General features: G+C 41.5%; 2 protein-coding genes across 4 annotated transcripts; one reads left to right on the plus strand and one right to left on the minus strand.

Annotated features, from left to right (window-relative positions):
- The first annotated feature begins 3,022 nt into the window (after nt 1–3,022).
- L3MBTL3 (L3MBTL histone methyl-lysine binding protein 3) lies at nt 3,023–98,207 on the plus strand. 2 transcript variants are annotated; one of them, XM_080664594.1, is made up of 22 exons: nt 3,023–3,097; nt 26,963–27,080; nt 35,949–36,060; nt 36,423–36,497; nt 37,912–38,071; nt 39,655–39,793; nt 42,191–42,275; nt 43,913–44,004; nt 46,615–46,719; nt 47,787–47,922; nt 49,863–49,954; nt 52,505–52,656; nt 62,893–62,969; nt 67,778–67,863; nt 69,792–69,902; nt 72,642–72,756; nt 74,697–74,799; nt 78,084–78,233; nt 85,870–85,946; nt 90,086–90,255; nt 90,471–90,533; nt 96,394–98,207. In XM_080664594.1, exons 2-22 carry the CDS (start codon nt 26,979–26,981, stop codon nt 96,535–96,537), a joined length of 2,346 nt encoding a protein of 781 aa, XP_080520720.1. In that variant the 5' UTR covers nt 3,023–3,097; nt 26,963–26,978; the 3' UTR covers nt 96,538–98,207. The 2 variants fall into 2 exon arrangements, with proteins under 2 accessions (XP_080520720.1, XP_080520721.1); XM_080664595.1 differs by lacking the exon at nt 36,423–36,497.
- A 1,546-nt stretch (nt 98,208–99,753) lies between these two features.
- SAMD3 (sterile alpha motif domain containing 3) lies at nt 99,754–118,970 on the minus strand. Of its 2 annotated transcripts, none has more exons than XM_080664988.1 (10): nt 118,518–118,970; nt 117,684–117,870; nt 114,713–114,820; nt 107,040–107,225; nt 106,716–106,800; nt 105,621–105,788; nt 102,186–102,386; nt 101,173–101,344; nt 100,627–100,709; nt 99,754–100,431 (listed from the first exon to the last, which is right to left on the minus strand). In XM_080664988.1, exons 1-10 carry the CDS (start codon nt 118,594–118,596, stop codon nt 100,147–100,149), a joined length of 1,554 nt encoding a protein of 517 aa, XP_080521114.1. In that variant the 5' UTR covers nt 118,597–118,970; the 3' UTR covers nt 99,754–100,146. The 2 variants fall into 2 exon arrangements, with proteins under 2 accessions (XP_080521114.1, XP_080521115.1); XM_080664989.1 differs by lacking the exon at nt 118,518–118,970 and adding an exon at nt 118,188–118,261 and having other exon boundaries at nt 99,779–100,431.
- Between the last annotated feature and the right edge of the window lie 25,209 nt (nt 118,971–144,179).

Genomic DNA, 144,179 nt, shown 5'->3' on the forward strand with positions numbered 1-144,179 from the left:
GGGCTCTCGCCCGCGCGCAGGCGGCGGGATGCGTGTGGGCCCCCTCCCCTGCGCCCCCCGAGCTTGTCACTTTGGTCGCTTTCATGACACCCGACGCGGGGTGGGGGAGCGCGGCGGCGCCGGGCTCCGCTGGGGTGCGTGCCCGAGTGGGCGCCGCGGAGCCGCAGCCCGGGCAGCGAGCGCGGCCGCCGAGGCGGGGGGCGCCGGCGCGGGGGCGGCCGGGGCCGCGGATCGGTGCGGCGGGAGGCGCGATCCCCGCGCGCCGCCCCTGCGGCCCCCTCCGCCCGTGTGGCCTTTGTGCCGGGCGCGCACCGGAGAGCGAGCGAGCGAGCGAGCGCGAGAAGTACAAGTACGGGAGACCGAGGCAGTGGGAAAAGAGGCCGGGCCACTTTCTCCTCGCTCGGGCTGCGGGGAATGGACTGGTTGAATGTGCAGGCGCGTCTGCCCGGCGTGTGCAGTGTGTGTGCGCGGCGCAGAGGCCTCCCCGACTCCCACCGCGCACACGCACACTCACACGCACGCACACACTCGCGGACCCGCGGCGGGGCTCGGCGGCCGAGAGTTTGCATTTTCTCCTCGCCACCTCCCCCTTCCCGACCGACTGTGTGAGAATTTCATATAGATCAGCTCCAATTTCCGCCATTTTGGGAAAGTTGCACAAAAATAAACCCTCCGGTTTATTTCTGCCCGAGGCAGGAAAGTGCTTCGGGAAGCGAGGCGGCGCGGGCCCGGCGCGGCCGTCCGCGCGGGGGAGGGTGCGGGCCGCGGGCCGGGCCGGGAGCCCGCGCCGTCGCGGCGATCGCCCCGCGCCGCTGCAGCGCCGGGCCGGGTGCGGGCGCGGGCGTGTGTCGGGAGGCGGCGGCGGTAGCGGCGGCGGCGGCAGCGGGCGGTATGGGGGCCGGCGCTGGGCTGCTTTTCCTGCAACTTGTTTACGTCGTCCTTATACTGGGGAGGCAAAACGGGGTCCGAGGCGGGGCCGCCGCCCGCCCTGCGCCGCGTGCGTGTGCCTTTCCGGAATAATGGGTTTTGCACACTCGCGTCCTGGGCCCGGCGGGCCGTCCTCGCGCCGCGGCGGCCGGGCGGGGGGAAGTAGAGGCCGGCGGGGGTGGGGATCGGGAAGCGCAGGAGCCGGGGCATCCGCCGCGCGCCCGGTGAGCGGGTGAGGGGGGCGAGGGAGGAAAACTTGGGAGTCCTAGAGGCGGGGTGGCAGGGAACGGTGGCACGGGCGGGGGGAGGGCGCAACTTTTGTGCCGGTGGCAAAAACTTTAATTACCTTAAAGGAAAAAGGCCTTATAATCTCCCCCCACCTCCACCCTTTCTGGTCAAAGCACGCCCTTAGCGCGACCGTGAGAGAAAGTTTAAAAGCGGGCGGTTTCCTCCCCGCCTCGCCCGCGGAGGGTGGGGGGGGATCTGTGGGTACGGCTGCGCTCGGAGAAAGGTGGGGGTAACGAGCCGCCCTCCGGGGTCGCGCCGACCCTGGCTCTTACCCCACCCTTCCACGGGGAGACGGAGGTAAGCGTCGCTTCGGTTTCCCTCCCTCCCCACCGCTTCCTTTTCCTCCCCTCCCCGCCGATTTTTTGAGGGGACCCAAAAAACGGAGTCTCTTTCCTTATGCAACTTCCTCGGACGCTGTTAGCTCGGCCCTTCCCCCTCCCTGCATCCCTTGGCCGAGCCTTAACCACCTCGGGTCTACCGCCAGAAAAATGCATTAGAGATCATTCAAAGTGCACAGAAACAAAAATAGATTTTTTAATTGTTCTAAGTTTAAGTGAAGGGAAACATGAGAAATAAGAATTGGGGTTGGTGGGGGGGGGGGGGCGCGAGCCGCCGGGGCGAGTGCGTCGAATTTGAATGTTGGTTTTCCTAGAGCATTGTTTGTAATGTCGTTATTGGTTTTGGGAGCCCGAGAGTCTCCGTACTGGCTAGCTCGATCGCGTGGATTTTTGCGCAAGTTTTCAGAAAAACACTGACTCGCATAGAGCATTTCTCCGGAAAGTTTCAAGTGCAGCAAAATAGCGAACGAGCAAAACTGGCCAAGGGGAGACCTCTAGTGGTTAAGCGCATCTTTAAGTTCCGAAGGCCGAGAGCAAAGTTTGGCCTTTACTTGTAGCTACGTAGTCCGTTCAGACGTGGAAGTAATTAGAGGACCTGAGCGAGCAGCCAGATGTTGAGTGAAAGGATGCTGATCAGAAATAGAAAGTTTAGTAAATCCAAGAGCAAATGAGTTCTACCCTGTAACTTCATCCCTCATTATTTGTATGGGAAATACACTTCGCTTTTATTCTGGGTTTTGAGCTTCATCACTCCCTGGATTAGAAATATTTGTTCTCATAGCTATCATTGTCTATACGTTTGACCAACTTTTAATCAGGAGACACAGCGGATAATTTCATCTTGAGTGTGAATAAAGATACCAATCTGTGTTTAAAAGTTTGAAACAATGAATAAAGACCCTTGGTTTAAATTTGCCTTTTTTATGAGCTGATCATTTTTAGTCTCTAATAAATATAATTGAAGGCTGGTATTTAGTATCCTAACCATACGTTATATGTAGTCCTAAAATAAGTAGTTCTAAGAGTATAATTTTGTTTCACTGGATAAGACCTTTCTGGATGCTTTGTATAATGTTATTTAAACACTTACATATATGGACAAATCTACTTACACAATATCTGTTCTTTTGCCAATGTATGTTCAGTAAAGCAACTTTAATTTTAAAGATAAAAGCAATGAGAGAAATAAAGTGGAGTCAAATAATCTCTTTAACCTTCACCCTTTTGTCATACAATGGGAGGGACCTTAATGGAGGAATTTAGGATAAGGGAATGCTCTGAATGATAAAATCCATTTCACCTCATCCAGGACTAGTTTATTTTAGCATACTGAGTGGTATTGGGTGAAATTATGCAGTAAATCAGTGATTCAAACTTTAAACTTTTAAATTGTGGGTGGTGGATTTCAAAGCTTCTTTTTTATGACAGTGCTTTGATTTTTTACTTTTCCTCTCTTTGAACCAATGCTAGACTTTCCAGAGAAGTCTTGCGGGTGGACAGCGATCATAAAGACCACCAGATAATTATTTCTTCACCGCCACTAGGTAAGATTTGCTTGTTGAAACAAATTGCTTGATATATTTACAAATGTTAAAGACTGCATTTGGAAATCAGGAAGAAGGAGCATGTGGGGACAACGTTGGCCAGAAAAACCATCATTTTATGGTTTTTTTGAATGCATGAAAGTCTTGGCACTGTGATTGAATCTGGAATAAAACATTGGGAAAAGTTATGAGATTGTCTTGAATAATCTTGGACTGGCTCTCTTTTTTATTGAATTTATTGGGGTGACATCTATATATATAAAAGCCTGATATGCAAAGTGTCCCCTCTGGAGTTCTACTGACCAGGAGTTTGGTCGCTCGCTATAACATGTGCTGACCACCAGGGGGCGGTGCGGAACGAATGAAGGTCCCAGCCAGCAGCCAGCAGCTGCTTGGGACCCTACCTGTGCACGGATTTCATGCACTGGGCCTGTAGTTAGTTAATAAAATTATATAGATACCAGGTGTACAATTCTATAGTACATCATCTGTATATTATATTTTTATTCATCATCCCAAGGCAAGTCTCCTTCCATCACCATTTATGTCCCCTATATCGTCCCCTTCTACCTCCCCCGTGCCCCCTTTCTTTCCAGTAATCACCATACTGTTGTCTGTGTTTATGAGTCTTGTGTTTGTGTGTGCGTGTTTTTTGTGGGGTGTTTTGCGGCTTAATCCTTTCACCTTTTTCACCCAGCCCTGCAACCCCCCTTCCCCTTGACAGCTCTCAGCTGTTCTTTATCTATGAGTTCTTGCCAGATTCCTTTTTTTGTAATACTCATGCAAGGATATGTAGATATGTTTATTGATTTTAGAGAGAGGAAGGGAGAGAGAAACATCAATTGGTTGCCTTCTGCACACACTCTGACTGGGAATCGAACACACAACCTAGGCATGTGCCCTCACTGGAAATTGAACCCACAACCTTTTGGCATATGAGATGACACTCCAACCAACTGGCCAGGGCTCTTACAGATTCTTTTTTTTTAAAATATGTTTTTATTGATTTCAGAGAGAAAGGGAGAGAGAGAAACATCGATGAGAGAGAAATATTGTCCAGCTGCCTCCTGCACTCCCCACCATCCCAGCATATGCTCTGACCTGGAATGGAACCGTGACCTGGTTCATATGTCCATGCTCAACCACTCAGGCACACTGGCCGGGCCCTTCTCTTGAGTATTAAAAGAGTTTATGATGTTGTTTGGCAAAAACAAAATAAAAAATTAGCTTCACCTTTTATGAGCAGGATTGTTAATCCTCATGGGCCACCTTATAGCGGGGATGGATGTGGTCCATATCAGCGGTCCCCAACCTTTCCGACCTCAGGGACCACCAGTGGTCCGCGGACTACCGGTTGGCGACCGCTGGTCTATATGTCAAAACTGAATAATTACCAATATAAAAATTATTGTTAACGGGTTTATTGTCATTTTCTGCTTGCGAATCACCTTGACTAGTGTTATCAGCAAAACAAATAGATGTGGTCCGTGTTGCATCATCCAGCAGCGACAGTGGGTCGAGATCAACTATAAGAACACCATGCAGACAGAAGTAGAGTCACACAGAGTAACTGGGTCTCCTTGGATGGGGAATATTGTGTTTAGACATGCTGAGTGGAAGGCTGATTATTTCTCTCCATTTGAGAACTCATTGGGGCTGCAGATAAAGTGTTAGAACGGGAATCAGAAGACAGTTTAATCACTAAATACCTGTGTAAGTCCCTTTACTTCTTTCAGCCTACCTTTCCCCATCTGGAAACTCAAGCGATAGAGCTTGCCTTGCTTCCTCTGTTGAAAGGATCAAACAAAACAAAGTTTGGAGAACTGTGTAGAATGATTCAGATGTTTGGTAGTCATTTTACCTTAGCCATGCTTTGTGAAGGGCAGAAGGTAGTTGTTTAGGGCAGGACAGAGTGATTTAATTCCTGGCTAAAATTATTAGATTGGTTTCTGGTGTGTATATTATATGGACTTGTCACAGTACATCCAGAGGATATTTCTTTTCTTCAGGAAAAAAAGTAGTTTGTCTTTTACAGTATTGGCGCTCTGAGAGAAGGGACCATGCTTTAACATGGTGCTGAACACAAAGTGAAATTTATTTATCCCAAACTCGTCATTTAATAGGAAGGAGTACATGAAATGAATGCTTCAAATTTAAAACGATGCCTAATTGTGGAAATGGTAGGGTGATGAAAGTAGAAGGGTTGGTGTGAGGGGAATTTGTATCCTGTAATTAATATTTTTAGATGCTTGAGTCTGTTGGGAAATGAGGATGAGAAAATAGGTAACCAGGATAGTAGGTATATAGACTATCAGGGCCAGGAAATGGGTCCTATAAATGTGGACTTAGGGAGCTCATGTAGGGCTCCCCCACTCCCTATGTTTTCTAGACCCCGTTGCTACTTTTTTCTAGTTATTATCAACTATCTTCTAGACAGAAAAAAATGTCACAAGTACTATCATTATTTTCCACTTGATGATACTGAACTTGACAAATCCTGACAAGTTTTAGTTCATCTCTCTTTTCTTATAGATTATCTAATCAATGTTCCAAGAATCCAGAAAACCCAATAGTGCAGAAAAGAAGAAAGACATGCCCTATTTAATTAGTCCTTGAGTAATAGATGGCTGTTTCTTCAAAAAGTTCGACTGGTTTGTTTGATAGATTATTTCTAAGAAATATATATTTCAACCAAGGCTATTTATAGTAAATACTAGTGGCCGGGTTCTCAAAATTCGTGCATGGGGGTGGGGGGGGCGGAGGGGGGCATGTCAGCCCGACCTGCACCCTCTCCAATCTGGGACCCCTCGAAGGATGTCCTATTGCCGATTTACAGGGATCGGGCCTAAACTGGCAGTCGGACATCTGTCTCGCAATCCAGTACCGCTGGCTCCTAACCACTCACCTGCCTGCATGCCTGAATGCCCCTAACCACTCTACTTGCCGGCCTGCTCACTCCCAGGCCCCCCCCCCCGCCCCCGGCCAGCCTGATTGCCCCCAACTGCCCCCCCCCCCCGCCAGCCTGATCACCCCCAACTGCCCTCCCCTCCTGGCCTGATCGCCCCTAACCGCCTCTGCCTCGGCCCCGCCACCATGGCTTTGTCTGGAAGGATGTCCGGAAGGTCTCCTGGTCTAATTAGCATATTACCCTTTTATTAGTATAGATAGTTAGTATATAAAATTTACAAGAAAAGTTACTTTATGTGGTATGGGGCAGGACTACCCTTGAAGTCCCAAGGATGGGAAACCTGAGTGACGCCCTGGCAGTGTTTCTACTAGTTAACCAGTTATTACTGAGTTCTTACAATGCCAAACATTAAAAGACTAGGTGTTTGCCCTTGAGGAATTCCCTAGACCCTTACCCAAGGAGTAGACACAACTCTGAGCTCTGCTAATGTGAGTCTAACAGCTGCATTTTGTGCCAGTAGAAAAGAATAAGGGCTATAGCTCTCTTGGGAGCCAGTGAGCTAGGAAACATGGATTCCCCAGTTAACTAATGCAGATCCTTGACACATAATTGTATACACGTAGCACAATATGTTACATTTCTGCTTTCATGCCGAGTCTTCAGAAATGAATAAGAATCTCTTTACTGGCTGTCAAGGACTGCCTGAATTGTAAATCTAGCCAGGGTGATGGATTTGGACTGATTGTTTTCTCCTTTGCCTAATATGTTCACCAAAGGTGACTCTGGTGAAGATCTATTCTACAACTTCCCCTACTTGCTACTATCAAATGCTCTGGGGGGACAGTGTATTTAAAGTAAACTATTAGTCTGGGAGACACTATGTTAAAGAGATCTATATGTTCACTAGAGGCCCAGTACGCCGATTCGTGCACCGGTGGGGCCCCTCGCCTAGCCTGCGCCCTCTCGCAATCCGGGACCCCTTGGGGGATGTCAGAGGCCCGGTGCATGGATTCGGCCCGATCACTGCAGGCCAGGCCGAGGGACCCCACTGGTGCATGATCCTGTGCACAGGGCCTCGAAGTATGCATATAGGATCTTTGGTTAATCTCTTTCTGCCCTCCCCCCTACCCCCTTCTCTCTGGGATTCATCAGTCTGTTCCATGTTTCCATGCCTGTGCGTTGAGCATCTGTTCCCTGGTGTTCAGTGCACGTCATAGCTACCAGTCGAATGGCCCAATGGTCGAACGGTCATTCGATCACTTAGGCTTTTATATATATAGATATGTGTGTTTATTTACATAGGATATCTTGAAGTTCAGAGCATCCTGAAGATGTATTTTATAAAGGCTTCATTATCTAATGGGAATAATCTCAAGTTACCTCTTTACTCTTCACTAAGTTAAATCATTTCACTGATGTGAGATTATGAATTAGTTTGTATTCACTGCAGCAGCAGGTATGCAGCAAGTGGATGAAAGCAAAACACCAGGAAAGGATACCCTTGAAATATAACTGAGTTTGATTTATGAAATCGAATTGGGAAAGCCCTTTAAGAATTCCCTATTTAAAAGGAAATAGAGTGGTTTGCAGAAAGAACAAGGGCTTTTGAGAGGAACTTGAGTAAAATTGGGTGGCCTAATGAGCCTCAGTTTCTTCCTCAGAAGTGGACTTAGAATTAATGACTTGGATAGTGAAGGGAAGAGTTACATGTGCATTATATGTAGTAGTACGATGCCTTCTCTATGATTATTCTTATTGTAAGTCAGTGTTTTGTGTTAGCCAAAAATATTTATTGATCATCTATTTTGGTAAGTGTTTGTTGGGGAGTGCTTCAAGTAACCAACGCTTAGGACAGGGTTGAATGAATGTGCTTTGCTTCAATGTATTCATAATCTAGTCCAGGAGGTAACCTAAGCACATGGAGTGTTCATTAATGAAACCGAGCCATGGCTCAGTGAGGCCAGTGGTAGAGATAAGTGCAGTAGGTGCTATAACGGTGCAGCTGGATGTGAAGTTAAATATGTTTCTGAAGTGGGGACTTGGGAGGTGGGGTGTCCTCTGCAAAACACTGAAATGCTGATATATTTGGTGTAATTGTATATTGAATGCCTCCTGACTGTCAAATACAAAGCTAGGTACTTTATATTTCTTTACCCAACAAATACTGAGTGCCTTCTGTATGCCCAGGTACTGTTCTAGGCACTGAGTATTGTCTCAAATACTTGCACTAACCTTGAGCATTTGGCATTATTCTTTCCCTTTTAGAGCAGACTGGTCTTCAGAGATACTTCGTAACTTGTCTGAGTTCATATCATGCCCTTTGAAAGGGGTGGGACCAAGGAAAATGATACTGGCTGGCGATTTCTATCCTCTCGTAAGGTAGTTTGTTCATTGAATGGGGTGAGAGGAAGAAAATAATTAGATTATACAGGCGAGTCCTAGTGGTTTTGCATGGATTAGTGACATGATTGCCAGACTAGCTATTCACCATCACCACTTTGTACACCGCATCATTTTATTGATTGTTCTTAACAGTCCACTGGCTGAAGGAGCAGGAAACATCCAAATATCCTGGTTTTTGAGACTCGGAATATCTCAGACTTTCAGATACTTTGACTTGGCTATTGATTTCATTTTGGATGATACCTGAGCTAATGTGTAAAGCATAGGCAAGGTTGGGTTTTCTTGTTACTCCTTCTCCTTTTGAGTTGCTTCTCCTTCTCCTGCCTCTCCTCTTCTATGTCACAAAGTTGTCCAAAGTTCCTGACCCACTCTAAAGAGCATCTTCGTTCTTCCCAAAGGTTTAAGCAAAAACAAAACAAAACAAAAAATCCCCGTAGACACAGATACTAGTGTGGTGATTATCAGAGGGAAAGGGGTAGGGAAAGGTGGAGGAGGGTAAAGAAGGGCTAAATGGTAGTGGACGGAGACTTGACAATACAATATACAGATGATGTATTACAGAATTGTACACCTGAAACCTATATAGTTTTATTAACCAATACATTCAATACAAATTTTAAAAAAAAGTTGGATCAGCAAGAGAATACCCAAGATGGCATGGCTCAGAAAGTATCTCCCAGCACATTCCAGACGCACCTTGGAAGGACTTAGCTCTATTCACACTTTAGAGTGTATTTAGTTCAACATCTGGCTGTTGCTGGGACCCAAAAGGATTGATTGTTTTGTTATGTGTTTAGGTTTCTGATTGTCAAAATGGTAATTCCTAGAATATTTCTAAGAAAACTCATTATCAGATTAATGAATATCTCTTATATGTTGATTTACTAAGATGAACAATAGAGAACAGGTATAAGAAAAATATAATGGGAAGAAATCACTATCTCTTCACTTTCCTTTTTTTAAAAAAATTTAAACCAAGAATTGGGAAAAGACCAATTATTGATTCTTACTGAAAAGAACACCTTGGTCTACCTCATGGCTTTCAAATGATCACAAATTGTTTAACAAAACATTATTCAGATTAGGTCTGGGAATTCCTGGGTTTATTTTTTAAAAAGCTTTCATTTGTTTTTTTTTTTGTAAGAGACCTGATAAGGCAGTAGGGTTAGTTATCAAAAAATGTAAATCAATCAATAAATGAAAAGAATGGGACTTCAGTTTACCAAACTGAATTCTAAAGATAATAGCATTTACTCAGAAGCCAGGATTATAAAAGGAAAGAAGAAAATGAAAATGAGGACTAGAAATAAGGGGGAGAAGCTGGGGATGGTGTAGGGTTGTGGGGGGGGCAATGTACAGTGCTAGAATCAAAATTTAGAAATGAAAGCTGGGACTGTGACTAAGAATATATTCATCAGGCCCTAGCCAGTTTGGCTCAGTGGATAGAGCGTGGCCTGCAGACTAAAAGGTCCTGGGTTCGATTGCTGTCAGGGGCACATGCCTGGGTTGCGGGCACAATCCCCCCAGTAGGGGGCGTGCAGAAGTCAACCAGTCAATGATTCCGTCTCATCATTGATGTTTCTGTTTCTCCCTTTCCCTTCCTCTCTGAAATCAATGAAAATATATTAAAAAAGTAAAAAGCCCGTAATGTCTACACTTAAAAAACTATATATGTGTGTGTATATATATATATATATATATATATATATATATATATATACATATATATATATGAATATATTCATCAGCTGTGCTATCATTACTGATGTTAAATTCGTTAACCACAGAGTATGTCCATGTTTACAAATGAAGTGAAGAGTCTCTTGATCCTTTGGGTGGTTCTGTGTTGCAATGGGAGTTGCACAAATCTGTGGTACCATACGGCTTTAGTCCGACTTAGGATGCCATTGCATGCATTGATTACAGGATAGACTGTTTCTCCTTAATTGAAGCTCTTTTATCTAATAAGGTTTTTTTTGAGCATTTGTTATATTCCAGGCCCTTTTAAGATTAGGCCAGAGCTTTATGTTGTGTGTAATTTCATGGAATTAAACTAGGTCAGTTACTAGATCATTTTGACGAGGCTTGTTCAGGCACCAAAATCAGTTGATTTTTTTTTTTCCCATCTGTTACACAGATTGAACCCTGAACTGTGAATTGAAATTCCTAAGTGGACACTCTGGTCTGGTTGTTAAATGATTTGAATAATTCACCCTATGGGTTTGTGGTCTTATTTAGTGGATTTGAGGCCTAGCTGTTCAATCTGTTGATAAGGAGTTTAGCTACAAGTGGTTATCAAGATAAGCCCAGAGACATGACTTCTATGAGAAAAACAAAAATCTGGTCACATTTACTTTATTACATGCAAAAGAGAAATCAAGTGTAAATCTTTTAATTTTAGCTCTATGTTCAATGAAAGTATGAAGCTGAATAAGAAAAAAAATATTACTACTCTTAGCATTTAAAATTTATGAAGTAAAATAAGAAAAAAGAATAAGATTCTACCTTTAGGTGTGTGTTTTAAATTTCAGTTCAGGCATATTTTGCATAAGCATTGAAATATCTGTGTCAGACAGGTTCTTGTTCTTTTAATGCCCTTTGAAATCCCTCTAATGGTATAAAATTTCTATTATTATCCTGCTAGAGTAGTATGTTGATGACATGATAGTACTTTTCAGACTATTTCTGCTTCAAATTGAGGTATCTTTATAGCTGTACATTGAAAATGAACTTCAAATAAAAGCATTTGATGAGAATGTATTAAATATGCCATAGGCCTGTTTAATGTCAGTTTGTGATTTCATTTTCTATGTACTGTACTTTTTTTTTTCTCGAAAGGCATTTTTCATTTTCTGTTCCTCCTTTAGAGGAAGTATGTAGGTTAGGCCACATAATCTCAAATAATTCATCCTTCGTACAGTAACAAACGGAAGGGCATGAAGTTGAGATTTTGTAAAGGCTGTCTTCAGTGACTAAACCTTTGCCTATAATCTCCATGGCAGAAAAGGTAACAAATCAGATAAGTAGAGTTATGAATAGGGTTTTTCTCATTAAAATATAACCACTAGATATGGCAAAGAAGTGTTTTTGAGAAAATATCAATAAGAAGGAGCCATCATAATAACTGATTCCATATTTAAAGGAAGCATAGATTATTTGCCATTTGGGGGTATCTACTATTTAAGGATAGATGTAGACAGAAGACTAAAGATTCTCAAGGGTTTGTTCTTGGCTCTTGATGGTACTAAGATTTCAGTTCTCACATCTAAATGATCTAGAATTTGCCTACCTAAAATCTATGAACTTGGGCCCTTGGCGCAGAATTTCACATCTCTCTGCACAGATCTCAATTCCAGTATGTCTGCGATTCAGAGTTCTTATCAGTCAGGGTGAGTAGAATATCAAAGCTGGTATCTGTCATGCTTGATTTGAAAGGAACATTTTTCTTTGTAGCAATGTGTGTTTGTTGAGAGATGCTTCAAGTGTGAGTTTAGATTTTTCTCTCATCCTATTGAATAAGTCTGTTTTAAGAGATTTGAATTTAACTTCTTTTGATGTGTTCTCCACTGACACTTAAGTAAGTAGTGTTTTTGGAACACTTAAATAAGGGGTGTTTTTGGAGCGGTAATGTTATGCTTCTGCCAAAGAGGTAAATAAATACTTAGCAGCTTAGTTGGTGGATAGAATTTTCACTGAAGAATAAGTGATAGATGGACAAGGTTTTGGTTTTTTTTCCTGATTCTCCTTCTCTGCAATCCCCCTTTGTAGGGAACTAGCCTTGCATTTCCCCCCTTCTCTTTTATTTATTCATTTGAAACATTTTTGATGCTTATTTTAGATATTCAGGAAGGATAAAGAAATGAGGTCTCTTTCCTCAAAGCCTCTCAGATGATCATGATACAATGTAATACATATTATAATGGGGTACAGAATCTCTCTTTGCAGCTCTTCTTTTCTGGCAATTCATGTATATGCATTCGAGTACTCATACAGAGAGACTCTTACTGGAGTCATTCTAGTCCCCTTTGGGGAGGATCCATACCTTTCATCTCTTTTTCCTACTGACCTCTTGCTGTAATCTCCCACTGTGCTTTCTGTTTGCCTCTTCACCAGCTTTTTTAAAAGCACGTTTTGGAACCAAAGTTGATAATGTGAGGAAGCTTTTATGCCTGCTCAGCAAAAATGTCACAGTGAGGTTATCAGTGGCCTAGTGTTGGGTTGTTATTCAGATATTATGTCTTCCTAAGTTTGTTAAAATGTTCTTTCTAAGAGCTTGGCAAAAATGAGTAGTTACTGACTTTACATCAGTTTTCCAAATTCGTTTTGAAATTTTACATGTCTGTGAAATCCCAGAGTCTTACCATCGTTCCCTTAAGCCCCTGCTTCCCCTGCCTTCATCTCTGGACTCCTGAGAAATCAAATGGGCTTGTGGTGCAGAGGTATTGGCCTTTGCACAGTCATCATTCCTCTGCTCTGGCTGCTTCAGACATCTGGTAAACCAGGGCTTGGAGGGAATGTGGACACTGGAGAGCAGCTTATTTCTTTGCTTCAGAATAACTGTAGCTATCATGGACTGAGTGTCCACTATGTGCAAAGCACTCTAACATGGATAAATTTTTAAAAATTAAGTCTCTATGAAGTAGATATTCCTATTCTATTTTTCAGCTGAAGGAGCTAAGTCTCAAGAGAGGTTCTGTATCTTGCCCAGGGTAATGCACCTAGTAAACTGTGAAGCCAGGATTTAAACCCAAGCACTCAGACTTCTGGAGCCTGTGCTTTTCACTGTTACAGTAGATTGGCTCCCACATTGATCGAAATGCATGTTGGGCACTGTGGTATGGTCTGAGGGGCACTGTCTTGGGAGGTAAAAGTCTGTTTTGACTGGGTGACCTCATTTTTCTCACCTGTAAAATGAGGGTAAGAATACTTGTCAGTCTTAAGCGGTAGTTGTGAGGGTCAAATAAGCTGGTATTGGTGAGAGCCTTTAAATGACGAAGTGTGGAAGAAACCCTTCTGCTCCAGGCTGTCTGTGGCCCTTTGATGTGTGTTAGGCTTATGGCCTTTGTCTGGGTATCCCTGGTCTTATTTGTGGGTATGTGACTTCTTTCTTTACCGGCTGGTACCTCTCTGGTGTCATGCAAAGGAGGCCATCGGAGAGTAAATTAAATAGTCATAGACAGACCACGGCCATATATTTCTCAGGATCATCTATTTCTCTGGCCTGGACTTAAAGGACTACAGGCCCTGAGGTCATTCCCCAGAATTACACGCTGCAGATCTCCACCCTTGGATGCGGGCTGGGAGCTCGGCCAGAAGGGAGCATCCCTGGAGTTGAACCTGACCTGAAGGTGAAAAAATCATCTCCTGTAAAACACTACCTACTTCTATGTTATTTTCTGAATGTTTTCCCCAAGCTCAGCACTTTCCAAAAGCGGGGTTGCATGGAACGCGACGCCCTGTGATGGCAGTCACAAGGCTAAGTGACTGTGGGAAACTGGCTTAGGCGGCAGCACTTCACAGCCTGCTGCACGGCTGCCGATGCGAGCTGTGCATCGCCAGAGACCCTGCGGAGGTTACAGATCCCTTTTACCTTAAAGCGTTTTATCATGGCATTGGATAAAAGGTCCCCTGAAAGGTAACTTTTGAGGAGCAGACTTGGGGACATGCTGCCCTAGCCTTTTCTCTCGCCTTCATTAAATGCCCCCTGCAGTGTGTGGTCGGACCAGCGTGGTGTCCTGCCCTCTCCCCACGGCAGATCCTGCTGCATTACCTCAGACGTCTTGTTCTGGTAGGAAAGCTAGCAGTTTTTTCTGGAGCCAGGTAAATAAATATGAGGGGCGATGAACAGAAGACCCACTTCCATGAAGTGATGATGATATTGTGATGTAGATTTGAACACGGGGAGCCTACTACAAGAGATGTTATTGAAATAAAATGAAAGGGGTGGGGAAGCTGCTGTCTAACCTTTTAAGGTCACTGAGCAGTTCTCATGAACTCGAATAATTGTTAAGCCAGATAATTATAATAAAAAGTTAACATTTTAATGATTGCTTTATGTAATAGGCACTGGCTTATCTCATCTAATCGAATCCTCATCATTGCCCAATGAAGAAAAGTTTTGTTATTCTCCACACTTTACAGATGGGGAGATTAAAACTTCAAGATATTAATTGGTCTGAAGTCACAGAGTAGGTCACTGTCAAACTTTGCAAAGCAAAATGAGCAGGAGCAAAGGAAAGGGTGTGGGATGGAGAGAAGAACTTGTGAGTGTGTGGCAGGTTTGAAGATGATCCATGAAGTATTTGATTTGCTCCTGTGAAGGATGACAAGGAGTGGAGGCAGCTTTATATGTCACATTAATAAGGGTGCAGGCTTTTGCCCAGCCTGTGTAGCTCAGAGGTTGAGTGTCGACTTATCAGCCAGGAGGTCACTGTTTGATTCCGTGTTAGGGCATATGCCTGGGTTGCGGGCTTGGTCCCCAGTAGGGGGCATGCAGGAGGCAGCTGATTAATGTTTCTACTCTCTTTCCCTCTCCCTTCCTCTCTCTCTAAAGTCAATAAAAACATATTTAAAAAAATAAGGGTGCAGGCTTTTTGGGAGAGATTGCTGATGAATGACTTTTAGGACTTTAGAGTGTATCACAATGTGCCAGATATAGCATGTGATTAGCAACTGAAGAATTCCACAAAGTAAACCAAAAGCCAGTGGAGGGTATCAGAGTGGGCATCAGAGCCACAGGGCAGCCTCCCCCACAGTGGAGGTGGCTTTTCCTGCTGCTGCATTGTACCCTTCTGCATAGTTGTCGTCGTTGTCTGCTTCAGGATTGGCATTCCCGACTCACTCTTAACAAAATGTGCATTGCCCTCTTAACCAAAACCTGTAAGTTTAGTCCATTGATACCATACCCAGGTATGTCAGCCTGTCGGCTGAATGACAGAATTTTAATCTGATTCTCAGGTGCCGCTTTTAAGGTTATGTCTGTACCCATTTTACAACCACTTGTGGCCACATCTCTACCTTATTTTTTTCAGATGCACCTGTTAACTATCCTATCTAATAAAAGAGTAATATGCAAATTGACCGTACCTCCACTACACTCACAAGCCACGCCCACCAGCCACACCCACCAGCCAATCAGGAGGGAATATGCAAAAAAACCCAACCAAGATGGCTACAGCCACAGAGAGCAGGAGGGAGGCTTGGTTTCCCTGGCAATGGAGGAAGCCAAGCTTTCCGCCTGCCCTTGCCGGCCCAGGCCTCCACTCAAGGCTACAAAGTTTCAATTATAGAAGACAAATAAAGCCCAAAAGAAATGGCTGCCGCCATGAAGCAAGCAGAAGGCTTGGCTCCACTCCAGGCTACAAAGTTTCAATTGTAGAAAATAAATCCCAGATCCCAGGGCCTCTGCTTGGGTCGCCGGTGGGGTCTGGCCGGCCTGCAAACCACCACAGGCCCCTCGCCCAGGCCGCCCCACACCCCAAGGGAACCCCCACCCTAATCCGGGACACCCTTCAGGACAAACCGGCTGGCCCCCACCCATGCACCAGGCCTCTATCCTATCTAATAAAAGAGTAATATGCAGATTGACCATCACTCCAACACACAAGATGGCTGCCCCCATGTGGTCAAAGATCCTGCCCCCATGTGGACACAAGATGGCCACCACAAGATGGCCGAGCAGGGGAGGGCATTTGGGAGGAACCAGGCCTGCAAGGGAGGGCAGTTGTGGGCGATCAGGCCAGCAGGGGAGGGCAGTTGGGAGGGACCAGGCCTGCAAGGGAGGGCAGTTGAGGGTGATCAAGCCTGCAGGGGATGGCAGTTAGGGGTGACCCGGCTGGCAGAGGAGGGAAGTTGGGGGTGACTGGGTCTGCAGGGAAGGGCAGTTGAGGGGGACCCAGGCCTGCAGGGGAGAGCAGTGGGGGGTACCAGGCCTGCAGGGGAGGGCAGTTAGAGGCAAACAGGCTGGCAGGGGAGCAGTTAGGCATCAATCAGGCTGGCAGGCAGAAGCGGTTAGGGGCAATCAGGAAGGCAAGCAGGCGAGCAGTTGGGAGCCAGCAGTCCTGGATTGTGAGAGAGATGTCCGACTGCCCGTTTAGGCCCGATCCCAGTGGGCGGGATCGGGCCTAAATGGGCAGTCGGATATCCCTCGAGGGGTCCCAGATTGGAGAGGGTGCAACCTGGGCTGAGGGACACCCCCCTCCGTGCACGAATTTTGTGCACCAGGCCTCTAATAATACTGTAAAATGCAACTCTCAAAAAGCAATTGTAAAATTAAAACTATTTAACTGGTCTTAGTGAATGTTAACTAGCTGTATGAAATATATAATATCTGAAAACAATGGTTTGAGCAGGAATGGCCAGGCCACAGTTAGTACCCTTTCTTAGTAATCTTTAGTTCTCACCTTCTTTGCAGATCCAGACTTTTGATTTGTAGGCAAGGCCCCTCTTTCACATTAGGTGAGCATCCTCGATGTGGTTGCTTATCTAGGGGACTGTCATCGCCTCTTCAGCTCAGCTCCTGGCAGGCTGTTGGTCTTGAATGTGCCGTTGGAGCTCAGCACTGGGGGAGTCCGCGCCCTCACTGAACCCCATTTCATCTACTCCTGACGGATGTGAGTGAAGGGATTGTATGAGGGGCAGATTATGAAGTACACACAAACTCTGTTTATCTCTGATCACACTAACACAGTAGGCTCTTGACAGTTGTGAGAGACATATCGCAAGACCATCACCAATTCTCAACTTGAAAAAACTCATTGTAGCCCGAAATTCCTTCCTTCAGATTACTGAAATGTAACTGAAAATGTAAATGATCTCTCTAGACCTTGACTACTTATCTCACTCGATGAGCAATTTTTGTACTGACTGGAGCACTTATTGAAACAAATTCACACATCCTTTCTACTTATTTCCTTTTGGAGCATTTGGTAGTTTTGTTCACACAAATGTGTCTGAGTCATCATTGCATTTGACATTTCAGTCTTTAATTTATCCGAAACTTCAATTTTGTGGCCAGGACCTATCGCTTTCATAAACATTTCCATATTCCCCTCATTCTGTCATCAATGCTAGAATCAACTAGCAGTTAATTTTGTTTGTTTCATTTCTTAACAAGAAAAAAAGTTTTTATCACTTTATTGACAGTGGCCATAGCACTGAGACTAAGCACTCTGACTAAGGGTGAACCTGGACCTTGGCCGGTCCAGGCCACTTGCTCTTGCCTCTCAGCTGTGTGTGATGCAGAATCGTATCTCTGCATAAAATGACCAATGACTCAATGTCCCTGGAACTTCAAATGTCACTCAGGAGTGGTAAAAACTATAAATGGTGAGCAAATGCCAAGGTCTGCTGTATATATTTTTCCCATACCTGAGCTGTGGAGAACTGAACTCTGCCCTTCCTTTTCTTACTGATCTGTGGAGCTGATGCATTTGCATGTACAGTTGAATACTTACTAGCAAATTATCTAGGAGCTTTGGGGAAGTTGATTTCTCTTACTGACTTCTAAGCTGTAGCTTCAGTTGTTGGCTTCAATAACAAACGTGGGAAGACATGCCTTTTATAACATAAACTGTTTTATATAAATATGAAGCAGGATTTTAAAACTTTTTTTTAATTAAAAAAATTTTTTTTAACATTCAACAGATACAAAAGCATGTAGAGGGAGAAGGTTCCCCCCCAGGACTGTCTTTCAGCAAACCATTGTCCCTTCCTGGAAGCAGCTAGTGTTACTGGTTTCTGACAGTCCTTGCAGAGATAGTCTATGCACATATAACCAGTACATATATTTATATATAACCCCTTTGTTTTATATAAAGGTAGCATGTAGTTCCTGTATCTTGCACAAAATTAGTAGTATTAAAGACATCTGGGAGCTCTTTCTTTTTTATTGGATTTATTGGGTGACATTGGTTTGCAAAACCATACAGGTTTCAAGTGTACAACTCAGCAAAACATCATCTGCACACAACATCATGCGCCCATCACCCCAAGCAATGCCTCTTTCCATCCCCATTTTCCCTCCCTTTGCCCACCGGCACCTACTCCCACCCCCTTTTCTCTCTGGTAATCACCATAGTGTTGTCCTGTTCTGTGTGTGTGTGTGTGTGTGTGTGTGTGTGTGTGTGTGTGTGTGTGTGTGTGTGAGTGTGTGTGTGTGTAGCTTAATCCCTTTACTTTCTTTTAGCCAGTCCCTCAAAGCCCTCTCTCTGACAGCTCTCAGTCTGTTCCATATCTTCATGCCTCTGTTTCTATTTTGTCTTGGAGATCTTTCTATTATTTTAATATAAAGAGCTTCCTCATTTTATTTTTTACAATGGCATTATATACTACTAGAGGCCCACTGCACGAAATCGGTGCAAGGGGCTCGGTCCTCGCAGCAGCGGCAGCTTGCCTTGGCCCTCGCAGCCCCAGCTTCATCTGGAAGGTCGTCCGGAAGGTTGTTCGTCTGTCTGGTCTAATTAGCATATTATGCTTTTATTATTATAGATTGTATGGATGTATCACAGTTGGCTTTTATCAATGGACATTTGTGTTGTTTCCATCTTTTTTTCTATATTCATTGAGTAACCTTTTACGTTTTCCTTTTATAAATATGTGCAAGTATCTGTAGAATACATTTCTAGGACTAGGATCGCTGAATTGTCGAATATGTACTTGAAAGTTGATCTCCATAGGGGTTGTTTCAATTTATAATGCTGCCATCAATGTATGAGAGGGTCTGCTTCCCCATATTCTCATAACAGGATTTTTGAATGTAAGATATTAACTAATTTCATCACCATCTAATGTTTCTTGATTACTAGTGGTATATGGTGGGTTGGAACTTCCAGAGATTTATTTACATGAGAAATTGAGGAAGTTAGTTCATCTGTTACATACAGTATTTCCAAGAGGGAGTCAAGTTGCACAGCTTTGGTTTGGAGACAGTGGGTGGTACAGGAGACAGATGCAGGAGGTAATTCTGAGGATAGTGTTGTATGTCATTTAGTCTGTCCTCCAGGTCTTTTTATTGGAGGCTCAAGGCAAGAAAATTGTAATAAAAATTAGTAAAAGCTGAAGTGAACTGTTTCACAAAAAGGGGTCTTTGGGAGTGTAATGCATTTGTACAGGTGCCAGCAGTAACGACCTCCGCCTTCAATAAAGCATCTCCTTAATGAGGCATCCACAATGGATGCCGGTAGAAGCACACTGGATGTCAGTCCCTTTGATTTTAGACTCCTGTCAGCCATTGCATGTATGTTGGTGGGAATCAAAAGCTGCAATGGTGCATTTGCTGGGCATCTGGAGACCATTTGAATTTAGACGAGATTAGGAGGCAACTGGTAGGTGTTGTCTGATAGCACAGAGGACACGTCATGGTGCATTTTTAAGGCACTTTCTTAAGAAGTCCCAGCACCATTAACAAGAGATTTGGGATGGGATTTCTGCAGAGTGAGAAACACTAATTGTGACTTGTATTGTGAGTAACTGCTACCTGTTTTTTTCTGGCCTGTGGAATACAGGTTATTTATGGGATAGTGCCAGGTGATAATCTATACTAATAAGAGGGTAATATGCTAATTAGACTGGGAGACCTTCCAGGAGACCTTCCGGATGTTCTTCTGGACAAAGCCATGGTGGCGGGGCCGAGGTAGAGGCAGTTAGAGGCCAAGAAGGGAGGGCAGTTGTGGGTGATCACGCCAGGATGGGACAGCAGTTGTGGGTGATGCTGGTGGGGGGCGGGGCTGTTGGGGGTGAGAGACCAGCAGGGGGGCCAGTTGGGGACGAGAAGGCTCTCAGTGGGGGTCAGTTGGAGGTGATCAGGACAGTGGGGGTGCAGTTTGGAATGAGCAGGCCAGTAGGGGGGCAGTTGGGGGCGAGCAGGCTCTCAGTGGGGAGGAAAGGTGGGCGCGAGCAGGCCAGCAGGAGGGGCAGTTGGGGACAAGCAGTCCGGCAGGCAGAGTGGTTAGGGGCAACCAGGTAGGCAGGCAGGCAGGTGAGTGGTTAGGAGCCAGCAGTCCCGGATTGCAAGGGGGATGTCCGACTTCCAGTTTAGGCCTGATCCCTGTAAACTGGCAGTAGGACATCCTTTGAGGGGTCCCAAATTGGAGAGGGTGCAGGCCAGGCTGAGGCACCCCCCCCCCCATGCACGAATTTCGTGCACCGGGCCACTAGTTAAAGCATAAAGCAGCATTTCTAATACTAAAAAAAAACTCCTTACCTCTTAGAAACATGGTTGGTTGGAGTGAAAGGACTTTGTATGCTTGCACACACTTTTGGAGGATGAAAACTAGGGAGAAAAACTTAGGGTGGCATAGAAGTAGCTCCTGTTAAAATAATATTGGTTGTTGGCTATTCTGTGTGATTAAGAGATTGTGGAAAAACACCTAATCTATCCTAGCTATTCATACTAATTGTGATAGTGAAAGTAGCCAGTGGCTTCAAAATTAGATCATGGGAAAGACAACATATTAAATATTTTCATGCTACAGTACTTTACACAAAATGTCCACAAACCTTAGAATAAAACAGTGGATGGAAACAGTTTTTATAAATTTTAGATACGTGTCTTAAGGGCAGAGAACACTGTGTAACATTACCAGTGTTTGATAGAGCAAAGGCTTATTCTAAATATTTTCTAAAACATGTAATGCAGGTTTTGTACAGTATAAGCTTTTAGATTTCTTCTACTTTTTGTTCCTCTTCCTAGACACAGGATTTTGCCGTTGTGAATTTTATACACATAGATTTTAAAGTTAGAAAAGATGAAAAATCTACTTGTGTTGTATATGTGTCTTAATGCTATTTTGTCAATAGCATGTATTTTTTAAAAGGGTATGTGTTGCACTGATGCACATAATTCAAGAACTTCGGTGCTAGCAGACTGGTTTCTGGATTTGCCATGTTCTAAGGCAGTGGTCGGCAAACCGCGGCTCGCGAGCCACATGCGGCTCTTTGGCCCCTTGAGTGTGGCTCTTCCACAAAATACCACGGCCTGGGCGAGTCTATTTTGAAGAAGTGGCGTTAGAAGAAGTTTAAGTTTAAAAAATTTGGCTCTCAAAAGGAATTTCAATCGTTGTACTGTTGATATTTGGTGGCTCTGTTGACTAATGAGTTTGCCGACCACTGTTCTAAGGAATAACTTAAGGAAAAGTAGGTTTTGCCAGATTCTCAGAGGGACAGGATTCTACAAATGCGTGAGAAAATAGGCTGGGGTGGAATCAGGCTGACCTGGGTTGAAGTCCTGGTCGTACCACCAACTATGGTTTTGACTGAGTTAAGTGAACCTTTCTGAGGCTCACTTTCTTCAATGTAGACTAAACACATAATACAACTTAACTTTTTGTGGGAAATACATGAATTAATGGATGTAAATTGCCTGTTGCTTTGTTCTTTTTCTGGAAGAATGTCATAGGTTTAATTAATAAATTAGAAAGTATGTATATTATGTCTGGCATGGGCTATCTGGTGATTTGATGCTATTATAATTATAGAGAAAGAACAGTAAAACTTTTTTTAAAGGATCACTCACGTTTTACCCAGGTTAGCCACCAGGGGGAAATTATTCTGTCACTCTACTGTCTGTCAGAAAGAAGTTGCCATTCTTCCTCACTTAACAGGGAAGTCAGTTTTGTTCCTGATCTTTATCTGTTTAATGAGGCAGAGAATCTAAGTGCAGGTTAATTCACTTAACTTTTTTGCTATTTTTATTTTTGTTAATCCTCACCTGAGGATATTTTTCCCATTGATTTTTTAAAAGAGAGAGTGGAAGGGAGGTGTGTGTGGGGGAGAGAAATATCAATGTGAGAGAGACACATCGATTCGTTTCCTTCTGTACACACTCCGACAGGGGCTGGTGTGCAGGAGGCAGCCAGTCAGTGATTCTACCTCATCATTGATGTTTCTGTCTCTCCCTCTCTCTCTGAAATCAATAAAATAGTGTGCAATACTTTTAAAAAAATACACACTGTCATTATTCCTCTGAAAAAGCAATAGTATTTCTGTCATCAAATAGCCACCTGGCATTCATGTTTCCTCCTCTCTTTATAATCTTATTTTTTGAAAAATAGTTGACATCAGAGATCAAACAATATCTCTGATTTGTGATATTGTCGTTAATATCTCTTAAATTTCTTTTCATCTAAATTTCAAATTTCCTCTTTCAAATATTTTGTTCATTCCTTGCCAGTTTTTTTTTTTGTGTGTGTGTGTGTGTGTGTGTGTAATAAAACAAGTTTTTATCCTATATGGTAGGATAATTGAAAATCTCAAAGTGCCATTATTTGTGTAAGTTACAGTTAATCAATATTTACTGTATTACAAATTAAAATACATAATTTAAACTATTTACTTACTTAAAAATAACAATAGTAAGCCCATTACGTTAGTGTATGTAAGCAGTTTTAATGAAACAAACATAGTTTCAAAATTAAAAGCACACTAAATAAGTACTACTGTTTTACATTTTTTAAAATCTCTTTAACGTCTGGCTTGTTAGAAGATGGGTGGATTCTGATATTTGCTTCTGCATTCAATCTATTGCAATATGTTGTTTTGGTTGAAATTTATGAGGTTGGAAAAGGGAGGTGTATTTTCATTTAATGGTGGATATTCTTCTTTGACACTATACCAAAACTTGACAGGTGGGAGCTCCTTTTCTTTTTTTAATCCTCACTCTAGGATATGTTTAGGGAGAGCAAAGGAGGGGGCGGGGAGAAAAAGAGAGAGAGACTGAGAGAGAAACATTGATCAGTTACCTTCTATCTGTGCCCTGACCGGGGTTCAGACCCACAACCTACAGCCTTTTGGTGTACGGGATGATGCTCCAACATTCAAGCCACCCTGCCAGGGCAACAAGTGGTAGTTTCTTAAATGTCAGTTGCAATGTGCAATTTGAAGCTCTGTTGATCAGCTTTTAATACTTTGTTACTTTAGAATCTATTGGACTATCTTGCACTTTGAATGGATCCTTTACCCATGCGTAATTTTGTAACATTAAGCGTTGGTCATTTGGAAAATAACTGCTTCACCAAGTTGCGCAGAGCTTCCAAATGTTGACAATATTTTATTGTGAAATATTTTTAAGTCGTATTCATGAATATTACCACCCATCTCCTTAGAAAAGTCTTCAGCTATTGGGAAGTTTCAAGCTCCTGGTGGTGGATACACGTTTTTCAAAAGTTCTGATTTTCCCTTGAATGCTCAAATTATATCATTAGCTACAAATGCTGTCAGCATTTTTCTTGATGTGACAGGCTCACTTCATTTATTTTTGACAAAATATTTGCCAAATATTCAAACCTGAATAAACATAGTTTTGGAAATAAAAAATGGCTCTTTCCATGGAAAACAAAATAGCTTATTCAGCTTGTATCTCAAACAGTTCACCAGCTCTTTTCCTTGAGGCAACCACAGTGCTTTGGCATGCCCAGCCACTTTGTGGTACTTACTTTACCATCACACAGAATATCAAAAGACTAGAGGACCAGTGCACGGAATTTGTGCTCTCGAAGTGGGGGTCCCTCAGCCGGACGGCACCCTCTTGCAGTCTGGGAGCCCTCAGGGGATGTCCCACAGGGAGCGGGCCTAAGCCATCAGTCAGACATCCTTAGCGCTGCCGCATGGAGGAGGAGAGGCTCCCACCACCGCTGCTGCGCTAGCCACCCATGAGCCCAGCTTCTGGCTGAGTGGCGCTCCCCCTGTGGGAGCACACTGACCACCAGGGGACAGCTCCTGCATTGAGCATCTGCCCCCTGGTGGTCAGTGCCTGTCATAGCGACCGGCCATTCTGCTGTTCGGCCGATTTGCATATTAGCCTTTTATTATGTAGGATGTATATTCAGGTATCAAGACAAATATTTCAGCAAGGATGGTCTTTAGTGAAACTGACATTTGTTTACTGTGAATGCAGGATGGTGAAGACAACAGTGGCTGCAGCTTTGCCCACTAATGCTTTTGTTCCATGAGTGCAAATGTCAACCGAGTGAGGGAGGCAATAACGCTTAGTATTTTTATGAAAACAGCTTTGACTTCTTGGACCTTTGTAAAGGATCTCAGGGCCCCCCAGGGTCTGTGGCCTGTGCTTTGAGAAATGTTACCAAAGAGTTTCTGACAGTCCAAATTTTGCTTCTGATATGTTTGTGGTGTGATTTAACGTGTTCCTTTGTTCCTGGTATTTTCTGTAAATAAACTTGATCTGATTAGGTTCAATTTTGTTTTTTCCTGGCAATACTCCTTCATATATGGTTGTTTCTTAGAGCCATTAATTTATTATGTGTTGCAAATGGTTCTGTTTCAGTTCTGACATTCCTTTGTTTATTAGCAGGAATTCTTTCTAAAGGAAAATTTCTTCTCACCCAACTATTTGTTACCCTGAGATATAGTTTGCATGGGTCCCATGATACAGGCAGGGTCAATCCTTGTTTATTTTCCCACATAGTGACTTGGTTACCATATATCCTCCCCAAAGGTGGCCAATAAAGTGTTCTAGGTTTGTTTTTTGTTTGGTTTGAGTATAATTATGAACTCGTGGATTTAAACTTATTTGACGTGTTTCGGTTCAACGCAGCTAGCATCCTTCCTTGGTCCTGCAGGAGCCACTTCAGTTGCTCCCGAGTTCTTTCGATCTGACCTCTGTTGTCCTTGATACTTTCGTTGTTGTTCTTTTTGTTTCACATGTTCTAGCCTCCTCTTGCACATTTTTTGCTGGAAATCACCTCCTTCTCCAGGAAGACCTCACAGAAGTGGTATTTAGAGACCACAGTCGCAGCTCGGGGCTGCTCGTTACTGTTGATGGGTGATTGTTTCTAGACTTTTTCAGTGGACAAAGCTAGAAAAATGCATATTTTTTAAAGATAAAATGCATCACAAATTCATACTGACACTTTTATTTAGATTTAGGATTTATTGATCTTTCCCATTGCTTGTCAATGACCTCAACATAACTTGTTTTATCCCATACTGCACAGAAAACAGTCTCAAAGAACAAAATACTGCCAATAACTATGATTATGCAAAAGTTAGTTTTGCAGCTTTTTAGAAAATGAAAATTAAGCATCATCATAGTTTAGCTAACTGAATTGGTTACCTTAACACAGCATTATTATTGGTGTTTACTGTACATGTTGAGACTTTTTTTTCTATTTCCGGGAATATCAAATTGGCAGATATTTCACCTGTATTAAATAAATCAATTTATTGAAAGAATCGATCATACTGTGCATTCATTATATTCATTCCTTGCTCTTTTTTATTATCCAAATAGTTCCTTTTTGTTTATTAACATTTTCTTTTTTTTTTTTTTTAAATATATTTTATTGGTTTTTTACAGAGAGGAAGGGAGAGGGATAGAGAGCTAGAAACATCGATGAGAGAGAAACATCGATCAGCTGCCTCCTGCACACCTCCCACTGGGGATGTGCCCGCAACCAAGGTACATGCCCTTGACCGGAATCGAACCCGGGACCCTTCAGTCCGCAGGCCGACGCTCTATCCACTGAGCCAAACCGGTTTCAGCTGTTTATTAACATTTTCTATTCTTTATTCATACCTATTCTCTTTTCAATGTTTCAAAACAAAAAAACTATTTAGAGGGCAAGGAATTAGGTTCATACTAGAGGCCCCATGCACTGGAGGGGGTGTTCCTCAGCCTGGCCTGCCCCCTCTCACATCCAAGAGTACTCAGGGGCGGGAGGCAACCTGGCGATCAGGGGAAGGCGATGCCCCCATCACACCTCTGCTGTTGCCACTGCTGGCAGTGCAAGCCTCGGCCAGCCCTGGTTACCTGAGCCTCGGGACAGCCCTGGGCAGCTGGGCAGCTGCCATCCGAGGCCTGCCTGTGCCTCAGGCCAGCCCTGGGGGGCTGGGGGGCTGAGGGCGGGTCCGGTTGCACAGTGCGCCTGCTGCCCCCCGGCGGGGCTGAAAGGACTGGTGGACTCCGGAGGGGCTGAACGGTGCCATCTTGTGGCTATGGGTGCTGCCATCTTTGTGACGGTGTGATGGTCCATTTGCATATTTCCTCTTTATTAGATAGGAGGATGGCATCATGATTCTTTGGGGTTTTTTTCCCCAAAAAATATATTTTTATTGATTTCAGAGAAGGAGGGAGGAGGAGAGAGAGATAGAAACATCAGTGATGAGAGAGAATCATTGATTGGCTTCCTCCTGCACGCCCACTACTGGGGATCAAGCCCACAACCTGGTTATGTGCCCTTGACTGGAATCAAACCTGGGACCCTTCAGTCCCCAGGCCGACACTCTATCCACTTAGCCAAACTGGCTAGGGCATGATTCTTTGTTTTAAGTGAGTTTGCTATGAAACAATGAATTTCTTTTTAAGAATAGAAATGACACTTTATAACTTAAAAATTTTATTACTATTTTTCTGCTATAACTTACCATGGATTACATTATACAATAGTGTTGATATTTTCTGAAATAGTTATTTCTAGGTCTATGGATATGAGATGTTATGATCAAGAAAATTATGTAAATAAGGGAAACTGAAGTAATGACCACTGAAATAAAAACTGATTTATATGTGGAATTCCTCTTGTTTTTTTTTTTGCCTTCAGGTTAAAAAAATAAATCATGACTGAATCTGCCTCTAGCACAAGTGGTCAAGAGTTTGACGTATTCAGTGTTATGGACTGGAAAGATGGAGTAGGTACATTGCCAGGAAGTGACTTAAAGGTAAGCTATCTTTATTATGTACAATTTTATGTAATTATAAAAATTAAAGCGGAATATGTACGCAAACTAAGAATAAAAACATTAAGCACAATGCTGTATGTTTTATATGCTACTTAGACCTCTAGAATAAACTGTCAAGACAGTTGGACATGCTTGTGGTTTGGCAGAAGCCTTTGTCACTTGGGGTAGAGACTAAGGAGTGTTTTGGCAGCATGTGCTCATTTCGCAGGTAGTGAGTTACAGCTTCGAGGAGGATCATCTCAGGTTTGACTCTCCTGATGACCAACAAAGGTAGCAGTGGTCGGTTAGAAAACCTGGCTTATATTTTGTAGTAATGGGCTTTATCAATTTAAGTAAACACTCCCTGGGCCCTAGTTTTCTCATTTAAAAACTGGATAATGTTAAAATATTGAATAAACAGAATTATTTACCTCCCTTAAATTATTTACACTGTAAATATGGATTTTATATAATCACTTGTTCAAAATGACTGGTTCCCCCTGTACACCAGGCTGCTTTTCTGTGGATGAGAACTCTCTTCAGAGAGTGAGCCCTTCATGTGCTCCTTTTCTAGGTGCTCATCCTGCCCCGTTCCCCCATACCCCCAACCTACTCAGGGACCACATCTGCTGCCCCACGAAACATGGTTATGCAAGCACCCATCTGGGAAGTCAGCCGCCCTCACCTCTCATTTCAAATTTGCTTTTGCTCTGATCCTATCTCTGGGACCTTGAACCTGTCTCTGGCCTTTTGGACTTTGTGTTTGTACTTGGTCACTCAAGTGTTTGAACTTCCAGTCTTTCTAACAGGCTGTTAGTTGGCTTACCTCTCTAATGCTTGGTGTTCTGTGCTATCTTGAATAGAATTTCCTGCCCCCTAATAGTGGCTTCTTATAATCCAATCCCTTTTAGCTGCCAAGCCTGCCCTAGTTCATTCTCACTGGTGAGATTTGGATCTGTTATTTAAGGAAACATACTTAGATTTTAGTTGGGTTAGGTGTAAATAAATAAGTGCAGTGTGCCAACGTGCCTTTCTGAGTTTAGCTTAACAGAAATATACTAGTGAGGTTTAGTGAAATCTGAAGAGGAGATTTGGTTTTAGTTTTAGTCTGTGTGACTTTGAACAAGTCAGTTGGTCTCCTTGGTCCAGTTTCCTTTTTGGTAAAATAAGGGATTGAATAAACACTAAAGATTTTATCTACTCTTAACATTCTTCAGCTGTTCATCTGGATTAGATATATTGGAAGTAGAGTCCTGGGATTTTTGAGAAAGAAGGAACTGTGTTTCAGACTCTGAAAATGTCAGCCACATATTAGCTATCTGAATCTTGTCAAGTTATTTAAATTCCCTGTTTCCGAATCTTTATCTGTGAAATGGAAATATGGGATCTATGTCATAAGGTGGTTATGAGGTGGTTGAAAAAAAAAATCTATAATAATAAAAGCGTAATATGCTAATTAGACTGGACAGCCGAATGACCTTCCGGACGTCCTTCCAGACGAAGCCGCAGCGACAGGAGCCGAGGCAGAGGTGATTAGGGGCGATGAGGCAGGCAGGCAGAGTGGTTAGGGACGATCAGGCAGGCAGGCAGGCAAGTGGTTAGGAGCCAGTGGTCTCAGATTGCGAGAGGGTGCAGGCCAGGCTAAGGGACAACCCCCACCCCCGTGCACAAATTTTGTGCATCGGACCTCTAGTGTATACATAAAAGTCTTAAATTGTAGCTATTCAGGCTTTGCGATATGTTGTGTAACTGCCCCCCCCCTTCCTTTTTCATTGCTGCATCCCCTTGTACATTTTAATCCCTTCTGAGTGTCTTTTTTGGGTGTCAGGTAGATGACAAAATTTGTAACTTTTGTTCGGTTAGTTTTAACAATGGAGTATCATTTCCATCCCTAAGAAATTTAGATTGCCCAAAGGTTTTCTAAGCATTGGATTTTAGGAATAGTAAATAACCCATTACTTTTATTAAAGCAAGCAGATAATTAAGCCATTTAGTGGGTCTTATAATCTGGGTTATTTGATTTTACTTTTAGGCTCATCTAATTGGACAGTTGTCATGTATTCAATTCACTTCATGCACTGTGGATAGTTTGATGCCTATTAAAATAATAATTTAAAAACTGATTTTATCCCTTTCTACCCTTTCCATCTAAGGAGATTCAGAGGCTAGCCAATCGATTATATTGTTTAGGATTTGTAATTCACTTGCTCCTTCTATTAAAATTCGAGCTGCTTAAGAGTACTGATTGAGAAATTAATTTTTCACAAATGTAAGATATTAGAAAGAACTTTGAATAAATCACAAAATTTACTCTCTCACATCATGCTTTGCCTGTTTGAAAACCTTAGCATTGTGTAATGTGTTCTTTTAAAATGTAAATGAGTATTTATAGATTAATATCTCAGGGCCATCCCTGAGAACAGGCAGGTAGTGAGTGGAATGAGAAGATGTATGGTAGGGCTCCCTTTCCCTAAAGCAATTTCTCTACCTGAACTTCTCATGCTGTCTGAAATTTATCCGCAGAGAATTATTCCTCTGGGCCATAAGGATTCAGGCTTTCAGAGTCCCTGAGTAAAATGCAGATACTCTCCTGAGAGCGATAGCATCTTATCTAGGAAGAATGGTTGCCATTTAACTGAGAGCAGGGCTTCGCAGCAGCAATGCAGAAGCCCAACTAGAAAACTCCCCGCACTCCCGGTGCACCGTGGGCCTTGCCTTGGTTAGTGTTCAGACCAGTTTAGTGAGCAAATATCTTTGCCCTTGAAACAGATTGGTAAGTAGAACTCAGATTTCAGCATTAAAAATCATAAAACAAAAATAGGAATCTCAGTAGTGTCTTTTAATGATCTGTTATTTAAGATAGGCAAAAATAGGCAAAGACCCTTTGCCTTTACAAGCAAAATAGAGACTTGAATCAATTAAAGGCAATTCAAGCCAAGACAGATAAACAGAACCTTTGCTACTCTTTATATATTTTAGAAGTAATTGTTTCTGATTGACCTGGATATATCATATCCACTTACAGAAAATGTTCCAGTGTCAGCCGATGTGCTCCATTGCTTAATAATGCGCTTTGTAAAGTTTATAATTTTGATATTCTTCGTTAGAATGGAATGACTATTTTCACATTGCTTTTTAGACTTCTAGGTTAAAAGAACTAATAACTTGAAAAACAAAAAAGAAATAAAATTGGTTATTTCAAGTTTTCATGGTTCCAAAACCATTTATTACCAGCTTGCAAACCTGAGCGTTTTGTTGGGGAAGGTGTCAGTCTCGCTGGAATTCCGCCTGTGGAGCCCAGTCCTGTTAACAGCACCGAACAACCTGTGTGGTCCAACACTTTCTACAACAATAGCAATATTGTAGAAACGGTAAATCCAAATTGAGAAGCCAGAAAAAAAATTGATTCCTGTGTCTTTGCATATGATAAAAGACATTAAAAACACTTTGAGGTTAATTTTTGAGATAAAGTAACTAGTTAGAGTAGATGTTCTTTACTCTTCAGGGTGATAGGATGCCTCTGAAAATACGGTGAATCTTATGAGCCCTATCCCCAGAAAAGTATGTATGTGCCAGGCTCATAGTTATGCGTATATTTCATGGGACTCATTGACCCCTAAAGTCCATCCATCCATGGATCCCTGGCTTACAGGAATCAACTGTTTCCCTAAGTGCCATTGCATCTTTACTGTGCTTAAACTATAGGTCAGTTACAGGCATTAAATATTAGGAGAAGGAAAAGATTATTGGAATTAAATGTATTGTGGGATTATGACCTTTTAACTTTGAAAGTATTTGAGCCTAAAGCTTCCAGGGGTCATAGGTCCGAATTTCTATTTGAAGACTCCACTTAGCGGTGCTCTCGTTCTAGGTGTTTGAATTGCAGGGTGGTTTGTAGTTTAGCAGCAATTTAGAAATTTACGCCCGAGGAGACTTTCTTTGTAATGTTGTAAATGTTTGGTGCTATTTCTCCCATTTTGTAACTGTCCGATAAATATAAATTAATATCAACACATAATAAAAGTGAAAATTGCTTTCCTGGATTGAATGATAAGGTTTATGCCTGGGTTTTTTTTTGTGTGTGTTCTTTAGAATTTTTCATTAGAATTGATATTCTATCATATTCTTTAATGTCATTAATTAATAATCATTATAAGGCTTGTTTTTTCTACTCTTGCCCAGTAGATGGTACTGTCAGCTTTATTTTGAAATATTCTGTTTTCAGACTTGATCATTTTAAAATTAATTTCCCCCAAAAAAGTGAAGTTATTTTTAGGTCTTTTTCATCCAGTTAACTTTTTGGGATTTCTCAGACTGACATTTGTAGGTGAACACACTAGGTAGAGTGTACACATTATCTAGAAATTTGTGTCTGAAATATGTAATAAGGAGAAGACTACTTTCACTTTCCTAAACTAATTCAACTTGTTCAGTCTGGAAAGCATTTAATAATTGTGGACTATGTGCAGAAAATAATTTAAGGTGCTATCTTCTCCTGGTGGAAAGAATAAGATTTTTCTGACTTGAGTCTGAATCTAGTTTGGTAAAAATACACACTCTGCTGGCATGTTGACCAAATCAATTGTTTGGATTCGGAAATGGAAGGCCTTTTTAAAATACTATTTATTTGCATGCTCATATATATTTCTGTGAAAAAATATCTTAAAAATTTTAAGCAAAAAGTTTTATTATCCCTTTGAATTTTAGCTTTCATGCTCTTCATCACTTGTTAAAATAAGATCACTAACGTCATTCTGTTTTATTAGAAAACAGAAGGAATACAGAAAACTTTGAACTTCATGAATGAGAGTAAATCTAGCTGTTTCAAAGAGGATGGGGCCCCTTCAGCCTTCAAAACACACACACACACACACACACTCACACTACAACCAGGCTATTACAGAAACATACTATTTGAAGCTTGCCATGCAGTGAGAGGAAATTTTCAATACTTGGAGTCAAAATGTCCCAAAAATCAAATGCCCTTACTATTTTTTAAAAATTTATTTATTAAATTGATTAAGATGACATTGATCAACATGAACAAATAGGTTTCATGTGTGAGTTTCTATGTTACATGGTGCAAATGCCCTTACTTTTTAGTGATAAAATTGGCCTGGAGCTAGGAGACTTGTTCATAGATATTGCCAGCTGTTTTGGAAGACTAGGGGGGTATGTAATGGAGAATTCAGAGAGCAGTGAAAGAAAGAGGAAGTGACCCTTGCTTCCACCTTCCTACTTCACATCTTGAGATATAATGACATGGATATGCCAGTAATAATTTCTGGAACAGAGATACTCCTTTTCTCTGAACTAGGTGAGACCAATTTATTCCTGGGAAAGCTGTAATTTTGATTATCAAATAAACTGTAATATAAGAAAATCAGTCTTAGCAAAAAACTAGAGGCCCGGTGCATGAATTCGTGCACATGTGGGGTCCAGCCGGCCCACCCCAATTGGGACCAATTGGGACTGGGCCAGACAGGGAGAGGGGCCGCAGGAGGTTGGCCGGCCAGCCCTGCCCCCAATCGGGACAGTTGGCAGGCCGCAGTGCGCGTCATAGCGACTGGTCATTCCAGTTGTTCCAGTCACTTGGCTTTTATATATATACTAGAGGCCCGGTGCACGAAATTCGTGCACGGGGAGGGGTTGTCCCTCAGCCCAGCCTGCACCCTCTCCAATCTGGGACTTCTCGAGGGATGTCCGACTGCCCGTTTAGGCCCAATCCCACTTCGAGCCTAAACGGGCAGTTGGACATCCCTCTCACAATCCAGGACTGCTGGCTCCCAACTGCTTGCCTGCCTGCCTTCCTGATTGCCCCTAACCGCTTCTGTCTGCCAGCCTGATCACCCCCTGACCGCTCCCCTGCCAGCCTGATTGATGCCTAACTGCTCCCCTGCCAGCCTGTTTGCCCCTAACTGCCCTCCCCTGCAGGACTGGTCACCCCCCAACTGCCCTCCCCTGCAGGCCTGGGTCCCCCCCCCCCCAACTTCCCTTCTCTGCAGACCCAGTCACCCCCTACTTCTCTCCTCTGCCGGCCGGGTCACCCCTAACTGCCCTCCCCAGCAGGCTTGATCACCCCCAACTGCCCTCCCTTGCAGACCTGGTCCTTCCCAACTGCCCTCCCCTTCTGGCCATCTTGTGGTGGCCATCTTGTGTCCACATGGGGGCAGGATCTTTGACTACATGGGGCAGCCATCTTGTGTGTTGGAGTGATGGTCAATCTGCATATTACTCATTTATTAGATAGGATAGAGGCCTGGTGCATGGGTGGGGGCCAGTTGGTTTGCCCTGAAGGGTGTCCCGGATTAGGGTGGGGGTTCCCTTGGGGTGTGGGGCGGCCTGGGTGAGGGGCCTATGGTGGTTTGCAGGCCAGGCATGCCCCCCGGCGACCCAAGCAGAGGCCCTGGTATGTGGGATTTATTTATCTTCTACAGTTGAAACTTTGTAGCCTGGAGTGGAGCCAAGCATTCTGCTCGCTCCGTGGTGGCAGCCATTTCTGTTGGGATTTATGTATCTTATATAGTTGAAACTTTGTAGTCTTAGGCGGAGGCCAAAGCAGGCCAGGGCTGCAGAAGCTTGGCTTCCTCCATCACCGTGGCAACCCTAGCCTGCTCTCTCCTGCTCTCTCCAGCTCCGTGGCTGCCACCATTTCTGTTGGGCTTTATTTGTCTTCTATAATTGAAACTTTGTAGTATTGAGTGAAGGCCTGGGCCAGCAAGGGCAGGCGGAAAGCTTGGCTTCTTCCATTGCCAGAGAAACCCAAGCCTCCCTTCTGCTCTCTGTGGTGCAGCCATCTTGGTTGGGTTTATTTGCATATTCCCTCCTGATTGGCTGGTGGGCGTAGCGGAGGTATGGTCAATTTGCATATTACTCTTTTATTAGAAAGGACTAGTGGCCCGGTGCATGAAATTCATGCACATTAAAAGGAGATTAATTAGAGGAAATATTTTAATATTGCTATTTGCCCTTTCTGTATAATAGAAGTGTCAGAGATGAAAGAAAATTAGTAAAATGTATATGAAAACCTTCCTGCTGTTAGAGTCTGGGGCACATGGGACCCAGATTCAAGTCCCCATCCACCCACATGCGCTTCAAAATCGCGTGAGACCCAGACCCGGCCGGCCCCCCCCTCACTGGGATAGATCCAGACCTGGCTAGTCCCACCCTTGTCAAGCCCCGACGGGCAGGGAACGTAGCCTCAGGTCCCCTGGCCTGGCGCCAGGATGGGGGCGTGGCCTGAGTTCCCCCAGCCCAGACCGGGGTGGGGAGGGCGTGCCTTGAGGTCTCCTGTCAAGCCCTGCCAAGTGTGGGACATGCCCTGAGATCCCCTGTCAACCCCACTGGGTGGGGGGCATGGCCTGAGGTCCCCCGTCAAGCCCCGCCAGGTGGGGGTGGAGGGGGGGGGGCGCAGCCTCAGATACCCTGGCCCGGCACTGGGAGTGGGGTGCAGCCTCAGGTCCCCCCTGGGCGGGGGGCGTGGCCTGAGTTTCCCTGAGCCAGCACTGGAGGTGCACCTTGAGATTCCCCTGTCAAGCCCCACCAGGCAGGTCCCCTGGCTCGGTGCTGGGGTGGGGGGGGTGCGGCCTGAGGTCCCCCAGCCTGGTGCCGGGTTGGGGAGCATGGCCTGAAGTCCCCTATCAAGCCCCACCTGGTGGGGGGCATGGCCTGAAGGCCCCCGGCCTAGCGCTGGGGCCAGGGGAGCAGTCTGAGGTCCCCTAGCCCAGCACCAGAACGGGAAGCACACCTTGAGGTCCCCCATCAAGCCCCACCAGGTGGGGGGTGCAGCCTGAGGTCCCAAGGCCTGGCGCTGGGGCCGGGGGGTGCAGCCTGAAGTCTCCTAGCCCAGCACCAGGACGGGAAGTGCACCTTGAGGTCTCCTGTCAAGCCCTGCTGGTGGGGGGTGTGGCCTGAAGTCCCCTGTCAAGCCCTGCTGGTGGGGGGTGTGGCCTGAAGTCCCCATGTCAAGCCCCACCTGGTGGGGGTGTGTGGCCTGAGGTCCCCTGGCCTGGCACTGGGGCAGGGGAGCAGCCTGAGGTCCCCTAGCCCAGCACCAGGATGGGAAGCACACCTTGAGGTCCCCTGTCAAGCCCTGCTGGGTGTGGAAGGCGGCCTGAGGTCTCCTGTCAAGCCCCACGGGGGTGGGGGAGGGCATAGCCTCAGGTCCCTGCTGATTGCTTGTTAAGGCTCCTTATGGGAACTTGGCCTCAGCTGTGGGTGCAGCCATCTTTGTGATGGAGTGGTGGTTTATTAGATAGGATAGATGGTGTTTGAAATTGCAGACCATATAAGTGAGCTGGCTACTCTACAGGATGGTGCAGGGTTGGTTGTTTATATCCTTAAGGAGTACCTTGCTGCTTTCTTCTATCCCCCTTCTCCAAATTCCAAAATTAGTAAAATGCAAAGGGTTTAATATCAGTAGAAGGCTTATCTACACTAATAAAAGAGAAAGATGCAAATTGACTGTACCTTCGTGACACACCAGCCAATCAGGAGTGAGTATGCAAATTTACCCAACAAAGAGGGCAGGTTAATTTGCATACGCAGGTGCCGAGTGGCTGGGGGCGGGATGCTTGTGTCGTTGCCATCGCAACGACGCACGCGTTTTGCACCGCCCCAGCCGCTCAGGGCCTCTGGGCAGTGTGGGAAGGCGGGGCCGGAGCAGAAAGGCGGTGCCAAGCAGCCAGGGAAAGGAAGGCCCATTCTTGCACAAATTTCGTGCATTGGGCCTCTAGTCTAGATATAATTGTTTTAATTAATTTTTAACACATAATTTTTTTCTTAAAGACTATATGGGCCAGCCCTTAAATTATTGTTTTCTGAACACTTTTGTAAATTTTGCCTCTTTGTCTACCATGTTGTCACTAGTTTCGAGTAAATGAATTTGGAGCCCTGGAAGTTATAACAGATGAGAGTGAGATGGAAAGTGTTAAAAAGGCAACAGCTACCACAACTTGGATGGTGCCAACTGCTCAAGAAGGTAAGAATGGGTGCTCTGTATTGCCATTTCTTTCTTTTGAAAGTTTTAAAGTAAGAATATCAGGTTTTATTGTAGGCTGGAACCTTGAAAATTCTGGGTGATCTTCATGTCACTTGTGCTTAGGTAAATTTCTGTAACGAAGCAGATGTGGAACTAGCTTTTATATTTTAAAATAACCATTAACTGTCTTCTCTCCTAATGCCAGATCTATAATAGCACCAGGTTAATTGGAAATTATCCAGTAAATCCATGTAATAGCCTACCCAGGTGATTTAGCCAAAAGCCTGCCACTTTTTTCTCATCTGCTCCGATGGTTGTAACTAACACCTATATGCTGATGACTCCTAAATCTATATCTCCAGCCCCGACCTCTCCCCCGAGCTCCAGGCCCGTATTTCCACCTGCCTACTGGACATCTCCACCCGGATGTCCCACAGGTACCTCAAACGCCACATGTCTGAAATGCGATTCATTTTCTATTTCTTTCTCCCCTCCCCCAAACCTGCTCTTTCTTCTGTAACACATAGTTCAGCTGGTGGTAGCACCAACTACCCAGTTTAAACAAGAAATCTAGGAGTCATCCTGAGTGTGTTTCCCCCCAGCCCCATAGCCTCTTGGTTTTTTATTTCCTGAATATGTCTCAGATCTGGCCTTTTCTATCTATTGTCACTGCCACTGGCTTAATTTAGGTCCTTATCAACTACTGCCTAAACTAATGCAGACATCTCTGAAGAATCATTCTGCTTCTAATTTCACCCAGTTTACCCTGTATACTGAACTTAGAGGAACTTGTGTAGATTGCTTCTCTGACACTTCACCATTCCTTTTTATCTCTAGCAAAACATACAGAGATCTGGGTGGCCTGCACCCACCTGCATGCTTTATCTCTTTGCTTTCTGTTCTGTTCTTTGTACTTTGTGTTCTGGCAGTGCCAGCGGCACTGAGCTACCTGTAATTCTGCCAGCACATCCTGTGGCTTCGTGCATCTTTGCCTTTGCTCATGCTGTTTCTTCTGGCTGGGGTGCTGCTTCTCACTTTGTCCAGTTGGTAAATGCCTCTTTGGCTTTTAAAACCCTGTTGGGGTTTTATATCAGAAAATCCTCCCCTGACCTCACCCCAGGCCGATTGACTCACGTCTTCCTCTGTACTACTTCTGAAACCTGTTTGTGCTTCAATTACTGCATGCGTCCCTTCTTATTACAAATACTGGTTCTCTTGCCCGTCCTCTCTTCTAGACTGTGAGCTCTCTTGGGCAAGGGCTGTACTGTCATTTCCAGTGCCTAGCTTAAATTGTGCCTGATAAATGTTTGCTGAATGAATGAGTAGCCTGACGATTCAGGCAAAAGGAAATGTGCGTTCCTAAACGATTTGGATAATTGTGATTCAGGAGATCTGCCGCATTAAAAGTAAAACAGAGAGACATTGATTTAACCAATTTAGTAAAACAAAATTACTCATTAAAATGTAATAAACATGAAATAACATAGATAACCCTTTTTAAGTTTTGTCAAAGACACATCTATAAAATAGGATTGTAAAGATTGACGGTTTAATTTTCTGAATTTAGTGACTAATGAAATTTTCTTCGTTTTACTTCAAACGCTGGAGAAAAAGCCTTGGACAGGTTTTTTTTCCTGCAGAATTGTTTTGTTGTGTAAGTGATCTGAGTGATTTCTGCCAAGCTCATCCATCCTCTTCTCTCTCCCAAATCCTAGAGTTTGATCATTCATTCATTCAACAAACATTCTTTTATTGCGTTGCTAACAAAATTATTAGAAGAAAAAGTTAAGTGTATTTTGAAATGTGTTCTGCCATGGTTTTACATTTTTTTCTCTTCTTTCCATCTTCTAGTTTTTTCAGAGAAGACTGGGATGCCCTTCAGGTTGAAGGAGCCAGTAAAAGTAGAAGGGCTTCCATTCTGTGAGAACTGTTGTCAGTATGGCAACGTAGATGAATGTCTTTCTGGAGGAAACTATTGCAGCCAGAATTGTACTCGGCATATCAAAGACAAGTAGGTTTTTGTTCCATTCCATCTGCAGAATGGGTTTTAGAGTCCACGGTCATGGCTGTCTGACCTCCGTCGCCCTTTCATGCCCTTCTTTTTCCCAAGACATTTCCTGTAGAAACACATGGATCTCCATCTCATTACTTGACTTGGTGTCCTTAGTCATGTCTGATCTGAGTTTTATTGCCTGTGTTTCACCTGCAATACAACTTCTGCCTCTTTCTTTAGCCATTTGTTTACACGAATTTGATTGTTTCACAGCTCAGAGTATTTAAAGTTCTCTGGGTCACATACATATTTTGATGATACTGATGTTTATTGAAACACAGTTTTGTTTATATTTGGAGGGTTCTTAGTTAACTCAGCTAAAACTCTACAAATGGAATAAAGCTGATTGGAAATCAACTGAATGAAGATCATAGTGAGTAACGTAATGAGTTATGTTACTGATGATTTCAGGGAAGACTAAGAAATACAAGAAATGCCCAGCCGGTGTGGCTCAGTGGTTGAGTGTTGACCTATGAACCTGGAGGTCATGGGTTCGATTCCCAGTCAGGGCATATGCCTGGGTTGCGGGCTCGATCCCCAATGTGGGGCATGCAGGAGGCAGCCGATCAATGATTTTCTCTCATCATTGATGTTTCTCTCTCTCTCTCCCTCTCCCTTCCTGTCAGAAATAAATAAACTCAATAAAAATATTAAAAAAAAAAAAAGAAATACGAGAAAGTGACATCAGCTGTGACTGACAGTGGTGTGACTTTGTCATTTGGGGATTATCTGACAGAATTCAGCTTTTTACCAAGAAGATGTATTTCTTGCATATAATTGTATGCCGTAAATAAATGACTTGACATTTATATTTCACTGGAGTTTCCCATGTATTTTAATTAGCACAGTCTTGTGAATTGTCTGTTTTTGTTGGCCAACTGATATTTTACAAAGTTACACTTGGCCTTTTTCATTTGGACTTGTTATTCTTAATAATTGATAAATCCTAGTTTTAAAGTTGCCCTGAAGACTAAAATATCTTTGAATAATTGACTCTTTTCTTTTTTTAATTGATTTCAGATAGGAAAGGAGAGCGAGAGAGAGAGATAGAAACAGCAATGATGAGAGAAAATCATTGATTGTCTGCCTCCTGCACACGCCCTGCTGGGGATCTAGCCCACAACCAGGCATGTGCCTTTAACCGAAATAGAACCGAGGACCCGACAGTCTGCAGGCTGACGCTCTATCCACTGAGCCAAAGCAGCTAGGGCAAAAATTGATTCTTTTATTAGTATGGGTGGCAGATGTGAAAGACAAATTATTTTAAACTTGTGAGAATCTGTTTCACATATAACAGTAGTATTGGTCCCCTTTTGAAATTAATGTACAAGCTAATATCCACTTTCTAACCTTGACAGTGTCATAATACATGACAATGGTTTGACATGTTCCTTACCTATGATATTCTAATGTCTATACATTTATCCTGGTGGTTAAATATTTTTCCTTTGGAGGGTGATGTTTTAAAAGAATTTGCATTGATACTCACCATGTAGATGTTTGATAGGTATTGTTTCCTGTCATTATTTTGGGTTTACAAGCAGCAGAGATCAGAAGGAGGAAAGGGACCTAGGAGAAGACAACGAGGAGGAAGACCCTAAGTGCAGTCGGAAGAAGAAACCGAAGCTATCTCTGAAAGCAGACTCCAAGGAGGATGCAGAAGAGAGAGATGATGAAATGGTTAGTATCTCTTAGGGGAATACAGGGGTGTTTCCTAAGTGGGTAGCACCATGGTCAAAGGCACTAGCTCTGCAGCTAGTTACTGACTTCAAATGCTGCGTCAGCGGCTCTCTGTGTTACCATCAGCACATTATCTACCTACTCTCTCTTTGTTGCTGTCCTCATCTCAAAATGGGAATCCTATATAATAAAGAGATAATCTGCAGATTCACCGTCACTCCAACACACAAGATGGCTGCCCCCATGTGGTCAAAGATGGCCACCCCCATGTGGACACAAGATGTCCGCCACAAGATTGCTGGCAGGGGAGGGCAGTTGTGGGCGATCAGTCCAGCAGGGGAGGGCAGTTGGGAAGGACCAGGCCTGAAAGGGAGGGCAGTTGGGGGCAACCCGGCCTGCAGGGGAGAGAAGTTGTGGGGGACCAGGCCTGTAGGGGAGGGCAGTTGGGGGCAACAAGGCCTGCAGAGGAGGGCAGTTGGGAGTGACCAGGCCTGCAGCGGAGGGCAGTTGGGAGGGACCAGGCCTGCAGGGGAGGGCATTTGCGGGGGGGACCAGGCCTGCAGGGGAGGACTATTGGCGGGGACCAGGCCTGCAGGGTAGGGCAGTTGGGGGTGACCAGGCCGTCAAGGGAGAGCAGTTAGGGGTGACCGGGCCAGCAGGGGAGGGCAGTTGGGGGCAACCAGGCCTGCAGGGGAGGACAGTTAGGGGTGACCAGGCCAGCAGGGGAGGGCAGTTAGAGGCAATCAAGCTGGCAGGGGAGCAGAGCAGTTAGGCATTGATCAGGCTGGCAGCTGGCAGGCAGAAGTGGTTAGGGGCAATCAGGCAGGCAAGCAGTTGGGAGCCAGCAGTCCTGGATTTTGAGAGGGATGTCCGACTGCCTGTTTAGGCCCGATTGGCAGTCAGACATCCCTCAAGGGGTCCCAGATTGGATAGGGTGCAGGCTGGGCTGAGGGACACATTCCCCCCCCCCCCCGTACACAAATTTCGTGCACTGGGCCTCTAGTTATAAATAATAGTACCCCTCTCTTAGGGTGAAGAAATAGGAATTCCTATGCTTATTGCTGGAGAGAAAGAGCAACAGTAGACCTTCAGTTTTGACAATGTGACAATGAACCTTTAGTTTCTTTCAATAAATAGAATGCAGGATGAACAAGACAGCAGCAGGACAGGTCTCTACTCTCAGGGACATGACATTCTTACTAAGGGAACATATAATAAAATAAACAAGAGAAATGCCAGCCTGTGGTAAGTGCTTTGCTGAGAATTACAGTAGGGCTTGAGGATTGGCTGTTTTAAGTTGGGTTGTCAAGGAGGCCGCCCAGAGAAGGTGGCATGAACAATGGGATCTGAATACTAAGGAGGAGTCAGCTTGGTAAAGTTAGGAGTGAGGAGCCCTCTGGGAAGTGGAGCAGCTTAAGGTAAAGTTCCTACAGTAATGTGTATCATGTTTTGTTTGAGGAAATAAAAGAAGACAATACAGTTGAGAGTAGAGTCAGATGAAGCTGAAGAGATCCAGGCCATGGAGGGCTTTATGGTAAACCAGAGTAATGGGTTTTCATTGTATTCTGGGTGTGATGGGAAACCATTGGAAAGTTAAAGGCAAGGAAACACTGTGATATTATTTATGTTTTAAAATGATCACTCTAGCTTTGCCAGGTGAGAGCAAAAGTGGAAACCAGTTAGGATTTTATTGTAGTAGACCAGCTAAGGGGGCTGTGTAAGATAGAACAGTGGATTTGTGATCCGTCAGAGGTAGGTTTGTTGGTGTGTGAGGGAAAGGGAAGAATCGGGGCTAACTCTTAGGCTTTTGGCTTGAACCATTGACTGGATAATGATGCCATTTACTGAGGATGGGAAGGCAAGGCTGGAGTATGGAATCTGGAGTTACTTGGGCTTTAAGAAGTTTGAGATGCTTATGAGACATCCAAGTGGAGATCCAGTAGGCAGGTGTATGCATGAGTGTGGAGTACGGACTGGGATATCTGGTAGGAAGATGACCTTTAAAACTTAGGGAGAGAGATTAGTTAGAGACCAGAAGAGGGCTGGATTGGAGGAGAGACACTAGGAAAGGGACTAAGAAGTGGGGCCGGGGAGGTGTGAGGAATATCGGAACAGAGGGTCCCAGGAGCTAAGAGAAGAAATTATTTCAAGGAGGCGGGAGCAGGATTCCTGCTATTCTACAGAGTAATTCTTGGAAATGCTCTTATTTTGTGATGACCTTAGGCCAAAAGCAGCATAGCTCTCAAATTACATATATTCTTACTTTCCTTAAAACTTAGGAAGTGAAATTGAAGAAAAGTACAAAACAAATAATGCTTTCTGGTAGCTCTCTAACTTTTTGTTGGTGCCAGTTTTACAAACTTTCAAAAAAATCATAGTTTTCCTCTCTTATTGTAGGAGAACAAACAAGATGGGAGAATCCTGAGGGGTTCACAGAGAGCCCGAAGGAAAAGACGCGGTGATTCAGCTGTGTTAAAGCAGGGTGAGTCGATGAAGAAAAGGCTTTACTTGTAACTTTATGAAACTTAAAGTATTTCATGCGAGTAGACGTTTTAGTCTTAGTTGTAATGCACATTAGGGCAGCTAAGGTATTACTTTGGGATTTCTTAAATTAAATTTTATCAATAAAGATTATAGTTTTGAAGAAATAGATAAGGGAAAAATGGAAGTTGGTAACTTTTGAATAGTGTCCAGACAAACACGAGAACACCTTACTTTATTTGAGCATCAGTAGGTTGCATCTATTTCTGCACTTTTATTAACACCTATGTTCTTGTTCATTTCCTAAGAGTGTAAGTTTTTAATGTTTTCTCTCAAACCACAGCCTCCTGATATGGTACCTTTTTTTTTTTCATTTTTCCTCTGGCAACACTTTATTCTCATGAGGAATCCAGTCCTCAGGCCCTTCCCTTTGGTACTTGAGTGGATGAACTCCCACCTTATTCAGCATGGACCTCACATCATTTTCCTAGAGCCCCAGTGTCCTCTGCTGGGCTTATCCCCTTGACCTGCCACTCCGGCCTGGCCAGTCCTTCACGTTAGGTCACTCCACTTGCACAGCTTCACTTCTGCCTCACCCAGTCATGTTGTCCTTACAAATCAGGACTATGAACCCAATGCTCCTCTTCTGTGATGGATGCATTCCTTGCTTGTTCATCTTTTAAGCCTTGAAAGAAAAGCGTTTGAAACATTTCAACCTGCCTCAAGCACACAGCCTAACTTTTACCATTGGGGGAGATGGCTTCTAGTTTATGTCACTGAGATTAAAGGGAATAAATTCTCAGTTACTCAGCACTTTGCCTCAAAGATGTCATTAATCCTTCTCTCCCTTCACCTTCATTTCTATTCTCAGGGCCCTGTCCCCTGTGGGACCTTGTTCCTTTAGTCATTTATTTTTACTCCTTAGCAATTCAGACTTTTTTCTCTTCATGAGCTCCACCTTAGCTGGTTCAGATCTCATCCCTAAAATACCTTTCCCCCAATTTTCTTTCCTATCCAGCTATTGCATTTTCCTTTTATTTCCATTATTTGTCAAGTTAATCCCAAATAAAATTGATTTTAGCTGACACGATATCTTTATCATATATATTCTTTTGCTGCTCAAAATCTGTCCATCACTGAATTGACTTTCTTCCCTTTCACCGTAATTGGTAGCCATTCCCTCACCCAGTGGTCGGCAAACTCATTAGTCAACAGAGCGGCAAGCCGCAGCTCGCGAGCCGCAGTTTGCCGACCACTGCCCTAACCACTCAGTGCACTGGCCATTTCATTTTCAACTTCTTGACCTCTTAGTTTTTGAGCATCCTGCCTCTAGAAGCACTGCTTCCTGTAGCTTCCGTGGTACTCTTCTGTCTTGATTTTCTGCCGCGTCTTCTTCCTTTACTCTGAGTTCTTCTGAGCCTTTCTTCCACCCTCATAGCTGCAGATACACACTGCAGTTTACTGCCTGGCTCCCACTTCCTTGGAAGAGGAGCCAAGGGAGGAGACGGAGAACACCAGCTGTGGTCGTAAGAGAAGAGCCAGGCCTCGTGGTGTTTAGGGAAGTGAGAGTTCACAATGCACATCTGTGAATGTTTTAGACTTGGAGATTCTGTCATTTTAATCCCACTTGCCTTTCAGGTTTGCCTCCTAAAGGAAAGAAGGCCTGGTGCTGGGCATCCTACCTGGAAGAGGAAAAGGCTGTGGCAGTGCCAACGAAGCTGTTCAAGGAGGTACGGCCCCTCCGGAGAGCGCTGTGTCTGACAGCACGGAGCTGCTGTGCTATCTGGAGTCAGCACTGCCATGTCCGCTGTCTGTTTAGCACCTGTGCCTTGGGATGATTTCTCAAGCATATTGTTTTGCATGTGTGTATTTATGTGGAGGGGTGCCTGCAGGGCCAGCTCGCATTAACACATGACGCCTCCCTCTCCACCAAGCTGTGTGCATAGGCACACAGCTACACACGTGCTCTTTCCTCTCAGCATTTACCAGCTTTCACTCAATTTTAAGAGGTATTTCTGCTATTACTAAAAAACTAGTAGATAAAAAAAAAAAAAACTGGCATGAAATTTCATGTCAATATGATAGCTTTGGGAGAATAGAAGTGAGTTACTGAGGTTTATGTAATATCACAACAAAAATCTAAAAATGAATTACTATATTTTATTAACTACAGCGAAAATATTGTATCATAAGTAATTTAAAATCAGTTAAAGGTATAGATGCCAAGTGTAGTTCTAGCTAGGAGCTGCTGCCCCTGGGCTAAAACGGATCAACAGACTTTTTCTGTAAAGGGCCAGAGCGCAAGCATTTTAGGCTTTGTGGGCATCTGGTCTCGGGTGCTACAGCTCAGCTCTGTTGCTGTACTGAAAGCAGCCAGAAACAATATATAGGTGAATGAATATAGCTGTATTCCAATAAAACTTCAATTACAGATGGTGGCCTTGATTTGACCCATAGACTATAGTTTGTTGATTGCTAGTTTAAATTATTTAATATTTAATCATAGTATATAATAAGTCTGCCATCAATATCTTGTTAAATATGTAGAAACTTAGGGATTTTTTTAAAAGTATGACAAGTAAATATTAGGATGAGTTCTTTACAGTAACATTTAATTTACTAGTAAACAGTAATGATCACTTATGAACTTATTCTATGTAATTATTTACTGTAACTTTGGTCCTTTGAGTAATAGCCTTTTTATAGTTTTTAAAAAGAAATTTTATGTATAGGCCTGACCAGCATGGCTCAGTGGTTGAGATAAGCAATGTATGGAGATCCAAATCCTCTCCCCCTCTTAAACCAAATGATAACGTATGTCACTCATATTGTTGTTTGGACTTTGCTTTTTTGTTAACTTAATTTGGAAATTATTCCATCTCAGTTCATTCTTTCCTTTATCATTCTATATTAATGTATAAAATGCAATCTTACGGCTGTTCCATAGTAATTTAAGCTGCTCCCTATGGATTGACATGTGACATATATTAACATACTAGAGGCCCTGTGCATGAAATTAGTGCACGGGGGGGGGGGGTGTCCCTCAGCCCAGCCTGCACCCTCTCCAATCTGGGACCCCTCGAGGGATGTCCAACTGCCCATTTAGGCCCAATCCCACTGGGGCCTAAACGGGCAGTCAGACATCCCTCTCACAATCCAGGACTGCTGGCTCCCAACTGCTCGCCTGCCTGGGGAGGGCAGTTAGGGGCGACCCAAGCAGAGGCCCTGGCATCTGGGATTTATTTATCTTCTACAATTGAAACTTTGTAGCCTTGATTGGAGCCAAGCCTTCTACTCACTCTGTGGCGGCAGCCATTTCCGTTGGGATTTATGTATCTTCTATAATTGAAACTTTGTAGCATTAAGCGGAGGCCAAAGCAGGCCAGGGCTGCAGCTCGGCTTCCTCCATCGCCTCAGGCAACCCTAGCCTCCTGCTCTCTCCAGCTCCATGGCTGCTGCCATTTCTGTTGGGCTTTATTTGTCTTCTATAATTGAAACTTTGTAGCATTGAGTGGAGGCCTGGGCCGGCAAGGGCAGGTGGAAAGCTTGGCTTCCTCCATTGCCAGGGAAACCCAAGCCTCCCTCCTGCTCTCTGGGGCTGCAGCCATCTTGGTTTGGTTTATTTGCATATTCCCTCCTGATTGGCTGGTGGGCGTGGCTTGTGGGTGTAGCAGAGGTATGGTCAATTTGCATATTACTCTTTTATTAGATAGGATATGACACACACATATATATGTCAACCTTTAGGGAGCACTTTAAGTTATTACAGATTCGACATAAGAAGGAATACTGTATGTACATATGGAAGATAGATACACAAATCTTTTGCCATGTAAATGTTTTAATGAATAATTTTGTACACCTGCCATTTTGCACATGTGGTTATCTCTGTTGGATAATTTCCTAGAATTAGAATTGCTGAGCTGAAGAGAGTGTTCTTTTTTAATAGATATCATGAGATTGCAATTTACTATATATCCCTACTAGTGATGTATGTGTGCATCTGTTACCTTAGAGTCTTGCCAACAGTGTTATCAAACTTTTTTTAACATCACCAACCTGATAGGTGAAATATATTTTTGTGTAATTTTTATATGACTTTTATTAGAGCGAGGTTGAGCATCTTTTCAAATTTGTAAAACATTTAAATTTTCTTTTCTGTGACCTCTTTGTAGTCTTTATCCATTTTCCATTGGATCATGAGGTGATCCTTGTCTTTTGAATTTTTAAAAGTTATTTATTTATTTGGTTAAAGACTTTATTTAAGAATGGTAATTATTCATAATTTTAATGAAACATTCTGTATAAAATACTAAAACTGCTGTCATTTTTCATTGTAGTATCAATCCTTTCCATATAACAAAAATGGTTTTAAAGTTGGCATGAAATTAGAAGGCGTGGACCCTGAGCATCAGTCCGTGTACTGCGTCCTCACAGTGGCTGAGGTAAGCTTTATTTTTAAAGTAAAATGGTGACTGTGGAGTTTTAATAATGGGAAAAGATGCTTTGAAGACATGCAGAGCTCAGGCTGCTCCCAAGTCATCATTTGAGAAAGAGGATCTGCTGACTTCTCTGAGTCTGCACCAGCCTTGGTCTGGCTGGATACCACTGCGTGTGGCACTTCATGAGGGACAAGGAGCCCGCACAGTGTGCAGCTGGATACCACTGCGTGTGGCACTTCATGAGGGACAAGGAGCCCGCACAGTGTGCAGCTGGATACCACTGCGTGTGGCACTTCATGAGGGACAAGGAGCCCGCACAGTGTGCAGCTGGATACCACTGCGTGTGGCACTTCATGAGGGACAAGGAGCCCGCATGGTGTGCAGCTGGATACCACCGTGTGTGGCACTTCATGAGGGACAGGAGCCAGCTCAGTGTGCAGCTGGATACCACCGCGTGTGGCACTTCATGAGGGACAGGAGCCAGCTCAGTGTGCAGCTGGATACCACTGCGTGTGGCACTTCATGAGGGACAAGGAGCCCGCACAGTGTGCAGCTGGATACCACTGCGTGTGGCACTTCATGAGGGACAGGAGCCCGCACAGTGTGCAGCTGGATACCACCGCGTGTGGCACTTCATGAGGGACAGGAGCCAGCTCAGTGTGCAGCTGGATACCACTGCGTGTGGCACTTCATGAGGGACAGGAGCCCGCACGGTGTGCAGCTGGGCAGGCGCTCGGGGACTCGGCAGGAGCCGTGTGCCTGTGCTGGGCTGGCTGCTTCCACGCCAGCCCCCCACGGTGATGCGCGAATGAGATGGGATGTGTACGTGTGGGAAAAGTGTTTTTCATCCCATATCCATGCTCCTGATGTAACCAGGGATGAAGCCAGAACACTGCAGCCCAGCCTTTCCCATGTACATAATAGCCTTGGCCTTTGGATTTTGTCATGCGTTTGCTGCTGTTAATGAGGGTGCTTTGATTAACATAAGCTGTATCATACTGGATGTCCATGCACACCGCATTCTGGGTGTGTTTTTTGTTTTTTAATTAATCAACCGTCCCCTATTTCAGGTTTGTGGATACCGGATAAAGCTGCACTTTGATGGGTATCCTGATTGCTATGACTTCTGGGTTAATGCAGATGCTCTGGATATTCATCCAGTTGGGTGGTGTGAGAAAACTGGCCATAAGCTCCACCCTCCCAAAGGTATTGTCACTTTTTGGTTTCATATTTTAAATTCTATAAAAACATTTTTACCTGTTGATTTGGAATTTTTAAGAATTCAGGCTCTATAATTCAGATAGGCCCAAATTTAAGCTTGATGAACAAATACACTCATTAGAGCGAAAGGAAAAAAAGTAAAATCCTATTCAAGAGAATAAACTATGTCCTTGTACTTATTTGCATATAAAATAACATTTGCATGGTACTTAATTTTGACTACAAATAAATTTTAGCTACAGATTTCCATTTTATATATATATTTTTTTGAAAAAGCTGATTTGAAAAATTACTTTTAATCTGTTTACAAAATTAAGTTTACTTACTCATATTTTAATGTATATGAAGTCTCAAGAAATCATGCGTTGAATATATAGATGTCAATATTTAGCAGATTGGAAAGACAGTATAACACTAAAAATTGGTTTAGACGGTGGTTGAACTAATAGCAATTAGTTTTTTATTGTTGAGTTCTTTACAGTCTGCCAATAATTTTGCCTGTTTCATGTTTACATAAAGATCTGAGAACAACAGATACCATCTTTCAGTCAATTTCTGTTTAATAATGGCACATTTCCTTCCTTTTTCAGCTATTGCAACAGTAGTGTTAACATGATAAAAAAGATCCCTGTTACTAGTTTGATATTTTGGGCCTGCCTCACAGTAACTGTTTTTTAATAGCATCTTTTGGTTTTAAGTGAAAAATTAATGGCAGGATGGTATTTTCAAATAGCTGAGGGATTAAACAAAAACATATAGAAAAAAATGAGGGTAAAGAAGAAAATCTATAAGCCTTTATATGAATTGACCGCTTATATATGGTGACTTATTAGCTGTTCTTTTCATGCTTTTAATGGGAGTAGCAGAGAACTGATAAGATAAAATGCTAAATTTCCTTTCTGTAAGGAAAGGTTGGCTTTATCAACATTAAGCATGAAGTTGTAAAATTTAAGGCAAGGACATTTCCATTATTCTAATTTACCAACATGCTTACTTCATAAATCTTGAATTATCAATCCTGTGGTGATAGGCCAAAAAGATTTAATCTATTGTATTACTATTTTTCCAGCTTCCCATTAGTTCTTACAAGTTAGTCTCCTGAAATAGAATAGGTAAGGGAAAAATAAAGAATTTGACTACTCCAGATCTCTAGCCTACTGCTAAGAAGTTCTACCTAAATACTGATAGAAATGCCCGGGTAATAAAAGAAGCATACCTAAGTATAATATGTATTTACTTCCTTACACCTTTTCTTTATATCCATTACTATTTATTCAGAATTGAAAAAAAATTAGTATAATTTGTTGTAAATAAACACATCCTGTGTATAAAAATGCATAGTTATGAATTATGATTTAAATTTTGTCTGTTTAAAAAAACCACTTGGCCCTGCCAGTGTGGCTCAGTGGTAGAGTGTCAACCTATGAACCAGGAGGTCACAGTTCAATTTCTGGTCAGGGCACTTGCCTGGGTTGCGGGTTCGATCCCCAGGGCAGCCAATTGATGATTTTCTCTCATCAATGTTTCTGTCTCTCTCTCCCTCCCCCTTCCTCTCTGAAGTCAATAAAAATATATTTTTTAAAAAAATCACTTGATCTCCTGATTTTGGCATGTTTGAATTACAGATAAAAGTGGGAATGGGCCCCAGCTGGTTTGGCTCAGTGAATAGAGCATCAGCCTGCGGACTGAAGGGTCTCAGGTTCAATTACGGTCAAGGGCACATGCTCAGGTTGCGGGCTTGATCCTCAGTAGGAGGAGTGCAGGAGGCAGCCAATCAATGATTCCCTCTCATCATTGATGTTTCTATCCCTCTCTCCCTTCCTACCTGAAATCAATAAAAATATGTTTTTAAAAAAAGTGAGAATGGAAAACTAAGTGAAATATTTTGCTATGTTACTAAGTCTGTTTATGTGTTCTTGCTCTAGGTTATAAAGAAGAAGAATTTAATTGGCAGACTTACCTGAAGACATGTAAAGCTCAGGCTGCTCCCAAGTCATTATTTGAGAATCAGAATATAGTAAGTACATCCAAAATACCTTTTCTTAAAAAAAAAAAAAAAGTGGCTGTTGTGTGTAGGATAAATTCCAAGTGATAGCAAGAAACTGTAACAAATTTTATTGCTTTGGTAAATAGAGTACTCTTACCTTAATTAAACTTTAAAATTAGCTTAAATTCTTCCTAAGTAAATTCTTTTCTTATAGCCATATCATGGTTATCTTTTTTTATTGAATAGTAGCAGGCAACATAGTACAAAATGCAGGTGTAATTTACAGGTAAGGTGCATAAAAAAGTAAATTGGTGGGATGCTTTATTGTTACTGTCGTCTGTTCCGGGTGCTGCTGCAATGGGATTCACGTAGTGAGACGAACGGAGCCCTGTTTGGATTTGTATGCTAGAGACTCTGATTCACCTTCACTCTAGCTTCTAGCTTTATTTTCAGTATAACGGCAGCACCATCGGATGTGTGTGTACTTTCTCCTTCTTGACCTGTATTACTACTTTCCATTACATTTGACATCTCTGAGGAGGCCTGATACCTTACATTCTTCTTCCTGGCTCAAGTTCTGATCAAATTGGAAAGAACAGAGAGCAATCAGGTAGAAAACCAAAATATTGTCTTTGTAACCAGTAAGGGCTCAGTTGCATGGCCTATATCTGCTATCAAATGAGTGCTTCTTGGTTCTGAGCCCTAGAATTAAAAAGATTTACTGGCCCTTCCTGCCCCACCACCCAAACCCAGGAGCATTGGACCAGGGCATACACACCCTTCCACATTTAGCGTATGACCTGTTCCTTCCTGCAGATTCATCAGTCAGGTAACAGCGAGTGAGAATGTGGAAAGAGGCAGTAATGTTTCAATAACATTCCCTCCAAATGAAAATATATATGAGGATTAGAGAAGATGTTCTTCCCACCCCCCGTCCAAATACCCTCCATTTGGGAAATGCTTTTAACCTGTTGTTTTCATCATCAGTGGAATGGCTAAAAGATTCTCTGATCAAACTAAACATAAGCCTGGTCGAATTCGAGAACTGAAGGGTGTGTGTAATAGAAATCAAATGAGCCACATTAATATTTTAAAGCAGCTTAATTGAGAGGATAGCTTAATTGCTGGAATGTAAATTCTGCATTGTTAGTAGGTATTTTCTGTCCAGACAAGGGCAGTTAGGTGGAAAACCCAATGGCCTGCTCTCACTACTCCAAGTTTCCTCATCCCTGCCTGGTTCTCTGATGAAGACTTCAGTTGGGGATTTGATTAACTGCTTTGAACCGTCTTCTTAAATTCTGTGCTTTGCTAGCACACAACTTAATCTTGGGTTATGTGATTGGTATCTAAGAAGCAATTAATTTTTGTAGTTTCCTCTGCCTTAGAATACTCAAATATTTATGGTCAGAACTCTGATAGATAATTTCAGGACTTAAAAGTATGCTACAAAGTGTCTTTGTAGCATTAGTGACTGCTTCTTTAATTCAGCCAGGACTGAATTCTAACATTTTCAGGTACCGGGCCATCTATAGTTTGTAATGACAGTGGTATATTTATACTAAAAAGAGAGACAGCATCTGTTTTGCTTAAAGTAATTAAGATAGTATCAGTATTTTTCAGTCTGGACAGAAGGATTTTATTTTTATTTATATTTTTATTGATTTCAGAGAGTAAGGGAGAGAGAGAGATAGAAACACCAATGATGAGAGAGAATCATTGATCGGCTGCCTCCTGCACGCCCCACACTGGGGATCAAGCCTGCAACCCGGGCATGTGCCCTGACCTGGAATTGAACTGTGACCTCCTGGTTCATAGGTCAATGCTGAACCATTGAGCCACGCTGGCCAGACAGAAGGATTTTATTTTTAGATAGGCAGAGGGATTGTGATGGGCATAATTGATGCCCAAGTACACTTCACTGAGATTAGGATATTTTTCCTCACAAAAGATTATAAGGAAAGTTTACATTTTACTGCCCCTTAAGCACTAAATTTTATTGAATTTTTTATTATCTTAGGTCCATGTCCCAGATGGCTAATAATTTATGGATTTTCTTATATTACAAACTATTTCAATAGCTATATATATTAACAGCCAGTTCATTTATGAAGATGACCTACTTTCAGTACTCTTTTGAGAAATCTTTTCAGAAGTGGGAGTGAATGTGTACTGACTCACACACATTTTTAACTTAGTGCGTATTTTGTGTGAAATAACTTTCATTGTTAACTCTATAATCAAGGAAGAGAAAAACAGAAAGGGAACTTATTTGGTGAATCAGACTTGCCTAACTAATATAGTCGTCTAAGGTACCAAAACACACGTTAATATTAATTAAACTCTGTGAGACTGAGGGTGTTTTAGTTTTGAGTTCCACATAGTTAATTGGGACAGTTAATTGGGTGTAGCAACAGGGCATTTTTCTTACTGCTCTTGCTGGAAAGTGACCCTGCTATAAAGATTCTTAAATGGTGTGGACACAGCTGGTGGATGCCAGGCCTTCACCCAGAGGTGCAGAGAGGGTGCGGGTCTCACTGTTGAGGGTGTGCTTATCTCTAATTAAATCTGTATGTTTCATAGACAGTGATCCCATCAGGCTTCCGAGTTGGAATGAAGCTTGAAGCTGTAGACAAAAAGAACCCTGCATTTATCTGTGTTGCTACAGTAACAGATATGGTGGACAATCGTTTCCTGGTACATTTTGACAACTGGGATGAGAGCTATGACTATTGGTGAGACATTTTTCCATTGCAGTGTGTGTTTCTTCTAATTTAGTGTTTATCCAGGTAAACCAGGTGCATGGTTTAAAAACAATTGTAATCAAAGTTTGAACAGAAAATAATATGCTGCCCCACTCTTTTCTACTCCAGATCTTTAACTTTTTCCTGTTCCCTACGGCGTGTATTTCTAAATAACACCCGTTAGTTCTACTTTGTGATTTGTCTTTTAGTTGACTTTCTACTGTGGGAGTGCAGTTTACACACCCCATCCCAACATATGCTCACATGTGACCCACACAGACTCACAGCTTCCTCCTTCAGGCTTGGGTGTCATCCCTTATTTTTTAGAAAAATATTTTCATCTATCTCTCATATTTTTATGTCTAGTAACTAATTTAACCATTTACAATAACTGAATACAAATATAGTAATTGAGGAATATTGTTTTTAATCCTTATTGTGTTTGGATATACTACATAATGTAGCAGGAGCAACATATTATAAAATTATAATTATAAAATAACTAGTGGCCTGATGCACAAAATTCGTGCACATTAAAAGGGAATTAATTAGAGGAAATATTTTAATATTGCTATTTGCCCTTTCTCTATAATAGAAGTGTCAGAGATGAAAGAAAATTAGTAAAATGTATATGAAAATCTCTCTCCTGTCAGAGTCTGGGGCATGCCGCGGGACCCAGAGTCAAGTCCCTGCCCACCACCCGCATGCGCTTCAAAAGCGCAGGAGACCCAGACCGGGCCAGCCCCACCCCATTGGGTGAGACCCAGACCCGGCCGGCTCCACCCCCATCAAGCCCCTCCGGGCGGGGGGGTGCAGCCTCAGGTCCCCCGTCAAGCCCCGCCGGACAGGGGGCACAGCCTCAGGTCCCCAGCCCACTGCTGGGGCAGGGGGCGCAGCCTGAGGTCTCCTGGCCAGGCGCTGGGGCAGGTGGCGCAACCTGAGGTCTCCCTGCCTGGAACCGGGGCGGGGGGCATGGCCTGAGGTCCCCCATCAAGCCCCGCCAAGCAAGGGGTGCGGCCTGAGGTCCTATCAAGCCCTGTGGGGCAGGGGGTACGGCCTGAGGTCCCTCGCCCTGGCCAGGCACCGTGCAGCCTCAGGTCCCTGCTGTTCCGTTGTGACTTTACGGTGTCCCAGCTAATTTGCATATTCCTCTATTATATAGATAGATTATATAGATAGATAGATAGATTATATTAAAGCCATTATATTTTGATTAAGTAATTGAAGTAATGATTTTCCATATCCAATTCATGTTCATTGATCATTATAATTCAGTTTCCTGATGAAAGGCATTTCTGAAGTGTTTAGTTCCTTCTAGAGAAAACTTGAAATGATAAAATTTTAGAGAAGTGATAGATATCTCAGATTCTTAGACACTCATCAGTTTTACTGCATTATTTTTAAAAAGATAGTGAAAGTCATTTGCTATTCGATTTTAAAAATCCTTTTATTATATGTTACATATGCTTTTTATAGAATTTTTAAGATACAGATGATTCTGTGTTTACATCACAGAGTCAATTACTTTTGAACATCTTGGTGTGTTTTTCCCCAGATTTTTTCTGCAAAGCATAATAATTTTTCCTCAGTGGATATCTTTTTATTCAGTTTGCAATGAAAACCTTTGTTGAAATATAGACCATTTTATGCAGGTACAAAAGTAGAGTAATAGAGTGTCCCTCCTGCCACCGTTACACAGCACCAGCACTTATCAATGTATATCCACTCTTGTCTTTGCATTCTTACTCCTAAAATCTCAATTCAAGGATTGTTCTAAAGCAAATTCCAGATATCATAACATGTCATCTGTGAATATTTCCATTATGTAACCTCTAAAATATTTCATTATGTAACCTCTAAAGATAGAGATTCTTTTTTTCTAAATATGTAATGTTATAAACGCTATCATGTTACTAACATATGTAAGCATTCTCCCCAATTGTCTTGGGCTTTATTTTAGTTTGATGGTTTTAGGTTCACATGAGGTGTATATACACTTTGTGATTTCTTGGATATGCCTCTTTGACCTTTTTTTAAAAACATGTTTTTATTGATTTTAGAGGGAGAGGTAGGGAGAGGGGAAGAGAGAGAAACATCAGTGTGAGAGAGAAACAACAATCAGCTGCCTCCTACTGGCGATGGAGCCTGCAACCCGGGCATGTACCCTGGCCAGGAATCGAACCAGCAACCTTCGGTACCGGTTTTGGCACTCAGCCAACTGAGCCACACCAGCAGGGCCTCTTGATCTTTTCTAATGTATAGATTCCAATTCCTCTATATCTTTTTCTTCTCCTTATAACTATTATTGAAGAAACCAGGTTGTTTATCCTATTGAGTCTCCCACAGTCTGGGTTTGCTGATTGAATCCTTGTCATGTTGCTTACCATGTTTTTCTGTTCTTCATATTCCCTGTAAATTGGTGGTTTTGTTTCATTTAAAATTATCTGTATTGATCTTCAGTGAGTGAATGGATGAGAAACTGTAAATTTAGAAATAATGTCAGTCTGTCCCTTCCGGGTCAAATACATGTCTCCCCACCTGAGTTTGATATGCTGTGATAATGACAGTACCGACGTGATGACTAGGGTTTAGTCCTTTGATTAATAAATGAAACTTTAAAACAATTATTAGAGGGATTGAGCAAAAAAGAAAAAATAAGAGAGAACTCATTGAAATGGACAACAGTGTGGTGATTGCAGGGGTAAGGGGTGGGTGGAGGTGGAAGAGGACAGAGAGAGGATAATGATGATGGAAAAAATAAAATGGTTTGTTGAAATGAGAGCTTTTTGTTTTTGAAGTTCTGATTCATTTTAGGTTTTGCCTGAATGTTTAGTTATTTTTGTGGTCTTAAAAGTATTACAGGGTTTTTAAAGTGTAAGTTGTTTATTAGATGTAAGATCTATTTGACATACTTCTGGATAATAGTGATGAGGAAGTCTAGAAGAATTTGTCACAGTCACTTTTCTTTGATGCCTAGAGAGTAGAAAGGATTCTGAGTCCTTTTTTAGAAAGAGCAGAGAAAAAAAAGTGATCGCTTGTAGCTCTGATTTTGTACTTTGATGAGCACAAAATAATCATTTTTAGGATGGAATGTACTCTGAGGATTTACTTATACTTTTAACTGTTAACATGAAATTATATTTTGTTAATTGTCAAAAAAAAGAATATAGTGTTCTCTTCATCAATATGCAATTGAAGCATATTGAAAATTGCTTAAGTGTGCTGGAATTTCTCCAGCCTTATTTAATACTAGAACCCCGGTGCAATTAAATACTACAGTCCGGGAGCCCTCAGGGGTGGGAGGCGACCTGGCGATCAGGGGAAGGCAACGCCCCCATCACACCTCTGCTGCTGCCACTGCTGGCAGCACAAGCCTCAGCCGGCCCTGGTTACCTGAGCCTCGGGCAGCCCTGGGTGGCTGGGCAGCTGCCATCCAAGGCTTGCCTGCGCCTCGGGCTGGCCCTGGGCGGCTGCGGGGCTGAGGGGATGGGGACTCCGGAGGCAGGCGCGTGGAATGGCCGGACCCACCTAGGGGGCAGGCCTGGCCGTGCAGTGTGCCTGACACCCTGGTGGGGCTGAGGAGACTGGGCACCGCCATCTTGTGGCTGTGGGCACTGCCATCTTTGAGGGTGTGGCAGTCACTTAACATATTCCCTCCTTATTGGCTGTGGGCACCACCATCTTTGTGAGGGTGTGACGGTCAATTAGCATATTCCCTCTTTATTAGATAGGATTATGTTCTTTGATCTTTGAATTTTGGAATTTTTTTTCTGCTTAAATGACTTAAGTATGTAATTGAGGTTACAAATTGATTGCCTTTCTCAATTTAAAATAGTTTGGAACTGAGATTTTTTTTTCCCCTTTGAACTGGATAGTCATTTTATCTCTTTCCCTTAGTAGGAATTTAAACACACACGCATATTTGTGATACTACATGTTTGGTTGCAATAAAACATTTCTTCCTTCCTGAGAGGAACACAGTGTAAGATTTAAATCTATGTAAGATTGAAATCGTTTTTTATAAAAGGAAAATTGTATATATTAGAATAAAAACTGGCTTACCTCTGGGTTTCTGTTTAATTCTATACCCTGGACAGCCATTGGACTTAGAATCATCCTTAACATCACAGAAGGTTGAACTAGCAAGGACTTTAAAGATGTGGGAGGGAGAGCCACGCAGTGAGGGTGCCCGGTCCTCCCAGGCAGTGGCAGCCTCTTCGCTCCTCATCTCCCTGCTGCCGGGGCTGCGCTCCGCACCGAGCACAGGGAGAAGGGGTCACCCCCTTGCTCCCCCAGGCACTGGGAAGGAATGCAGTTTTTAAGAAATGTCCTGTTCCTGTGACCTTGTCTTCTGGGAACCAGGAAGGCATGAAAAACAGGACTTAGCTGACTGTTGAGTTGACAGACCTGGAGGAATGAGGTTGCAGCTTCGGCCGTTGAATTCAGTCTGGTGTCCCTGTGAGTCAGGGCGAAAATCAGCAAACAGATCCATGAAAAAGAGAAGCACTGAGTTAATGAATTAGACCAAACAGGCGGCTGGAGCCTTTCACTGAGTGTATTTAAGTGGACTGTGAACATTGTGTTTCTTTTTGTTGTTTCTTTAGAGATGGAGCTTTTCCATTCACAAATTGAGAGTAATAGTAATTTTTTGTGTGTCCCAAAGTAATGTTTGCAGCATGTTGTCAGTATCTTAGAGAAAGGTCAAAGGTAACAGTTGCTATCATCTGTTGAATTTGGGGAGCATCCTTGGTGATGGCAATGAGGAACCCAGATAAAAGAAACCTGGGCGGTGCTGCACTGCAGCCCTGAGGGGCTCAGGATCTGGGGAGGGAGAGGAACACACTGTCTGGGCTACAGGGTAAGCGGTGGTCAGTGCTTAGTTATCAGAACCAGCTGCTTGCTGTCAGTCGTGGCACGGGGAAGGAAGGACTGGCAGATTCTTGGAGAGTTCTTCAGGAAGACTTCTTGGAAGACATGAGATTTGTGCTAGACCTTGAAAGAGGATAGGAATTGGTACTTAGATGTTGGCATGGAATTTTCCTGGCCCAGGAAAGTGTATGTTTAAGCCGGGATGAGTGGGGGTGGGGTTGGGGGAGAAAACAAGGGTATTATTTGGGGAATGGCAGCCAATCTAGTCAGGTAAGTGGCTTAACTCTTCTAAGCTTTAGTTGCCTCCTTTACAAAAAGGATTAATAACAATACCTATCTCATAGGGTCCTGTGAGGATTAAAATAAGAGTCTTAGAAGCAGAAACCAATTTGCAAAAAGTTAAGAGATGACTCTAAGGGACATCAAGCAGCTGGAGTTTGGCCCTGAAGGTGAAAGTGGATTATTGTGGAAGGGAAGTCGGCCTCAGGAGGGTTTGCGACACGGAGTCTGAGCCTGGTTACAGGCCACGCTGTGGAGGGGAAGAGGGGAGCTATCCAAATTGTGAACAGTTGGGGACACCAGGCTAACCTTGGGATAAGATAAACTCTCTTCCCTCTCAGCCTGGAGAAAATGAAGAAATTAAAGGAAAACACACTAGGGCAGTGGTCGGCAAATTCATTAGTCAACAGAGCCAAATATCAACAATACAACGATTGAAATATCTTTTGAGAGCCGAAAACCGACTTCTGCGCAGGGGCCACGGAGTTTCAATTGCACTGTAAGTGTGCGCCGCACGTGGTATTTTGTGGAAGAGCCACACTCAAGGGGCCAAAGAGCCGCCTGTGGCTCGCGAGCCGCGGTTTGCCGACCACTGCACTAGGGTAATGAGATGGCATCTTTTTATTTTCCAATTGGGTTTTTTAGTTTTGGGGTGGTTTTTTGTTGTTTGTTTGTTTTAGAGAGAGTGTAAGGGAGAGGCAGAGAGAAACATCAATGTGAGAGAGACACATGGATTGGTTGTCTGCTGCATGCGCCCCGCTCAGGGCCAGGGATTGAGTTTGCAACCGAGGTACATGTCCATGCCCAGAATCAAACTGGGGACCCTTCAGTACACAAGCCAACACTCTATGGCTTACCTCTGGGTTTCTGTTTAATTCTATACAGATTCTAGGGCCCAATCGAGTTTTAAGAAGGAAATGCCTAATACTGAAAACAGCTACTGTGGGGAATGGGATTGGAAATGAATTGGGGATCAAAGGAGGACGCGCTGACTCAGCCTCATGAGGTCAGGGGTTGGTAGTAAGACGGGTGATGGAGGCTCTGAAGAGTCAGCACATGTGGGAGCCAGGAAAGTATGGCACCGGAAAATAAACTGACAGTCCTCATGCTCTGGATTTAGGGAGTGGGAGAGCCAAGTGTCCTGTGTTTCTTCAAGAAGCTAAACCATTATTGCTTGGAATGAAGACTTTGATGTGTTCCTTATGTAAGTGTCTTGAAACTGTTTTTGTCTCTCTGCCTAGATCGGTGGAGCCCAGTGCTTGTGTGCATTGGTTTTAGTTAGCTTTTGGCTATGCCCGATGAAACCAGGGTCTTTTTCTTTTCAACCCGAGGACTTGGTGAAATCACTTAACCTCTTTCTGTTTCCATAAAATAAGGACCTTATTGTCTACTCACTCTATCCTTACAGTATAAACATGGGTTTTTCATAAATTATTATTTCCATTATTATCTGCCAGTCTGGGTCTGATTGGATCTTAGCAGCCTTCATTCATGATTAATTTGCACTTACTTACTTGTGAAATGGACTTCTTTGATGATATACTTACCACCCTCCCGCCCCCGCTCCCCCCCCCCCCCCCCGCAAAAAAAAAAAAAGGAAAAGAGAGATACAGCAATTGAAGATTTGGCAAACTTTTTTTTTTTACATTAGCTGTTCTTCATTGTATTTCTTCTTGGTTACATTTCTGCTTTTGAACACTAGATGGGACTAAGATGACTTGTGTTACAATAGTAGCAGAAAGGATTCCGCAGCATTCCAACTTCTGAATGAAGTCTTGTCTGCTTATTGAAAAAGTTTAAGTAAACTAGTAACAGATAGGGCTGTTTTCATTTTCTCTCTTGATATGGCTTCCTTGTTTATTTTAAGTGGTGACTTTGACCAATATTTAGATAACATTAAAACCTTATTGTATAACATTCAGGTAGTACAGGAATGCATGGCCAAAATATACCACAGTATTTTTCTTATTTGCAACTTATAGAGAAATCTAATAAAAAATCAAAAGAATTAGTAACGTCTAATGCTCTTACTTTAATCACCATGAGCCTGGCAGATAATTATAAAAAGTACTTGATAATTACCTTGGGAAGAAAAAAATTAAACAAATATTACATATTTCTTTTGTTCTTGTTTCTTTTTTTTCTCATTTTAAATGAGCCCTATATTAATTAACAGCTGTCCCTAAAATAAAAATCTTCCTAAAATAAAGGTAATGCATCATTACTAATAATAGCCAAATGATTGTCTTGAAAAAAGAATAGTATAGCTGGAAATAGAGCTCCATAGCTTTGTCTATACAGTTTATAACAATGCATCTAAAGGAATTGTGTATTAAAATATGCTTTATGAAAATATTTATTGTAAGGAATGTCCCAGTTGCTGTAGGAACTTGTTGGCCTAACAGTGCTTTTTTTCCTTTCACATTTCTAAAATGACATACACATATATCTGTAACCCTAGTGTATAGGTTAAGAAAAATAATACTGTTCCCTGGTGGGTAGCTCTAGTTGGTAGGAGTGCCGTCTGTACACCAAAAGGTTGCAGGTTTGATCCCCGTTGGGGGCACGAATGGGAGGTAGCAGATTGGTGTTTCTCACATCAGATGCGCCCCCCCCCCCCACCTTTCTCTCTCTCTAGTAATCAATAAACATATCCTTGGGTGTAAGGGTTAAAATATAAATAGTGTGGGGGAGGGCGGGTAGGAGATAAATGAATAAAGGAAGAAAAGAAGAAACTTCAATTATACACTTAAAGAGATTTTCTACTAAAATAATTTTGAGAAAAATCAGCATTAAGTTGGGTTTACATAAATGCTCCTTCGGTTACTCTTCACAGTTCACTTAGAAAGGTTGATTTGCAAAGTGGTGCCTATATGTTAATGTAATTCACTTAAATTTTTTCTTAGAAAGTTCTTTATTTTTACTGCTTGGAAGACTTTTATTCACCAGAAACTCCAACCACTATGGAAAACCTTCTTGGCTTTCTATCTTCTAGTTCCTCATCTAGAGGACTGTGTTGAGATTTTCTGATCTTTCAGGATGGACTCAACAGATCTGGTTTATAAAGCAAGATTGGAGTCTTTGGCATCCTTAGATCAACATTTCCTAAATTGTGTTCTGCAGAACATTGCTGTTCCACATGATGCTAACGGGTTGCCCACCAAAGTAGCACTTCACAGTGAAATATCTTTAGGAAATGCTGGGTTAAATCCTTTGAAACTGGTTTGTTTATAACATAACTTCACAGTCTAATATGCTAATGATATGTTATATTAATCTCTAAGAGGGAAATGTAGTATTTTCCTGAAGTATTTTGACTTTGATTTATTTATTTTTTTAACTTCATTATGCCTACTATCTTTGAGAATGCAGATGGGAAATGTTCTACCAATTTTTAAAAGAAGATATTGTGATAAGCCTCTTTATACCTATCTATTGTGTAATACTACTAGAGGCCCGGTGTACAAATTCGTGCACCAGTGGGGTCCCTAGTCCTGGCCTGCGGGATGGGGCCGAAACCGGCTCTCCAACATCCCCTGAGGAGTCCCGGATTGCGAGAGGGTGCAGGCTGAGGGACCCCACTGGTGCACAATTGGGGCCAGGGAGGGACGCGGGAGGTTGGCCAGACAGGGAGGGACCGTGGAAGGGCTTCAGGGCATGTCTGGCCCATCTCGCTCAGTCAGTTCCAATCAGCCGGACCCCAGCAGCAAGCTAACCTACCGGTCGGAGTGACTGCCCCCCGGTAGTCAGGGCACATCATAGTGACTGGTTGACTCTCTGCCCATTGGTGGTCAGTGCACATCATAGCGAACTGTTGAGCGGCCTTAGCATATCATTAGCATTTTACGCTTTGACCGACCGGACACTTAGCATATTAGGCTCTTATTATGTAGGATTATAGCTACTCCTGTGAATATTGTGTTTGCCTGGCAAAATACCAACTCTGGTTGCATCCAACTTTCTGCCTGCTGTATGCCTGTGCCTAGGCAATTGAGTATAGCTGGAGAAAGAGATGTGTGCGCGCACGTGCACATACACACACACACCATGCTGATTGGTTTGACTTCACCTTCATGACTGCTAACCTCAAGTGGGCCCTTAGTTCTGCCCTATAATTCTAATACAGATCCTTGTCCAGTCTCTCAGACCACTAAATTTCACTCCTATCTTTCCCCCCTCAGATTTCTCACTCCCTTACCTATTCTCTCTCTCAGCTGGTAATCTTGCTTCCTATTGCATGAGAAAAAAGACACAGTCGGAATGGATGTTCGGTGCTTCCAGTATCTCGTCTGCTGGGTACCTTCCTGATCTCTGCCCACAGACAGGCCCTTCTCTGTAACTGGGCGATGCACCGCTGCCCTCACACGCATGGTACCCCTCCTTCCCTGAGTCAGTTGTTCTGCATCAGTAGGTCACCCTTTTCTATTGAATTATTCCTACCAGTACCCAAGTGGAGCAGGGACTTTTGTTTATTTCCATAGCTGTTGTAGTCTTAGCACCTTGGATGGTGCCCTGATCATGGTGGTTGCTCAGCATATATTTCTTGAATAAATGGAGTAATATTTCCCATCCTTTCAAAAAACATGTTATTTTGAAGTCATTCTACTAGTAAACTTTAAGTTTGTAAAATAGTACAGAGAATTTCCTTATGTGCCTTACCAGCTTCCCCTAAATATTTCCCAACTTAAGAAACAAACAAACAAGCTTCCCTTTTGCTATCTAATGTCTCAGAGCTCTGCTTCCTTTCAGAACAGAACTCCGTAAGCATATTTTCTGTACTAGCTGTCTCCATCTTTTCCTCCTCCTTTTAAACCCACTCTAGTCAGGCTTTTGCCCTTTCCTAGCCCCAGTTCCCCTAAAACGGCTCTTATCAGGGACCCTACTAATGGCCTTTACATGCAGTGATCAGTTCTTGGTATTAATATATTAGGTGAGTGAAAGATCCTTTGGTTTAGCAATTTTTTTCCAAATAAGATCGATTGTAATAAGGTGTTCACAATCTCTACTGTTTTTCTACTTTTACTAGTACTTGACAATTTATCCCGATAGTTACAATTTTTAAATTTATATAATCTACAGGTGTGAAGCATCCAGCCCACACATTCATCCTGTTGGTTGGTGTAAAGAACATAGAAGAGCTCTTATCACTCCTCCAGGTTTGTGTCTACTATACGTCTAATATTGTTCTCATATATCAGAAGTCAGGAAATGTTTTCCGTAAAGGGCCAGGTAGTAAATGTGTTTGACTTTGTAGGCCACACAGTCTCTCTCACAACTATTCAGTTGAGATGAAACACAAAGGCAGCCACAGACAGTATGTAAATGAATGAGCACGGTTGTGCTGCAGTAAAACTTGATTCGCAAAAAGGGGCCGCCTGCCTGCAGGCAGTAGTGTGCTGACACTGATACACCTGAAAGTACAGAAATGTTGCCTTAGTCTCCAGATTCCCCACCTTTGTCTTGTTTGGAAAAACAGCAAGTTCTGTTTTAAAAGATCTTTCATTTCTCAAATGGAAATTCATTTCTAGCTAGCCTTTAAGTTAATACACATTTAAATATGTTGTCTAACCATAGAAGTGAATTGTCTAAGGCTTTGATGAGCCTGGAGAAATGGACATATGGGCAGCCTTTGTGGGTGGGGCCTGGACCATCCGTGTCAAGGTCCATCCTGTCCAAAAGCACAATGTGCTCGTCGAAGTGGGATTCGGGTGTTTTTCCCTAGATCAGAACTCACGCGTTCACTTTTCCTTTTTCTGTTGTGATTTCTGGTTCTGAAAGTAGATTTCACAGCTTTATGGTAGTGGTTAATACCTCTCTGCCACCTGAAGTCGTCAGGTACTTCAGCTGTCTGCCTCCAGCCTAGTGCCATCTCAGCTTACTCACTCTGTCTTTAACAGGGAACAGTGTAACTGCTGATAAATAGTCTTCTTTGTCAATTTGAGCTTATCTTCATGTGCTAAAGAACCGATGCTGTGACTTCACCATCATAATTAAGGCATTGAGTGTCTGAGCATCACTGTGTAAGGTGCCGTGACTGCTGCCTGTGTGAAAAGACAGGGTCATCAGCTCCCAGCAGTCACTTGGCTGTAGAGGTTGCTTGTGGACACTCATGCGAGTAATGAAGACGCGGTTCTCTCAGGGAAAGGATGGCTCCTTGGTTTGCTGGGAGCTGCTGGGTGGATATTGCCCGCAGCATGAAAATAGCAGAGACTCAGCTTGGAGCTTCAGATACTTGTCTCATTCCATCCTAACAGCTGGTTCCATTTTTAGGCTTGTCCCCAGTTCCTCTTTACTGTATCTCACGGGTGTCTGGACATTTATTCTCAGGGGACCATCCATTCCTGTGATGGTTGAGGCGAGTCCTTTCCACTTTCTGAGTTTTCTCATATGTGAAGGAACAGAAGCCTCTCTCCTTTACTGATTTACCAAACCGTTTTGAAGGTGAAAGAATATTTACATAAATCATAAAGTGTTAAAGCTAGGTATTAGTAGTTTTGTGGCCCAGATGTGGTGCTGCCTGAAAGACTTCTAATCAGTTCTCCTGTGTCCTGTGACTCATGTAATATTGGGAACTGGTGAGTAGTGATCACCACCGTCACCATCCAAATTGCTGTGAGGATTCCTTTATTTTTATTTATTTACTAGTAGCCCTGTGCATGAATTCATGGGCCAGTAGCTCGCTGCTGCCCTCCAGTAGCTCTCCGTCCACTGCCCCGCCCTCCTGTAGCTCCCCCCTCCCCCAGCCCCCCCTCATAGCTTGCTGCCCTGCCTCCTCCTGTAGCTCTCCATCTGCTGCCCCGCCCTCCTGTAGCTCCCTCTGCCCCTCCCGCCCCCCTCATAGTTTGCTGCCCTGCCTCTTGTAGCTCGCTGCCCACCCTCCTGCTGATCCGTGATCCAGTCATTATGCTTCACAGCATAACGACAATTATAACAACTATTTGCATATTACATCTTTATTATATAGGATTTTAATCCTCACCCGAGGATATTTTTCCATTGATTTTTAGAGAGAGGGAAAGACAGAGAGAAACATTGATGTGAGAAAAACACTCCGATTGGTTGCCTCCTGCACATGCCCTGACCAGGGCCCAGGCCAGGAAGGAGGCTGCAACCAAGTTACGTGCCCTTGACTGGAATCAAACCTGGGACCCTTCAGTCTGCAGGCTGATGCTCTATCCACTGAGCCATACTGGCTAGGGCTGAGGATTCCTTTAGATTTCCCAATTTGATATCAGTCTGATTTTTTCCTTATCACCTTTTTGGTCCTGATCAAGGAACTGGTAAATAAACAGAACCAGTGAACAACAGGTTCCTGGTTAAGTCTTCACAACACTGAGTTAGGTACCTGGGAAGGTGTGGTGTAAAGCATGATTGCTGACTTCTGATGTGAGGCAAAAACCTTTCATGGACTTTTACCATTCATTAGAAAAGAAAATATATACCTTTTGACAAATTAAGAAAATACAGAATTGCATGTTAAAAAGTGCCAAACACACAACATTGTGAATATAATCAATGCCACTAACTATATACCTAAATATGGTTAAAATGGTAAATTTTGTGAAATATATTGTAATACACAGAGTTTTATTAGTTAAAAAAAACACCTTCCAAGTAATGCGACTGGTTGGTAGGGCCTGAACTGGTGTTACTCTCTTCTTCCACTCCATGACATAATAGGTGTTCTTTCTCGAGGCCCTTTTTGCTGTGGGCATGTTCCTGGCTTGATCTCTGATATCAGCTGCTCTCTGACACCCCTGCTACTTTGTGGATCGGTTCCTTGAGCACTTGCTGGCCATGTCTGTGTTCTGTCTAATCACATAATAAATCTACTGTTTTCTCCCCCTAGAATTAAAGTCTTCATGCCTTTTTAAATGATGTTTATTTTGAATTATTGAAATTACATATTTAAGACATACTTAAAAAAAAGTTTAGAGTGGAAATAAAGATAACCACTGTGTCTTTCCAGAAAAACCTCTTTGCCTCTATATATGCACATACATGCAGTCAGCTTTAATGTTACTTAAATTGTGGAAGATGGGGTCCTTAAAAATATATTGTAAATGTTTGTGTACACAGAAATCCTTGCGTATTTACTCTCTAAAATGTTTATTTGAAAATGATTTTAAATGTACAGAAAAGCTGCAAGAATAGTACTGTAGACCCATTCAAGTTTATCAGTTGTACCAGAGAGGGCATTTATAGCAAAAAGATCAAGCATTGCATTTAGTTGTCATATCCCTTGACTTTCATAACTGCAGTGTGTGAAGATTGCAGATTAGTCTCTTCGTTCTGTAGAGTGTTACTTCATTTGGGTTTGCTTGGTGTTTCCTCATGGTTAAACCCAGGTTATGTGTTTTTGGCAGGAAATCATAGAAACAATGCTGTGTTCTCCTTACATCCTTTCAGGTGGCACATGGTGTCAGTTTGTCTCATTACTGGTTGATTTTACCGTTAATTGATCGAGATCGTATTTTTTAGGTTTCTCCACCAATGTAGTTTATGGAGAGATGCTTTGAGAGTCTATAAATACCCTGTTTCTCACTCGTATGTCAGTCACTGATTTTAGCATCTGTTGATGTTTCTAGTATGAATTATTATTCTGAAAGTTGCTAAATGGTAATTTTTCTTATTTTATTACTCCTTATACATGAGTTGATATTCTTACACGAAGAATAGCTTTCTTGCCTTCCCATTTATTCATTTAACTTATTGATATCGGTGTGGACCCACAGATTACTGATGTCACCAGTGGGTTATAATTCATTACTAGCATTATTTTCATGTCCAGATTTTCTCAGATTTGGCCAGTAGGAGCCGCTTTAAGCTGGTTTCCATATCCTTTTGAGAACGTCCTACTTTCTGGCTCAGTTAGGCTTATCTTGTACCTTCCCCGACCCAACCCTGAAGTCAGCCATTTCTCCCAGTCTGCATGGTCCTTTTACTAGAGAAGGATATTTAGAAAGTAAGATCTGGACTCTAGATGTGATCATTACTGTTGGGGTGTTGCTGCTTCCATCTTCTCAGTGGACATAGAAAATATGTAAATATATAAAAATTTATTCATCTTTATTTTTATGTCATTTATACATATTAAAAACCATGAATTGTTATTATTAGCTCTAATTCATATTTCACAACACTGAATTTATTCTGGTTTTCCACTTTTGGTAATTATACCTCTCGTTTTAGTCCATGAGAAATCTGGCTTCTGTTATTTATAATATGTTTACTGGTGTTTTCAGTCCCCTTTATGTAGTCAGTTTCCCACTCTACTGGACTATCGTTAATTCCTGCTCGGGGCTACCATTCATTGCTGCCTGGGGCTGCCTAATGGAATTTGGACTCTGGAGAAAGGACAGGGGGCAGGAGGGGAGAAGGGTGGTCCTTTTAGACATGGTATGATATTTTGTCATGTTTGTTTCATCTAACAATATGACGATATATCTGGAATGTTTCACATATTAGTATATATAAATCTGCCTCGTTCTTTTTAATAAATTCTTTTATATGTATTATACAGCTTTTTGCATAGTTCTGTAGGTGATGGTCATTTAACTGATATTTGCATTTTCACATCTACAATGGTCTTTGTAATACACATATGAGAATTTCCTAGAGTATTAGAAGTAAAATTGCTAGATTAAAGGGTATTTATGTTTGTGTGTTAATGTGTTTTTGTATGTGTCTTGTGTTATAATACAATTCTTACCTGAGACAGTAAATTGTACATATACATATAAAATTTTCATTTAAAAGTTGATAGGGAAATCATGATCAAGATGAAAGCAATTTTATTACTATAAATAGTTCTGAATGTGGAGCTAGTTTAAAATTATTATGTGTAATAAAAACGTAACTTCCTATATTATAATGATAGCATTTCATAATATTATAGGTCAGTTTGTGGTTCTCACTATCATTTTGGTTAAACCTAATAGGATTTAATTTTTTTCACTCTTAGGTTATCCAAATGTGAAACATTTTTCTTGGGATAAATATTTAGAAGAAACCAATTCTTTACCTGCTCCTGCAAGAGCTTTCAAAGTGGTGAGAGAATATATTTTATACTGTTTGATTAATTTGTGTCGGTGATAATGTTCATTCATTGAAACTTAAGAACAGAAAGAGAGAGTACTGATGAATTGGAATAGGAATGGGAGGAAAACTGAAGGCCAGAATGATGTTTCTGAATTTTTATAGTTTTGAAAGTCAAAATTGTTACTGTGGTTTTTGTTGTTGGCATCTAAAAAGTATTTCCATTTTGTACTTTAAAGCTCCTTGGAAAATAATTCTGTTTGAGTAGGTGTGGAGTCAGTTGTTTGTATAACAAACTTCTTTTTTAGCTATTCTTTTTTAATTGATTTCACACAGAGGAAGGAGGGAGGGGGAAGAGAGAGAGAAATATATATGTCAAGAGAGAAACATTGATAGGTTGCCTCTTGCACATGCCCTGACTGGGGATCAAACCTACAACCAGGGTATGTTCCCTGACCGGTGATCGAACCTGCCACCCCTTTTAGTCGGTGTGTAGAAGGATGCTCCAACCACCTGAGCCGCACTGGCCAGGGTCAGCTAGGTATTCTGAAAGACCAAGCAGGACAGGGCATTGTTTTCTAAAGTAAATTATATCCAATCATTCCTTTTCATTTGTTTATGGCAAGCTGAGGTGCTATTTTTATTTTGTTGCTATAAATTAGCATGTTTACTTACCAAAATACAAAGTCATCTGCTTTTATAATATTATCTTTCTATACTTGGGTCATTGTTTCTTGCATATTAAGATTAAAAGTAAACCTCATTTCTGTGTAAAGGAAGAATAAGAAATAAAATGTATTTAAAAATTTTTCCATCTCAAAAAACTTGCTTCATAATTTATATTTCCCATGAATTTAAAGGTAAAGAAAGATATGTTAAATATTAAAATTTTTTATGTTACATAAGTATTATAAACAATACTTTTCTTTAAATTATCCTTTTGTGTATAAGTTGCTAGGATTTTTAATGATTTCTCTAGTTGGCTTTTAGGTGCCATATTGATTGTTTTGTATGCTATACATAATTTTTGCACTTAATTTTCAGAGAAACACTTTTATTTCACCCATTTTACAGAAGAGAGATGTGAATTTCAGAAAATTTAAGATCTTTGTCTAACATAGCAAATAAATTACCTTGCCTTCTACTAGTAGCCCTAGCTTTTTCAGAGGTTTAAGGCTTTCTGCTGACTATTGAGTTGTAGGTCCTTATTCTCATTCCTGTTCCTACTAGAGTGATTCTATATGGTATGTTTTGATTGCTAATTTTCTTCTTTCAAAGATATCTTAAACTTTTTGCTTTCATTATCACCTTTAATCTTCATGTCTTAATTCTGGCATTTTAATGTTCTCTTAAAAAATAGTTTTCATGCTTGTTGATTTTTGCCAAGATGGCTCCCTCTAATGAGAAAAAAAAATTCTATCTTCCCTATGGCTAATCAAATAATCAAAATATTTTTAATTTCATCTTAAGATCTTTTGCTTTCTATTTGCTTCTATAGACTACGTTTGGCCATGTGATGTGGGATTGTGTTTTTTATAAAGGAGGGTGAGGTCCAAAGCCATTCTTGAAACTTGAGGGTTTGAAGGGCTGGTTTTCTGAATGGCTCATCTTTTTTAATTTTATTTTTTTAATTCTTTTTTTAATTCTTTTTTTATTTCTTTATTGATTAAGGTGTTACATATGTGTCCTTATTCCCCCATTACCCCCCATCCCCCCCACTCATGCCCTCACCCCCCTATTGTCTGTGTCCATTGGTTAGGCTTATATGCATGCATACAAGTTTTGGTTGATCTCTCCCCCTTACCCCCACGCTCCCCTACCTTCCCTCTGAGGTTTGATGGTCTGATCGATGCTTCTCTGTCTCTGGATCTGTTTTTGTGACATAGAGCCTACCTTCTCTTCCTCTTAATTTCACTGTATAAAATTTTCTTTTGTTGCAGAAACCTCCACATGGATTCCAGAAAAAAATGAAGCTGGAGGTCATAGACAAAAGAAATCCCATGTTCATTAGAGTGGCCACAGTTGCAGACACAGATGATCACCGAATAAAAGTGAGTGCTTTCTGTTGTGGTTTTGCTTTGCCTCTTGTTGCAAGATGTCTTGGATGGAAACTTCAGCAGACCTTTAATTTGTGAAGTCGTACAATTAAATTAGTAAAACCACAGGACTAGGCAAATTAAGTGTCTGTGCATCTTCATAAATCAGAATTTACCCAGTTTTTTTCTTTAATCTATGTAATTTTTTCTTTAATTATGACTAGCTTTTAATGTCATATCTACTTTTCCAAACGCACACTCAATATAGTAAAAGTCAGTCATAATTAAGAGAAGACTTCTTACATAGATAATAGAGACATTTCCTCTGAATAGAGTAACTCACTATCCAGTAGTATGCTCTTTTTTAAAAAAATTGAAGGCTAATGTTATTTGATGGGATATATTAGATATAGACTTTTCAGAAGGATATCTTGCCTTTTAATACAGGACAAGTAAAGAGAAATAATTTTATGAATATAATCGGTTTTTAGTTAGAGCTGGGGTACTAAAAGCCGAGTCCCTCTCCTAAAGTAAGCAGATGTCAGGAGGATGGGTCTGGCTTGTCACGTCTCAGCATGATGAAGTGAAGGATGGCAGCTGCTTCAAGGGAGGAGTCAGAACTTCTTGTCTTGGTTTCTGGTTTCATCATTAAATTCGCCGCAAACCAGAACAATGTGTGTTCTGCTTGCTTCACAGGATCATTTAGAATCTCTGTTAGGTATGACAATAGTTATAACCACAGCCAGATGTTAGATTTACAAGGTGTACAGGGTAACATTTGTGGTGATAATCATGTGAGACATTTATGTTATTATCATTATTTTGTCAATGAGGCTGAGGCTCAGAAAGACTGTAAATGAATTCCTTATTAATTAAGGGCAATGGCAAAACTAGGTCACAGTCCTAAGCTGTAGAAGTCTAATTTTTTGCTAAAAAAGTCAACCCTTAAATATCTTTAGTGAGATAATGTATAAGAAAATAAATTATAAAATAACATGAAAAACCTGAGTATTGAGGTTTTTCAAATGTGGTATTTCTATAAAATAGAAATTTTAACATTTAATTCACTATTTTTAACATTATATAATTACTTAATATTAAAATTTTATAAATAATGGAAGATCTGCGTTAACCTTTGTCAAATATTCTTGTTAATTGTCTTTTATTTTATGACTTTTGATTTTGGTTATTCCACTCTATGATTACCAATACATTCACTCATGCGTTATTCTAGAATATTTATTGTTCAGTTTTTAATGTCTTGTAAGGAGTAAGAGATTCATAGACTTTAAAAAGGAAACCTAGATAGCAAACTTGATTTAAAAGTAAAACATACAGGATGGGGCAAAAGTAGGTCTATAGTTATTTATATGGAAAATAACATAATCTATGTATATAAAAGCCTAAGCGACTGTCCGACCATTTCACCGTCTGACCAGTAGCTATGATGCACACTGACCACCAGGGGGCAGACACTCAACACAGGAGCTGCCGAGCTGGGGTGACTTAGCAGCTGCGGTTCTCGGGTGATGCACCTGGAACCAGAAAGGAGGGGGCCCAAATCCGGGCTGTGTCACCCAAGAACCACCCTCTTGCAATCTGGGACCCCTCGGGATGTCGGAGAGCCGATTTCAGCCCAATCCCCACAGGCCACGCCAAGGGACCCCACCGGAGCATGAATCTGGTGCAACGACCGGTCGCTATGACACGCACTGACCACCAGGGGGCAGATGCTCAACACAGGAGCTGCCCCCTGGTGGTCAGTGTACTCCCACAGGGGAAGCACTGTTCAGCCAGAAGCCGGGCTCACGGCTGGCAAGCGCAGCACTAAGGATGTCCAACTGAGGGCTTAGGCCCGCTCCACTTAGGCAGAGAGAAGGCCTAAGCCCTCAGTCGGACCTCCCCCAAGAGCTCCTGGACTGCAAGAGGGCACAGGCCAGGCTGAGGGGACCCCCCCCCCCCGCCCGTGCACGAATCTCATGCACCAGGCCTCTAATTAATAAGTAATGATACAAGAATCAACCCTGTTTCATGTACTCACAACTGTAAACCTACTTTTTGCCCCATTGTGTATATAGCCTGTCAGTATATCTTCCACCCTACAAGATAAAAAATATGGAATACTACAAGATATGCAGCCCAATTCTTAGTGACCATGCCTGAAAGACCACCAGCCCTTTTACCTGGTGCCCAATAAAGATAGTAGCACTGACCACTCTGTAAAACCTCTTTGAGAGATCTTGTAATTATTTATGAGGGAAAAAAATAGCTAAAAATGCATTTGATGGAGGGGAATTGTGTAAAATGGGTATTGTTAATAGAGCATTGCATTTTTTAAAAGTATTTTTAACATTATTTTAGGAGACTTGACATTTATACAAAAGGTTCTCCTGCCTCTCCACTCTCCCCTACCTCTGCCCCTCGCTTTCCTGATTTATGCATTACCTTAGTAATATTTATTGGGCGTTTGGTGTTGCTTCTATGAAGATCTTAATTACTCAAGTTGCTTATTGGGAGGTATATGTAACATACGTGTAGAAGTATTGCCAAAAAAGTGCCTTTGGCAAGACATTTATTGATGGTTAGATAATTTGAAGATAGGTCAGAAGTGCTCCTTTTCTTATAGTGTGGATGAAGTAATTTAAATAATTGAAACAATTTATTTGGTATTAAACCTACTATATAAGTTAGGAGAGAATGAATATGATTACGATGGGCAGACCTGAATTGCTAAATTTCCTTTTTGTTGTCCAGGTTCACTTTGATGGCTGGAATAGTTGCTATGATTACTGGATAGATGCAGATTCTCCTGATATTCACCCCGTGGGCTGGTGTTCAAAGACCGGGCATCCTCTTCAGCCTCCTTTGAGTAAGAAACCCAAGGATAACAAAAAATGTTCCCATTTCCTTGTGTAATGCTTAATATTTTCTTTTCCCTTATCATTCTCTTTTCTTTATAGTTGTTAATATGGAACACAATATGATAATTAATAAATAATTATGCTATACAGTTCTTCTCTATGTAATTCTTTTCTCTCTTACTACATTTTTAATTACTTGGAGCAAAAAAATATATAAAGAAAAAATTTAATATCTGAAAAAGTAAAGTGAGTATAGACATTCTTTTACTTTTATTTAGAAGTGGTCATCACCTTTTAAAATTAGTACTGAATTTTTGGAAGGCAGTTTGTTAGACTATCAAAATTCAATGTATCCTTGTCAGTATGCTAACAGTGAGTTTATAATAGAGTTTTGCAAAATGTTGTCATTGGGAGAAACTGGACAAGTGTATAAGGGACCTCCCTCTGGCACTGGTCTGTGTGGCTCAGTTGGTTGAGCATTTTCCTGTGCACCGAAAGGTCACCAGCACAGTTCCCTATCAGGGCACATGCCCAGGATGCAGGTTCAGTCCCCGGTCAGAGTGCATACAGGAGGCAACCGATCAATGTTTCTCTCTCTCTCTCCCCCACCCCTTCTCTCTTCCTCTCTCTCTAAAATCAGTAAAAACATTTTTTTAAAGGGACCTCCCATACTTATGACTGCATGCAAATCTACAATTATCTCAGTGAACATTACAGTTTTTATTTATTTTTATTTATTTTTAATATATTTTTATTGATTTCAGAGAGGAAGGAAGAAGGAAAGAGAGATAGAAACATCAATGATGAGAGAGAATCATTGATCGGCTGCCTCCTGCACGCCCCCCACTGGGGATGAGCCCGCAACCCAGGCATGTGCTCTTGACTGGAATCAAACCTGGGACCTTTCAGTCTGCAGGCCAACACTCTATCCACTGAGCCAAACTGGCTAGGGTAGTGGTCGGCAAACTGCGGCTGTTTGCCACTCTGTTGACTGAGTTTGCCGACCACTGACCTAGACTCTCGATTCCAATAATTACAGGCTGTTGTTGTTCCTTGTGATTAAGCCCCTATCCCAGTGGTCGGCAAACTCATTAGTCAACAGAGTGGCAAACCGCGGCTCGCGAGCCGCATGTGGCTCACGAGCCGCATGTGGCTCACGAGCCGCATGTGGCTCACGAGCCACAGTTTGCCGACCACTGGGCTAGGGCAACATTACAGTTTTGTTTTTTTTTAATTATTTTTTTAAGACATGGTATTATTTACAGTATATTTAATATAACAAGACTTGGAAACAAATATTGGTTAAATAAACTGTGGTACACTTATACAGCAGATACTATGCAACAGTCATAAAGACTATTTTTATTGAGATGCAACAATTTATAAGACATGGTCTTTTACTTAAAGACCAAAGAAGAATCTTTCAGAATAGTACACATCTATGTTGTCCTTTTCATGTGGAGAAATAAAACAAAACAAAAAACCTGGTAACATGTATTGGATGTATCAGATCTACATCTAGGAGGGTTCATATTAACTGAGTTTGAAATGTGGAAAGGGGGTAGCTTGACTGGGATCTGTAACTGTTCTTTTGTCTCCAGTGTGTTTAAAGTTTTCACAGTGTACAATTCATATATTATGTTATTTACTTGAAAAAAATGTTTAGAATCTTCTCATTAATTCATATTAGGTATCTCTGGAATGTGTGACATTTGAAAGGGTTTTGGATGAAAGTTTACTATTTCACTATTGAAGAAAGACAAAATACTGTGAACAAAGTCATAGCGGGGAGCACCTTTCGAAGTAGAGACTTTCAAGACATTTTTACTTCTATAGGATCTCCTTTTTTTTATTATATGTACTGATTTATGTATTAATTCCAAATTGGATTTTTCCACTCTCACAACCTGATTAGCTTTATGCTCCTTTCTTTTTTGCTTTGTCATAGGCCCCTTAGAGTTAATGGAAGCTTCAGAACAAGGTGGATGCTCAACCCCAGGATGTAAAGGGATTGGTCATTTTAAGAGAGCAAGACATCTGGGCCCTCAGAGGTATGGGGTACTGTGGCTCACGTGGGGATTCCTTACATGGTCAGATAGGGGGTGTTATATGTACAAGATAATGGTTTTCATGTATACTGAAAAGATGTGAACTAATTTTAAATTCAGATCCATAGGAATTGTGGTTACCATGGTGATCCTGTAAAAACGCAGAGTATATCTGTAGTTAAATCTTCCTGGGAGAGAATGTATTCACAGTTTAAAATAGATTTACTCTAGTTATTTGGCTTTTATGACTAGTGTAGACACTTAGCTTCTGAAACAGTTATTTTGGGTTGAACATTAATAATGAGAAGAGGGTAGGTCCTGTTGTTTGGTAGAACAATTTATGTGATTGGGTGACACAATGATTTGAATACAAAGAGGTAATATTGTTGTAGATTAGCTAAGATCACAGAAAGCACAAATATAGTCAAACATGAGAATGTGTTGATCAAAAAAGCATTTTTCTATATTTTCCTCTTATCTCTAATTAACTTAAAAAAGAAACCAAATTTATACATTTGAAGTTGAATGTATTATTTAGGCAATTTGGGGTCTTTTTTAGATTTTTAAAATTTTTACTGAAATACCGAGAAATTGCTGTGATTTAAGTGTGTGTTTTTTTTAAAGAACAAAAGTATTATCTATGTAGGTGTATGTTAAACAAGCTGTTCTGCCTGCATGTTAATTGGATTGCCCAGTAAGAAAAAAAAAACGATTCCTTGTTTATGTAGATTGTGCAGGTTGTGAATCCAGGTCTTTAACATATCTAAAGATTGCACTGGCTGTTTCTCTGAGAGTTGATAGGAATTGTAAAACTGGTGTGATTATTTTCTTCTTTATATAGTTTCCTCTTTCTTTCATTTCTACCACCTCCATACAATGCTGCTTATCTTCCTTTTGCAAACCTCCTCCTGAGTTATTTTTATGAGGTTCAGGATGTTCTAGAGTAAAAAGTCTGAGCATAGAAAGGGTGATGATTCCATTTGCAAATATCCATTTAGAAACCCTTTTTGTTGTTTGTATGATTGCAATCCAAAAGTTACATGATTAATTTAAGCTGAGTTAAAAATACTGCATCTTAGAAGTTATTTACTGTTGCAAAGTAAAGAAGACTGGATTATTTTCAGACATTATGTAAGTCTCAATGCCAGAAATAACTCATTAGCATGCTGAATTTCCATTAGATATTTATAAATTCTTTTGTTCAATAAATATTTCTGAGCAGCAGTTTTTTTCCTTAATAGCTAACACTTATTGAGCATTAATTTACTCTGTGAGATATTGCACTGATTGTTTTACATATATTGGATGACCTTCAAATGACCCTGAAATACAGAACTGTTATTTTCTCTGAATTTTTGAAGAGGCCACTGTGGCACTTAGAGGTGCACTGACTTGCCTAACTGACAGCTGGTTGAGGAGGGAGTTGGGAGTAGCAGTCAGTGTAACTCAAGGGTCTGTGCTCTTGGCCACTTCCTTCTCACTGCCTGTGAGGGCCCTGCTCCATGAATGAGTCCTAGACCCAACCCTCAAATATCTCTTGGATGAATGGAACTATGTATAAGCTGTACATAATTAAAACAGAGACACAAAGTGGTAACCAAATACTGAAACTTTGACACATGTACCTATGAAGGAAAAGACATTTTGTTGGGCTGCAGTAGAAAATTTTTAAAAGATTTATTTTTGGTCTTCTGGAAAGAAAACCCACCTTATGACAGTGTCCATGATCTCTTTAGAAGTGCTTTTGGTCCGAGCCACGAGTTTTGCCTGTCACCGCCAGGTCTGGTGGAAAGTCGTTCCCCTACTACCGCCCTAGGCCCTGGCCACTCCCAGGACCTCCTTTCCCCAACTGTACTGTCCTTCCACTGGCCACACCCCCTTCACATGGAAGACTTTATTGAGACGTGTAATAAGGCAATATTTCAGTGTATTTAGAACCATAGTGGATAATTACTTTTTTTTTTTTTGAACAAGAGAAGAAGTAGACCTTATGCCTTAAAAGACATGCATTGGTAAAGAAGCTGTGTTTAGGGCATAACCGGTAGGTCTCTGCATAAGTCTGTCTAGGCAGGGGTGGGCAAACTTTTTGACTTGAGGGCCACAATGGGTTCTTAAACTGGACCGGAGGGCCGGAACAAAAGCATGGATGGAGTGTTTGTGTGAACTAATATAAATTCAAAGTAAAGGAGCGGAGGGGAGAGCAAGAGAACCGGATAGAACAGCCGGATCCAGCCCGCGGGCCCGTAGTTTGCCCACGGCTGGTCAGGGAGGAGGATGCAATTCAGAGAACTAGTGGGGAGTTAGCTCCTGCCCAAGGCCAATCTTCCTTGTACTCAGCCCCTTCCACTGGCTTTTCTTAGTCTCCCAACTCTGATCTCCTATTTACAACACTCGGCGCTCTTTATCTGGCAGGATATTAATTTTTAACAGACACAGACTATTTTCCATTTCATTAGTAGACTTGTGGAGTGGCTGCTGCATCATGGATATGCTCTGAAAGGCTCATTTCACTGGCACTTACTTTTGTCCTTGCTGAGAATGCTGTGTTTAAGGAAACATAATGAGAAAATTCTCTTTGGATTAATTTACTGAGAAACTGCATAAATCAAAACATGAATTCTTTGCTTAGATAACAAAGAAAGTTTCTCTCTTAGTAAGAATAATCAATTGTATGAACATGCAAGAAAAGGCCTATGTTTTGACTAGCATTTGTTGTTGGCTTCTCTGAAAATTATAATAGTTGGGTTTGATCAAAGACGTGTTTGAAATAGAACATGTATCTCAACAGTGGGATTCAGAATGTAGTGTTTTTAACTGCCGAAATCAAAATGATCAGTAAAAGAGTTGGATGTGGATACAGTATTCTCCTCTCTGGGCAGATTCAGTAGCCAGATGGCCTGATTAGCATTGGCTGCGTCGTGGTATTTTCCCTTTGCTGATTCATTCATTTGGTCTACTGAGAGGTCAAAGAATGGGAGGAGTTTAAAGGAGAACTAAAGTCATATAAAAGTCCATATTCTACAGATCTAGTGCCTAGTCTCCTTTCATCATCATATATTTGACCTCCTTTACCTTCTTCATCCTCCCCCCGAGCTCCACAAACAAACCAAACAAATTATGTTTTAAAGACAACTATTTCATACTATTTAATCATACATATACACATATATAAATAAATTCAACTTGTTCAGTTAAATTTTGGAATTTTATATTCTGTAGTCTGCCATTTCAGTTGAAAGAAGTGTTTTCTAATAGGAATGTTCTATTCTTTTTCTTTTGATATATAGTGCTGCCAACTGTCCCTATTCAGAAATCAATTTAAACAAAGACCGCATCTTTCCAGATCGCTTAAGTGGGGAGATGCCTCCGGCTAGTCCATCATTTCCGAGAAATAAAAGGACAGACACAAATGAAATCTCCTCATCTCCTGAAATCAGGTAATTTACGTGATGATATTAATGTTGTTTAGAAGTTTTCTGCTAGAAAGAGGTTTTCTGCCTTACATGTTTTATGTTCTATGGTAATACTTTCATGTACATTATTGAAAATACACCCGATTAAATGTGAAAGGATGGTGGGGATCAGCACTTGAACTTCTTTTTTAATTAAGGAAAGTATTCATACAAGCACATTTAAGTCAGGCAGGATTTCTTATTTCTCCTTTTAGTGGAACTTGGTTGGTGTTGAATGAATTGGTCAATATTTATATAGAACTAGCTATTATTACAAAGATGGCAAACTCCTTGTGAACATTATTTCTTTTTAATGTTCATTATATACCAAGTGCTTACATATACCTTATTTCACGTACCTTAACATGTTAATTGTACTGTAAGCTCAGTCATTTAGTTTTGATTTCACTTCTAGAGTTGAATTGGGATGCTTTAGCCTCAGTGGATTATATTAGGTAAGGAACTAAGCTTTGTGTGACACATCTTTAAGTATGTGGTCTGTGCCTTTATGTTTGTTACCTGCGGACACTGCTAAAAGAAACAGCAGACTAATAGGAAGATGCTCCATCATGCTCACATTTGGGGGGTTCTTTTATGGAGCGTTTTAAAATCTAAGGCACATAGTTCTTTGTTTATTTTCATATTGTACTACTTCCATCCTCATGAAAGAACAAGTGGATATTTGAATTACTGCATCTGGTTCTGAATTCGCAGCGATGTTATGGAGTAATGGCATTTCCAGCATCAGTATCCTTCTAGACAAGCAGTTCTGCCCTATGCATGGGGTAACTTCTTTGATTATTAACAACAGTGATGATTTTTTTTAATCCTCCAAACCATGGCTAATATAACATGAACTCATTTACCCAACCCAGCACCCTAAAATGAGGATATACTAGTATCACTTGAAGAAATTTACTCTAAGACAAATAAAAGTACTAATTTACAGAGTAGTAATTAGAGGTACAGAGTTCATTGACTCTCACTACGTGGGAAGAATACCTAGAGTTTTAGATTTTTCAAAAGCCATGATATTGTTTAAAACATCAGTAAAATTCTCCAAAGGGCCAGTCATATCACTTTGCTAACTGTCTGGACTCCAGGCCGGATTCCTGGGGCCAGAGTCTCAGAGCAGAAGTAGGTGACACTGTTAATTTATCTGTCATGGCAGCGCCTGGATAAAAAGCAACACCATTGTATTTCTCATTCGGGTGACCGCCCAGCGTCGGAGATTGGTGAATGGGATGGCACAGCCAATGCCGTCAGCATCCAGTCCATATCCCCTCACCACTCACTCCCACTTTGGCACACAGCTGCTGACTTTCCTGTCTCACCCGGTCCGCTCTCCTGCAGGATGAGCCTGGGTCTGGCTGCGTTGCCCACTGTGCGGCAGGGCAGATGTGCAGGGGCATTAGTGTGTCCTGCCTTCCCTAGCAGCCTCCCTCTCTGGTGAGGGCAACTGCTGTGTAAATAGCCCAGCTCCCTCACCCCCGTGTGGGAAGACGGAGATGTGTGTTACACAGACTCACAGACTTTCCCCAGCGGCCTGTGCTCCTGCTGTCCAGGGGGTAGCCAGTACGGCAAGGAAGCTTTCACTGCTGTCCCTTCCCTGTCTCCCTTCCCCCCCCCAACCCCAACCTCCCACGGATGCTATTCCTCACCTCCCAAGTAAACTCCTTGCAATCAAATCTTTGCTTCAGGGTCAACTTCTGGTGGTGCAAACTGTCTCTTGCTGAGTCAAAGGGCATAAAAAAAAGCCCAATTTTAGTAAATTATTTAGAAAGGCAAAGAAAAGGTATTACATCCTGAGTGGGAAATTACATCCACGTGAGCAGTGCTGATGGGAAAAGAAGACAGGTAATCTGATATTACTAGAATCATCTCGTTTGAGAGCTCTATTCAAAGTGTAACCTGAAAACAGCAAAGAAACAGGCGGCATTATTTTAAGGGCCACCTCACAGGCCACCTGCTCAAGACAGAGTCGTGGACAGCTGCTCTTCCCCAGCAGCAGTTCCCAAACTTGGCTTCACACCAGATTCCCTGGGGCCTCACAAAATTCAGATTTGGAAGCCTGGCCCACCAGAATCTTTCAGGTGGAGCCTATGAGTCTGTGGGAGTAAATTAGGGTCTTCCAGGGGTGGGCAAACTTTTTGACTCGAGGGCCACAATGGGTTCTTAAACTGGACCGGAGGGCCGGAACAAAAGCATGGATGGAGTGTTTGTGTGAACTAATATAAATTCAAAGTAAAGGAGCGGAGGGGAGAGCAAGGGAACCGGATAGAACAGCCAGATCCGGCCCGCGGGCCGTAGTTTGCCCACGGCTGATTTAGACCCTAATTCTGGATGTGGCTCCTGCCTAACTCTCCTGCTTCATCTCTACCAGGCTTGTTTTTTAAACAATGCTGCAGCCACGACATCTTTTCTCTCTGCCTACAACCATCTCCTACTAGCTCGTCTCTCATCTTGCCGGCTTCAGGTTAACTCACTTCCTCAGGGACGCTTCATCGGCTCCTCCAGACTGGAGCTCAGGCCCCTCATTCCTCACTTTCCTGTCTCACACATGACACCACTGATGGTTTTCCACCAGCCTTCCCAGGAGATGCGTCTTATATAACGTCAAGGCCACTGCTCTATAACCTTTTTAAAAAAAAATTTTTAAATATATTTTTATTGATTTCAGGGAGGAAGGAAGAGGGAGAGAGAGATAGAAACAACCATGATGAGAGAGAATCATGGATCGGCTGCCTCCTGCAAGTCCCGCACTGGGGATCGAGCCCACAACCTGGACATGTGCCCTTGACCGGAATTGAACCTGGGACCTTTCAGTTCGCAGGCCAACGCTCTATCCACTGAGCCAAACTGGCTGGGGCTCTATAACCTTTTTGTTCCAGTAAAACAGCGGACTTCTTCAGCTTTGTAAGATCTCCAGGCTAGATATTTGAGGGGGGGTTATTAAATGATGTAATAATTCCCCCAAATACATGCCTGCACCCTTTTATAAATTAGAGCAATGCTCCCCAAACTGTTAACTCCTGGCCCACGTAGAAAATGGCACCAGAGAAATAACAACGTTGAAATGGCGCACCGAGGAAAAGGACGGGGCTGCCTCTGGGAGGACACAGGGACCAGCATCTGAGGGTTCGGGCATCCTGGTGGGAAGCTCCGCCCACATTAAGATGGCTCCACCCTGAGTGCTTGCATCTCTTTTCCTGCAGTGACTTGTCAAATGGATGGTCAGTTGTGCGTGAACTCCCAGTGCGAGCTTAGATAGGGATGTGAGTGCGCAGGCTTTCCCAGCCATGCGCTCATCCATCAGATGCGGAAGGAGGGTGGTGCTCGCCTGTTGCGTTCAGCGAAAAGGTGTTCTCCTCACTTGGGAGCGAGGCAGCCCACTTGTGCCCCCACAGCACGCCTGGCGGCCACATGGTTCGTCCTGGCTCTACCAGTCCGCGGAGGAGCTTTCTGGGGCCTGGTAACCTTAAGTCTCTGCGCGTCCTGAAACGTATAGGCCTCAATTTGTTTTGCATCAGAATCACCAGATGCTTGTCAAAAGGCAACCCACGTGGTGCCATCTCCAGAGACTGATTCAGGAAATGTATGGTGCACCCCAGTTCATGTTTAACAAGCACCCCCAGGTGATGGATGCAGGTGATCTATAAACCAGGTTTCGAGAACCATTACAGAGTATAAAGACCCTTCTCTGGAGTAATAATTCACAATGTGTTACCCGCTGAAGAACATCGTCATGTATCCCACATAGTCTTATTCTCATGAAATCTATTCTGCAGCTGTTCGTAATTATGTTTCTATATTAGGTGCTAACTCTAGTAAAAGTTACTTAACGTTTTAAGCTCAGAGTTAATGTTTTAACCACAGAAACGCAATAAAGCATTTAACAAATACCTGCTAAATGCTGTTACCTTGCAAAGCAAGTAAGTACCCAGTGCTAAATGCAATGAAAAAATCCAGCCTGTTCAGTTCATTATAGGTCATTAAAATGGGTTTTCATGTTGTAGGACCTGTGTTTCCACTCTGAGAATTACATAAAGCAGTTGTAGAAATTGTAGCTATTGCTCTGATTTGTGTTTTTAGGATGAATCAGATTTGTCACTCACACCAAGAACCAGTCTGTACCCTCAAGGAGGGCTCTATTACATAGATAGGAAAACAAGCTAACATAAAAGATGAGCTATAAGCATATACAAATTTATTTCCTTTTCAAAAACTATAACGTCAAGTAGAATACAATTAATTTAGAGCCAACAGTTTTAATGGATTTCAAAAGGTAATTATGAATCTTCAGGAATTTTTTTTTTTTCTTCTAAAGATTTTCTGAGCCTGAGGTCTTGACACTGCTGATTAGAGAAAGTCATTTCAATGAGTCATCATTCCCTGCCTGCTATAAAGTCTCTTCCCCCTTTTTGACAACTGACTGCCAGATATGGGTTAGGAGCTGTGGAAGTTTTAAAATATTTCGGCCCTCGGGAATCTCAGTCATATTTATGCAGTTATTTGTGTACACCAGAGAGAGGCTCAATTTTAGTTAAAACACTCAGTTCTGATGCCAGCGGCTGTGGCACCAAGGCAGCCATTGACAGTGAAAGGAAGAGACCATTGCACATTGTTGCATGCCTGTGAAGTTGTGGAACAATGTAGCAGGTTCTTGTTTTGTCTCCTCCAATAGCACTAATTCCTGACCCAGGAGACTCTTATATACAGTCGAAAAGCAGTGAGTTTTCTTTTCTACAACAACGTGAAAGCAATGCACTCTCTTTTTTATACCTGGTCTTTATTTCCCAAATCTCACTTTATTGGTTAGGGCTTTTCATTTTATGGGGATTGATTAGATTCATTGCTGGACTAGGTTTTCTGGAGTGCATTTCCTTGCAACTTGATAATTAATATCCACTGTATTTTCTCATTATATTCCTTTTCTTCGATAACATGTTCCTTATGCTAAATTATAATTTGATAGGCTTATTAATCACAATGTTTTATTTTTAGTCATTAAGTAAATAGTAAATCATATTTACCTCTCCTGGGCCATGTTGTATTAAAACTAGTGCAAATGTACCATCTCAAAAGGAATTTAATTTTAAAAACTCTATTCGGCTGTTATCCATAGACATAAAAGTTTTTTTTTTGTTGTTATTGTTGTTAATCCCCACCGTAGTATTTTTTTCTTTTTTTTTTTTTTGAAAACTACCTAATTATTTTTTTAATATATTTTATTGATTTTTTACAGAGAGGAAGGGAGAGGGAGAGTTAGTTAGAAACATCCATGAGAGAGAAACGTCGATCAGCTGCCTCCTGCACACCCCCTACTGGGGATGTGCCCGCAACCACGGTACATGCCCTTGACTGGAATCGAACCAGGGACCCTTGAGTCCGCAGGCCGACACTCTATCCACTGAGCCAAACCAGTTAGGGCCGTAGTATTTTTTTCAATTAACTTTTAGACAGAGTGGAAGGGAGGGCGAGAGACACAAAGAAAGCAACATTGATGTGACGCATCGATTGGTTGCCTACTACACTCATCCCTGCCATGGCTGAAACTGCGGTACGTGCCCTTGATCGGAATAGAACCCAGGACCCTTCAGTCCACAGGCCAACGCTCTATCCACTGAGCCAAACTGGACAGGGCCATAGACATAAAGTTTTAATTCCCACTAGTTTAGTCATTTTTTGTGAATCCTTTTGAAGATGGTATCCTCCTTGTCTTAAAGCTGTTCAGGCATGGTCCCTTCTTCATTTGTACCACGTGTTTTAGGAACAATTCAAGTACTCTTTTATAATTCCTTTAACATATAACCCTGAGGTTCTCATTCTCTGAATTTTTACCTGTGAGTGATATCAGCCCAGAAATTAAGTGGGGGAGAGAGGAATGCTAGGGTCATTCAAGGAGATATTCTTTTAACATTCAAAACAGAAAATCCTGTTTTTTACATTCACTGTGTCTCCCATTTGTTACTGGGGAGTACAGGTGCTTTTCAGCTCTAATAAAGCCCCTTGATATTAGAATAAACTGTCTGGAAAGAGAAAGGTGGGCTTATTTTAAGCCAAACTAATGTTGGATTTAGAGATATTGGCTTAAATCTCTACAGTGAAGCAAAATCATTGATTGTTTCATTATTCTTTTTAAATGGAACTGATTGAAACATAATTGGCTAGGGATTGCTCTTAAATGGGAAATAAGTAAACTTGAGGAAATACAGTTGTTTGCATTTAGATGCCATCCTGTTATTATGTACTTATTCTTCTAATGTTTGTTTGGCTCATATTTACCACAAAGCATAATTAGAGTAAGATAGTAAGACATCTAAAGCATGACACATAATTACAGAGGGAAAGAGAATGCTGACTCATAAAGAATACATTTTTCCATTTGAGTGGATTCCACTGTCCTAATTAAAAGTCTGAAGAGTATTCTTGAGTAAGATTTTAGCTATGATTATATTTCAATTCAAGCAAAAAAAAATGTTGAAGTAAGTTGGTTCTTGAAAATTCTAAAATTCCTATATTTCAGGCACTTTTCTTGGTGCTTTTAGTTGCATTAGCTCATTTAATCCTCATAATGCCTTCCTGGGGTAGGTGTTATTATTACATCCCCATTCTAAACATAGAACTTCTCTTGTTTAGAGGTTACACAGCATCATGTTAAATTATTATTCCAAATGGAGAGTAAATGAGTGCCTTTATAATGAAGACCATAAAACTCCTTTATACTTTGTTGACATATTTGGTTTCAAATGTATTTGCCCTTTTCTTGAAATTTACTCAGGGCCTCTTTGTAAAGGTAACACCACCTATGAAACAATAGAACATCGTGAATGGGATGTCATAAAGCACTACGGTGTGTAGGCCAGCACCATAACCTGAAGAGTCCCAGGGAATTTCAAAGTGGGATTTGGTTTGAACTCAGAATGGAATAGATTAGGTGGAAAAATGTTAAATATCTGAAATGTAGCTTTAAAGAAAATATAAATAGTGTGTGCCTGGTTCTCTTTAAAGCCATTTTTGTCCCTGACTTAATGGCAGAGCTATGAGGTAAGATTGTAATAAATCCATTACATTTTAGAGCATCCTTGTCAGGTTTAGATTAGCATGAGATCATTCCTGGTCAGAAAGAGTGGGATCAGTTCAGCCTATGCATTTGAACTGATGAAGCCAGGCAAAGTTTCCTAGAATTTTGATTCTCCTGAGCCAATCTCAGCCTCAATCCCAGATCCTGGCACTGAGTATATATAGTAAATTGATTAAACGGTATGGACATTGAAAGCATTTTCTATCTTTTAATTGTCTTACCAAACAATACAAGTAAAATTCCTCATGAATGCATGTCTCAATTTGAAGTTGAATTATTCAATAGCTACATTTCCCAGAATAATTCATCTTAATACCATTCTTAGCTTTAAAATCTCTTTTCTGGACAGTAAATGAAAATTGATCATGAGAAAATGGACATTTAGATGTTATTCGCATTAATTGCTTCTTAGTAGAACTAAAAATTCTTTCTAACATTTAAAGGGCACCTTTTGTTTTTAAATTAAGTAAAACAATTGCTGAGATGCGATGCTGAACAAACTATTGAAATGCCTGTGTGTGTGTTTTGTTTTTTCAGAGATCAGCATGCTGATGTCAGAGAAGAATTCGAAGAGAGAACAGAAAGTGAAGTGAGGACGTCACACGAAGCCAGAGGTAGTCATAATCGTCTCTTATTGTGGATGGATATTACTAGTCAGAGTCAACAATCAAAATTCAGGCTTTGGCAGTCCTTTTAAACTAAAGATAAACTTTATTTGGTTGGTTTGTTCCATTATCATAGGCAGTAAAGTTTATTGCTAAGGATAAATGTAGCCCTAGCAGGTTTGACTCAATGGAGAGAATATCGGCCTGCAGACCGAAGGGTCCCGGGTTCGATCCAATCGATGTGTTTCTCACACATCGACATTTCACTGTCTTTCTCCACTCTCTCTAAAAATCAATAGAAAAATATTCTTGGGTGAAAATTTAAAAAATAAAAGGATAAATATAGTATGTAGTTCATCATGCTATGGATTGACCTGCGACCTATATTTGCAATCTCTTTCACATATGTACCATATTGTATGTAAAGTTTAGATAAGGCATTCTGTTTGGTCCTTGTCATACATTTTCTTTGGTATTGTTGATGTCACTTGCTTCACATATTTTAAACTCATCTAAGGGTGTATATTGAATGCCAAATAGAATTAATATGGTCTTAATACCACAAATGAAAAGAAAATCACTTGAGTGTTTTAAGTTGTATTGGAGAAAATAATGGGTCCTAACAACTTTGCCAAAAAAAATATTACAATGGTTTGGCTAAGCAATGAAGTCATAATGACTGTTAGTCATAATATAGATTGTATTTATAAATTATACATAGCTATATAATTATTATTTGTTTTTATAAGAAATTATGATTTTATGATTATGACTAGAGGCCCAGTGCACGAAATTCATGCACGGGGGGGGGGGGGTGTCCTTCAGCCCAGCCTGCACCCTCTCCAATCTGGGACCCCTCGAGGGATGTCCCGGTGGGATCGGGCCTAAACGGGCAGTCGGACATCCCTCTCACAATCCAGGGTTACTGGCTCCCAACCGCTCGCCTGCCTGCCTGCCTGATTGCCCCTAACTACTTCTGCCTGCCAGCCTGATCGACGCCTAACTGCTTCCCTGCCAGCCCGATTGCCCCTAACTGCCCTCCCCTGCAGGCCTGGGTCCCCCCCCAGGTGTCCTCCCCTGCAGGCCTGGTCGCCCCCAACTGCCCTCCCCTGCAAGCCTGGTCTCCCCAAACTGCCCTCTCCTGCAGGCCTGGTCCCCCCCAACTGCCCTCCTCTGCCAGCCTGGTCCCCCCTAACTGCCCTCCCCTGCAGGCCTGGTCCCTCCTAACTGCCCTCCCCTGCAGGCCTGGTCCCTCCCAACTGCCCTCCCCTGCTGGCCATCTTGTGTGTTGGAGTGATGGTCAATTTGCATATTACTCTTTTATTAGATAAGATATTAATGATTGTCCTGTGGGACTTTGCTTTTCATGTGCATTTTTTGGATCCGATTATCATACAAGATTTGAGAATGTCACCTAATGGCTGTTTGCCTGTAGTGACCTATTCCATAAGTGTTGCTATGATTTCCATATCTGATTTTCATAAAAGCAGTAATTTACATGAATTTAAAGGTTCTATTGCTGCTGTCTTCATTATGCTTCATGGCGTTTGATGTAGCACTGTATATAAACCCTGCAGATGGTCAGGGTTCGAATTCCTGCTCTGCCTGCCACCTGCTGGACTTTTCACTGACCTCTTCTCAGTGCTTCTGTTTCCTTATCTGTCCAGAAAGATAATGGTGGTGACTTCTCACGGGTTACTATGGGGATTAAGTGCAGCAACATTGTAACTTGCTTAGAATGATGTCTGGCATATAGCGAGTACTATGCAAGTATTCGATCATTTTGAATGTTTCTGGTACTTGGAAAGGAAGAAAAACCTGTAATTTATGATGGTTTTATAATCAGGGTATATTGGATTCTTAGAGAAAAGCTTCATTCTGTCTTTGTGAATGGTGTGTTGGAGCACAGCCTCCATTCTCATCGCAGCTGTACCATTTACTAGTGTATGGCAGGCTCTGGGCAGAGTTTTTAAGGAATGAAAATGTAGGAGCACTAGAAAGGAACTGTGAAGAATACAGGAAATAGAATAAAAGTAGAATGGAGCTCGATGGAGTGAACAGGGGCAAGTGTTAATGGAGTACTATAAACAGTTATGAAACAGAGTGCATGGCTTTGGGAAAGATTGACTTTTATGTGGCAAGCAATTAGAATATAAGTTATAAAGTAGCTCTACTGTCCTCTAGTGTGGAACTGGAAATCTTACAGTGTCATGTCTGTTTGTCTCCTGAAGGATTTACAAATATTGTATTTCAAATAATTGCTAAACTCTTGGGAATATATGAAATTAAGGGATGTTTTTAAGTTATACCCTATATTTATGCTTAACAAAAATATCTTCTTTAGATGTTTTTCAATTAAAAAAATAATAAAAACAAACTGGTACAAGTTTATATCTTTGGCTCAGAATAGACATTCAATAAAACAGGATGAGAACTTAAAACCAACTATATGAGATTCATTGAAAGGACTGTGATGGGGTTTTTTAAAACATTTGAAGAATTGACATGTTTCATGTGGAGAAGATATATTTTTCTATATGAGCTCACTCAGGTAGAACCAGGGCCAGTGGGTGTTAGTTCCAGTAAGATAGATTTTTTTTTCAATTCATCATAGTGACTTTGTAACATTCAGAGCAATTCAAAATTTAGGCTTGTTTAAGATAAAAGTTATAAAAGAACCACAACAGACCAGTGGGAAATAATTTTTAAAAAAATGTACAACAGAAAACATCAGATACATAGGAATAAATTTAACAAAAGATGGTCATGAAAAATGATAAAACATTAAGAAGATATATTAAAGGAGACCCAAAGAAATGGAGGGGTATGCATTGATCTTGGATTGGGAGACTCAGTATTATGAATATGTTATTTCTCACCAAATTGATCTGTACTTAGTGGTAATTTTAATCTAAACCCTAGCAATATTTTTACAAGCTGATCCTAAAATGTATATGAAAACGCAAAGGAGTAAGGATAGTCGAGGCAATGCTGAAGAAGACCTAGATCACAGATCTCAGCACACTTATAAAATGATAGTAATTGAAGTCTGTGGATTGGTGTGAAGATCCCGTGGAGCAGAGCAGAGTCTGGGAAGCAGTCCTGCCGGAGTGTGATTGATTGGAAGGGAGCACAGGGAGGCTCTCGCTGGGCTGCTCTGTGGCTTCTTGTTCCGGGTATCTTCACTCTGTGAAAATTCTTTGAGCTGTCTACTTATGATTTGCATACCTTTCTGTAAATCTTACTCTTCAAGGAAAAGACCTTGAAATATTCTTAAAGATGCAAAATAGCTTAAAATATTCTCAGAGATTAAAAAAAAACAACCTTTAGCTAACCATTTGGCAAAGATTTGTGGTGGAATTGGTGTGGAATTGAATGATCGCTGTAGCTGAGCTAGTGTGCGGGGGAGAGCATGTATGGGGAAGGCCCTCTTCTTCTCATGGGCTTTAAGTAAGCAGTTTCCAGAAAAGATTTCTGTTCCAAAAGATCATAAGGAGGCCATTATTGACAAACTCTAAGAGATTCACAGACATAAATTCATTTGCTAAAAAATGGGTAATTTAGGAGAGCAGCAGTCAACTAAGTTTGGATTCAGAAGACCTAGAAGATAAGCAGAATATTCTGCACTTCAATTTTGATCTCCTCAAATGAAAACTGACAAAAGCACTTGCCTTTCTGTTATTTTTGTTGCAATAATTTCATATCCCGTTTCAAAACATGTTAAGTTGGCTGTTTAAAAAGTCAGTGTGATTAAAACTGAAAGAACGAACCAAGGCTGAGATAACAGAAGGGAACACAGTGGCCAGGCCTGAGCCCCCAACGCTGCAAGAAGCACAAATACAGTTTCCTGAGTTCAGAATTACGAGTTCTAAGGCAGATATCTTACCTGAAACCTGGGATGTTATAATGACACATGTCTTCAGTGGGTGATGTAGCAAACATGTAAGTTGAATTCACAGGTTGTGTCTTGTGGTCACTTTCAGGTGACCTTCAGTAAAGGCAAAGGAGAGTATAATTATTCAGGGACTATATGATGAAAGGAACAAATGAATTAACTAGACCCTCACCCCCAGCTCGTTATGTTATGGTATTTGGGGTTTCTTTTGCAGCTTTTCAGAGAGTGATTTCCCGTTTGTTTCCATCGACAGGTGCCCGAGAAGAACCTAGTGTACCGCAGGCACAGCGTCGGTCGGCTGTCTTTCTGTCCTTTAAGTCCCCAATTCCATGTCTGCCCTTGCGCTGGGAGCAGCAAAGCAAACTTCTGCCAACTGTAGCCGGAATCCCTGCCAGTAAAGTTTCCAAGTGGAGCACAGATGAGGTATATTTTATTTCCTTTGTCTTCCAGGGACCAGATATGGGAGTACCACTGACTTAATGAGTGAACGCAGTGAATGGGGTGTGCTGCTTTTTTTCCTGAAAGATCAGAAATTATTCCAAGAGAAACAACTAAAACATATAGGTACAACAATTTGAACCTGAGCATTTAAATTCTGACCTCTTTTTAAACTGGAATTTTGATCTTATTTTTGACAGGTATCAGAATTCATACAGAGCTTACCTGGGTGTGAAGAGCATGGAAAGGTATTTAAAGATGAAGTAAGTGTCCCACTAAATTGCAGCCTATAACTTCACGGGATCAGAGCACTGACATGTAGTGAAGGGTGAAATGTTTTGCATCGGCAGAGGAGGAAAGAGATGGATTATGTTGAAATTGGCAAGTCGATAGAGAGTTGTCTAACAAGCAGCATTAATCAGTTGTATAAAAATGTCTTTGTATAAGATTAGGTGTAAAGGAAATATTTGTACCACTTTATAATGCCCCAAAGCAGTAGCACTAGACTCATTACTTAAAAAAAAAAAAAAAAAAAAGAACACAAAACTTAATAGCATGCATTTATATAGTTTATAGTACAGAAAGAAACAAGAAAAAAACGGCATAACATTTTATTTTTAACTAGAGGCCTGGTGCATGAAAATTCATGCACTGGAGGGGGGGGTCCCTCAACCCGGCCTGCCCCCTCTCACAGTCTGGGAGCCCTCAGGGGCGGGAGGCAACCCAGCAATCAGGGGAAGGCGACGTCCCCATCACACCTCTGCTGCTGCCACTGCTGGCAGCCAAGCCTCGGTTGGCCCTGGTTACTTGAGCCTCAGGCCAGTCCCGGCCACCATCTGAGGCTTGCCTGTGCCTCAGGCCAGCCCTGGGCGGGTGTGGGGCTGTGGGGCCTGGGGGACTCTGGAGGCAGGTGCACGGAGCTGAGGGGACTGGGTGCTGCCATCTTGTGGCTGTGGGCACTGCCATCTTTGAGGGCGTGGCAGTCAATTAGCATAATCCCTCCTTATTGGCTGTGGATGCCACCATCTTTGCGATGGTGTGAGGGTCATTTAGCATATTCCCTCTTTATTAGATAGGATACTGGGAAATTCGTTCCCATTTTATTTTCAAACATGATTTTAATGGCACCAAGATTAACTCCATTTGATGCTTATGATAAATACTATTACCATTATTGCTAAAATAATCTTTTAGATCTTATGTTTCTCATTAATGTTTATAATAACTGATATTCATTACAGTCTACTGTTGGAAGATTCTTTTTTTAGTTGTTTTCATCTGCCTGTCTAGGGCTTCAGTGTAGGGATGGTTAATAATGATATCACCTGTATGGAGCATTAGAACACAAAGGAACTTGGATCCCACTACACCAGAAGTAATGCTGTTTGAGTACAGCAGGAGACTCTTTTCACTGGAGACCTTTAGCAGTAAGCCACTTGCCTGTCAGCTCCTCCAAGTGGAACAAATTATCACTCTCATCTTGGCTACCAGAAGGTAGAGGGAATAAGTAATCTCAGAAGGCTTTCTCCAACGTCTGCCGTCTGCAGTAACAAATGCCTACACCTTGTTTGGCCTCAGCTATTTAAGAACTGCACACTTTCAATGAAGAGCACTGCAAGAGTCGCAAGAAAGCTCAGAACCCAGCCACGGGCCGCCAGCAACCTGACACCTTAGATACCTTGTATGCTTCAGCGGGGTGCCTGTTAACATGCACATGGATCTGATTCTCAATGACACTTTTCTGATTTGTGTTCTTATTTCAGAAATGCCTTATCGTCATTCTAGTTTATCTTCAATTGGCAAATATTCATATTTTGAGTTCCTTAAGTGTCTGTAGACCACTCTCAGTTAATTTCCACCCCTGAACAGACTTAGACCCCCTGCAGGGAGATTTGTTCTTTCTTTGAAAGAGTCACATCATTGTTACCTTCGAAAATGCTTTAAAAAACATTTAAAAAATAAATTTATAGTATATTGGTTTTAGAACAGTTCTGTGAACATCTAAATAATGCAACTGGATTTGCTCTGTTATTTAGTTAAAGTAAGATTCAAGTTCCAATGACATGTTATTTTTTGAATGAGTTTTTCTTCATGGTGTAGTATCTTTGGAGACTCTCCTCACGCACCTACTATCCTCAAAGCCAGAGCCTTCTTGTGAGGAGCGAAGCAAGACAGTGAATGTTCACTGTCGCATGTGTCATTCATGTAATCATTCATTCATCCTATAAAAGCTTGGTAAATTTCTTCCATGTACATGTCACTCCATGTAATGCTCTGGTGAGACAGTTGATTCAGAGAGATAATAGGGTACAATCCTTTCTCTCACATGCCTAACAAGGTCAGCAGGTGTTGGTTTTAAAAAGTTCTAGAGGTAAGCTGTAAAACAAAGATGTAAGTCATGTCTAAAGGCAAAGTACAGGTATTAGGATGGGCTACTATTTGAAACCTTCTCTTTCTTTTACACACTCTATATCTAATGCCTTGACAATTCTGTTGGGTGTATTTTATTTTTTTGTTGTTGTTGTTGTTAATCCTCACCCGAGGATATTTTTCCATTGATTTTTAGAGAGAGTGGAAGGGATGGGAAGAGAGAGAGAGAAAAATATCAATGTGAGAGAGACACTGCTGGGTTGCCTCCCACACTCGCCCTGACCCGGGTCAGAGATTGAGACTGCAACCGAGGTACATGCTCTTTACCGGAATTAAACCCGGGACCCTTCAGTTCCTGGCTGACGCTCTGACCACTGAGCCAAACCGGCTAGGGCACTGTTGGGTGTTTTTTTAAATCATAGGGATTCTGGCTCTCTTTCTCTCTACCTCCACCACTTCCACTCCGGTCTGAGCCACCATCATCTCCCACCTGGATTAAGACAGTACCTCCAAATCAGTTTCCCTGCTTCTATTTTTGCTCCTCTACAATCTCTTCCCAGCATAGCCACGGTGATCCTGCAAAAAATGCCAAATCATGTCACTCCTCCATACCTATCCTTTCAGTAGCAAATCAGAGGAAAAAGCAAAATCCTCACCAGGGCCTACAATCTGACACCCCAGTGCCTTCTCACAGCTCCTGGCCACGTTTTCTGCTCTGCCCCTTGCTTACGTATTCCATACGCTGGGACCCTTGCTGTCCCTCAGACTATCCAGGCACACCCAGCTCTTCCCGTACCTGCTTTCCCTCCAGAGGTTCACATGGCTCACTCCCCTGTTCAGAGGTCACCTTCTCTGTTAGTCCTTTCCTGACCATCCTGCTTCACATTGCCACCTGCCACCACACATCCATTTCTACCCCGACTGCCCACTCATCTCCTCAACCAGCTGTTTGTTTTTTTTCAGAGCACTAACCACCTTTTAGAATTAGTGACTATTAATTCATTTCTAATTAATTAATTTTGCTTACAGTCTCCCACTACTAAAGTGTAAACTCCTCCACAGGGAGTTTTTATTTGCTTACTTGCTTGTTTTTGTTTGTTTTTTCTTTGCTGTATGTCCAAGCCCAAGAAGAGTATTTGCAGCATAATAGATGCTTAGTAAGTTTTCAATGAGTGAATATACTCATTTTTTCACACTCTGGGAAAACATTCAAAGAGCATGCTGCTATGGTGTGCAGAGTGAAAGCACTAGAAAAGAACCTGAGTGCATGGTGGGAAGAGCAATGGAATGGAAGGTGGGAGCCCCCAAACTCCAAGTCCTCCTCCCTAGTTTTGGGCCTTTAGTGAGAGACTTCATCTCCGCAGTTGGACCAGTCTGGGTGTATAACAAAAGCAACAAATGGAAAATAAACGCCACAATACATTGCAGTGATTCCTGTTCTTACAAAGTACTTTCTCAATTAAGTTTGCCTTCTCCCAACGAGGCCTGTCCTTACGGTCACGCATCAGAGCAGCTGTATGTAATAGACTGGTATTAGCTTCGGTGCTTTTTTCCCTTTTCAGTGTAACCTTAAAAATAATAATCTACCGAAACTTTATTCCCCTCCAGCTTTCAGATCCCAGCCTCACTGCCCTCTGAATGATCCTATTCCTAAGTCATCCGTCACGTTAAACTCTTACATAGTCTCAGAAGGAGACTCCGTAGAGCCCAAGGTTATAATGAAACAGTTCAGTCTTTGCAGTGAGCTCTTTGGGAACAGGTGTGCTAGCTGACACTTTCATTCAGGATTTGGAAGATTTCTCTCACATCGTTCATTCTGCTAAGGTCTGCCGTGGTTGAGTGAAGTGTTGCTAGACCTGCCTCTGCTTGGCCTTGCTTTATCAGAGGGCTGTCATAACACAAGCTAATGACCAGAGCAAATGACTCAAAACACATTAGGACCCTTCTCAGACCTGCCACTTAATAGGTCTTACCCTCAGAATTTAACATCAGAATGTCTTTCCTTCTCCTTTAAGACAGCAGACTATTTCCTTGCCAGAAAGTAGCAACTTTTCCCACATAATTGTTCATTGACGTGGTATATGATGAATGTAGCTCTTACTAGTACTAAGTATACAGACAGTTTAGATTCACAGGAGTTTTTATTTTATTTTTGAGGATAGAAGAAAATCTTAAGAAATAGCTACTTAGTTATATCAGCTTTTATTTAACGAACTGCTTACAGAATTCAGAGTAGCAGTGGTTTGCTAGGGCTGCTGTAACCAAGTACCATAAGCCTGTAGCTTAAACAGCAGAAACGTACTGCCGCCCGGTTCTGGAGGCCAGGAGTCTTTGACAAGTGGGTTTCGTCTTCCCAGGGTTGTGAGGAAAGGACCTGCTCCCGGCCTCTGTGCTTTGTCTGTAGATGGTGGTGTCTTCAGTCGTCCTCCTTCTCTATGTCCAGATCGTCTGTCTCTACCCAAATTTCCCATTTTTATAAGGACACCTGTCATCTTGGATTAGGGGCCCAGTTGAATCTAGTATGACCTCATCTTAGCTAATTCCATCTACAATGACCCCGTTTCCAAATAAGATCGCATTCTGACCCTGGCCGGTGTGGCTCAGTTGGTTGAGTGTTATCCTCTTCACCAAAAGTTCGCCGGTTTGATTCCCAGTCAGGACACAGATCCAGGTTTCGGGTTCGGGAACCGATCAGTAATGCTCTCTCACATCGATGTTTCTCTCTTCCCCTCTCTCTCTCTCCAATCAATAAAAACTTTTTTCTTAAGAGCACATTCTGAGGTTATTGGGAGTTAGGACTTCAACATGAATTTGGGAAGGACACGATTCAACCCATAACAGTACATCGCTGTCAATGTTTTCAGTGTGCTCTAAGGCAGAGAACAAATGCGTGATTTACTTCTTGTACATAGGAAAACTGAAAAAGAAGTGAATTGATTTCTTTTAAGATGGTGGAACGCCGCAAGAGCTAAAAGTCATATAAAAAGACTCCACTCCTTTGCCCACTAAACTAGACATCATCTTCATAGAATTGTATCTTTGAACCTCAAAGTATGCTATTCTGCAGGAGCATAGTCTATTAGTCTTAGAGGAGATGAAGAGCGAGAAAGGGTGTTTCTCATGGTTACTACCCAAGTCGAGGAAGAACCGGTATAGAGTCTACAACACTTAACACCAGTCTCATGTTCTTCCAGTTACACTGTCCATTGCCCTTGTTAGTAACTGCTTTTCTTTTGTATGTGAAGAATAATTATGGCCACTCTAGAAATGTTATCACAGTTTTTTTCTTCATGGTGGAAGACTAATTTTTAAAACAAGTATTAGCATGTAGCTGATATGTTTGTCTGAAGCCTTTGATTATAGCCACAAATATCTGTGTACCTATTTTCATCTCTAATTTTAGACTAAAACCTGTGATGATAGGAACTGAATTTGAGGCACCTCACACTTTCCCAAATTCTTCTTAAGTCAGCACCTATTAGTAATCACTGGAAGGTATGGGCACTTTCCCTTTTCCTGGGAGCCAATTTTTCAGATGAATTAATTTTTACTCTGCCCCCAGTCCACATTTGCTGTGTTGTTGTAGATAAGAAAGATCCATTTATCAGGAAATGTTTGTACACCTAAGCTCCCCTTGTCTGTGCCGTTTTAGTGTTGCTGTATATATGACAGCTGATAATTTAAACTTGATTATTTCCCCACAACACAGTATCCAATTAACTCACCATCTTTTGTCTTTTACTCCCATTTCAGCAAATTGATGGAGAAGCATTTCTGCTTATGACGCAAACAGACATTGTTAAAATTATGAGCATTAAGCTGGGCCCTGCTCTCAAAATTTTCAATTCTATCCTGATGTTCAAAGCTGCAGAGAAGAACTCTCACAATGAACTTTGAAGATGGTGAATTTTGGATACCATCAGCTTTCTGCTTTAAAGCTCATGTTTTATTCAAAGCACAAGGACAGTTATAACTCCTCAGAAGTCTCAAACTCAGAAGAGCAATGCGATCAGATTATTTATATTCCTCCAGAGACAATATATATGAATTCCTAAGAAAGTGCTTGAGCTTTTAACCAGGTACTGTCTAACAACAGTCATCCTTTGGTTCTGTTCACTGAGCTAAATTTATCTTTGTAAATCTTTTTGAGGCTGGGGGTGGGTGGGAGGAGAAGGGGGGCTTCATTAATTATTTATGGACAATGGGGGGCAGAGTATGACTTTTTGGCATTTTGTAAACATTGATGAATTCTCTTTCATGTACACTGTTTCTTTTTCAATACTTTCAGGAATCTTTTTATATAATCAAATTTCAACCTAAACCAAAATAGTGTCTAAACCTGGCTAAGTTCAGCCAGTGGGACGGTTGGTTATCTGTATTGTTAATTCTGTGCCATATTTTGAATTGCAACATTATGCTAAGTATAACTTTGCAAGTCATGATATTGCCTAACTGCTTGTTATCGTTGGGGCTGAATAGTTGTAAAAATCACTTTTCCTTAAATCTGTGTTTTTGCTTTTGCACGTATTATGAAATGTTAAACAAATTAATTTCACCAGCATCTTTACTATAATTACCAAAAATCATGTATATAAGTAATGGAATTGAAAAATAAAATATATAAGCATAAATAACTTAGGGGATGCCCTGTGTGCTGGGCTCTTGTAGAGTCCAATGTCATGGAATATGCAGTTACATGGGGGGAGGGGGGGTTGTGAGGATCTGAAACTATTTATGAGATTATCTTGAGCTTCTCTCTAATTGTCATTGAGGTGCTTTTCAGAGATCGGTGAAGGGCTTGTTCTGTCCATAGAAACACTAATCCCTAAGCAGCTCTGTCCCAGATCTTGCCGTGTCCTCCAAACCCGAAGGTGTTCCTTCAGGGTTGGCTGTAGAGAGAGGCGTGTTGATTTGACTGAGAAGGCAAGGTGTGAGGGAGCAACACCAGCAAAGATTCTAAATGCTCACAGATCAGGGAGGCGACTTCCCAAAACAATCACTCGAGAACCTCCATTTTGGAGAGATTCCTTTCTCTGTGGAACAGGTCGCCTCGCTGTGTAAGCATACTACGAATGCACTTTAAATGAAAGCCCTTGATTACCTATACAGTGATAGCTGGTAGCGTTTCTTTTGCAAGAATGCATTTCCAACAAAAAGGTAAATTATTTTATCAGCCTTTGGATGTAATTTCAGGATTGAACATTAATTCAAGGTCTATCTTAAAAGTAGAAAGTAGGTTTGCAGCATGCTGTCTGAATTCTGAGGAAGTTCCACCCCTCTTTAGTTGCTTTTTTTTTTTTCTCTCGTGTAGAATTTCCTTTCCTGTCTCCCCTTCCCCTACCCCCTCCCCGGTGGAGGTCTGTTAGCAGTCTTTTGCCTATGTCGTCATTCCAGGTAAAAACAGGGTCACGATATCTAGTGTTCCTTCTTTTCTTTGCATGAATCTGCTTAAGCAAGTTTTGCTTTGTTAGTTTTCATTTCCTTTTTTAATGTTTTGTTCAGAATTTGTACATTCAAATTGCACTTGTTATATCTGACATGAATGAAATAAAATCTTAATTGCAGATACTTCTGTACATATGTGTGATTTTTAAGAAAACGTGTCAAGTAGGAGGAGAGCGTGAGAACAGGAACAACATCAACCTGGGACAGTACCACACGGGTACTCACTAGCTGTGTAAAGACTGCAGGATTGAGAATTGTTTGTCCAACTATGTCCCAGCCGATGTGAAGAGCGACAAAAAATTCAAAACTGAAATACATACATAGCCCATGAAAGACAATAGTGTGAGGAAAGCCTGGGGTGGGGCAGGGGCTGAGTGGAAGAAGCAAAGGAGGGGAAATGGGACACCTGTAATAATGCCAATAATTAAAAAAAAAAATTCTATTGTTATGTCAAGTAGGATTCACACCCATTGGGGATTTTTTTTTTTTCTGGTTTAAAGCCTATGAAGCAAAATGACTTTGAAATCTCACTGGATTCCAAGCAGCATGTTATGTTAGAGGCAAGGCATTGAGCATCCTTAGAGTGAAGCAGTGTACCTTAAGAAGGGGGAAACCTTTCCCTCATTCCTTCCTGGGGATACACTCTCAGTCTTCACCGAGGAAATGGGGGTCATGACGGCAGAGAAGAGCCTGGAAGGAGAGAAGCAGGCTAGGGTTAAGACAAGGGAGGGATGGGGAATGTGAACTGGATGGGACCTCTCCCACCCAAAGGCATTTTCAGACATTTCAGGGAACCCTGTGCAAGCCCAGAGAGACCTGTCTGTAGGTTGAAATACGGCCCCTGGCTGCCATTTTGCAGCTTTTTGATTCTGGAGAGTCAGCCTCCAAACAAAGCAGGGTTCGGTTAGTCCATCAACACTGGGTATTTACCAAGGGGCCAGGCTGTGCCAGGCCCTGGAGATAGAAGCACCATTGAAAGAGATAATAAAGCTTATGTGAATCTGCATCTCTGGAGCCAAACTTCACCGCAGTTCCCCATAGACCCACCACCATCCCTTCGCCCAACCTAAAGGAACAAAGAGGCTTTCCTTCAACTTCAGCCACAGAGATCGCAGACCTCCAAAGGGAAGGAAGCTTTAAGACCTTGGGAAATTAATTTGCAAGAAGAGAAATAAAACCGATCGTGAAACTTAAAAAGCATATGTGTGTGGGGGGGGGGGAGGGGGCGTTAATGGGGGAAATAAAGGAAAGTTTGTAAGGAACAAAGGCATATTCTAGTGAAAGGGAAGAAATGGAAACTGGAATAGGGGCTTGTTTGTGGGAAAGTGACATGTGCCAGTTGCTATGTACTCTGCCTGTCGATTCCCATGCAAGTCGTTAGTATGTGGTCATTGTAGAGGTGGGCAGCTTCTCTTTCATTGTCTTAACTCACTGGCTTAGCATTTTAATGAACAGTCAAGAGAAATGTTTCCAAGCAGTGGTCAGACCAAGGAGGCAGCCCACAGCCCCCAAATGTGCAGCTCCTGGGCATTAAGACTTTCAAAGGTGGGCACATCGAGTTAAGAGCAAGGTCATACCCTAAACCAAACACTTAACAGATATGAAGTGTAGTGCCTTTTAAAGACAAATGCACCCATAAAAGTGTAACTTGGACCATGGAATTTCTTAAATCGAAATAAATAAACAGCTCTTTAATTAAGGATTATTTTATTACAGAATTTCAGAGAATTTAAGTATCTAGGATTAAAGACAGCATTGAGCCCTGGCCAAGTGGCTCAGTTGGTTGGAGTGTCATCCTGTATATCAAAAGGTTGCAGGTTTGATCCCCAGTCAGAGGCAACCAATTGATGTTTCTCATATTGATATTTCTCTCCCTTCCTCTCTCTAAAAATCAATAAAAATATGTCCTCTGGTAAGGATTAAAAAAATGCATTTAAATTCATTTACATCTTTGAGACAAAATGATTTTCTAATTATCTACCACAACTCTAATTCAAACAATTTTTTTGTAAAGTTTCGGCCGTCCCAGAGATCAATTCTAATACAATATTTAGCATGCTATTAAGTGAGCGGATGTTGAAACCCTACTTCCTTTTCCTTTTCTTTCATAGAAGGAAAGTAGGGACTGTGCATATCAAAAATCTGTGTCTCCAGGAAGTTGAGGGTTTGGGACAGTCGACTTGGACACTGGATCCCAAATACATGAAAGGCAGCTACGAGAGCAGCCAAGGCCGTAACACAGTCGTCCACTTTTGTGAGCCTTTCTTTTTCTAAATACAGAGAAAATTCACAGACGTCAATGTTGAAAGGGTTTTTAACTTCTAACACGGGAGTGGACACTTGCACCTGAAAGAGAAAAAAAAAGGACGTGTAAAATAGCTAAATAATACAAGGTGTTTGGATTTATTTATAATAAATGAGCTTGTTGCAAATTAGCATATTTGTAAAAATGACAAAACATATTTCCAAACAGACCACCATCCTGCTTTCAAATATGAAGATGTGAAATGTCAAACCAGCGATCACTGATATAGTGCATACCTTCTCATTCACAATGACAAAAAGGCTGGGATCATCCCCAAACACATCTGGGAGGAGTAAACATGTGGCTGTCATCTTCATATCTGCCAAAGCAAACATGCTTACAGTCCAAGTAAAATGAGCTCTTCCTAACTGTTGTAGCAAAGCCAGTATAAAGCATCTGGATCTTTCTAAAGATCATTACCGTCTACAGAGAACGAGCGAGCCTTCTTAGATTGGTGTTTCACAGCCATTTTTAACCAACATGCCCATCTAATAAACATTCAAGGTCTCCTGTTCTGTCCCCCAGATCTCTGTCCTTTTATCAAGCTCTACCTTGTGATCTAGATTATGAAATTAACAGATTACTGGTTCCCTAAATATACTTTCATAGGATCAAGTGTCCTTTTTGTATTTATACCCTAACACCTTCTATTTGAGAAATTCTTTTTCTCTCCTATATGTTGTTTCACTAAATTTTACTCATTATGAAAACAGAACTTTTCCAACCATCCTGAATTATACAGGTGACTAAGACCAGATAGCCCCACTCCCAGGCTTACTAACATTTCAACATGTCCTCATCTGTGTGCTGTTTTATTTTTTCTTGCAGCGCAATGTTGATTGGATTGTCCACCACGGAAAAAGAAGTCAGTATATTGTCTGAATAGGATTCCAAAATGTGCCTTGTTTTCTTATAAATATCTGTTCTTGTAAGAAGTTGAAATTCTTTGAACATCTGAAAGAAGAAAATGATATCAGATCACTAGAAAAGCTAATGGAAGGGAAGTACATAACTCTTTATGATTACTTTAAACTTGGAATGTAGTTTAAAGTATATACCAGATATTTGAGTAGCTTTAGTAGAGAAGTAAAGATTTAGGACAGAGAAGGAGGAAAGAATGAAAGTCTGAAGTGAGCAGGAAAAGATAAAAAATGGACATGGCAAACTTCGACCCGTAGAATTGAAACTTTGGATGCAGACTCAATTAACTGGGTATATATTCGTATTTTAGCTATTTAGGTTACCTGACTAAGATTAAGATTCTAGGATCTTACGTTGCTTTAGGTAAAAACTACCTTGTTAAGTTTTGGCAGTGTCCAACAAGAGGCAAAAAGAAGAAAACTTAGATTTTAAGAGGCAAACGTTGAAAAACACCAAAACTTAGTGTTGTAAGGGATCCTAGAGAAAGAGGAGAGCTTTAGAGACTATAAGATCAGCTAGAAATAAACTGTGACAAGATATTTGAGTATAAGGTGAAAGCAAAACCAGTTTATCTTTACAGAATCCCCTGTTCTTAAAGCCACTGGCCAAGTGCTTCCCCTCAGAGACTTCCACCATCACTGTCCTCCTCCCCACTTCTTGTTGACAGGGAACTCTAAATCCAAAGGCAGCCAGTGCATGTCATTAGAAATAGGTCCCAGAAATTCTCACCAATGGTCCTAGTTGTAGCCACTGGGGCCTCACACACCCTACTGAGACTCACACTTGCTGCCTAGTCCTGTTTCCGCTTCAAGAGGAAAGAGACAAATCAATTTGGACACTAGAATCAGAGAGTATTATAAGCGAATAAAGATACCTGATAAGGGCACTTCAGGAAAGGAAACATTTTAAGGATGTCCTTCAGAGGCGTTCTGCTGCCAATCAACTTCCTTCTTATTTGCAAAGTCTGGCTCATCCTCTTATCGATTTCTCTCCAGTCCTTGACTGTTTTCACATATTCTTGCTGGAACCAGCTAATATGTTCATCTGCTTCAGAATCTAAACAAACAGCTTCTTCCTGAAAAATATTTTCACAATATCAGTATGTGGCATATTTAACATTTCAATTTTACCCCTCATGAAATTTGAATTATAGGCTGTATTGCACTCATTTTATATTTTATATAATATAAATCATATTATAATAATGCACTCATAAGATCTGTATCATCATGTGTAATTACACTTGGCATTGAACATGGTTAGCAAATCGACAGTCTAACTGTGAACAAATCAGATAGCTAATTACTGTGGAATTATCTGTTCTCTTGACAGAGCTATGAGTAACTTCATTTCCTACATACGCTTTTACATGGAAGTCTAGATTGTCCAGAAGGTTCACACTTAACAGGAATGCTTATTTCTACTCATTCAATTTTAGAGGACAAAATATTAAGAGATTAAAAGGTTTTAAATTAAGGTTTGTTATTGTTTGCATTTTTTTCTTCTTAAATGCTTTTTTATAGTTGCAGGACCATGTCATGTAATCCAAATTCAAAATAATCAGAGTGGGTACTCTTTGTTGCTAAATCATTGCACTGTCAATTATATTCACTGTACATTTTGGTACACTGGCTGGGGTGGGGTGGCTAAGAAAGTCTCGACATATTCTCATTAAAAATCAAAGACAAAACTAGCTGGTTTGGCTCAATGGACAGAGCATCGGCTTATTGAAAGGTCCCAGGTTTGATTCCGGCTAAGGGCACATGCCTGGATTGCAGGCTCGATCCCCAGTAGGGGGCGTGCAGGAGGCAGCCAAACAATGATTCTCTCTCATCACTGATGTTTCTATCTCTCTCTCCCTCTCCCTTCCTCTCTAAAATCAATAAAATATATTTTAAATAAATAAATAAATATCAAAGACAATCAACTTTAGGAGAAAAGAAAAAATCCTTCTGGAAAAATTAGTTGAGAGGACACTCAGGTGAAACTACACTTGAATAAGTATCTTGACAAACTGTCTACCTGACCAGAATGGGAAGAGATGTTGCCTGTAAAAGTTGAAAATGACGCTAAGGAGTCTAAAATGCTCCTACATCAAGGCTTTTACAAGCCAATTAGGAAAGCTTCAGGAGGTAAGCCCCCTCTCTGTGAGCATAGGATGACTAACAAGACATAGACCAAGTGAACAAATTCCTAGGAAAATATAATTTAAAAGATTAAAAAGAAATTGGACAGAGACTTGACTTGGGATGGTAAGCAATGACCACTTCATAATCTCTTTTTGCCCCAGTTGACAGGAAGGTCAAAACTAAATGCAGTTGCAACTTAATTCATCTTGGGCCTTAATGCATTCAATTCCCTGTGTCTTTTGTTGCAAAGCCCACTGCATGGGCCTTAGCAGGATTCATTTTAGAATTCAGGCATGTCTAGGGGGACTAGACAGAGAGGTGGGAGGGACGAGCCATAGTTTATGAAGAACTAATGTGGTTTTGAGAAGAAACACAATGGTAAGTATACAAATGGGTTCAATGATGATACGTCAACAAGAGAGAAACTGCTTTTTAGCCTTGTGTCCCTGGGGTTGATCTCTGACCCCACGGACTTACCCTTGAGTTCTAGTGCTAATTTTCAATTACCATCCATCCATCCATTCCAATGAATTTTAGTGGGACATGCATCATAGGAAAAGAAGGAAGATTGAATATGCAAAAATGTTAATTTATAAGGGAATTCTGATTTTAGTATACTATAAATCAAATTTTTTGAGAAAACCAATTTAGGCATAATTATGTTCCTTTATAGAGTGACTTTTAATTTTAAGAATATAAAGATATATATATATATATATATATATATATATATATATAGAGAGAGAGAGAGAGAGAGAGAGAGAGAGAGAGAAATATATATATATATATATATATATATATATATATATATATATATTTCCTCACCTGAGGACATATTCATTGACTTTTAGAGAAAAAGAGAGGGAGAGAAACATCAATGTGAGAGAGAAACATTGATGGGATCAAACCTGCAATCTAGGTATGTGCCCTGGTCGGGAATCAAACTTGTGTATAGGATGATGCTCCAACCAACTGAGCCACATGGGCCAGGGCTATAAAAGATATTTTAAAATAAATGTAATTCTATCTTATTAAGATTTTAGTTTATATTGGAATATTGCAGTCAACATTTCTAAAAAGTTACACCACTAAATTTAGTTACCTTTCATCTGCCTTTGTCTTTTCATCAAACAGCAGACATATAATTATATTATCTTACTAGCTAATGATTTGAAAATCTCACTGAAAATTATAGTAAAATATTTAAAATATACATATACCTTCATCTAAAATTGTCCTTTATGTAGATACTGAAATGGATGGTTTACAAAATGTTGCTTTAAAATATTACTATGTTCTCAAGCTTATAAGTGTGTTAATAAAAATTGAGATGACCCAATATGTTGCTCTATTAATAGCAAATAAATATACCAGCTGAAGAAGAAAATAGAATACTTACAATAAGTACATTATGTGTTTGTGGTGAAATGTTAGGATTTACATATCAGGTTGGATTGAGTTGGAAATAGAATTGAGGGAGCATGAGATTTAGCTTCCATAGTTGGTAGTTTGGATATCCTCCCTAAGGAGTGCGATCTACTTTATCAGCGGGGGACATTTTTGTCTCTGAGGATATTGGGTGCTGTGAGATAAAGAATACTGGCTTTTAGATAACTAGCACCCACGTGGACATTACGTATAGCAAACCTGGGCTGAGCGAGGGAGCTCCAGGCCCTTGCTGGGTCCTCAGCCTGACATTCCTCACAGTCTCCTGGGTGGTGTGGGATTCCTTCCGGACAAAGTTAGAGTTTTGTATCCATGCATGTGGATTACTTTCCTCCTGACACCGTGACACTTCAGGTACCTAACCCTACAACACCAGTATTAAAATCTTTCTGTAGCAATAAGAACAGCCAGAACACAAGATGCATTTTAAGATACAATCCAGGAAGCTATTCAAGGATCCAGAACGTTAGTGTTTTTCTAGTTTCTTTGAAGGTTGGAAAAGAATAAACATGAGATGTTCAATAACAAACTCTGCTCAAACTGGGTTCGGAAGATCTTTTTTGGAACTATTGCCATCACATTATTTGCTATGCAAAACACAGATTTTCTTGCTTTCTGACCACACCAAAAAGATATCTTATTTTGTTTTAATGTTTTCAAATGTTATTGCTTATTAGCCCCGAATCAATCAACCAATCAATGAGTTGTCAGAACAGTTCAAGATTCAATCTTACTTTTATTTGGGCAATTTTCATTTCATCAAATCTGATATCAGCAAGAGATTTCCTTCTCTGGCCTCTTCGATGTCCAAATTTACACTTATTTCTCATCACTTGTTCATCATCTTCTATGGGTCTTCTCACATATTTAAAGCGATCTTTCAGGGCTCGTTTCCATAAAAACTGAGTAAAATAACAACACAGAACCGTTGCTCTTCAAGGAGATTTAAATAATACCACATAAACAATAAAACTTTTTACCAATCTATCACCTTTGGGCTTCAAATCTTTTCACATCACAGTAATAGAAACATTAACTCTATCCTTCCATTTACCCACACAACAATCTTACGATATTGCTATAAAAATTATAGTCCCTAAACTAAAAATATTTTTCCAGTGACATATAGCTATTGAGTAAATAGACTCGCTATTGATTTTAGATTCTTTAATTCCTAAAATTGTATAATTTTCACCTTACTCTTCTGTCTTCATAAAGTACTCCACTTTTTTAAAAAAAATTATTTTTCAATTGCAGTTTACATTCAATATTATTTTGTATTAGTTTCAGGTGCACAGCATAGTAGTTAGACAATCATATACTAATAACAAATGTGCCACTCTGATGAGGGATATTGAAAATGGGGGAGAATATGCATGTGTGGGGGCAATGGGGTACATGGAGGGAAATAATTGCACCATCCTTTCAATTTTGCTGTGAAATAAAAAATATAGTATATTTTAAAAAAATAAAGGAACACAGAGAGAGAGAGAGAAAGTATCAAAAAGAGGAAAGAGAGGGAGGGAGAGAGAGCGCAACTAATTAAAGGAGGAATGAGACATAAAATTACTAAACAATGCAAGGCTATTATTTTATTTTTAATTGATTTCAGAGAGGAAGGGAGAGAAAGAGAGAGATAGAAACATCAATGATGAGAGACAGTCATTGATCAGCTGCCTCCTGCACGCCCCCTAATTGGGATGGAGCCGATGGGACTTGAACCAGGATTCTTCAGTCCGCAGGCCCATGCTCTATACACTGAGTCAAACCAGCTAGGGCAAGGCTATTATTTTTACATGGGCTGAGATTAAGAGAAAATGGTCACTTACAAAGCCACAGCCGTCCTCATCCAGGAAAGGGTGGGCCTGCAGCAGGGCGTTGACCACATCGTTATACTGCTGGGTGCTGGGGTACCTGTTCAGTGCAACAGGACATGTTTCATTCCAAGCTGCCCAATTCCTTCCTTTACAATGAGTCTAAATTACACTCCCTTTTCTTCAAATCCTTCCATGGAACAACGGAGACATTCAAATATTGGGCAATGTTAGACTTACGACCGATATGTCATCCGAAATCTGAAAAGGGTTGGTTCCTAGTAAGTTCTGACAATAGACCCTCTCCCAAAGCAACCAGCCTGCCCTGTAATTACTCACAGTGAGCCTTTCAGATACTTGGTCATGTCAGCCTGGAGAAACTCAATGATCCTTATCCTCATGCTGTGGTCGGGACACTTCTGCTCTGCTAACATGCATCTGACATCATAGGGAAACTCCGGTAAAACATAGGACGTCGTCCCCTGCAAGGCTTTATTCCTTGCTAGAACACGTTTCACATTTCTTCTGTTAAATAAAAGCACACAGGGTGAAATCTTATTTCAAATACTAGAGGATCCGGGGCTGATCTGGGTTGGCTCGGGGAGGTTGGCTGTAGGAGCGCACTGACCACCAGGGGGCAGCTCCTGCGTTGAGTGTCTGCCTCCTGGTGGTCAGTGCACATCATGGCAACTGGTCGTAAAGGTATCTTAGGCTTTTATATATATAGATACCTAAAATATTCATTTTCTACATCCTGAGAACTTCTGATATAAAACATTTCCTGAGACCTAAATATGTGGAAGTCATCAATCGGTCTTCCATCCATTCATCTACCCACAAATGTTTGAAGGCTCATTAGGTATCTCCATTTTCCTTTCCTTTGCACACATAAATACTTGTAAGTTTGGGAGGGGGGAGTCATAATAATATAGACTTTGAATAAAGCCTGAGGTTGGGAAGAATATTATTCCATCTATCTTGAAGAAATAATATGTAGCACAAAGCTCAAAACTGAACAAACAAAAAGAGTAAGTTGCAATTCAGCAGTAAGGCATAAATAAGTCTTAGCAGCTAAGAAAATCCCTCTAATTAATTTATCCTGCTGCTGTTTATAGAGAAATATAAGATCAACTTAATTTAGTTGGTCTTGGCTATTTTAAAGGTAAACTTAATTTCTAAGTAAAAAAACAAGTATCAAATCCTGGCCGGTGTGGCTCAGTGGTTGAGCATTGACCTATGAAACAGGTGGTCACGATTCAATTCCCGGTCAGGGAACATGCTAGGGTTGCAGGCTCAGTCTCCCATAGAGGGTGTGCAGGAAGCAGCCAATCAATGACTCTCTCTCATCATTGATGTTTCTATCTCTCTCTCCTCCTCCCTTCCTCTCTCAAATCAATGAAAATATGTATTTTTAAAAAATATCACATACTCTGATTTCATTCAGATGCAAGTTTCTACCAAACAGTACAGAAAACTATCGCTACAGAAGGCAGATCAGCAGTTGCCTGGGGCTGGGGGGGGGGAGGGGAGAGGAGATGGGAGCGAGGGAATTTTTTAGGGTGATGGACATGTTCCAAAATGGACTGTGACCAGGGGTGCACAACCAGATAAATCTGCTAAAATTAACGGAGCTGTACACTTTCAATGGGTGAATTTTATGTTACATAAATTATACCTCAGTAAGGCTGTTTATAAAATTAAGTATCAGAACTACTTTAAAACTTTAAAGTTCGTGACTGATCATTAAGTGTGTAAAAGTAGACTCTACAGTAAAATTTCCAAGTAACAGGTACCCGGAGGCACTAAGTAGCTTTCAACCCACTTCACTCATAAGATTGATTGGAATGAAATAAAGGAATAAAGGCAAAGTAGAAGTCAAAAACAGAAAGAGTTCCCAAATTATCCAGAGTAGGTTAATTTTCTGGCACTACCATGGAAGCCTTAGTAGTCCTAGGAAAATACCCATGAAAATACCGAGGTCAGGTTCTTTTAGAATGTTAGGTGATATTTCAGAAGAATGCGTGAGATACAGTGAAACATGGGGAATAAAGAAAAGAGGAGAAAGCACTCTCCTCTCTTTTTTATGATAAGCTCCCTCCTTTTTTTCCTCTTCGGTAGTCACTATACCAAAGTATGTCCTCGCTAAAATAAGCACACTGACAATTTAACACCAGATTCAATACAGCAACAGGTGATTTCCAGCTTCAATCTGTGCTTCAACCCAAACTATTTCCCAGTATGTTACTCTCTCATTTCATTCATTCATTCATTCATTCATTCATTCATTCATTCAATCAATATTTATTGCAGTTGACTATATGGCAATTACTCTTCTGCAATCCCTCTTTCCATTCTCATTAGCACTGATATGTTTTGTTTAGGTCCCCAGGTGAATCTAATGGGATAGTCCGTGTTGCCCTGCTCGCTGGCAGAGGCAGGGGTGGGCAAACTTTTTCACTCGTGGGCCACAATGGGTTCTTAAACTGGACCGGAGGGCCGGAACAAAAGCATGGATGGAGTGTTTGTGTGAACTAATATAAATTCAAAGTAAAGGAGCGGAGGGGAGAGCAAGAGAACCCTCCGCTCTTTCGGCTCCGCGGGCCGGACAGATCTGGCCTGGCCCGCGGGCCGTAGTTTGCCCACGGCTGGCATAGAGCCTCCTCACCTCTCTAACAGCATCTCCCACCATTTCCAGCCACTCTGTTTTCTCTGCCACGATCTCTCCCTTCCCAAAAGTACTTACTCCAAACGGGATCCCCTGTGCTTTTTCAAGTGTTCGTACATTTGCATTTGCTGGTCGTTTGCTATGTATGTCATTCTCTCCTGCCCCATTTTCCTTCAATGAATTTCTAATCACCTTTCAAAATCTTCCCTCAGTTTTTGTGAAGCTCTTCCCCAGAGACCTTCTCCACATGCACTTTCTTGAAAACCTTATTTCTCCCTCTTCTATGCTATTTCTGTGCCCGTGAATTTCTATTTCTGCATACTTGCTTAATATTGCCATTACTAGCTTACATACCTGTCTTGTCTACTAGACTCTGAGTTCCCCTAGGCAAGGACTAAATTGCATCCCCTGCCTGCCACTGTCTAAATAATACCTAGCTCATGGTGTATACTCAGTAACTTTTAGACTGAACAAAATGGGGAAAATAGATTAGAAATCAAGCTCACTTTGGATCTCTCTAAAGACTTCATATGATATTTACTAGAAATGGACAGGAGTCAGAGAGTTATTTATCAGTAATGCCAGCCCAATTTCCCCGACTCTACAAGTCCTGCTTGCCTGGGTCCAAAGATATCCTCCACTGAACAAAATATCAATTCTGTCTTAGGAAGCCAATATTCCTCACTTCATTTGGGTCTCTACTCAAACATCCTCTAGTCAAAGTCGAAGGGACTATATTTAATTCAATTAAGATGAGACCACAGAAATACTTCCTATTTCCGTTCCTTCATGTGATAAAAGTTTGTTGCTCACCTAATCTGTGCCAGGCATTGCAAAGGTGAATTAGACTGGTTCCTCAGACTGGTTCCTCACCACAGCAGCCCCTCCCCCTCCCTCCAGAGCGCTGGACCTCTGGAGGACATAATGTGTAGGAAGTAAAAAGAGGAATCCTACATCTAACTGGAATGGGTACTAATGGAATCGTAACTGGGCTGGTGCATTTCATCGAATCTTCTCTTTATTTTGTGCCGGATAAGATGCTCACATGACTGCGGTGCCCTCACCTGAGCTGTGTGTGGGATAGTGCCTACAGACAATCCATCACGTGTTGACCACTGACATTTGCCTTAATGAGTATAGGCATGTGGGTGAGGTCATTCTCACACATTCTATAGCAGTAACCAGACCGCCCCCCCCCCCAATTCGACATTAAAACAATTTTTAAATATGCATGAAACCATGACTAATTTTATAATTATGCCCAAAGGCAGAAGCAAAACACCTGCACACATTTAAAGTTCAAGTGAAGTGTTTTTTAAAGTAACATTTAGGAAATATCTACCTATTTATCTGATTCATGGTTTATTTGGTACTAAAAGAGAAGTGAAGTTTTAAATAGTGTAGATGGAGAACAAAAATATCACTGCAAAAAAGATCTTTTCCCTGCGGATCACCAATACATGTTGAGTATGGGACATTGCAATTCTTCCATCAAGAAAGGGCACTTAAGCTCGGCTGGCATGGCTCAGTGATTGAGCGTTGACCTATGAACCAGGTGGTCATGGTTCAATTCCAGGTCAGGGCACATGTCTGGCTTGCAGGCTCGGTCCCCAGTAGGACGCATTCAGTAGGCAGCCAATGGATGATTCTCTCTCATCATTGATGTTTCTATCTCTCCCTCTCCCTTCCTCTCTGAAATCAATAAAAATATAGGAAAAGAAGGAAGGAAGGAAGGAAGGAAGGAAGGAAGGAAGGAAGGAAGGAAGGAAGGAAGGAAGGGAGGGAGGGAGGGAGGGAGGGAGGGAGGGAGGGAGGGAGGGAGGGAGGGAGGGAGGGAGGGAGGGAGGGAGGGAGGGAGGAAGGGAGGAAGAAAGAAAAGGCTCTTAAACAATGCAGTAAAAAGCATGATATCACCTATCACTGAAAAAAACTGCGTTTGTATCTCAGTACCCTGGGATTTCATCCATGGGGACACACATGGCTCTACTAGAGGTTATTCAAGAGCCAAAGTCAGGTGAACATTGTGCCTCTAGAACCTTCTTTTTCTTCTTGTCTGTAAAGTATCTGGATGGAAAGCACATTCATTTTAGGGAACATATGAAAAGATATCACAAGCATAAAGACTGCCATCTTGTATGAACTTTAATATGTTTTCTCATTTGGACTTCAAGGACTACATATGCCAGTTCCCATCCTATATTGTGCATAGGCCACCTGGAAGGCATCTTGGAGGAATCAGGATTCCAACCCAGGGGTGTGAGACCCCAAAGCCAGCTCTTGATCCACCATTCTTTCCTGCCCCCGTAGAGCAGTTGGCTTTGTAAAAGCCCTGTAGCCAAATACCATCAACTTTCTGGCCTATTATGTGTGAGTGACTTATAAACTCCTAGAGTTTAACTCTGCTAAAAAGTTAGCATATTTAGTATGAATTGTATCAAAAGATCTAAAAAGAAATAGAGACTAAAATATTTATCCTATCCCATGAACTATTCATTTTTTCATTGGCTCACATATCCTCCGTTCTATTTAAATACTCCTGCTTAGCCTCTGTGTGTCAGAGACTGCTCCAAATCTGTGTTTACAATGACAAAAAAGGCCTGGTCTTTGTCTTTGAGGTGCTTTCAGTCTAATGAGGGACTACAAACTTTAAAGTCACCAATTTCATCATCTAGTTTTACGAGCAAAGCAAAGATACTGTGCACGGGAGACCCGGGTCCTTGCCTGACCTGGGACGTCAATGGAGGGGCTCCTGAAAGAGAGATTTTGAGCAGAACCTTCAAAGATGAGCAAGTAGGTAAAGAAAGGCAGCAACAGGGCAAGGCAGTCATATGCCAGCCAGTCTGAGGAGGGCAGAGCAGCACTGAGTACTAGGATAAATCCATCCTCACAGAGAGAAGCAAGGGAATGAGGTGGACAAGAGAAGCAGGACAGACTGGGATGGCCGTCACGTGGCTCCATCAGAGGAGGGACAGCTCTACCCTGGCTTCCCCTGGTGCTAGAAAATGCTTTTCTCACAACAAACTCCCCTTGTCTTAAATTAGAGTGGATTTGTAGTTCTCACACTCAAATATATGAGATCATTTTTAGACATGTTTAACTCTGAAGTGCTCATGGATAGAGATGGGCAGCAGGGGGTCAAATGGATTAAGGGAGAATTTATGATTAGACAGATATGGCGGTATTCAGCTCTGATTTTGAAACCTTCCACTGTCTCTCCATTTCTAAGCCAGTCCTATTTTCTCCTCCCCTCAGTACTAGCAGGTGCTGTGAAGACTGAGAAACACCATGCAGCACGAGGCTGCTCCTGTGACCCTATGAAACCACAGGAATAATATCCTGCTCTGCTGGTATCACAGGACCACGATGAGGATGGACTACCATCCGAGGACTTAGAAAAGAGAACAGACCTACATGAACAGAAGGCTGTGCCCCCATCTCCCACTGGCAGCAAGTAGGGAGAAGAAAGAAGTCCTAAGGAAGAAGGAAATGGTACTTGGAGCAGTGCTGTGCAGACGGGTACTCAGAATGAGTGCCTTCCACATGTTTCCACTGAGCTAGCACTAGGCAGGCATTCTCTATTTTTAATGCTCACAAGAGAACCATGAGGAAAGTATCATTATTCTTCCCACTTTGCAGATGAGAATACCAATTCACAGTGGCTCTAGGGATGGATCACTGGGACTAATTATTATTTTCCTATCTCTGCTCACACCTGAACACTTACAGAGGGGACTGGCTACTTTTGGAGGCTTTGTGGTGAAAGGGGTGCTTGAGAACCACATTCCTGGGTCCGGTTCTCTCTACAGTTGTCCTTTGTTCCAATGTAGCCCATATACTGAAATATTACACCATCTAAGTCCAGTGTAGGAATACAGTAGTATCCCCTTATCTGCATAGGATCCCTTCCAAGACCCCAGTGGATGCCTGAGACCATGGGTAGTACCAAGGAACCATTTATATAGACTCTGTTCATTTTTCTATAACTATGATAAAGTTAAATTTGTAAATTGGGCACAGTAAGAGATCAAAAACAATAACTAATAATTAGATAGAACAATCCTATATAATAAAAGGCTAATACAAAAATTGACCCAACAGCAGAACGACCAGTCGCTATGATGTGCACTGACCACCAGGGGGCAGACGCTCAACACAGGAGCTGCCCCCTGGTGGTCAGTGCGCTCCCACAGGGGGAGCACTGCTAGCCAGAAGCCACACTCACGGCTGGTGAGCACAGCAGCGGTGGTGGGAGGCCTCTCCCGCCTCTGCCAGCAGCACTAAGGATGTCCAATTTCTGGCTTAAGCCCGCTCTTCACAGGGAGTGGGCATAAGCCAGTGGTCGGCAAACCGCGGCTCGCGAGCCACATGTGGCTCTTTGACCCCTTGAGTGTGGCTCTTCTACAAAATCCCACGGCCTGGGCGAGTCTATTTTGAAGAAGTGGCGTTAGAAGAAGTTTAAGTTTAAAAAATTTGGCTCTCAAAAGAAATTTCAATCATTGTACTGTTGATATTTGGCTCTGTTGACTAATGAGTTTGCCGACCACTGGCCTAAGCCATCAGTCAGACATCCCCCGAGGGCTTCTGGACTGCGAGGGCTTCCGGGCTGAGGGAACCCCCCCAAGGGCACGAATTTCATGCGCTGGGCTTCTAGTTATAACAATAAAATAAGGGTTATCTGAACACAAGCAATACAATATTGCCAGTCAGTCTAAAAACTGAGATGGCTACTAAGTCACTAAGGAACAGATAGACAGTTGGACACTAGACATAAGGATAATTTACATCCCAGGAGGGATGGAGCGGGATAGTGCAAGATTTCATTATACTACCCAGAACACTGTACAATTTAAATTTATGAATTGTTTATATCAGGAATGTTCCATTTAATATTTTGAATAGTAACTGAAAACATGGAAATCAAAGCTGTGCTTAAGGGGGGACTACTATATAAGGAAATGTTTACCAAAGCATTTCCATCAGGGATAGTCAAGTTAAAACAACAACTACAAAATTCAAAACAAAAACAAAGACTCCTCAAATGACACATTCTATCCATAGGACATTATTTTGTGGCTACTGCGAATCACCCTGGACAGTTTACAACAGATAAATCCCTTTTTTCCCTGAACAATGTATACTTGAAAGATGAATATAATTCTCAAAACTTCACTTTTCCAACACAAAGATCAGAAGATTTAACCTTCATCTTTTACCAAATATCTTCATCACTCTATAAAAAATTTCCCTTAAGGAAAACAAAATTTTTCACTTATGTGAAGTCTCATTAAAAAAAAAGAAGACAAATGTTATCACTTGGCTTTAGATGTTTAGAAGTTGGTAATCCCACCTCTGTTTCAGTACTCTTTGGTCAATTAGTCTATTAGCAAGGTTTTCAGCTGGATGGAAAGTTGGCGTCTGCTCCCCACGGTTGGCTGGACTGGAGGACTGTTTATCCCTGTTACCAAGAAAGAAGAGGTGGGTGAGGGACTAGTCAACAGAAGCCTCAACCACTGACATCACAGAAACTGTGAAAGTAGGCGGTAGCCCATAGTTAACCTAGAATCTGTGTCTACTCCCAAGATCCACATTAGTCATGACTAAGATAACTGAAAGAAGGACCCTCTGGGGTCATCTCACTCAGTAGTTCATATATACCAGGAGACAGACTGATGCCAGTTCACAATGCTATTTTCACCAATCAGTCATATTTATAATGGTGGCAAGATAATATTTTCCTTTAAAATGATGGTAATAATAAAATGTACCTTTATTGGTTAATATTCTTATTTGGCAAAAAAAAAAAGAAAGAAAGAGAAGGAGGAGAAGAGTAGGAAGAGGGAGAGGGGAAGGGGGGAGGAGAGAAGGGGGAGGGGAGGGGAACAGGGAGGGGTAGGATTATGATGACTATGTCAGATCCCTTCTCCACTCCCTGCCATTTTGAGGGACCTTTAATTATCTATGAGATCTCATAATGGTAGAACCACACTCCACTAACTTCCTCATTTTCTGAGAGATGCAACTACAGCCCAGAGTGAAAGAAACTTGCTCTCCACCACAATCTACTCAACAGCAGTGCCAGGAGTTGATCCCAGTTTTTCAACTTTCTATTCAGTGATTTTTCTTCCAGCTTCAACAAGAGCAACAACCAAAAAGCAGCTGCAAATATTCCTACCTATTATAGATTCCTATCATTTGCCTAAGTCTGAGTAGGATGCTAAGTCCAGATGTGGCCTACAAATCCTCTTCAAAATAACATACCGGGCACCCATTAGCCATTAAGTGAAATATGCGCTCAAGTTGAAACCCTGATCTTGAATGCCATTAAAGACTCTTTAGAAGGAGTCTGACGCATCATTTATTCTATCTGCTTCATTTTACATTTGAAAGCAACTCTCCAAGGCTATATGGGTAGCTAATATCAGAACAGGTGTTTGAAAGCAAGTGTTTTGATACCTAGCTACAGGGTTCTTTCTGCTACATCAAGTTTCCTGCCTTTATTAAGCATTTGAGAGGTTTTAATTAAATTGCATATTTTTGTGCCTCTTTCTATTATGATTCCTATGTGACAATATATTTGACAATAAGCAAATAAGCTGACAAACATTTTAACCAAATATAACTAATAAGCCCAACTGCAACTGTGGTTTTGCACCAGAGTAATTTAACCTGAATACCAGACAACACAATCCTTAAAGCAAATCACCAACTTATTGGGTAGAGTGAAAAGGCCCCCACTCATAAATCCCTGGACAATCAGTGTTCCAAGTCTTAGCTCCATTCGAAAAAAGCTTTCTTAACCAGGTTAGCAATGCTTAATATTTAACACAAGACTGTTTCAGTCTAGGATAAGAAGAGATTTTTCTCAGAAAGTATGATACTCCTACCATCAGTGTGAATAACAGGGAGTTAGGTACTGAATGACTTTTCACAGCCTACGGAAGAAGCAGCAGGAATGTCAATATTTAGCAATCAATCCAATTCAGTGGTAGAACCAGGAATGAAGCCCAGATTTCCTGGCAGTCCAGTTAGTTCTCATTTACTAGAGAACGTTATAAACGGATTTGCAGTGGAAAGAAACAAGGCTGGCTGTTTACTTTCAAGATGTGCTTAAGGCCATATCAAGATTCCAGTCCACTGAAGAGAACTTCCAGCTCAAAGTCCAGCTCATCCAAAATGCCGGGAATTTACTTTGAGCTCTGTTTGAGGTTCTCACGCTCCCACTGCTGGGAAGGAGTGAAAGCATGCAATGGGCTTCATCAAAAGTCACCTATGAAGAATGTGCTTTTGCATAGATATGTCAAAACAATGTAGAGTCTTCAGACTAACCGTAGACCATCCCTTCATGCCTACGCATCCCCCTCCATGTCCCAAATGTTCAAATACTCTAGGAATCAAATTACTTAAATGAGGTCTCTCTAACTAACTTTGTATTGCTTATCAGAGAGCAAGACACAAATATCTGTTATTACAGTTATAATCTGAAAAAAAACTGAAGTAAACACATAGAATGGATTTCAGCAAACATCACCATCCTATTTTTAAAATGAATGCATAATTGGTCTGCAGCAATTATTTAACGTTAAAAACCTTGCAAAAAGTCTCAAAATATGGAAAAACCAAATCAGAATGCCTGAAATGATCCTGGGGCATAGATTTGTACAATGAACATTTTAATTTTAAAGTTCCTGTTATCATTCCTTTTCCTTGCAAAAGTCAGTGATAAAAAGCAAACAAACAAATGAAAACATCCCTAAACCTCAAAGCCACCATAAATTTTCTACATGATCTTTGTGGGATGCTATCATAGCCTTCAGCATTCCAAGAATACTCTTGAGAAACTAGAAATCCTTGTAGCAAAAGTCTTTAGCCAATTATTGTGAAGGCCTCTAGCAAATTATATGTAAAGGCTCTAGAGGAGAATATAAATTAGCCACTAAAAGAAATCCTTGGCAAATAAACACATACATACATAAATAAAGCAACGGAGCAGCAAAAATGCCTTTCCCAAACCCTGATTTTAAGACTTGAGGGGCAGCGACCCATTTCTACTCACATTGTATATACATTTTAACTGCTTGTTACAGAGTTTTCTATATAGGAACTCCTGGCTTATAGGACTACCCTAACCTTTGGAATCAGTGTTTAAAAAGTGGTGCATTAAAAAAAATGTATATCTTGATTCATAAAACTTTGCACAAAGTGTCCTTTATGCAGATATTAGAATGCTGTACACACAAGCTAGCGGAAAATGGTCACTGTTTTCCAAGAGGTTTAACCCCAAATATCATACATCGTAAATGAGGAATTCATGCACTTACTCTGGGGCCGCTGCTCGGAGGACCAGAGCTGGTGCTCTAGGGCTTCCTGGGGACTCCAGTCCTTGACGCCTCTGCTTGTATTTTTTAATTAAATCCATCAGAACCGCCTGGTGTCCAATTTTTTTTACCAGTTGCTGAACCATCCGATCATTAAGTGCTAGAAGAGCAGCCCCACTTACTTCTTCCTCTGGGAAAAAGAAAAAAGAGAGAGTCTACATGCCTGCCTGGAAAAGCACAACATTCTGAGCAAAAAAAAAAAAATCATTTCTGGTGTTACAAGGATCATCTACACTTGTCCTCTGGTGTTATAAAATGCTTTGTATTTTTAAAGATAGAACACTGATATTGCACAATTCCAAACTGATATCTGAGAAAGTGCTAGAACATGGAGTCACAATAAACTCATATTCCTTCCACATCATCACCTTCCCATTTCTGATTCTTTCTTACAGGCATTGTTTTTATAAGGAAAAAACCTCCTCAGGAAATCATTCCCAGTAGCACCTGCCAGGCAGCATTTCCATACTTGTAAATCCAGCACTGCACCAAATGCCTGCTGCATTGTTTAAGGACTAAAGTGGCATCAAATAATTCCAAGTATGTATGTTATGTAACTCGTAAGACTTTATTTTATTTCAGTTATTTTTGAAATATTACAGTCTCCTGTGAATACTAGGTCAAATGCAAACAGTCAGAAAATGAAAGGTCCCCTCAGCGGCAAGTCCACATCCCACTCACAGGCATTAAGCAACAAAAGCAATTATCAACCACAAAGGAACCCAATATCTAGGCTGCTCAATTAACGTTTTTTTAAAAAAAGTGTAAGCAACTCACCTTGAAACCTATGAACTAGCTCTCCTAAGTTTTTCTCCACCAACCAACTGCAGACCTGGTCAACGGACCAAGTTTCCATTGCTGTATCCTGTAAATAAATACATCTATAGAATAAAAGGTCAGAGAAGGATTCTTTAGTTTTTCTTTCTGATTGTTGTTTTATTTATTTATTTATTTATTTTTTTACCAACTGGCTCTCTAATTTCAGCTCCTTCCTTTGGGAGACTCTCAATTCTAACCTTCTTTCAAATTACTATTTTCTGAATACATATCTAAAAGATGCTAATAAAACACAAATTCTTTTAAGAAATGAGACCAATTTGAACCTATTTCCTAGTCTCATTGCTCAAATTTCTCCACCTTCTCCTACTTTCTGTCCACAGGCATCCTCAGCTGTACTAACAGGCAGCCGCACACTACTATGGTACCCAATCCCCTACCATTAACACCCAGGGTTCTTCACAAAGAGAAGGAAGGTGTGAAATTCACCACTCCTAGGCTCATCAGGAAGTGGTTGACATTTACAAAAGGGGTGGGCTGGGGAGGAAGGGAGGAAGGATCAGAAAAAGCCTGACAGAGATACTTAGTAAACCAAGACTGGTTAACCCCTTGTTGCTCCCCAGCTAGCAGAGACAATTTATAGACGCTTTGGATTGCTTTGGGTTGTTAGCAAGAGGAGGAAGTAGGAGCCAAATTTCTCAGGAGAATCTGAATATTTCTTTCCTTTCTTCCATTCAGCTCTAGAACATTATTAAACACCATGATGATTGTTAAGATAACTAGGGAAAATTAAGATTATTGTGAAAACATTTTTAAAAAATTTAGTTGGGCAGACTCAAAATGGGAAAATTAATATTAGTGTACTAATAATCATAAGTGAAAGAAGTGCATACCAAGTTGAAACTAATCCGTAACTATTCAGGTATGTTTGCATGCCACTATTCTTCTGTAACCACTTAGAAGAATTAAAACAAGTGTACCAATTTCAATAATTTTTTCTGCTTCCCTTAGGCAGCTCATTCTCTTTTATTTTTCATCATTCAATCCAATTTACTTTTAATGCACTGGGGAGAGACGGAAAAGAAACCAAAACATTTTAACGTTTTCATATTACTTTCAATTTCACCTTTCAATCAAAATGCTATACTACCGATTTACCTGTACATAAAGACGGGAGAAAGCTACTCTTGGAGAAATGGAATCATAAGGAAAGAAAAAGTATTTATTAGCTCATATCCTTAAATTTTATTGCTAGAAGTTCTCTCAGTTCATATTGTATTTTTTCATTTCTGTGTATTTGAATTTCCACATCAGAGAGTGGTGGAAGAGAAAACATTTACTTTTTATACGTGACAACCTGAAATGGTAGCAGCCTTCAAAATCACTTCCTAGAAAACAAGTCTACTTCAAAGTTATGAGCCACATTCTCCTAAGTATTCACAAACGCCAAGCTGCAGAATTGAAAACAAGGGTTAAATACGGAAGAACGCCTCTGAGAATTACAGCCCTGGGTTTAATTTGCTCAGACAGCAGTAGCCACAGCACTCCTCCCCTAGGCTAAGCAGCTAGAGCAGGGTGTGAAAAGTCATTATTTGCGAGACTGGGGTGTAAATTAAAACTCACACCTTCCTGTCACACTTCTGGCTTCCTTGTGAAGAGTGGGGTTTAGTAAAGAAAAGAAAGAAAAAAGAAAACAATTCTCTAAACTCTGAGATTAAAAGGTATGCAGAGCAGAAGGTGCTGCCCTGCAGCCGTCAAGGATAAATGAGAATTTGAGGGAAAAATAAAATGGAAAATAAAATGAGTACTTGGAAACCCTCTCATATGTTTTAATTTCCCAAATTTTTGCCTAATTCTACTTCTTAGCAAAACAGAACACTTATCAAATTATAACCTCATACAAACACAATAAGATTCTTTAAAAATATGTTTTTATTCATTTCAGAGAGAGGAAGGGAAAGGGAGAGATAGAAACATCAGTGAGAGAGAAACATCTATCGGCTGCCTCCTGCACGCCCCCCATTAGGGACCCAGCCCTTAACCCCAGCATGTGCCCTGACTGGGATCAAACTGGTGACCTCCTGGTCCATGGGTCGATGCTCAACCACTGAGCCACATCAGCTGGGCCACAATAAGATTTTTTAAAAAGTACTATAGTTCATGCCCATTTGTTTTTCTGAATATTTTGGAAAATAGTATCGTTGCCTAGGTAATGTAACTTTTTTAAGTAGCAACCTTACAACTTCCTCTCATGTAAATAATAGATGTATTATTTATGGTTTTATGCATGATAAAGGAATAGGAGATATGTCAAACGAGAAAAGATGCATCAGCAGCTTTACTACATTTCCAGCAGTTTTAGAAACATCTGAAAAGATTTTGAAATGTGAGGACAGTATTTTAACTAAATATTTTAAGACACAATAATATAAAAGGAATAAAAATAATTGATAATAACATTATGTATGACTACTCTAGCCTAACCATTCTCATTACTTAATTACATTATACTTCAATCAAAATGTTTGTATCAAATATTAAGGATTCTCATCTAATTAAAGCCAGGAAGAGCTAAGATTTTAGCCTAGGTGTGGGCGAATCCTATCTAATAAAAAAGTAATATGCAAATTAACCATCACTTCGCTCCAGCCACGCCCACCAACCAATCAGGAGGGAATATGCAAATAAACCAAACCAAGATGGCTGCAGCCACAGAGAGCAGGAGGGAGGCTTGGGTTTCCCTGGCAATGGAGGAAGCCAAGCTTTCCGCCTGCCCTTGCTGGCCCAGGCCTCCACTCAATGCTACAAAGTTTCAATGATAGAAGATAAATAAAGCCCAACAGAAATGGTGGCAGCCATGGAGCTGGAGAGAGCAGGAGGCTAGGGTTGCCCGCGGCAATGGAGGAAGCCAAGCTTCTGCAGCCCTGGCCTGCTTTAGCCTCCGCTTAAGGGAACAAAGTTTCAATTATAGAAGATACATAAATCCCAACAGAAATGGCTACTGCCATGAAGCAAGCAGAAGGCTTGGCTCAGCTCCAGGCTACAAAGTTTCAATTGTAGAAGATAAATAAATCCCAGATACCAGGGCCTCTGCTTGGGTCGCCAGGGGGTGTGGCCGGCCTGCAAACCACCACAGGCCCCTCACCCAGGCCGCCCCACACCCCAAGGGAACCCCCACCCTGATCCGGGACACCTTTCAGGGCAAACCAGTTGGCCCCCACCCATGCACCAGGCTTCTATCCTATCTAATAAAAGAGTAATATGCAGATTGACCATCACTCCAACACACAAGATGGCTGCCCCCATGTGGTCAAAGATCCTGACCCCATGTGGACACAAGATGGCCACCACAAGATGGCCAGGAGGGGAGGGCATTTGGGAGGAACCAGGCCTGCAAGGGAGGGCACTTGTGGGAAATCAGGCCAGCAGGGGAGGGCAGTTGGGAGGGACCAGGCCTGCAAGGGAGGGCAGTTGGGGGTGATCAAGCCTGCAGGGGAGGGCAGTTAGGGGTGACCCGGCCGGCAGAGGAGGGAAGTTGGGGGTTACTGGGTCTGCAGGGAAGGGCAGTTGGGGGAGGGGGGGACCCAGGCCTGCAGGGGAGAGCAGTTGGGGGGTACCAGGCCTGCAGGGGAAGGCAGTTAGGGGTGACCAGGCCTGCAGGGGAAGGCAGTTAGGGGCAAACAGGCTGGCAGGGGAGCAGTTAGGGGGTGATCAGGCTGGCAGGCAGAAGTGGTTAGGGGCAATCAGGAAGGCAAGCAGGTGAGCAGTTGGGAGCCAGCTGTCCTGGATTGTGAGAGGGATGTCCGACTGCCTGTTTAATGGGCAGTCGGACATCCCTTGAGGGGTCCCAGATTGGAGACAGTGCAGGCTGGGCTGAGGGACACCCACCCCCCCGTGCACAAATTTCATGCACTGGGCCTCTAGTTTTATTTAATAAATGTGTTAAAACTCCAGAGGAAGATAGTGCAAATTGCTGTGAGGTTTATAATCTTCAAAAGCAATGTAGCTTATAACAACACTGACCCTGAGCAGTTTTAAAGAAAATATGAGAACACTTTGTCCCTTTCCTTTCTGTTTGGGATTTTGTTTTTATTTTTTTAGAGTCTGAAGGCTGAGACAACAAAAAAATTCTAAACGCTTTGCTGGTGGTGTTACCAGAGAAATGAGTGGGCCAGATTTCCCCAACACTAGTGGAGTTCTTGAGGCGCCTCTGCAAAAACCTGTGTTTTCCACAATATGCATTATTTGAGGATGAGGACTGTTTTTTATCCAACCTCATAGTTCCAGCACTTAGTACTATGCCTGGCACAAAGCTAGCCATCAATTAATGAGTAAATGCATAGCTGGTAAACTGCATAGCTAGGAACCTTAGTGACTAGTGAATGGCGAGCAAAACTGCATAGTCTACTAAGTAAACTGCATAGCTCCCTAGGAATTGCATCACCAGTAAGAGGAGAAGATGCTCCAAACAAAAAAGGAGTCAGCAACCTCACCACAGTCACAGTTTTATTGGTTATCAAAAGGATTTAACGGCAGACTCTGAAATGTAGGCAAGTTTCATAGCTGGAGAAATGATTTTGTTCGACTCATTACTCATAAGACAAGTACCTGCTCCCACAAACATGTTTTACCATAAGTAGTGACCTGTGTAGGAACTAAAGTTCAAAATAAAGATGACTCTATGGTAGTATATCTTATTCATGTAGTATAAGCTGTGATGCAGAACCGTGCGGATTAAATTGCTGAAGAAGCCAGATTTATTTCCACCAAGTTCTCGGAGGCTCCCTGAGAACCTGAGGCGGAAGCTGTTCCATGGAGCCTGTCGGAAGGAAGGTGTTGTCCTGGCACGCTGCACTGGGAGCATTTGTGTCACTGCCCCAAGGACTTCCCTGTGGGAATGTTCAGTAGGCTGAGGGCAGCAGGGACAGGGGCAGGGGGACTGCTGTGCTGCTCAAGCCGTGCCCAGGACATGTCAGCTGCGGTGCTTGCTCATGGCTAGAGGGAGGTTTGCTCACCGGTGGTGTGTACCATCCTGGGACGCCAATTGTTCCTCAACAAATGTCTATCGAGTAAATTGAATAAACAAACAAATTCAGTCATGGCTCAGGGTGCCATTAACATCATGTGATCAAGATAAAGAAATATGGGTCAAGTGTTAAGAAAATAAGAAATATTTAAAATTGTTTAAATAATCATAGCTGAAAAGTTCTGATGAGACTAACTAGAACCTGGGGTGTGGGGCGGGTTGGGGAGGGGGTCCGGGGCGGGGGGAGATCATCAGTGTCTTCTCCTCAGTTCAGCCTGCAGTCACGTTCTGCTCAAGAGCGTTGTTAATGACTTAGACCTAAGAAAATAAAGATCTCAAAGACCTTAAGATCTGTGTACATATGTGTGCCCTTTTTTATTTTATTTATGACTTTAGGGATAATATTACCCTTAGAGAAAATGTGAAAAACATATAAGATACAAAGAAAAATATTTAAACCCCATAACATACAGTATATGTTTTTTTTTATTAATCCTCACCCGAGGATATTTTCTCCATTGTTGTGTTTGTTTGTTTTGTTTTGTTTTGTTTTGTTTTTAAGAGAGAGCAGAAGGGAGGGAGATAGATAGAGAAAAGCATCAATGTGTTGCTAGATAGAGAGACACATCAATTGGTTGCCTCCTGCATGGGCCCCAACCAGGGCCAGGATCAAGCCTGCATCCAAGGTACGTGCCCTTGACCGGAACTGAGCTTGTAGTGCTTAGCTTTTGATAGGCAAAGACAGGAATAGCTGGCAGCTTGGAAAGAACAGTACAATGGGTTTGTCAGACCACACGTTTGAGGGCACAGTCTTTCATAAGACTGATCTCACCTCACTTCAGAACCAGTTGACAGTTCAGTGGTCCCCGGAGCCACCCTCACTCTGACCAGCTAGCTTAAAATTTGGAGGTTCCCACACTACTTTAGGTTCAATAATTCATTCAAAAGACTCACAGAATGTACTGGAAGTGCTATACATACGGTGACAGTTTTATTATAGCACAGGGATTCAAATGAAAATCAACCAAAAGAAGTGACACATAGGGCTAAGCCTGAGAGGGTTCCAAATGCAAAGCTATTTTTGTTGTTGTTTTTTTCTAGATCCTCACTCGAGGATATTTTCCCATTGGATCTTTTTAGAGAGATTTGTAGTGAGGGGGAGAGAGAGAGAGAAACATCGATGTGAGAGAAACACATTGATTGGTTGCCTCCTGCACATGCCCTGGCCAAGGGCAGGGATCGAGCCTGCAACCGAGGTACATGCCCATGACCTGAATCAAACCCGGGACCCTTCAGTCAGAGGGCTGATGCTCTGTCCACTGAGCCAAACCAGCTAGGGCCCAATGCAAAGCTTCTTTTATCAACCACAGGACGTGGTCTCCTCCCAGTTTCAATGTGCAACAATACTCAGAGTATTGCCAACTGGGAAGTTCACTCAATCTTCAGTGTCCAGGGTTTTATTAAGGTTTCATTATGTAGACATGCTTGGTTGCCTCATAACAAAGACACTATCCCTTGGTAAATTCCAAGGGTTTAGAAGTTATCTAGCCAGGGGAAAAAGTCAGCCGAACCCTTTATGAGACTGACAGTAATTGGACTGTCTCACAGTGAGTCCATGAGATCTGTGATCACAGGGGAGACAGGGCACAATGTGTGGACCCAGTGCCCTCCTTCTTCCTGATCACGCTAAGAGCTTTCAGTTTCAAAGCCTACAAAGGTAGTAACATGAGTAGAACTCTATCATCTATCAGAGTCTGCAGTAGACCACAGCCATGGAACTCTTCCTAAACTCCCAAAAAGGATCTAAGTCTACCACATTCCATTGGCCGAGCTGACCCAGAGGCAGCACAGGGAAGATGTGAGAACCTTCTTTATATTCCATCATCCAATTACTGTTTGAAGTTCTCTGCGTCCAAGGGGAAAAATAGATAAGTGAGGAACAGAAGAGGCAGAGGGTAAAAAAAATTATTCTTATTAAATTTTTGCCCACCATGGGATGGCACCAGCTGGTTAGGAGTTTTGATTTGCACCATGAAAGCTCCTAGGAAAGAGAAACCCAAATTGGATGCGTCATCTTGTGTAAAATCACTGATTACTAGACAACCTTAACTCACTGATTTGATTGTTAATGATCACTGATGCTTTAAATTTCAAGCTCAAAATGGAAAAGATTTAATTTAATTTTCAGATTAAGAAAAGCTTCACATCATTCTCCCAGCAATCCAGTCATGTGAATGAAAACTGAATGAGTTCATCAAGGATTCTGAGTTGAATGGAAGACTAAACGGTAAGTGTCTGCTCGAGTTTCTATTCAACAGCAATTTTGTAGGAAGGAATCACTTTAAAAAGCAAGACTGGCTGAAAGGTGGCATTTGGCCTTTGGGCTATGCTAGTTTTTCTTTTAAAATCATAACTCTGAAGTAGAATCACTTGATTTCTATCACCAGGGAAGCTGACTTGCTGAATATAAGATTAACCTGGTGCTTGAGAAGTAAAAAATCCAATTTATTTTAAAAATTAATTTTATGGAACATTGCTCCCTAATAAGAGCTAATTGCTTCTTCATTTAAGACCAAATTCCTTTCAAAAAGAGGGGTTTGTGGGTAATCTTTTCATATGTCTCTACAACAGTGATTTTCACCCTTTTCATCTCATCACTCATATAATTAACTAGAGGCCTGGTGCACGAATTCGTGCACGGGTGGGGTCCCTCCACCTGGCCGGCAATCGGGGCCAATCGGGCCTGGCTGGCTGCGGGGAGGGACTGTGAGAGGTTGGCCAGCCAGCCCCTGCATTGAACATCTGCCCCTGGTGGTCAGTGCACATCATAGAGACTGGTAGATTGGTTGTTTGGTCGACTGGTCGTAACAGGTGCTTAGGCTTTTATATATATAGATTACTAAAATTTTGCCTAGTTGACCAAAAAAAAGTATAATTTTGATTCATCTACACTGGCCAGCTATCATTGTGTTGGCTGTTGTCATTTTTTTATTTGACAATCTAAGGGAAAAGAGGTCAGTGCCCCTGACTAAATAGTCAGGAACTACATGCTTTAAAATTCTTAGGGAGTACCAGTTGAAAAATCACTGCTCTACAACATGAGAAAGGGGAAGAGAGAGAGAGAGAGAGATAGAAACATTAATGATGAGAGAGAATCATTGATCCACTGCCTCTTGCACACCCCCTACTGGGGATTGAGCCCGCAACCCAGGCATGTGCCCTTGACTGGAATTGAACCTGGGACCCTTCAGTCCACAGGCTGACACTCTATCCACTGAGCCACACTGGCTGGGCTTATTATTTTTTTTATTCTTATTGGCAATGTGGGAAAGCAGTTCCTCACTCCTGCCCTTCCTTGCCATTGTGTGTTGCCAAACTGTGGGATTGTTGTCACTGTTATATAGTTAGGTGAGGTTTAGTTTGTATTTCTCTTAAATGGAAAGTTAATAATTTATTCATATGTTCAAGATCTATTTTTTTTTTTTCGTGATGTTCATTTTTCTTTATCAGGTTGCTGGTTTCCTCCCAATATCAAAGAGTTTTTTTTAAAGCAATTTTATTGGAGGCTAACTGATGCTTATTAAAGTTTAATTGATAAACTGCACATATTTAAAGGGCATAATCGGATGAATTTTTACACACATATATCCCTGAATGTACGTCACTATGTGTATGTATACATATATGACCGTCATCATAGTCATTGAAAATGACCATTTTCATAACCCCCAAAGTTTCTTGTCCCTGACTACTACCAAATATGCATAACAAACAACATAAGATGTATGATAGTAAGCATAACTAATTACTAAATTACTAATTACGTGCAGAACACTACTTAGAGTCTACCCTTCTGCTGATTCTCCTAACCTGCAGATGGGAATGGATGGTCCCAGCCTCATATTCACTCATTGTCATATCAGAGATGAAAAGTTCCTTTTTCTTTCATCTGTAACCCTTACATATTTTTCTAAATTGTTAAACATTTCAATAAGTTTTAAAAAGAACTGGTGATATTATAATTCTTTAACAAATTGAATTTCTATTTTGACTTAATTATAATAAATATGCAAACATGTCTGAGTTAAGTAAGGTACTGATGGAAAAGTGTACATATATACCTAGCAACAATGCATATGATATCATAATATGCAATTTTTATGCATGCTATATAACTTTCTTAAAATGTAATCATGTAATACTGTTTTCTGGCGGAGCTAAATCATATTGTGTTTAGCACTCTCATCATTCAACTCTATTATAGAGCCGTTATTTTTACAAGTGCTTTTTACAAACCAATTCCACGTGTTTACACTGCATTTGAAAACAATGATTTGATTTCCAACTGAGGTTGAACACTGTGGTGAGTTTTGAATTTAATAGTGGCTCCTTTAATGATATAATTTTTCTCTTAAATTTCCATTTGTTGATCTGAAATCAGATCTTCAAGTATAAAGTCACTGTTAGATTGAACACAATATGCCAGTAGTCACCATGGACACAGACAATAGAGTGGTGAAGGTCTGGAGTGGAGTAGGGGCTGGGTGGAGGGGGCAATGGGGGAAAATCTATAAGTACATATGATGCACACTGGCAGTCTCTATATATAAAAGCCTAAGCAACCATTATGACCGAATGACCAGAACGACCGTTAGCTATGATGTGCACTGACCACCAGGGGGCAGACACTCAATTCAGGAGCTGCTCCCTGGTGGTCAGTGTGCTCTCACAGTGGGAGCGCCGCTTAGCCAGAAGCCTGGCCTACGGGGATCAAGCCAAAACCCAGAAGTCCGACATCCCCCAAGTGGTCCTGGATTGCGAGAGGGTGCAGGCCAGGCTGAGAGATCCCACCCATGCACAGATTCGTGGACCGGCCTCTAGTTTAAAAATAAACATTGACCCGCATATGCACGATATTTATCCCCATCTGACACTGGCCTCCCATTTAAATTAATTTGAAGACAGTTTCCCATGATGCCAGCATTTGCAATGACTATTAATAAATCACAAGGACAAACTCTAGGCAGAATAGGAATATTCCTACCAGAACCCGTTTTCAGACATGGTCAGTTATATGTTTCTTTCTCTCAAGTTTGAAGAGTGTGTGATGTTAAAGTTAAAGCTGTAAATACTTCATCACCAGGGAAATTAGTCAAGCACTCTGAAAGTGTTTTTACTCTTAATGTGGTATACAAGAAGATATTAGAATAAGTTTAATCAATTTATCAGTCATTGTTTTTATCAATGTTGTTTTCATATCATGTTTTTGTTTTTATATCATGTTTTTGTTGTTTTTATATCATGTCTTTTGTGAATGCTGCATCCATTTGCAGCTAGGGTTCAGGATCTGGAAAAGGGGCCACACACAAACGAATGCACTAGACAAGAAATATGAATTTAGAAGGCGTGGGGGGCCAGGTGGAAACCTTTCTCTAGTGGAGAGGCTCCCTGAAGCCCTGGCCCTGTAAGCTTTTATTCAATTTGAGAATACACATCTTGCCCCTAGTTAGGCAGGCAATCCAGTAGCAGACAGACTATCTCAAAGATTAGTAAATATTAGTAAAGATTTACTTTATGGCTATTAGGTCAGGAAATTGCTTGAGCCACCATTATCTCAACAGAACAATTGGTGCATAGCTTTAGCCCTTGCTAAAGCTCAAGGTTCATCAGCCTTCCGAGTTCCTTGTTGCACTTTCATGATAGTGTTGACAATGGATAGTTTCCAGCAGTCTTTGTTGTTATATAATGTTTATTTATTAATCAATTTATATATTATTTTCATATACATTTTACTAATTTTCTTTTATCTCTGACACTTCTATTATAGAGAAAGGGCGAATAGCAATATTAAAATATTTCTTCTGCCCTAACCAGTTTGGCTCAGTGGATAGAGTGTCGGCCTGCAGACTCAAGGGTCCCAGGTTTGATTCCGGTCAAGAGCATGTGCCTTGGTTGCGGGCACATACCCGGTGGGGAGTGTGCAGGAGGCAGCTGATCGATGTTTCTCTCTCATCGATGTTTCTGGCTCTCTATCCCTCTCCCTTCCTCTCTGTAAAAAATCAATAAAATATATTTTAAAAATATATATTTTTTCTAATTAATTTCTTTTCAATGTGCACGAATCTGTGCACTGGGCCACTAGTATTTCTATAATACTATCATCTATATCTATATCTATATCTATATCTATATCTATATCTATATCTATGTCTATATCTATCTATACATATATTTATATATTTTAAAATACCAGTAGTCAAAATAATTAAAAGAGAGATTTTCTACCTGGACCATGTCTTGAGGCTTGCAGACCATACATCTAAAACTTTATGCTTTTAGATTCCCAAACAAAAAGAGACATTCAGAATGAATCTAACTTACTTATTTCCTACAATTCCATATACCTCATCTTTGCTTCAGAATGCCCACTTGTAAAAAGGGCCCATAACTAAAGATGGACAAATACATATCTGCTAGTTTTGCTTCCACTTGAACCTTTAACTACTTTGCTGTCCTGGTGAGCTGGATTGGATATGTGGAAAGATATTTTAAGGCCCTCTTTTTCTCTCTTTCTTAAAATTTAGAATCTGAATATTCCTTTCTCTCCTAAGTAGGGGGCACCTCTACTTCCAAACTGTACCTCTCATGTCTTACCACTCTTTTCTAAAAGAGGAGAGAATACAGATAGAGGGGAAGAGAGAATTGGAACTGGCATTTATAGTGCAAGATGCTGTACACTTTACACATATTATCTCACTTAACCTTAACAACATTCTTACCTGATGGGTAGTATTCCCATTTTTTCCGGTTAAGAAACTTAGGCTCAGCAAGTATCCTATATAATAAAAGCATAATATGCTAAGTGTCCGACTGATTGGTTGATCATTTGGTCTACCGCTCAACCAGTTGCTATGATGTGCACTGACCACCAAGGGGCAGACGCTCCAGCTGGTAGGTTAGCTTGCTGCTGGGGTCTGGATGGGGACTGGGCAAGAGGGCTGGACACGCCCTGGAGCCCTCCTGCAGTCTCTCCCCAGCCGCCCGGCCCCCATCAGCCCCAATCGGGACTGGGCGAGATGGCCCTGATCAGCCCCAATTGCTGGCCAGGCCGAGGACCCCACCCATGCACCAAATTCATGCAGTAAATATAGAACCATGATTTGAACTGAGTTCTTACCAAATTCTGGACTCTTTCAAACATGGAAAATACTGTGTGCTAGATCTTATTTATAATAATAAAAGTGTAATATGCTAATTAGACCGGACGTCCTTCTGGATGAAGCCGGGGCTGCAAGGGAAGCTGGTGCCTGAAGCTGGAGGAAGGAAGTCTTACTCTTGCACGAATTTCATGCATTGGGCCTCTAGTATGTATATAATTTCACTTAATTCTTTTAAAAACCATGAGTCTCAATGAAACTTAGTAATTTTTTCCAGGGTCCAATAGTTGGAGAGAAAAGTGTTGGCTGGCCATGTTACACACACACACACACACACACACACACACCACAAACACACCATTAACTGTACCATAAACATTTAAAAAATTCATCTGCTGCTACTTGTATATTGCTTTGTTCCCTAAATGTCTCATGAATATATATTGTCTGCAACTTGATTTCGTATTCTTTGTTTATGACCCTAGATAAAAAGAGTAGGTAACCATTCCATTCTCATTAGGCAAATGACTAACAAAATTTTAATCAGTTTGCAAATATAAAGTAGAAGATAGATTTCAAACAATGGTTCTTTTCTTATATAAATAAAACTGATACATTTCTTCCAAGTAAGTTGGAAGTATATTTTAATAGGGTTGTAAATTTATTTTTATTGGATGATTTGACTCAGAGGAAAATATTTCATGCATTTGAGAAAGAATAAAATTTCTATACAATAGACAATTTGAAGCTTCACTAACCTTATGAGCTATGTCATAAACATCTATAATAATAAAAGCATAATATGCTAATTAGACCAGACAGCCAAATGGCCTTCTGGACATCATTCTGGACATCCTTCCTGATGACATTCCAGACAAAACTGCAATGGTGGGGGCCGAGGCAGAGGCAGTTAGGGGAGATCAGACAGGCAGGTGAGTGGTTAGGGGTGATCAGGCAAGCAGGCGAGTGGTTAGGGACGATCAGGCAGGTAGGCAGGCAAGCAGTTAGGAGCCAGCGGTCCTGGATTGCGAGAGGGATGTCCGACTGCCGGGATTCCTTCAGGATCAGGCCTAAACCAGCAGTTGGACATCCCCCGAGGGTTCCTGGATTGTGAGATGGTGCAGGCTGGGTTGAGGGACCCCTGGCCCTGATCCCCCCCTCCTCCGGTGCATGAATTTTGTGCACCGGGCCTCTAGTATATAAATAATTGAGACACTTCTCTGGTAGCATTTTCCATTAGAAGGCAGCAAGTGTAGTAGTTAAGAATGGTCTCAAAAGTCTTAATTTCTTGATTGACTTCCTATTTACTATATGATGTACATTTAGTGATGTACTGATAGGTAAGTTATTTAATATCTCTGGGCCTCAGGTTTTTGTGTATTTTTTGTTTGTTTGTTTTGTTTTTGCCTGGGAACTAGCACAATGGTACATGAATTCCCATACAACTGAACTCTCTATAGAAGCTCCCAAATTCATTTGAATTTAGAATATGTTGGGCACATGCCTATGAATGCCCCTTCCCCCCCAAAAAAATGTTCTACAGAACAGCCTAAGTCATAGCCATCTTCTATAAAACTAAGATTATATAGAAGGTAATTTGAAAGGAGGTTAAAAGGGGTTTCTGCTGCTAAAGAACAATAGAAGATACATCATGATTGGAAATGTCTAGAAATTTTAGAATGCTTAACATGGAAAAGGAACAAGTAATGCTATTTTGAAATGACATCTGTATATTTTGCCACCAGATCCAATTCATAGTGTTCAGATCGCCCACTGTCTCAGGGTTCGACGTGTAGTGCACTCTGGGACAGCACCTCAATCACACTGCACTGGAGAGAGGAGCTGTATTTCACTCAGATTGGAGGCCACTGTCACCTTCCAGGAAGAAGGGCACCACTGGGTTGTGTGTTTGATAATCTAATAAAGGGAACTACCCTCTGAGAGCACAGTGAGGGCTACAACCCAAGCAAAGCTCAATAAATAAAAGCTTCCTTTGGAGAAGAGCCGTGTGAGTGTAGCCCTAGTGAGTAGAATGAGCCTCTTGAACTACGTGTAAAGCTGTATGTAACAGGGTAAGGAAAAAATGACATGCGGTGCCAGCTGAGATGGGTACTTAAAAGTTATGCCAGCCTCTCCCATTTTTAATTTTTTTTTCTATTTTGTGGCAAATCATTTGTGTGGTATCCCTTAGTAATACTATTGTAGAATGAGGTTGAAGGGTGATAAAGGTGCAATAAATACTTTAACAATTCTCAAATCTGACACTCATTGAGATTTTGACTATGAAAAGCCAGTTTCAGGGAGGTGCAGATCACTCTGCAAATAGGGTTGGTTACCCATCCAGCAGCCATGCTACCAGGATCAGTCAGCGTTCTTAGTTGCAAGCCACAGAAGCCAATTCTAGCAGACTGCACAGAAACAGAGCTTATTTAGCTCACAGTGCCACTGGGAGTCCTGGACAACAAGGTTAAGCTTCCAGAAATATGTAAGAAATCATGGCACACCGAAGTATAAAAAATATGAATACATATATTCCTCATTTTGTAGATTTAACTTTGAAATCATGTAAATATGTTACCATAAAACACAAATTGTAAAAAGCCATCTCTGAAAATTGAAAGCAAAATGAAACAAAGGAACATAATAGTATGCCAAGTTGGTGGCATAACCACACACGGAGTGGAATTATTTCAAATGGCTTTACAACACCTTATTTGACTATACATCCCTAATGGATATGTTCTCAGAACAAAAAGAAGCCCCCTCCCAAAATGTAAACTACTTTTATGGTAGTAATCATATCTTTGATGGTAGTGTTGGTAGTATTTTCTTTTTTTTGGTGACTGTTGTGTGTCTATTAAATTGTTAATTATGTTGATGTTAGACAATAGGATTTTAGGTGTTTTAAAAGAGATAAAAATGTGAGATTAAAAAGTTAAGTAAAAGCCCTTTATCTGTAAATTTGAAATACCATTATGGACTCTTAATTTATTTTTTAAAAATATAGATTATATATATAATTTTGATCACTGAAAATGCCTAGAAACATTGTGCACTCCTAGAACCCAGATTACTATCTCTGAAACCTATTTCCAAAGGAACTAGTTGTCCTTGGAGAAATGATTGATTCACAGCCTACAGCAAAAAGTGAATAAACTGAGCCTAGTCATCTTATCATTTCAGATATTGAAGGATCTATTAAAGATTATTGTTGTCATGTCAAAAGCACTCAGGAATCAACTTGAAAATACTCCCAGTGAACAAAGATGGGACAATTTGAGCATCAGTGTGAATAATACTTGTAATCGATTGAAACACATCAAGGATATTTAAAACCATGAATTCGTAATGATATTTAAAAAACAAACAGACACCATGGGATCAGTCACTTTTGGAACATGAACAACCCAAACTGCAAACTGGCAAATAAGAGAACAACAATAGAAAAGTCAGGTGTCTACCCAATCTTTCTTGTATGAAATGTGCCTCAGGCACATTTATAGAAGTTTCTTTTTATAGAAGTGTTTGGGTACCACATGAAGACTAGCTACCAGGTTATTTAGCATTTCTGCATCTCTACTCTTTGACCACTATATCTATCATAGTCTGAGTGATGTGCATTATACCTATCTCTAAGTCTTTTGGATTTCGTTTTTTTTGGCATGTATCTTATTTCTTGTATGAATGATGCTGTTCTAGCATTTGGTTCATAAGTATTCATAACATATAGTGTGAAGTACATCCTGTAGTGCTATAAACTGCCCTTCAAGGTGCTGTTTAATATCTTTGGCCAGATCTCAACCATGATGATATTAAGATTCATAAATTTGCTTTTTGCATTCATCTGGTATACCTTTGATCACCCTGTTATTTTGAACTGCTATGATCATTTTGTTTGAGGTGTCTTTTATGATCCAATCTGAAAAATTTGATTTGTTTGCTTCTTTGTCTTTATTAACAACAAGTCGCTAACACTCCAACATTTACAGGGAACTCATACAACTTAACAAAAGGAAGATAAACAACCTAATCAAAAAAATGGGCAACAGACCTAAATAGATACTTTTCAAAAGAAGACAGAAGGAAGGCCAAGAGACATATGAAAACATGCTCAAAGTCACTAATTATCCAAGAGATGCAAATCAAAATGACAATTCGGTACCATCTCACACCTGTCAGAATGGCTATCATCAACAAATCAACAAACGACAAGTGCTGGTGAGGATGCAGAGAAAAAGGAACCCTCGTGCACTGCTGGTGGGAATGCAGACTGGTGCAGCCACTGTGGAGAACAGTATGGATTTCCTCAAAAAACTAAAAATGGAACTCCCATTTGACCCAGTGATCCCACTTCTAGGAATATATCCCAAGAAACTAGAAACACCAATCAGAAAGGATATATGCACCCCTAAGCTCATAGCAGCACAATTCACCATGGCTAAGATTTGGAAACAGCCTAAGTGCCCATCAGCAGATGAGTGGCTTAAAAAACCGTGGAACATCTACACAATGGAATACTATGCTGCAGTAAAAAAGAAGGAATTCTTATCATTTGCAACAGCATGGATGGAACTGGAGACAATTATGCTAAGCGAAATAAGCCAGTCAGAGAAAGATAAATATGACATGATCTCACTCATTTGTGGAATATAATGAACAACATAAACTGATGAACAAAAACAGATCCAGAGACAGGGAAGCATCAATCAGACTGTCAAACCTCAGATGGAAGGTAGGGGAGGGTGGGGGTAAGGGGGGGAGATCAACCAAAGGACTTGTATGCATGCATATAAGCCTAACCAATGGACACAGACAACAGGGGGGTGAGGGCATGAGTGGGGGGGGGGCAATGGGGGATAAGGACACATATGTAATACCTTAATCAATAGAGAAATTTTTTAAAAAGTCGCTAACAGCATATCAAAATTCATTCAAACACACAAACTGTAGCCAGTGGCCCCAACAAGCAACCACCTAAAGTCAGGATCAAAGCCATACATCAGGGTGCTGGTCCTCCCTGGTTTGCCCCTTCAGCATCTTAATCTCTTCTTATAGCTCACTGATACCCCTGATCGTTACAAAATGTGCAGAAACAAAATTACTCCAGAGGCGTCGGGGGCCCACACGGTTAACAAGGAAAAGTGTTAGGTGTGTGAGGAACAAACAGCAATTACACTGCTTGTCACCCAGGGTGCCGGTCTACTCACTGCATCTGTCTGCCTTACCCTCAGCCTGTGGGTCACCTAGTCCTGGTGGGGCCTCGGCATGGAGAAGAGGCAAGGAAGAGGCTCCAAGCATGGACTGAAGAGGGTATTGACCCAAACAATGGACAGAACTCTGCAGTAATAAGCCAGCCTTTCCTTGGGGGAGAGAGGGAGGGAGCGAAGCCTTTAGAGAAAGGACCCAGGCTTATTTATAAGCACCTTGGCTAGCATGCCTCCTAGAAACCTTGACAATGAATCCTGCTCTTACTCCTGGAGCACCGGGAAATTTTAAATTGGTAATAGGCGGCTGGCTGAGTAAAACTTGATTAAAACCAGCCCTCAAGGTTAGAGATGTCATCTCTGTCTGGCTCACAGAGCATTGATATAGGGGTCAATGCCAGATTTTTACATCAGGATTATATTGGGGACTTCTGAAAGTGAGTAGAATTCATAGGAAAAAATCAGTAGGCTGGCAGATACAGATACTGGCATCCTCATCCTCAGTTACTATAAACATGTGGAACTTTTTTTCACTTAAAATTGTTTCAGTTCCTTCCTTGGTAACTTGCTAACAAAGCCTGAGTAGGGGCCAGATGCATGCCCCACAGCCCTGAGGCTGGGCCCTGCTGGTTATCAGATGCCCCAGGGGTGGGGGCTAAACAATCAACAGGATTTGGGCAAAAGCCCTGAATTTAGCTCTGCTTTGTGTTCATGATTCTAATATTACTTATTCGAATTGGTTAAAGAGTACCTCTTTCAAAGCTCTTTGTCTTATTGCAATCAAATCTTTTAAAACATGCTTTCATTATTTTTTTCTTGAATACATCCAATTCCATTTCTGAGATGGAATGGTACCTGAACTTTGTGGAGAGAGGTGATGGTGCCTTCACTGTAATTTACCTAACATTTTGTAGGCCAATGTAGCCGTGGGACCAAAAGACTGTATACCAGTACAAAGAAAAAAGATTTTAGGAGAATTATTTACAGAGCAGCTAAATTATATAAGCTGGCTACATAATGATTTTTGAGTACTTGTCAAATACCTTTGTCTCACATCATTTCAAAAGCTGAATTAAATGTGTTAGAGAGTAATAGAAAAATTAACTCATCCATTTAATGACATATGGATGAGCTGGAACATCTGGGTTGGATGTTTCAATGAACTGAAACCAGAAAATGTTTGTTGTTGTTGTTGTTGTTTTTTTTATCCCAATCCTGCTTTATTTATTACATTGGGGAAAGTGCTTAGGCAACAACATCTGTTTTCATGAACCATGAGAGAGGAGTGCACACAGACAAAACATACAATCATAAACAAACAAGTCTGGGGACAGACTCCTGTAGTTTAAAAATGGAATGATGTCAAACAGAAAAACCAGAAGGAGTGCTGAGCAGTATTTGTTTCCAAGGAGAATCAGCAGGCAAGGGAAGAGGCTAGAAAGAATGATAATGGCCTACAGTAGGTCCAGAACTGATTCATTTTGTATAACTAAAATTTGTATCCCTTGACTGACACCTCCCATCCCTTTTGCTCTAGTAAACACTATTCTACTCTCTAGTTTTATAAGTTTGAGTTTTTAAAATTCCACATGAAAGCATCATTATGCCATGAGCCTATACTCAACACTACCATATTGTATATTTAACAATTTGTGAAGAGGGTAGAACTTATGTTAAGTACTCTTACAGTAAAAGAAAAATTATAAATAAATAAATAAATAAATAAATAAATAAATAAATAAATAAATAATAAGTAAATGGAACGGAAGGGAACTTTTGAAGGTGATGGGTAAGTTTTTGGTCTTGATTGTGCTGATGGTCTTATGGGTATATGCTTACCTTCAAACTCATCAAGTTGTTTAATTATCCTATCTAATAAAGAGGGAATATGCTAATTGACCATCACTCCATCACAAAGATGGCTGCACTCACAGCTGAGGCCAAGTTCCCATAAAGAGCCTTAACGAGCAGTCAGCAGAGACCTGAGGCTATGCCCTCCCCCACCCCCGTGGGGCTTGACAGGGGACCTCAGGCCGCGTCCCCCACCTTGCAGAGCTTGACAGAGGATCTCAGGCTGAACCCCCCACCTGGCAGGGCTTGACAGGGGACCTCAGGCTGCTCCCCCCACCAGGTGGGGCTTGACAGGGGACTTCAGGCCACACCCCTCACCCTGGCACCAAGCTGGGGGACCTCAGACGGCACCCCCGCCCAGCGGGGCTTGACAGGGGACCTCAGGCTGTGCCCCCTGCCCCAGCACCAGGCCAGGGGACCTGAGGCTGTGCCCCCCTGCCTGGCTTGGCTTGAAAGGGGACCTCAGGCCGTGCCCCCCACCCAGTGGGGCTTGATGGGGGACCTCAAGGTGCACCCACAGTGCTGGGTCGGGGAAACTCAGGCCGAGCCCCCACCCAGCGGGGCTTGACGAGGGACCTGAGGCTACGACCCCTGACGGTGGGGCTTGAGAGGGGACCTGAGGCTGTGCCCCCCATCCTGGTGTCAGGCCAGGGGACCTGAGGCTGGGCCCCCTGCCCAGCAGGGTTTGACAAGGGGGGAGGACTGGCCGGATCTGGATCTAGCCCAATGGGGTGGGGGGTGGGGTGGCTGGGTCTGGGTCTCACGCGATTTTGAGGTGCATGTGGGTGGGCGGGGACTTGACTCTGGGTCCTGTGGTGAGCCCCAGACTCTGACAGGAGGAAGGTTTTCATATACATTTTACTAATTTTCTTTCATCTCTGACACTTCTATTATAGAGAAAGGGAAAATAGCAATATTAAATTATTTCTTCTAATTAATCCTCTTTTAATGGTGCACGAATTTCGTGCTCTGGATCACTAGTATTTATTATACTATATTACATATTATACAGCTTTTTAAATGTCAATCATACCTCAATGAAATGTTTTTCAAAGAATGATAATGGGTATGCATAAGGAAGAGCAGTCCTTCATTTTTACATGGCAGCAAATAGTCAAGATTTAGTGCAGAGTTACTGGTCTTGAAAGATCTCTGGGGTACGATTTCAAAGGATTGTCTTGGATTACAATATACAAGGAATATAACTAATTTAAATGACAAATTCTTCCATATTTCAATGTTATGACTACTAACTATAGAAAAGAATCTGGTAGAAGACTTCATTCCTAACTGTGCTAAGGTGCACAAAGCCTTGGGTTCCATGGTTAATTAAGCAACTCATCGATGAAATCAAGGGCCCAACCCCTTTCCATCTTCCCAGTATGCCATCTTCAGCTTATCTGCCTACTGGTTACACTTGACCTCATGGTTGCATGCTGGCTGTACGGTCCACATTTGGCTGAAAAAATAGGAGTACTTCCGAGTGTGCACACTTTTTTTGGTTATTGTTAAAAAATAAAACCTTTCTTGGAAGATGTCCAGCAGGCCTGTCCTCAGTCCCCCTGATTAGAATTAGGCCACATTTCCATGTCCTTTCCAAGAGGAGGGTAGGCAGAGGGAAACTTCCTAGTAGGAGGACACCACTGAGCCACTCTGGCTGGGCTTTCGTGAACTATTTTAAAGCATTACACTCCTACATACTTCAACATGCATTTCTAAAATATATGGTTATTATCTTGCATAACCAGAGGTTGAGCATCAACCTATGAACCAGGAAGTCATGGTTCAATTCCCAGTCAGTAAGTCATTATCCTACCTAACAAAATGAATAAAAATTCCTTGGAGCCCGAGCTAGTTTGGCTCAGTGGAGAGAGTGTCGGCCTGGGGACTAAAGGGTCCCTGGTTCGATTCCTGTCAAGGGCACATGTCCGGGTTGCAGGCTTGATCACCAGTGGGGGGCGTGCAGGAGGCAGCCAATCAATGGTTCTCTCTCATCATTGATGTTTCTATTCTCTCCAGCTCTCCCTTCCTCTCTGAAATTAATAAAAAATATAAAACAATTCATTGGAATTGTAAAAGCACAGTTCATAATCAGAGTATTCAATGTCTTTAAAAAGTTTCTTTTACAGCCCTGACCGGTTTGGCTCAGTGCATAGAGCGTCGGCCTGCGGACTCAAGGGTCCCAGGTTCGATTCCGGTCAAGGGCATGTACCTTGGTTGCGGGCACATCCACAGGAGGAGGCGTGCAGGAGGCAGCTGATCGATGTTTCTCTCTCATCGATGTTTCTAACTCTCCCTGTCCCTTTCTCTCTGTAAAAAAAAAATCAATAAAATATTTAAAAAAAAAAAAAGTTTCTTTTACAATTAATTTGTTCAATCAGGATCCAAACAAGCACTGATCATTACATTTGATTGCAGTGTCTCTTAAGACTCTCACATCCAGTTCCTTGCTGCTCTCATTCTGCTTCCCTGCCCACCCTCCATGCCATGAATTTGGTGGACACATAAAGTTTTTGAATTTTTTGGACCCTTAATACTCAAAGTATAGTCTGCTGACTAGCAGTATTGGCATGACCTGGGACTTATCTGAAATGTAGAATTTTAGGCCCCACTCCAAGCCTACTGGCTCAGAAGCTGCATTTAAACAAGACCCCCAGGTGAGATGCACCCCATTAAGGGTAGGAAACCCTGTTCAAGAATGCCTTTCATTCTATATTTGTCTCTGTGCTTCTTTGTGATGTCATTTCCCTGTTTCTCCATCCCAGTTTCCTACAATTGAAAGTTAGCTCTATATTAGCAGTGGTTTCTAGGCCAGTTGTTCTCAACTTTGAGTGCAAAGGCTTACTTGCTGGTTTCTCTTGCTTCTTGAATTGGCTTGGGTCCCATTATCAGAAAATTATATTTTACTGACATAATGATAAGCCATATAAGGGCAACAATAAAAAAGGTTTTACCTTCTTATCCTGTTAAGTCTGTGTTTTTAAATATTGACCAAAATACTCAGATAAAGCCCAAAGGGTTAAGAAATCTATTTGTTTCAATACCTAGTAGGGTTGTATTGCACTGGACTTTAGAGAAACAACAGTGAAACATACATTGTTTTACAATGACCAAGCCCATTTTACATTTTAACTAGAGTGCACAATGAAAGCATAATTATATATAGCAATCTATTTATGATATAAACTTGAGTTTATTTATTAATTTACTAATCCCCCTCCTCACTAACGATATGTGGGAAAAAAGTCAATCCTTAGCATATTATGAACAGGAAATTGTCTATTTGGTCCTGATTTGGAATTGTTCACTGATCTTCCAATCTTGCACCTCTTTGTGTTCATAATGTTCTTTTTATTCTTTTTCCTTATGCCCCACTCCAATATGGTTGTGTTCTTATTTTAGGGCTTTCCCCCTCACACTCTGTTTATGACTTTGCTCAAAATTTCTTTGTCTTGTGGTAGGCTGAATAGTGGCTTTCTTCTCTCTCACATGCTTCTTCTTGGCACTCATATTTATTCTCAAAACTTCTAGATGGGTAACTTCCAAGTCTAGCCTTCAACATCAGCCTGTCCTCTGAGCTTGTTCCAACCTCCCTATTGCCCAATCAAATTTTCACATGAGTTTTATTGCTGCACCTCAAAGGTAGCGTGTCCAAGATTGGATCCTGTGCCCATTTGGCAATTGTTTATGCTCTTATTTTGGCACATACCACAGTGTCTTGTATTGCAGTTATTTGGAGCTCTGTATTGCAGATTGCAAACTCCTCGTCTGTACCTTCCTGCCTTGTCTTTGACTCTGTTAGCTTGTAGAAAGACTCTGTAGTCATTCATCTCTACAACGTCATGCACTTACTTGATAATTATAACATGTTCAATAATATTCTTGGATATAAAAGTTCACATTAAAAATGTGGCATAACATAGTTGAGCACAGTAGGAATCACCACAGTTCAAAGTGGTGGAAAAAGAGAAAGTCACTTGCCTACTAATTTTATAGAAGACAATTCTGATTTCCCCGTTATTTAAATTCCAGTGCTAGCAGGCAGCACCTCTGTGGATATTTAATTAGGGTTGGAGGTGCACCGTTACTAAAATGGGGAAGACACAGCTTACATTTCCCAAAAGAACACAAGAGCTAGCTAGTAGCAGTTGCTTCCCTGGAGCGTCACCAGTTAGAGCTCATTGCTGGGATAGTGTGGATTTTGTTTTAAATTTGAAATCGCATCCTCACACTGTGTCTCCCCCATTGGAGTAGGAATAGAGTGATAAACACCTGCCAGGCATCTAGAGGTTTGCCAGAGCCTCTAACATAGAAAAATGGGAAATCAAGACAGCACAGATTGTTTCTTCTGGCAGGAACACTGCCACCTTGCCCCATGTGATATTTCTATCGCTGCACCCATAGAGATACAGCTATAGCTACATTAAAGAATTATTTCTCTCGGCTCAAAGCAGTGTGCATTATTTACATATCATTGTGTTTGCTTATCGTTTTTATCGTTGACTGTATTTAAGAATAAATTTTCAGTGATGCTGGTAGATCAAATAGATCCAATCAGAAAGGTAGTAACAATAAACAGAGAGCATGTCCACCTGTTATGAAAACAAATGAAAATAGCCATATCTAAAAGCATTCCCATTACTGACTACAACATACCACAATTGACAGCACAAACTTGCCCTGTTCTTCTCATTAACTTAGGTTGGTCTGAATGTTCCTGGCCTAGATTTCTTGGCATCTTAATCAAACTTGGATACCGGCCTCTGATTCAGTTTTGGCTACTCTCGTAATTCCTCTTCTTGACTTCAGACCCTCTGCCCAGCATTCCACCTACTTTTCCCTTTGGTTTTGTGTCTTGGTGTCAAGTATCTACCACTGGCACTCTTTCTTTACATCCCTCCACCATCCGCTGACATCATCGGCCCCCAGCGACCTTTCATTGCATGGAGAATTAGACCTATGGATTCGTGCAATGGTCTTGGTCACCTGCATCTGTTCTTCATCTTGGCACTCTGTAGAGGAAATCTAATTATGTCTCTCTTCTCCTTGGAATCCTTCAATTGCCTTTAGGATAAAATCTAAGCTTCTTAGTGTGGAATTAAAATGGATTTTCATCATCCAGTCCTAGTCTTTGATGCTTTCCCCATTTTCAGTTTATGTTTCTCTCCAATGAACCTATTCACAGATCTGCAAATAATCGATGTTCCTTTAAGTCTTTGAGCATTTACACGTGCTGTGTCCTGTGCCTGGAGCAGTCTTCCTGTGCCTCTCTAGTAAACTCATCTTCCTCCAAGACATAGCTCCTCAAGAAATTTTCCCTGACTGAGGCCTATTTTAACACACTTAATGCACACACATACACACACACGCACAGGCTTGACCTTGTGTTTGGCCCTAAAGATGGCTTCTATAAGTAGGGAAATGGCCTTGTTTTCTACCCTAATAGAGATCATAACAGCTTTAAAGAGATATAACAAATGGAGAACAAAGGGAAGCAGAAATTCTCCTACTACCAAGACCAATTAAGTGCTGGATACATGTAATATTAAAAAAATTTGTTGATGTAATGACTGAGAGATTTTCAGAATTGGTGCAAGATATAAATCCTTAGATTAAATGAATACTGTGAGTTGTGAGCAGGCTAAATTAAAACAAGTCACACTGAGAATGTTATTGCCACTAGAATAGAAAAGATGGATTTGGCTTCAAATAGTAGAAAATATAATTAGCAGTGACTTTATAGAATAGATGCTTATCCTATCTAATAAAAGAGTAATATGCAAATTAACCATCACTCTGCTACACCCACAAGCTACACCCACCAGCCAATCAGGAGCAAGTATGCAAATTAACCCCAACCAAGATGGCTGCAGCCACGGAGCCAGCAGGAGGTTTGGGTTTCCCCGGCAATGGAGGAAGCCAAGCTTTCCGCACACCCTGGCCGGCCCAGGCCTCCACTCAAGGCTACAAAGTTTCAATTATAGAAGATAAATAAATCCCAGATACCAGGGCCTCCGCTTGGGTCACCTGGGGACCTGGCCGGCCTGCAAACCACCACAGGCCCCTCGCCCAGGCCGCCCCATGCCCCAAGGGAACCCCCACCCTGATCCAGGACACCTTTCAGGGCAAACCAGCTGGCTCCCACCCGTGCACCAGGCCTCTATCATATCTAATAAAATAGTAATATGCAAATTGACCATCACTCCAACACACAAGATGGCTGCCCCCATGTGGTCAAAGATGGCTGCCCCCATGTGGACACAAGATGGCCGCCCCAAGATGGCCAGAAGGGGAGGGCAGTTGGGAGGGACCAGGCCTGCAAGGGAGGGCAGTTGGGGGCGATCAAGCCTGCAGGGGAGGGCAGCTAGGGGTGACCAGGCTGGCAGAGGAGAGAAGTTAGGGGCAACTGGGCCTGCAGGGAAGG

The sequence above is a fragment of the Plecotus auritus genome (assembly GCF_963455305.1).
Source record: "Plecotus auritus genome assembly, chromosome: 4".
Taxonomy (NCBI): Eukaryota; Metazoa; Chordata; class Mammalia; order Chiroptera; family Vespertilionidae; genus Plecotus; species Plecotus auritus.

Excerpts from the sequence above, each read along its gene's own strand:
- SAMD3 (XM_080664988.1), bottom strand. The coding sequence starts at position 118,596 with ATGGAAACTTGGTCCGTTGACCAGGTCTGCAGTTGGTTGGTGGAGAAA. Across the intron at positions 102,387-105,620 it reads TGAAAATTGCCCAAATAAAA|GAAGAAGCTGTTTGTTTAGA; the intron begins GTAAGATTGAAT and ends AATATTTTTCAG. Across the intron at positions 100,432-100,626 it reads TTGTCATTGTGAATGAGAAG|GTGCAAGTGTCCACTCCCGT; the intron begins GTATGCACTATA and ends TTTCTCTTTCAG.
- L3MBTL3 (XM_080664594.1), top strand. The coding sequence starts at position 26,979 with ATGACTGAATCTGCCTCTAGCACAAGTGGTCAAGAGTTTGACGTATTC. Across the intron at positions 69,903-72,641 it reads CAGATGATCACCGAATAAAA|GTTCACTTTGATGGCTGGAA; the intron begins GTGAGTGCTTTC and ends TTTGTTGTCCAG. Across the intron at positions 90,534-96,393 it reads GAAAGGTATTTAAAGATGAA|CAAATTGATGGAGAAGCATT; the intron begins GTAAGTGTCCCA and ends CTCCCATTTCAG.